This window comes from Amblyraja radiata, chromosome 15 (genome assembly GCF_010909765.2).
Source record: "Amblyraja radiata isolate CabotCenter1 chromosome 15, sAmbRad1.1.pri, whole genome shotgun sequence".
Taxonomy (NCBI): Eukaryota; Metazoa; Chordata; class Chondrichthyes; order Rajiformes; family Rajidae; genus Amblyraja; species Amblyraja radiata.
The window spans coordinates 36,194,016-36,338,194 of NC_045970.1; the positions used below are offsets into that span (position 1 = coordinate 36,194,016).

Sequence of the window (144,179 nt, forward strand, 5' to 3'; positions counted from 1 at the left end):
GTAGAAAAGAACTGCAGATGCTGGTTTATAACCGAAGGTGTGGGGGAGGGGGGGTGTTGGGGAGGGGGGTTGTGGGGGAGGGAGGGGTGTCGGAGGTTGGTGTGGGGTGGGGGATGGTGGGAGGGAGGGGTGTGGGGGAGGGGTGGTGAGGGGGAGCGGGTGGTGTGGGGGGAGGGGTGCTGTGGGGGGGAGGGGTGCCGTGGGGTGGTGTTGGGGGGTGGGGAGGAACGGGCGAGGGGTAAAGGGGGTGTGTGGGGGGAGGGGGGTGTGTAGGGAGGAGGGTGAGGGGGAAAGGGGTGTGTGGGAAGGAGGGGGAAGGGGAAAGGGGGTGCTCCAGTTTCCTCCCACACTCCAAAGATGCATAGGTTTGCAGGTTAATTGACTTTTGCAAAATTTAAAATTGTCCCTAGTGTGTAGGATGGTGCTAATGTAAGAGGTGATCGCGGTAGGCTGAGGGGCCTGTTTCCACACTGTATCTCTAAAATCTAAAGTCAAAATTATATTCTGTGTTCCCGATTTTGCACCCAAAATTTTATTTCTCTTTAACATAATATTTGATTAACTTTTGAATCAAAATCTATCTTTTTTCAGGCAAAATGTTTGATACTAATTTGTTCACCTGTCTTCTTAAATTTGTTTTACTGATTTACCTTCCAAGTTACTAATCTTTTGGATTTCTGCTTTTTGGCTCTCTTAAGAACATTAAGAAAATAGGAGCCGGCCACTCGGCCGCACAACCTTACGCTGTTATTCAATATGATCAAGGCTTCAGCTCCTCATGTTAGAGTTAGTGATAGTTCTTGTAGTAGAATTGAAGGCTATGGGGAACTGACACCATAGTCTTCAATTCTATCACAAGAACTATCACTAACTCTAAACAATTTTCCTCTTCTTCTATACTATTCCAGACAGGCACTGCCTCATCCTGATCTGGAAGTAAATCAGCAACCTTTCACTGAAACAGAATCTAATAGCGCCAAACAGTGTGGAAACAGTCCCTTCAGCCCAACTTGCCCACAGCAACCAACATGTCCCACCTACACTAGTCCCACCTGTCTGCGTTTGGCCCATATCCCACTAAACCTGTCCTATCCATGTACCTGCCTAACTATTTCTTAAATGTTGCGATACTACCGGCCTCAACTACCTCCTCCGGCAGCTCGTTCCATACACTTCTGTGTGAAAAAGTTGCCCCTCAGTTTCCTATTAAACTTTACCCCCTTATCTAAAACCCATGTCTTCTGATTCTCAATTCCCCTATTCTGGGCAAGAAACCTGGGTTTACCCGATCAATTCCTCTCATGATTTTGTAAACCTGTATAAGATCACTCTCCCTGTAATTTGGACAGACTTGGATTGTTTTCTCTGGAATGCCGGAAGTTGTGGGAAGAGCTGATAGAAGTATATAAAATTGTGGGAGAGATAGATGGGGTAGAGAGTCAGAACTTTTCTTCCAGGAGGGAAAAATCAAATACTTGAGGGCACAGCTTTAAGGTGAGAGAGGCAAAGTTTAAAGGAGATGTACAAGGAGACTTTCTTACACAGAGGGTGGTGAGTGCCTGGAATGCGCTGCCGGGGTTGGCCGTTGAGGCAGATATGATGATGGCATTTAAGAGGCATTTGGTTAGGCACATGGATATGCAGGGAATGGAGAGATATGGATTATGCACAGATAGACAAGAGCATCATAATCGCCATGGACATTGTGAACCTAGGGGCCTGTTCCTGTGCTGTACTGTTCTAATATAATGTGCAAGAAAATCCTGGGTCAAAGCCATGCCATGAAATATGATAGCAAGAAGTGGCCTGTGGAATTCTCTGCCGCAGAGGGCGGTGGAGGCGGGTTCTCTGGATGCTTTAAAGAGAGAGCTAGACAGGGCTCTTAAAAATAGTGGAGTCAGGGGATATGGGGAGAAGGCAGGAACGGGGTACTGATTGGGGATGATCACCCATGATCTCATTGAATGGCGGTGCTGGCTCGAAGGGCCGAATGGTCTACTCCTGCACCTATTGTCTATTGTCTATTGACCTTTTGCGGACAGGATGTCTATGTAGATAACCATATAACCATATAACAATTACAGCACGGAAACAGGCCATCTCGGCCCTACAAGTCCTTGCCGAACAACTTTCTTCCCTTAGTCCCACCTGCCTGCACTCATACCATAACCCTCCATTCCCTTCTCATCCATATGCCTATCCAATCTATTTTAAAATGATACCAACGAACCTGCCACCACCACTTCCACTGGAAGCTCACTCCACACCGCTACCACTCTCTGAGTAAAGAAGTTCCCCCTCATGTTACCCCTAAACTTCTGTCCCTTAATTCTGAAGTCATGTCCTCTTGTTTGAATCTTCCCTATTCTCAAAGGGAAAAGCTGATCCACATCAACTCTGTCTATCCCTCTCATCATTTTAAAGACCTCTATCAAGTCCCCCCTTAACCTTCTGCGCTCCAGAGAATAAAGACCTAACTTATTCAACCTTTCTCTGTAACTTAGTTGTTGAAACCCAGGCAACATTCTAGTAAATCTCCTCTGTACTCTCTCTATTTTGTTGACATTCTTCCTATAATTGGGCGACCAAAATTGTACACCATACTCCAGAATTGGTCTCACCAATGCCTTGTACAATTTTAACATTACATCCCAGCTTCTATACTCAATGTTCTGATTTATAAAGGCTAGCATACCAAAAGCTTTCTTTACCACCCTATCTATATGAGATTCCACCTTCAAGGAACTATGCACGGTTATTCCCAGATCCCTCTGTTCAACTGTATTCTTCAATTCCCTACCATTTACCATGTACGTCCTATTTTGATTTGTCCTGCCAAGGTGTAGCACCTCACATTTATCAGCATTAAACTCCATCTGCCATCTTTCAGCCCATTCTTCCAAATGGCCTAAATCACTCTGTAGACTTTGGAAATCCTTTGGAGATCTAAGATTTTCTACCTTAAGTTGTGAATCGCAGAGATGGCGAGAATCTACACTGATCTTCTGGAAAGTTTGACTTGCCAGATTTGTAATTGCCCTTTGTTTCCTGTTGTTTAGTCAGGTTCCTGCTCATTCCCGTGTACCAGCATGTGGTGCCTAGGACTGAGTTTTATGGTGAGCTATCACTTCACTCTGGGCAGAGGTCTCTTGAAAGCATTTTGTCAAATGCCTTTTAAAAAAATCAAGTCACAGCACAGCACCTGTCACATTTATCGATATTGATATATCATCAGTAAAAGTGGTCTTTGCTATTTTAAAATGTATATGCTGACTTAGAATTATTGTCTTTCAGCACAGCACAGGAATAGGTCCTGTGGCCCACAATGTCTGTGCCAGACTTGATGCCAAGATAAACTAACCTTATCTGCCTGCATATGAACTGTATCCCTCTGTTCCCTGCATATCCATGTGAAAGCCTCTTAAATGCCGCAATCATATCTAATTCCACCATCGCCCCTGACAGCACGTTCCAGGCACCCACCACAGCTTGCCCCGCACATCTCCTTCAAACTTTGCCCCTCACATCTTAAAACTGTACCCTCTAGTCTTTGACATTTTCGTCCTGGAAAAAAAAGGTTTAGACTGTCTCTCCTCTCTATGTTGTTATTTTCCTTACAATCTAGCGCAGATGTTACTGTGCTAAAGTAACAGTAAATAATTTTTCAAGATTATACAATTGGACTTTTTTTAACCCAAACAGTCTGGTTTAAAACTATAATTTAAGATAGAACACAAAATCACCGTTTTTCATTTTGCTCAATGTTTTTGGATCGTTTTCATCAGTTCCTGGAATCTAGTGATTTTGAAACCAGTTTTAATTGACTGTTTTATTAGTATGCTGATTTACTGTGTAATCTAAACTATAAAAGGGATAGACACTCTCCTGCTGTGAAAACTGGTTAAAAGAATGACTTCAGCAATTTTGATTTCATTATTTCTCCTCTCTGATCTTGCATAATGCTATATTTGTACTTCAATAACTTCCCAGTCAACACCACCGCACCACCCCCTCTCTACACTGCGGAATTCCCCACCAGCCTGCCATTTAGTTTCTGTTTTAATTTGTTAAAACTGTACATTGCAGGAAAGGGCACATCAGCCAATGATGACTGCCTCACACATGGGAGCCAAGTTAAACTAACTCCTTCTGCCTGTAATCTGTTTCCCAACATTTCCTGCATATCCATGTGCCTACGGAAACACGGAACATAGAGCACAGAAACAAGCCCTTCAGCCCAACATGTCCGTGCCAACCAAGATGCCACATCTACACTTGTCCCACCTGCCCACATTGGGCCCATAAGCCTTTAACCCTATCCTATCCATGTACCTGTCTAAATGTTTCTTAAATGTTGCGATAGTACCTGCCTCAACTACCTCCACCGGCAGCTTGTTCCATACACGCACCACCCTTTGTGTAAAACCCTTGGGTTCCTATTAAATTTTCCCCCTCACCTCTGGTTCTCGATTCACCTACACTGGGCAAAAGACTGTGCCATCTAGTTAACATGATCTATTCCTCTCATGATTTTTTATGCCTCTATAAGATCACCTCTTATCCTCTTGCGCTCCAAGGAATGAAGCCCTAGCCTGCTCAACCTCCCCCTGTAGCTCAGTTCCTCGAGTCCTGGCAACATTTTGGTAAATCGTCTTTGAACCCTTTCAAACTTGACAACATTTTTCCGATAACATGGTGACCAAAACTGAGCACAGTACTCCAAATGTGGTCTCACCAACGTCTCATATGACTTATGAAACATGTTCTCCTTCACCACCTTGTGAACTCCTTTGTCAGAACAATATCTTCTCGTTCTCAACGTAAACATCAACTTCCATGCATTGCCGGTGGACTGTGGTATGTATAGACCGATAGCTGGCAGCGAGGTGTGCCATGTTTAGGCTCATTAGTCCCGTGTTTGCTGAATGTCTGGGTGGAAACGGTGAGATGTTTCCCCACAATTAAATTACTGGCCTCTTAATTCCCGCGTGACAGTTTTTAAGATAGGCGAAGGTCAGGACATGCATTTGTTCTTCATTTGAAAAAAGCCCCAAAACTTTCTTCATTAATAATTAACAGGGTCTGGAAGCATATCTAATGTTATAATTGATAAGTAGGACCAAACAGTTAATTCCGGGCATTAATTTTAATTTGACTTCCTTTTCAGTCTAACATCAGGGGAAGTCGATTACGTCAAGTAAGTGAATTTCTTCAGTCGACTGCTAATGGAGATCTGCATCACAATTCTTCACTTAAAATTTCACTTGATGTGCATCCCTACATGTGATGTAGCTAGGAGCTATCTTGTAACTGTGAACGCAACAAGAAATATTGTGTAAATAGGTCAAAGGTAAATTTGTGAGCATCACATCAATGACACACACACCAAAATGTCATCCTCATCTTCAATGAGAGAACCTTTTTACTCCCCGAGGTGGAGGTAGAAAAATCCTAGGGCAAGTGGTCCAGGGTAGCTGGCATGAAGATTAGCCAATAAATCAAATTAGATAAAATCAATCATCTGACTTTTATCCCATTGCTATTTGTAAGAATTTTAGAGTTTAAAGAGATACAGAGCGGAAACGGGCTCTTCATCCCACTGAGTCCACACCGAACAGCGATCCCCATATACTAGCACTATCCTACACACTAGGGACATTTTACAATTTTGTTTTTACCAAAGCCAGTTATACTACAAACCTGTACGTTTTTGGAGTGTGGGATGAAACCGGAGCGCCCGGCGGAAAACCTAAGTGGTCACAGGGAGAATGTACAAACTCTGTACTGACAGCACCCATGGTCAGGATCAAACCTGCGTCTCTGGCACTGCAAGGCAGTAACTACCGCTGTGCCACTGTGCCTAGGGACAACTTTCTATGCTGAAATTGATATTAAATAATTGACCACAACTCGGAAAGCACTTACTGTACTTGTCAGTAAAGCACATGGAGACTTCCTGAGGTTGTGAGAGGCACCAAGTAATTGGCAGGCAGCTTTTCTTTTCTCCAGGTCATCGACTGAGATGTTGACTGCAGGGATGAAAAGTGGGAAAGGGCTAATTAACACCAAGTGTATCACAGTCAGCCTGGTCACAGGCATATGGGCATTCACTGATACTTGTTATCTCGTGATACTATGATGCATTATGGCAGCTGGTGACCGACTGATGGGTGGAATTGAACCTGAAACTTCACTGATTTTGTTTAGTTTAGAGATACAATGTGGAGACAGGCCCCTTGGCTGACCAAGTCCGCACCAACCAATGATCACCTGTACATTACTTCTATCCTACACACTCGAGACAATTTGCAGACGCTAATTAACCTCCAAACCCGCATGCCTTTGGAAGGAAACCAAAGCTCCCGGAGAAAGCCCGCAGTCGCAGGGAATGTACAAACTCAGTACAGACAGCACCCGTAGTCAGGATCAAACGTGGTGTCTCTGGCGCTGTAAGGAACGAACTCTATCGCTGTGCCACTGTGCCACCACCAATTTAATATATGGTTCCTAGATAAGGGACATATCAGATATTAAACTGATAAGAACAGATACTACGCTTGGTCTGTAGGGTTCAGAACTCCATCTTACACAATTGAGCCATAAACTAAGTTAGGAGGAAAGGGATGGCATTTAGTGCTCCCTCTGCCTTCATCCTAAATGTTCAGTGGTAGAATAGAAGGTCTCAGAAGCTGCAGCGCGGACATTGCCCAGAGAGGTGACCCAAGAGATGACCCAAGAGATTGCAAATGCTTCTTGAGCAAAAAAATAAAACTCTGAAGGAACTCAGCGGGTCAGGCAGAGACTGTGTAGGGAAATGGACAGGAAATGGTCCCGACCTGAAACATCAAGCGTGCTTTTCCCTCCAGAGATGCGGCCTGACCTGCTGAATTCTTCCAGTGTTTTGTTCTTTCCTCATTAACAATTAAGTTTTACTTTTGTTTATTATTGTCACGTATACCAAGGTACAGTGAAAAAACATTTGTTTGCGTGCTATCTAGTCAGTGGAAAGACTATATATGATTAGAATCAACCGTCCACAGTGCACAGATGCAGGATAAAGGGAATAACGGTTTAAGTCCAATTAACGATAGTCAGAAGGTGTCGAATGAGATCGAGGGTAGGTCAGTACTACTCTCTAGTTTGTGATAGGATGGATCAGTTGCCTGATAACAAATGGGAAGAAACTGTCCCTGAATCTAGTGGTGTGCATTTTCACACTTCTATACCTCTTGCCTTATGGGAGAGGGGACAAAGGGAATGACTGGGGTGAGACTCATCCCTGATTATGCTGGTGGTCTTGCCTCGGCAGTGTGAAGTGTAGATGGAGTCAATGCAAAAGAGGTTGGTTTGCGTGATGGTCTGGGCTACATCCACAACTCTGCAATTTCTTGTAGTGCAGTGAAGTGAAGTGCAGGAACTAGAGCAGCTATATAGCCTCGCAAGCTGCCGCAGACTACATACATACTGATCATGGGTCTCAACTGGTTGTACTGATATTGGCCACAATGTCAATGACAACTCCCCTATGGTTCAAAATAAGGCCATGATCTACATCCAGCTGGAAGAGTAGGCAGTCTGGTCTCAGTTTAATTCCTCAGAGTATAGCTCCCTCTCTCAGGAGTCCTATGGGTTTTTGCAATCAAGCATCTGGAATGGGATTTGAACCCACAAACCTATGACTCAGAAGGAAGAGAACTACATTCAGAGTCTGAGTCATGCCTGATAATATATTTTTTCCATTTAATTATTTGTGCTATCAGTTCTTTTTAACATACTTTATCAAAAGGCCCAGATGATTCTCATTGTGAAACTCTGTATTCTGATAGCCAAAGTTAAATAATTTACGTAGAAACAAAGAACAGCAAATGCTGGTTGATACAGAAAAGTTTACAAAGTGCTGGAGTAACTCAGCAGGTCAGGCAGCATCTCTGGAGAACACGGATAGGTGATGTTAGGGAAGTGAAGAAGGGATTCGACCTGAAACGTCACCTATCCATGTTCTCCCAGAGAAGCTGCCTGACCTGTTGATTTACTCTAACATTTGTTTAAATAACTTATGCATTTCAGGACTGGGAGTGAAAAAGAAAAGATATGAGAGGAAAAATAAATAACTCTTTCAATTGTGAACGGTAAAATATTATTTGATTCAATCTGAAATCAGGAATTTGTAGGCATTCAGCAAACTAAGCCACTTTTACATTGTGTAAAGCGATCAGTCACAAAGGATTGGCTTGCTCTTCATCAACCTGACCCAATGACATCAGACGGCCCTGGCATCAACATGCTCTCTATCTAATCTCCTCTTAAATTCGCAGGGATGGGGTCCTTCTCTTTCTTTAGTTCTGGGAGTCAGGGTCTGGCCTCCAGCAGTGACGGGAAGTGAGATATCGCAGCAGCTTATATTTATGAAGGCTTTAGTGCTGGGAGATAAATGGGAGAGAGGGCCACACAAAGGTCACAAGTCTTTGAGCATTGATTTCCCCCAGATTACTTATCACAATGTAAACTGCGGCCTCTGGATAACTGTTTCCACGCAGAAGCACAGAAACATGTATTCAGGCTGTGGAAGCTTCTATTTGTACACGGTAATCCCTTCCTATAACATATTCACAGCCTCTGATATAACAAACATTGTTCTGGCTTCCTGTTTGATGGGGAATCTACACAAAGCACCTTCATTAATCTGCCTTTCCAAACTAGTGTTTCATGTGACTCCTGAACGTAAGGTTGGAATAAAGAATTTTGAGTTCCTGCAGCCTCTTGTGTCTCGGTTCTGGGTTTCTTTTCGATGGATGTGAACAAAACAACTCAGCTTGAATAGCATGGTGTGATTCTAGTTTCAATTATTTTCCACCAAATTTTAAACAATTTTTAAGCGTTTTTTCTTCTGAGCACTGGAGTTATTATTTGGATGAGGGGAATGATGATTCTATTTTAGTTTAAAGATTAGGGAGGCACAGGATAAGGAGGCATCATGGTGGCGCAACGGTAGAGTTGCTGATTTACAGCACCAGAGAACTGGGTTCGAAGCTGACTACGGGTGCTGTCTGCACGGAGTTTGTACGTTCTTCCAGTGACTATGTAGGTTTTCTCTGGGTGCTCCGGTTTCCACCCACATGCCAAAGACGTACAGGTTTGTAGGCTAATTGGCTTTGGTGAAGATTGTAAATTGTCCCTAGTACGTAGGATAGTGCTAGTATGTGAGGTGAACGATGGTTGGCACGGATTCGGTGGACTGAAGGGCATGTTTTCGTGCTTTATCTCTGAAGTCTAAACCATAACTTGTCTAAGGATGGTGCACTGGACATTAATCCCGGACACATGAAATTGCTCCTGGGAAACAAATTATATTACATTACTGAAGGGCAGATAATAATGTTATGACTGTTTTGATGTGTGGCAAGTTCTGGATTTTACCTAAACCTTCAGTGAAATGCTACATGACCATTTGTGCAACGTCAAGTCGAGTTTATTGTCTCAGGTGCAAGTATGGTGAGGTACAGTTACGATGAAAATCTTGTTTGCAGCAGCAACACAGGCACAAGGACTCAGACAACGCACAAAAGCAGAAGTTATCCATAAATCGTACATAAATTCTGCAAGGCAGTGAAAGAAAAGAACAAGGCATTAATCCAAAACACCATTAAAACAAAACAACCCTGAGTACGGGTGCTGTCTTTACGGAATTTGTACACTATCCCCGTGACCGTATGGGTATCCTCCGGGTGCTCCATTTTCCTCCCACTCCAAAGATGTACATGTTTGTAGGTTAATAGGCTTCTGTAAAAATTGTAAATTGTCCCAGGATAGTGCTAGTGTATGGGGGTGATCGCTGGTGGGCCGAAGGCTCTGTTTCCATGCTGTATTTTTAAAGTCTATAAATCTAAAAGGTGAGAGAAGTGGAGTCAATCATAAATTTCAAAAATGAATTGGATTTCGATCCAATTGGATAGCATTTTCAATAATAATCTGGAGAATTTGAACTTCAAACCCCATTATGCTATTTTCCAAATTGAGTCTGTTTCAAAATATTGTGAAAGTAAAATGCCAGTGTCATAATAATTGTTCACAAAGGTGCTAAGTTATTGTAAAACCCAACTTGATCATCAACTCTTCTACTCAAGAGAATCTTGAGTCTTAACCCAATCTGACCTAAATGTGTCTCCTGTCCCATATCATGGTTCACCTTGACATGATCATTGAGTGACGTTGGACTACCGAGGGACGAGGAATAAATCAGAAATTAAAACTAAAACAAAACGTTCTCTTTTTTCAGATACTGCCTGCCCCATAAAATACTTATCGAATTTGTAGTACATTCTCTTGCATGTTACTCTGAAGAAGGGTCTTGATCCAAAACATCACTTATCCATGTTCTCCAGAGATGTTGGAGTAATTCAGAGGGTCAGGTAGCATCCCTGAAGTCATAAAGCCATACAGCATTGAAACAGGCCCTTCGACCCATCTTGCCCATGCTGCCCTACACTCCTCATTTGCACTAGTCCCACCAGCTTGCATTGGCCCATATGCCTCTAAACCTATCCTATCCATGTACCTGTCCAAATGTTTCACTCTGAAGATTGGTATGGACCCCAAAACATCACTTATCCATGTTATCCAGAGATGCTGCCTGACCGACAGATACATTCACATCAATTTGTGGAACTGGTCTACAACTTTTCTAGCATAACTTCACTATATTACAGGTTAAATTTTGGCTTTGCGAATGATGACCAGAAAAAGGAACCTTGAATAATGAATCAGGAAGATGTGTCATTAACTTGCCTCTTAGTATCCTATCTGATGGCGAATCATGAATGAAGTTTCCAATTCTATCCAGTATGGGGCTCTAAACAGAAGAGCCATTAGGTCTGCTGCATATCAGATAATGATATGTTAAAATTACTCTTTTTGAACCTGATACTGCAGTTTGGCTTCTAGAACTTTAATTTTGCTAATAGTTGGATTCTGGCATTTCTTCATTACTTTTAATATTCAAATATCAGATTTGCAATTATCATGATTATCCTGCAGCGATAACCCGTGCCCCTGGTATTATTTAATTAGTTTTTCTGTGAACAAGACTGTGACATTTTGTAATAACACATCTCATGCTAAGACATGTTATATAATTTTGTTCTCGTGGTCCTATAAAACTGTGGAATCGTTCTATGAATTGATGCAAATAGATCAAAAAGAGAATGATACTCACATGAAAGGCAGTGTGCTATTTAATTTAGTAATTATTTTGCATGTAAAATAATTGTTATTCTGTTCTAAAACTGCTGACTTCTGTAAAGTGGAGATTGTAACTATTTTAAGGGGAAATTATGAGGCAGTCCTGACAGGCAACAGAGAACACAGATTTACAGCAAAAAACATGTGTTGGAAAGGCTGCAGATGCTGGTTTGTACCGAAGGGTTTAGGGTTAACACCCTTCTTCAGACCCTTCCTACAGTATAAAGAAGGGTTGAGGCCGGAAACGTCACCTATTCCTTTTTCCCAGAGATGCTGCCTGACCCGCTGAGTCACTTAAGCATTTTGTGTCTACCTACAGCAAAAAAACAGTTCTGTTTTAACTAACCTGAACCTGAAATTGAACCTGAAATGCAATTCCAGAAAGGGCAGTGGTAGTGGACTTTCAGAAGGGAATGTGAGATGATTCAATCAATAGTGCTTTATTTGACACATGTGCAACTGCACAGTGAAATTATTTTTTTGCAAATTTACACATGTGGGCGCCTTCGTGTTTTGGGGCCATTTCCAAAGTCCCAAAGTCTGCTTTTCGGTCTACAGGAGCGGCTCCCAATCCCTAGACGGCTTAGGATATTCGGCATGCCCCCAACAATTCTCACCAACTTCCACAGATACGACAGACTATGCAGGGATCCTCAGACTTTCTTTAATCGGACGTTACTGGACTTTATTTTGCATTCAGCACTGTATCTACACTGTAGATGGCTTGATTGTAATTATGTATAGTCATAGCGTCATACAGTGTGGAAACAGGCCCTTCAGCTCAACTTGCCCACAACAACCAACATGTCCCATCTACACGAGTCCCACTTGCCTGCTTACGACCCATGACCCTCTAAACCTGTCCTATCAATGTACCTATCTAATTGCTTCTTAAATGCTGTGATAGTTCCTGCCTCAACAGCCTCCTCCGGTAGCTCGTTCCATACACCCACCATCCTTTGTGCGAAAAAGTTACCCCACAGATTCCAATAAATCTTTCCCCCTTCACCTATGCCCTCTTGTTCTCGATTCCCCTACTCTGGGGAAAAGACTCTGTGCGTCTAACTGATCTACTCCTTTCATGATTTTATGCACCTCTGTAAGATCATTCTGCAGATTGGTTAGCATGCAACAAAAAAGCTTTTCACTGTACCTCGGTACACGTGACAAAAGAACTAAACTAAACCTAAACTGTAGAACCTGGCCAATTTCACCCTAAATTAAAGTCCTGCAGCAGAGAGCTAAGCACAAGCAGTAGGTAATCACAACCTGTCAGTGAGTTCCAAATGGATTCAACCCAGGCCTTGGACCAGGATGGGGAATTGTTTCCTCAGCTGAAAAATTGCTTTCACTGTTATGAACGTCCTTTGACACCTTGAATAAGAGTTGAGTTTCTTGGCCATATTTCCATCCTCTTTTCCTTCATTCCAGATGAAACTTCTTTCCTGGTTGTCCAAAAGTTTGGAGAAAAGTGCATCATCCAGATATCCTGGCTTGAGGCGGAGATGATCAGCTGGAACAGTATCGGAAATGTTCCTGATAACAGGCAGGAGTTAAATTAGAAAATGGTGGATGTACTTGTCGGTTCTGGAATCAACCAGCTGACCTGAATATTTCCAGAATGTTCTGTTTTTATTTTGTATTCGAGGCTTCAGCGAGAATTCTCTTTTGCATTAAAGACACACCTCAGTGGAAAGCAGAGGCTGCAGTGCTGCACGCAGTGCAACATAATTTTGGCTGAAGGTACACAAAATTGCTGGGGAAACTCAGCGGGTGCAGCAGCATCTATGGAGCGAAGGAAATAGGCGACGTTTCGGGCCGAAACCCTTCTTCAGACTCGAAACATAATTTTGGCTGAGTTCTGCCAAATCCAATTTGGAAAGAGTTGCAACTTGACTTGAAGCCCAGAGGATAAGCATTAAGGAGGTCCATCAAATCTGACTCATTTCCTGCACATGAAGTGTCTGAATTTCACAACTAAGAACAGTCGCAGAATTGGGAAATACATCAAAGGTGGAAATCACCTTTTTGTATTCTCCAAATGAGAGATTTACACCTTTACAAAAGAAAAGTAGTTTGGTTGTTCTCCACTTTGTTATGGTGTGTTAGACAGAGACTTGCAAGCACACATAGGCACAGCATGTGGGCACACACACACATGGGCTGAGGCTCAGACACTGGCAATCTCATCTCTGAGTCAGGAGAATCTGGATTCATGCCCCATTCCAGAGATTCGAGTACAAAGATCCAGGCTGACGTCACTTGACGCTGCCAAGTGAGTGTTACACTATCATTCGTCAAGTCAAGTCAAGTCAAGTCAAGAGAGTTTATTATCATGTGTCCCAGATAGGACAATGAAATTCTTGCTTGCTGCAGCACAACAGAGTATTGTAAACAAAAATGCAGAACAGTTCAGTTCAATATACACATAAATAAGCAAATAAAGTGCAATAGGCTGTTACAGTTCAGAGTCTGTTTGTTGGCGAGTTTAATAGCCTGATGGCTGTGGGTAAGGAGCTGTTCCTGAACCTGGATGTAACAGATTTCAGGCTCCTGTACCTTCTGCCCGATGGTAGCGGAGAGATGAGTGCGTGGCCAGGATCGTGTGGGTCCTTGATGATGTTGGCTGCCTTTTTGAGGCAGCGACTGCGATAGGTCCCTTCGATGGTGGGGAGGTCAGAGCCGATGATGGACTGGGCAGTGGTCACAACTTTCTGCATCCTTTTCCGCTCCTGGACCCTCAGGTTGCCGAACCAAGCCACGATGCAACCAGTCAGCATGCTCTCTACTGTGCACCTGTAGAAGTTCGAGAGAGTCCTCTTTGACATGCCGACTCTCCATAGTCTTCTCAGGAAGTAGAGGCGCTGATGTGCTTTCTTTATGATTGCATCAATGTGCTGCGACCAGGTAAGATCTTCGGAACAAGACAAGACAAGAGACATTTATTTGTCACATGTACCAATTGGTACAGTGAAATGTGCGGTCACCATACAGCCATACGAATAAAAAAGAGCACAGAACACGATAGTCTTTAACATAGACATCCCCACACAGTGGAATCAAAGTTTCCCACTGTGAGGGAAGGCACCAAAGTTCAGTCATCCTCCTCTGTTGTCCTCTGTTGTTCACCAATGGTTGGGGGGCTCCCGAACCCCTCGCTGTCGCCGCCACGGGCGGCCCGATGTTCAGGCCCTCTCGCCGGGATGATGGAACTCCGACGTCGGAACGGGAGAACAACCTCAGTGGCTTGGACATCCGAATCGGCCACTTCCTACCGGAGTCCGTGGCTCCCGAAGTCCACAGGCCGCGCTGGGCGGAGATTCACGCTGGCGGCCCTCGGCAAAAGGTCCCAGGACTCCGCGATGTTGAAGTAAGCGCCGCCCGTGCTGGAAGCTCTACAAACCACAGCTCCGCGATGTTGAAGCAGCAGGCCCAACACTCCGGAGCTTCAAACGGCGATTCAGGTAAGACATCGCCCGCTCTGCGGTGAATCCAGTGCTGCGCCGCCGCTGAAGCTATGGCCAGTCCCCGGCAAGAAAGGCCGCGCCAATCCAGTTGGTAGGCCCCGAGGAGGGGGGGCGAGGACGCGACTCGGAGAATAGTCGCATCCTCGCCAGGAAGTGACTGGGAAACGGTTTTCTCCTTACCCTACCCCCCTCCCCTACATAGAAAAACTAAAGAAACCTCCAAAACATACTCCTGAATCTGGAGTTATATGTTTGCAAAGCTCTGAACCTCTTGCTTGATGGGAGAGGGGAGAAGAGGGATGAGACTGGTCCTTGATTATGCTGGGGCCTTGCCGAGGCAGCATGATGTGTAGATAAAGTCAATGGAAGGGAGATTGTTTTGCATGATGGTCTGGGCCACGTCCACAACTCTGCAATTTCTTGCGGTCTTGGATGGAGCTGTTCCCAAACCATTATGTGATGCATCCTGATTAAATGTGTCCTATGGCACATCTGTATAGGTTGGTGAGGGTCGTAGGGCACATGCCGAACTACCTAAGTCTTCTAAGGAAGTAGAAGCGTTGGTATGCTTTCTTGTCTATAGCTTCGATGTGACTGGTCCAGGGCAAATTGCTGGTGATATTTGTTCCTAAGAATTTGAAGCGTTTGACCATCTCTATTTCGGTGTATGTACTGCTTCGTTTCCAGATGTCAATCACTATGAGAGTTTTGCTGACATTGAGGGAGAGGTTGTTGTCTTGGCACCAGGTTAAGAGATTCTCCTTTCTGTACTCCGTCTCATCATTATTTGATATCTTGCCCACTACAGTGGTTTCATCTACGAACTTGTAAATTGAGTAGGAAGGAACTGCAGATGCTGGTTTGTACTGAAGATAGACACACAGTGCTGGAGTAACTGAGAGGATCTGGCAGCATCTCTGGAGAAAAGTAATAGGTGATATTTCGGGTCAGATCCCTTCTTCAGACTGAAGGGTTCAGGGTCTGAGGAAGGGTTCTGACCCAAAACTTATTTTTCTCCAGAGATGCTTCCCGCTGAGTTACTCCAGCACTTTGTATCTAACTTATACATTGAGTTGGATTAGTATATGGCAGCACAGGGGTACTAATACCCCAATATTTATCAGTAAATCAGCATTATGACGTGAGATTATCTACCACCATGACATTGCAGTTTGAAAGAGTTTACTGCACAACTTTTTGACTGGTGGCTTTCCTGCTTTACATTGGCAATTATATTTTGCAAAGTACATTTATCTCTTTTCCTTTGAGATGTGGTCATTGGTGGCATGCCCAGTATTTATTGACCTCCTTGAAAGCCATTTTTGAGGATATGAAATGCTTTCACTGCTATGAATTATTCAATAGAGTGCCCAAACCTTTGGGGTTTGAAGCTCATTTTTAGGTCCTAAACCTGTGGGCAGCATCTCTGTTAGAGTAAAAAAAACTTTTGGAGGAACACAGTGGATAGAACAGCATCTGCGGAAGGAAATGGAGAGTCGACGTTACAAATCCCTTTATCCAGACTGAGAGTGGAGTACAGATGAAGGGTCCCGAGCTGAAACGCCAACTATCTTTTTTTCTCCGCAGATCCTGCTCGACTCACTGAGTTTCTCCAACAGCTTGTGCTATGCTCCAGACTCCAGCACCTGTAGTCTTCTTGTGTCTTCATTTTGTGACAGTAATGGTATGGGTAATGGAATTGATTATTATTGTACCGAGATATTGAGATACTCACCTGTACTGAGATTCAATAGCGATAAATAAACAATTCCTAATTTTGCTAAATAAATAAAAAACAGAAATGCTGGAAGAACTTAACCAGTCATGTAGCATTTGTGGAAAGACAATATTTCAGGTCAAAGATTCTTAATTAGAACTTCAGTTCCGATGAACAGTCTTCAATCTGAAATATTAACGGGTTGCTCTTTCCACAGATGCTGAGTTCTTCCTGTATTTCTGTTTTTATCTCAGATTTCAGCAACTACAGTTTGTTTGTTTTCCAATCACATACAAAAATTGGTATAAGTAGTGCCATTTCGGATTCTTCAGTCGAAGAAATGAGAATTTCACCAACTCTGTTCAAGATGTTTGAAGTAGACAATCTCAGCTGAATGGCAGTCATTACTGAGTGAAGGTGGTGGAGAAGGGTGGAAAAGTCTGGGTTCATGAATACCTGCCAATTTATTCTCTTAGAAAATGCCTCTTAAGGGTGACTATTTTGTTTCAATTCAAATCACAGCGAGTATTATTGCAATAAAGAAGGAATACATTTTATTTTTAAAGTGCAAATCATTCAAGTAGTTTAGACATTTTGTCTCGTTGGTGCTGGAAGAAATGAGCCGACAATGTCTTCAGAGCAAACTACCACAACAGCAATACAATTTGACTAGATCAAAGAGACATGCAGTATATCTGGAGAGAAGGAATGGGTGACTTTTTGCGTCGAAACCCTTCTTCAGACTAGTTAGGGAAAAGGGAAACGAGAGATATAGATGATGATGTAGAGATAAAGTACAAATAATGAAAGATGCAAACAAGTAGCGATGATAAAGGAAACAGGCCATTGTTAGCTGTCTGAAGAAGGGTCTCGACCCGAAACATCACCCATTCCATCTCCCCAGAGATGCTGCCTGTACCACTGAGTTACTCCAGATTTTTGTGTCTATCTTCGGTAATAACCAGCATCTGTAGTTCCTTCCTACACATTGTTAGCTGTTTGTGGAGTGAAAACGAGTGCTGGCGCGAGTTGGGTGGGGGAGGGATAGATCATCTCCTTTTATGATGATATTGGTTGAAGTTAAATATTTACCATGGAGAACTCCCTCGCCTACTTTCAAAAGAAATGGAGTATTGTGCATCCTTCTGTAAGAGTAGTCTGACACTTCACCAAAATGACCGCACTCCCTCGATTCTCCAGTAGGATCCTGATCCAGGTTTTACACTCAAATCTCTGGAGTTTGTGAGTTTTGAATCCACAATCTTCTGTCTTGGAGTTTAGAGCTCCACCAACTACATGCAAAATTAGCACTTGATTAGCAATTACACTTATTGGGGCTGTTGGGTGGCTGGTATAGGAAAAGTCTTTCAGATGTAAAGGGAGTGCTCTTCAGTGGCCAGAGCCAAGGAATCAACATTGGGCAGAGTTTAGGAGTATCGGTCTACATCTGAGCACAATATAATGGATCTTTATGTTTATAATATTTCCCATCAATAGTCCATTGTCCTACGCTTACAGGTATATGCCAAGAATGAATTGACTCAATAGTTATTTCTTTACTTTATTTGCTAAAAATACAATGAATGCCCCTGCCTAGTGATTCATAAAAAGAAATGAAACAATTGTAAATGGTATATAAAAAAGACGGGCAAAGAGTCAGTCATTGCCTTGGCTTGTTGTCAAATTCTAACAAACTCCAAGCCTGGAGTCTGAGGCATCAGGGATCACGGCTACTGTTTATTAAAACTTCTACAACATGCGAAGGTGAGTGTTTCAATACTTCTGTGGAAAATATGTTAACTGATGAATTTTAATTGTTGCAAGCTGCCTAGTGATTCATAAAAAGAAATGAAACAATTGTAAATGGTATATAAAAAAGACGGGCAAAGAGTCAGTCATTGCCTTGGCTTGTTGTCAAATTCTAACAAACTCCAAGCCTGGAGTCTGAGGCATCAGGGATCACGGCTACTGTTTATCTTTTGGCAGGTCTTGATAATGCAGCACATCAAATGCTCCAATGGTTTGTTCCAAAGAAATGGAAGTTTAGAGCAGCTATTGATCAAATTCTATCTTAACTGTACCATGGTGGGGAGAAGTCAAATGGAAGACCACAACCTTTCCTAGCAAAAGAAAGAATGAATTACATACATCTAGCACCTTTCTCGACTTTTGGATGATCCCAATGGCCCATCCTGTCAATTATCCTTTGTTAATATTAGCAACAATCTGTAGGAAGGAACTGCAGATGCTGGTTTAAGCCGAAGATAGACACAAAATGCTGGAGTAATTCAGTGGGACAGGCAGCATCTCTGGAGAGAAGGAATGGGTGACATTTCGGGTCGAGACCCTTCTTCAGACAATCTGTTATGGACCAACCGCATTGATACGACAACCAAGAAAGCATGCTCAACTTCCATAGGAGACTGAGAAAATTTGGCATGTCTATAATGGCTCTTACAAATTTCCACATATGCACCATGGAGAGCATACTGTTGAGTTGCATCACTGCCCAAGACTGCCAGAAATTGCAGAGAGTAGTGGATGTAGCCTAGTCCATCATACAGACCAGACTTTGCACCATTGACTTCATCTGTACTTCACACTACCTTATAATCAAAGACTTGTCCCAGCCCAGCCCACTTCTTCTCCCTGTTCCCATCCACAGAAAGTGCAGAAACTTGAAAGCACACATCGCCAGACTCAGGAACAGCTTCGTATCTCAGTTAACAAGCTTCGGAACAGTCCTCCCATAACCTAGGGACTGTCCGATTCACCTCTACCCTATTGCGGAAGTTGGACTTTGTCCATGAAACTGAGGGCGCTACAATGCTGAGAACTATATTGTGCACTCTGTATCTGTAAGGGAGACTCTGTAAGGGAGAACCAGTGGATGTGCTATATCTGGACTTTCAGAAGGCTTTCGACAAGGTCCCACATAAGAGATTAGTATACAAACTTAAAGCACACGGTATTGGGGGTTCAGTATTGATGTGGATAGAGAACTGGCTAGCAGACGGGAAACAAAGAGTAGGAGTAAACGGGACCTTTTCACAATGGCAGGCAGTAACTAGTGGGGTACCGCAAGGCTCAGTGCTGGGACCCCAGCTATTTACGATATATATTAATGATTTGGACGAGGGAATTGATTGCAACATCTCCAAGTTTGCGGATGACACAAAGCTGGGGGGCAGTGTTAGCTGTGTGGAGGATGCTAGGAGGCTGCAAGGTGACTTGGATAGGCTGGGTGAGTGGACAAATGCATGGCAGATGCAGTATAATGTGGATAGATGTGAGGTTATCCACTTTGGTGGCAAAAACAGGAAAGTAGACTATTATCTGAATGGTGGCCGATTAGGAAAGGGGGAGATGCAACGAGACCTGGGTGTCATGGTACACCAGTCATTAAAAGTAGGCATGCAGGTGCAGCAGGCAGTGAAGAAGGCGAATGGTATGTTAGCATTCATAGCAAAAGGATTTGAGTATAGGGGCAGGGAGGTTCTACTGCAGTTGTACAAGGTCTTGGTGAGACCACACCTGGAGTATTGCGTACAGTTTTGGTCTCCTAATCTGAGGAAAGACATTCTTGCCATAGAGGGAGTACAGAGAAGGTTCACCAGACTGATTCCTGGGATGTCAGGACTTTCATATGAAGAAAGACTGGATAGACTCGGTTTGTACTCGCTAGAATTTAGAAGATTGAGGGGGGATCTTATAGAAACTTACAAAATTCTTAAGGGGTTGGACAGGATAGATGCAAGAAGATTGTTCCCGATGTTGGGGAAGTCCAGACAAGGGGTCACAGTTTAAGGATAAGGGGGAAATCTTTTAGGACCGAGATGAGAAAAACATTTTTCACACAGAGAGTGGTGAATCTCTGGAATTCTCTGCCACAGAAGGTAGTTGAGGCCAGTTCATTGGCTATATTTAAGAGGGAGTTAGATGTGGCCCTTGTGGCTAAAGGGATCAGGGGGTATGGAGAGAAGGCAGGTACAGGATACTGAGTTGGATGATCAGCCATGATCATATTGAATGGCAGTGCCAGCTCGAAGGGCCGAATGGCCTACTCCTGCACCTATTTTCTATGTTTCTATGTTTCCTCTTTGCTCAATATATTGTACTTGACATTGACTTATTGTATTTATGCAAGATATTATCTGATCTGATTGGATAGCATTCAAAACAAAACTTTTCACTGTACCCTGATACACATGACAAAAATAAAACTAAATCCAAGCCTAAATGCAGTTCCTATTTTTTTATTTTTTTATTTTTTTTATTTTTTATTAGAAGTAAGTACAGTCATATGGCACCAAAGTGCCTAATATTTATTTTCATAATACATTTTATGTACAACTTCTTTTTTTTTTTTGTTACATTGAAAAAAGATTAGAATAAGAAAAAGAAGTTAGATAGTAAAGGATAGAAAGATGTGAAATATATAGTGTGTGAAGAAAGAAAACAAGTAAATGAAGAAAGTTGAGAAAGAGAAAATAGAAAAAATAAAATAAAATTAAAGAAAAAAAGGAGATCATTATTTATAATCTTGACCAACCCTCGTCCAGTCCTGAAACAGTTATTGTGTTGCACCATATGATTCCAAAAAAAAGACGAATGGAGACCAACTCGTTATGAATTGGTCTGATTTATCCATTAGGAGGAATCGCATTTCCTCAAGATGAGCGGTGTCCAACATACTTGCAATCCACATTTTAAGCATTGGTATTGATGTACCCTTCCAAAATTTAAGTATTAATTTTTTTGCTATTATTAAACCATAGTTAAAGAATAGATTTTGAGATGTGTTCAATTTATTCCCATCTTCCATTATGCCAAATATAATCATTTCAGTATTAGGTTCCATTCTTGTCTTGAATAATTTTGTAAATATTTCAAAAATATCATTCCAAAATCTATAAAGTTTTATACAGGAAACTAAGGAGTGTGTTATAGTTGCATTTTGGGCTAGACATTCATCACAAGTGGCGGATATATTTGGATAAAATTTGTTCAATTTTGTGTTTGAATAATATAATCTATGTACAATTTTAAATTGAATTAGATTATGTCTTACATTAATTGAACATTTGTGAATATATATCAAGTATTTTTCCCATGTAACCTTCGTGATTTTTATCATTAGTTCCCGTTCCCACTCTTCTCTAAGTACCTCTGTCGATGGTAGGTCTATATTTAGAATCTATATTACTACAAGTTTGTTCTTGACCGGTTTTGGCCATCTGTTCTGCGATTTCCGAGAGAACGCCGCCACCTACGGCCGTCATTTTTGTCCACCTCGCTCAGAGCCCCCCTCCGCCGTATGTGTGCCGAGGATTTTTCCCGTCGATGAAAAATGACAGAGATATTAATGTTTTTACAAAATTCCCCATTCTCTCTGCTGCCCCCGCTGGAGGCAGGGGAAGGGACCATAAAACCAGGAAGTGGTGTGCCTCAATTAATCTCGGCAAGCTGGAGCTCTGTCAATTAGTCTCTGTCACTCTGAGCTCTGAATAACACTGAACAAATGTCTACAGCACTGTGAGTACCCTTAATTTGGTTTGAAAATGAAAATATAGTTAGTTTGATGAAGTAAAAAAGCACTGCCTGCAAATGGTTATTTGGGTTGAAGTAAAAAGGCACTCTCTCTCTCTCTCTCCCTATCCCTCTCTCTTTCTCTCTCTCTCCCCTCTCTCCTCTCCCCCCCCCCCCCCCTCTCCTCTCCCCCCTCTCTCTTCCCCTCTCCTCTCCCCCCTCTCTCTCCCCCCCTCTCCTCTCCCCCCCTCTCTCCTCTCCCCCCCTCTCCTCTCCCCCCCTCTCTCCTCTCCCCCCTCTCCTCTCTCCCCCCTCCTTTCCCCCCTCTCCTCTCCCCCCCCCTCTCCTCTCCCCCCTCTCCTCCCACCCCTCCTCCTCCCCCCTCTCCTCCCCCCTCTCCTCTCCCCCCTCTCTATATCTCTCTCTCCCCCTCTTTTTCCCCCTCCTGCCCTCCATCCACTCTCCCACCGTCCCTCCCCTAAACCCCCCTCCCCTCCACACACCCCTACCCCCTTCCCTCCCTCCCCATCCCTGCTCCCCCTCTCTCCTCCCCCCTCTCTCCCCCCTCTCTCTCTCTCTCCCCTCCTCCCCTCCATCCCCTCCCCCACCCTCTCTCCCTTAAACCCCACCTCCACACCCCCTACACTCTTCCCTCCACCCTCCCTCCCCCTCCCTGCTCCCCATCTCTCCCCCTCACCCCCCTCTCAGCACCCCCTCTCTCTCCCCCTCACTCTCAGCCTCTCTCTCTCCTCCCCTCCTCCCCCACCTTTCCCCCCTCACCCACCCTCCCTCTTATTCTCCTCTCCACCCCCCTATCCCTCTTGCCCCTCTCTCTGTGTCTCTGTCTCTCTCTCTGTCTCTGCCCCTTCTCTCTCTGCCCTCACTCTCTACCCCCGCCCCCCCCCTCTCTAGATGTGACTGCAAGTTGGGGGCTATGCGTCAGTAGATAGGGTGGTTATGGGGTAAAAGGAGCAAATTAATAATATTAATATAATATCAAGGGGGGTAATTAGCGTGAGTGCGGGGGGGGGGGGCGGGGGATAGTTAGTGTGTGACGCTGCATGCCCGCCTCCCCCCCCACAACCGCACGTTGGGGGAACAGACCCAACGGGTCTGCACTTGGTCTAGTACTATTATATAAATATGATATTAATTTTTGTGAGTCAGCTTCAATATTCATTGCTTCTTCCAATACTTCAGAGGTTATTTTTTGATATCCTTGTATATATTTTTTCATGAAATCGCAAATCTGAAGATATTTAAAATATTGGTTGTTTTTCAATTTAAATTTTAATTGTAATTGTTGGAATGATAGTAGGTTTCCCATTTCGTACATATCCCCGATCCTTCTAATTCCGAGACTTTCCCATTGGTTATATGTCTTATCAATAAGAGATGGTTTAAATAAAGGGTTATTCGCTATTGGCATTAACAATGATAGATTTCTTAATTTTAAAGATAATTTTATTTGTTTCCAAATTCTTATTGTACCATATATAATTGGGTTCTTCTTATATATTGTGTTATTCAGTTTTTTTGGGGAGATGCAGTTCCTATTTTGATGCCAAATGGCAGCACTGTCAATTTTACAGAAGCAAGAGAGTTAGTGTAGTTTTGCTCAGATCTTTGGGTTTTGCTTAAACCCACACCTTGTTCTCTTAGAGACAAGAGCCCCATCACTGAACCAAGGCTGAAACACAGATAGGGAGAATATAAAGGACATACACTCTAAAGAGTCTGCACTAAGGACTATGAATTGTTACACTAGTATAATTATTAATTTATTGATTTTTTTGTTATTATATATTATCTGTGTGTATTGCATTTACAGACCTGTTATGCTGCTGCAAGTGAGAATTTAATTGTTCCATTGTCAGAACTTATGTCAATTAAACATTCCTTGTGTTTAAAACTTGATTCCTATTCATCTAAGCTACATTTATGCACCAATATCATGCATACTTTTGGACAGGTAGTAGGCTTATTATTATCTTTTCAACCACAAGAAAATACAGCACAGAGATGACTGGAGCAAAATAAATTACCCTCCTTCAAACAAAAGTTAAAGATGGGATCCAAGGGACTCAACTCCAGAGATGCTGCCTGTCCCACTGAGTTACTCCAGCATTTTGTATCTACCTTCAATTTAAACCAGCATCTGCAGTTCTTTCTTGCACACTAATGTATTAGGAATGATTGTGACTTATGAGAAGTGTTTTAATAGGGAGGGTTTTTCCTGGTATCACTAATTGGCAGTGCTGAACAGGTCATAAGGAATTCACGTCCCATTTTATACTGTCCAGACTGGCTGTGATGTGGAGGAATAATAAATTAAAAATTATCAGCGGCATAAAGTCTATAGAGTCCAAAAGAGAAAAATGCTCAATCTAAGTGCTGATTCATTCAACTTGGATGGGTCAACAGTCCAATTCTTGCACAGGGATTGATTCCGAGGACCAGTTCTCTTGGCTCTCTGACACCAGAGGGGGCCACATGAGTGGCAACGGATTTTGGTTTTGTTTAAAGATAGGTTTAAACACTACTGAGGACGACACTAAAGGATGTATTCACTCTGAGAATGTTTGAAGAGTTTTTACAGTTTTGTATTGTATAATATTTTTAAATAAACTTTATTTTGGAAAAAAAGATACAGAGCTCGCTCACCTTATTTGAGCCTGCAGGGTGGGAGAGACAAGTATCCTCGGAGGGGAGGATAGGTTGCTGAGGGAAGTTAGAGGGCTTTTCCATTATATAACAGGCTATGAGTATACCTGGATTCTTCCTGATGGACATAGCTTTATGTTGTGGAATCTCCTCCAACCAATGTCGCTGCATATTGATGACGCAACTATCTTACTCCATACCCTTCCCAATAAAGGCAAGCATGTCAAATGTCTTCTTCACCATCCTATCCACAGATCCCTCCACATGGAGCGTGTGCCCCTGGTCAACCTCTGGCTGGCTTTGTAGCCACTAGGGTTGCCAACTGTCCCATATTAGCCGGGACATCCCATATAAATTTGTTTGTCCAAAACGGGACCGCCCTTGTCCCATATTTGACTGCTACTACTCGGGTTGAGGGGACTGTCGGGTCGGAGCGTTGCGCTGGCCCCGCCTCACCCGTCCCGACGTAGTACAGCCCATGGAGTGCAGCAGCAGCGCCTCGCCCGTGGCTCCATTGGTCAGCAGTCCGGCCAGCTGTCCGACCTTCGGACCTTCGCTTACCGCTGACACCACCACCCCTCCTTCTCATGGCCGATCATCGATTCATGAGTTAGATGGGGTGCCGGACTTTGCTCGAGACGTTGCGCGGCCCGGACCAAAACTTAGCTGGCCCGCCGGCTGGGCTTTGTGTGCAGTCCAACACCTGGGCCAACTCATCATTCACATCCAGCCACGGCCATTTGTGCCTTATTTTGACATTTTGTCCCTTATTTGGGAGTGAGATAGTTGGCAACCCTAGTAGACACACTCATCGCTTGTGGGCCAGGTGCTTCCCACGAAAGAGTCTTCATTGTCCCCGAAGAGAGAATTTGGGTAGTGTGCTGTGGGAGGTGATTACACCTCAGGTAGAGCAAACTAAAGCCGAGCCCACTGGTCTTCCGCCAGCTTCGGAATAATAACAGCAGGAAACTGCAATGAGATGTGTGGGTCGGAACCCTTCTCCAGCCTTCTTCGGAAAGGATGTGGAGGCTTTGGAAACTGTGCAGGGGAGGTTTATTAGAATGATGTCTCAATTAAGGAGTTTTAGCCACAGTGAGAGCTTGGACAAACTTGGATTGTTTTTGCTGGAAAGTCAAAGGTTGAGGCGGGGACCTGATGGAAGTAAATGAAATGATGAGAGGCATAGATGGGGCAGACGATCAGAACCTTTGTCGCAGGATGAAAAAAATCAAATACTAGAAAGCACAGCTTTAAGGTGAGAGGGGCAGAGTTTGAAGATGTGCGGGGCAAGTCTTTTTACATAGGTGAGTGTCTGGAACACACTGCAGGAAGTGGTGTTTGAGGCAGATACGACAGTGGCATTTATGAGACTTTTGAATAGGCATATGGATATGCAGGGAATGGAGGGATATAAATTATATGCAGGCAGATGAGAGTTGGAAGGGTCCCAACCTGGTGTCACCTGCCCATGTTCTCCAGAAATGCTGCCTGAACTGCTGAGTTATTCCAGCACTTTGTGTCTTTTTTTGTAAACCGGCATCTGCAGTTCCTTTTGTCTACTCGATAAGAGTTGGGCTTGGTATCATCTTTGACATGGACATTGTGGGCTGCGGGGCCTACTCTTGTTCCACGTTCTATGTTCTAGGTGATGGTTGAGGATTTCCGCAGCAGATGATCTGAAGCAACTTCTGTTCTGACCACAGAATAAACTCAAAACACTTTTGGAGAAGTCGAGTTTTAGTCAGATCCGGAGGAGTGCTTGTCAAGAATAGCACAGCTGTTTCCAGCACATGATCAACGCATAACATCTTGCTTATTTTGGCTGTTGGGAGGTCGGTGGGGAACACCAAACCCACATCTGCCCATTGGCCAAGAATGATAGTCAGCTGATTTTCTGCCTCCCACTGCCAGGTTGCAATAGAGCTGATAAAACAGTTAAGACATCAGAGAATTAAAGAGAAAATTCCAGAGTTTATGATTTTGGGCCTCAGTTTAGTTTAGTTTAGAGATACAGTGCAGAAACAGGCCCTTCAGCCCACCAAGTCTGTGCCAACCAACAATCATCTGTACACTAGCATTATCCTACACATTATAGGGACAATTTACAATCCTTACCGAAGCCAATTATTCTAAAAACCTGTACGACTTTGGAGGAAACCGGAGCACCTGGGGTAAACCCACACCGTCATGGGAAGAACGTATAAAATCCTTACAGACAACACCCATAGTCGGGATCGAACCTGAGTCTCTGGCACTGTAAGGCAGCAGCTCTACCGCTATGCCACCGTGCTGCTCTAGATGCATGAATACCAATTGTGCAGTGATATTGGTACTGGTTTATTATTGTAACTTATGCCGAGATACAGTGCAAAGCTTTGTTTGTGTGCTATCCAGTCAAATCTTACTATACACGAGTACAATCAAGCCATACAGAAATAGCAAAGGCAGTGGAAAGAGAAAAATACCAGAGTGCAGATTATACTGTTACAGTGTTATAGCTGCAGAGATTGCAGGTAAACTAAAGTGCAATGTCTGCAGATGGGAACTACATCCTCACTTATGGGTGTCAGTTAGTAGTCTAATAACAACAGCAATAAAGCTATTCCTGAATCTAGTTGTACGTGCCTTCAAGCTTTTGTATTTTGAGAGAAGGAAAAAGTACCAATGGTAGTGCAAAGAGAAAAATACCCGAGTGCAGATTATGATGTTATAGTATTATAGCGTTACGGTTGCAGAAAGAATGACCGTGGTGAAAATGGTCCATGATTATGTTGGCTGCTTTTCCAAGGTACTGTAAAGTGTAGATGAAGTTGATGTAGGGGGAGCAGGTGGGGAGGCTGAATTGTGTAATAGACTGGATTAGATCCACAACTCACTGCAATTTCTTGCAGCCTTGGGAAGAGCTGTTGTCAAACTAACCTGTGATGCATCCCGATAGGATGCGTTCCATGGCGCATCTGTCTAAGTTGTAATGGGTCATTGGAGACATGCTGAAGTTCCTCTGAAGAAGTGGAGGTGTCGATGTGCTTCCTTGGCCGCAGCTTCAATGTGGGTGATCCAGGACAATCAGGGATGATTGAAGAAAATCAGGGATGATTGGAAGATCTGAATTGGGTGAAGTGCAGACATTTAAGAGGTTGCAGAGCTGGAGGAAATTGCAAGGACAGGTTCAATCCTTCTGTCTCTGACTTCAAGGATGAAACAATGTCACAGCAAATTACTGAAGAGCCTATTTCAAATCCAGTCTGTTTTCAGGTTTGGTGGCTCCTCTGTTTATGGGCAAAGGTAAAAATAAACTGCCATGTTCTGACCAGTTTTATAATTAAATCTTTGTACAGTTTATTTCCCCAAGCCCACATGAACATTCCAATATATAATTATCGGGCTTGCTGGAGTTTCTTGATAGTTGTTTATTTTAACTAAAAATAGTAACTTGAAGACTTTCAAATAATACACCGATTTATTCCTGGTGCTGGATAGATGCAGCTCATAACCAATGTAATTTCCTTTTTTTTTAAAATCTGTAGTCCTTTGTCAGCTAAATAGAAAAGTAACATTTCCGCTGGCAAGCAGGTCATGGTAAACTGTCCTACTTATGGTGAAAAGAGGTTTATATCAGGCAAATATGAACTGTGCCCATTTCAGAATTCCTGCTGGTCAACACATTTTATTTCCTCTTTACTGCTGACCTTTAAAAGTCTTCAATTACCAAAGAGATGATAGCACCCAGCACGCAATATCCAAAAAAATAGGTCTTATCAAGTAAAGCCTACCTGGTTGACCCAAATTATAGCACAAGCATTGATGTGAGTTATGATCTACTCTAACACGATAGACAGGATACATGAACTTTAAAATAGTTCAGCTCTTACATAATTCTCTCCAGAAAGCGCTGACAGAGGCTAGGATGCACGTTAAACATATGTTGTTGTACCACACCCAACAGACCATTTTTTATCATAAGCCTAAACAATGAATGTTGGTACATTATTTTACCGATGTGATCGTGTGCGCACCCATGTTCTCACAGGCTTGAGCAAGAGATACAGTGGCTTGCAAAAGTTTTCATACCCCTTGAACTTTTCCACATTTTGTCACGTTACAACCACAAACGTAAATGTATTTTATTGGGATTTTATGTAATAGACCAACACAAAGTGGCGCATAATTGTGAAGTGGAAGGAAAATGATACATGGTTTTCAAATTTTTTTACAAATAAAAAACTGAAAAGTGTGGCGTGCAAAAGTATTCAGCCCCCTTTACTCTGATACCCCTAAATAAAATCCAATGCAACCAATTGCCTTCAGAAGTCACCTAATTAGTAAATAGAGTCCATTTGTGTGTAATCTAATCTCAGTATAAATACAGCTGTTCTGTGAAGGCCTCAGAGGTTTGTTAGAGAACATTAGTGAACAAACAGCATCATGAAGCCCAAGGAACACACCAGACAGGTCAGGGATAAAGTTGTGGAGAAGTTTAAAGCAGGGTTAGGTTATAAAAAAAATATCCCAAGCTTTGAACATCTCACGGAGCACTGTTCAATCCATCATCCGAAAATGGAAAGAGTATGGCACAACTGCAAACCTACCAAGACATGGCCGTCCACCTAAACTGACAGGCCGGGCAAGGAGAGCATTGATCAGAGAAGCAGCCAAGAGGCCCATGGTAACTCTGGATGAGCTGCAGAGATCCACAGCTCAGGTGGGAGAATCTGTCCACAGGACAACTATTAGTCATGCACTCCACAAATCGGGCCTTTATGGAAGAGTGGCAAGAAGAAAGCCATTGTTGAAAAAAAGCCATAAGAAGTCCCGTTTGCAGTTTGCCACAAGCCATGTGGGGGACACAGCAAACATGTGGAGGAAGGTGCTCTGGTCAGATGAGACCAAAATTGAAGTTTTTGGCCTAAATGCAAAACGCTATGTGTGGCGGAAAACTGCACATTACCCTGAACACACCATCTCCACTGTGAAACATGGTAGTGGCAGCATCATGCTGTGGGGATGCTTTTCTTCAGCAGGGACAGGGAAGCTGGTCAGAGTTGATGGGAAGATGGATGGAGCCAAATACAGGGTAATCTTGGAAGAAAACCTGTTAGAGTCTGCAAAAGACTTGAGACTGGGGCAGAGGTTCACCTTCCAGCAGGACAACAACCCTAAACATACAGCCAGAGCTACAATGGAATGGTTTAGATCAAAGCATATTCATGTGTTAGAATGGCCCAGTCAAAGTCCAGACCTAAATCCAATTGAGAATCTCTGGCAAGACTTGAAAATTGCTGTTCACAGACGCTCTCCATCCAATCTGACTGAGCTTGAGCTATTTTGCAAAGAAGAATGGGCAAAAATTTCACTCTAGATGTGCAAAGCTGGTAGAGACATACCCCAAAAGACTTGCAGCTGTAATTGCAGCGAAAGGTGGTTCTACAAAGTATTGACTCAGGGGGGCTGAATACTTTTGCATGCCACACTTTTCAGTTTTTTGTTTTTAAAAAAATTTGAAAACCATGTATTATTTTCTTTCCACTTCACAATTATGCACCACTTTGTGTTGGTCTATCACATAAAATCCTAATAAAATACATTTACGTTTGTGGTTGTAACGTGACAAAATGTGGAAAAGTTCAAGGGGTATGAAAACTTTTGCAAGCCACTGTATAAGAGACCACTTTAGAATTTCTTCACTTTTCTTAAGTGTGGGAAATTGGAGAACTATTTGACATTATCCAAGCAGGGATTTGCGTATCCCAGCACCTGCCAAGAAATTAAACCTAGATTTTTGGCATTGTATATTCCATCCTATCACAGGTCTTCTCTTTTGCTAAACACAAAGTACTGGGGGAACTCAGCGGGTCAGGCAACGAACGGAATGGACAGATTACATGTCAGATTGTGACCTTTCCTCAAACATATCTGAACAAGGGACCAGACCTGAAAGATCATCTGTCCTCACTGACTGAATTCCTCCACCGCTTTGTGTTTTGCTCGAGATTCCAGCATCTGCAGTTTCTTGTGTCTCCTCTTCCCACCTATTTACCTACTCTGCATTTTAAGACCCATTTGTCTTGAAACTTTCTCAATTCTGATGAAACTTTCTCAATTCATTAATCTTCAATGTTAGTTTTTTCCTCTTTCCAGGGGTGTTCCGTGAACAAATGATGGAGATTTGTTTTCCAGTATTCTCTGCTTGGATTACAGATTTCCACAATCAGCAAGAGTTGTAATTCAAAAATTTGAATCTCAAGAATGAAGCAGCATATAAAAGAAAGCAAATGTTTTATCACAATTCTCCACTTGGCCCAGCTCATCCTAATCTATTTTTCCACCATGTCTTTCTTACCTCTAGACTTGAAAATTTCAAATTCATCATCCATCATTCTTGAAGGCATTGCTTTAAGATGAGAGAGGCAAACTTTGCTTCCAAGTGCTGGAGTGACTCATTGGGTCAGGCAGCATCTCTGGAGAACATTAACGGATACCTATCCATCCATGTTCTCCAGATATGCTGCCTGATCCACCGAGTTACTCCAGCACTTTGTCTTCTTTTGTGTAAACCAGCATCTGCAGTTCCTTGTTTAAAGTTTAAAAGAGATGTGCGGGGCGATTTTTTTTTTTACACAGTGGATGGCGGGTCCCTGGAACTCGCTACCAAGGGTTGTGGTGGAGGATAATAGCATTTAAGAGGCTTTTAGATAGGCATATGGATATAGAAAATAGGTTCAGGAGGGGACCATTTGGCCCTTCGAGCCAGCACCGAAAGGAATATGCAAGGAATGGATCATGTGCAGGCAGATGAGTTCTGTTTAACTTGGCATTTTGTTCAGCATTGACATTGTGTGTCAAAGGGCTTGTTCCTGTCCTGTACGTTCCTATATTCTATGTTCTATAATGCCACTGACTTGCCTCTCTCCTTCTACTCCCTGTGAACATCCAAGATGCTGCTATCCGTGTCTTAACTCAAACCAAGCAGTTTCCCCTTTGTTACTGTTGACCCACATTGGCTCTGAGTAAATCAATGCCAAGCTTTTAGAATTTTCGGCCTTGTTTTCAAATTCCTTCGTTGTTTTGGCCCTCCCTACCTCTAATCTCATTCATCGCCAACACGCCCTCCAAAATACCTCAATGAATAGACATGACACAAGCAAGATGGATTGAATTGTTATCTTTTCTCTTCTATGCTTCTAGAATGTTGTTATTCATTTATGTGTCCTAGTTTCCATCCCAGTGCCTCCAATGTTTAATTTGCCTATAAGGTGCATAACAAAAATTCTCCTGCATTAGGGCATCTTATCTCCTAGCAACATTAGCTTAGCTTAGTTTAAAGGTACAGCACGGAATCAGGCCTTTCAGCCCACCAAGTCAACGCCGACCATCAATCATTCGTTCACACTAGTTCTATGTCATCTTACTTTCTCATCCTCTCCCTTCACACTGTGGGTAATTTACAGAGGCCAATTAACCTACAAATCCGCACGTCTTTGGGATGTGGGAGGAAACCGACAACAGACAATGTGCAAACTCCACACAGACAGCACCTGAGGGCAGGATCAACCTGGGTCTCTGGCGCTGTGAAGCAGCCGCTCCACCAGCTGTGCTACTCTGAACTTAAAACAGTTAAAACACTTGACCAGTCATCTTGTTGAGCTTTCCACCTATTTTGAAAACTTCCCATAGTTCACTGGCTGTGTTCTCAACTTATTCTCTTTCCTCCAAGTTGGCAGTGAGTTCAAGGCTCATGGTTGAAATTTGAGCACACATTCCTAGTCAGGGAAGTCAAACTTAACTTACGTGATTTGTCTGGTGCAAACCCGAGCATTTGTCCTGGATGGATTGGACAAAAGGTATTTCAAGGCCCTCATCTATTTGCAAATCATCTGTTTATTGGGGGTTAAAAAAGAAACCCAATCTATAAGAACTGAAAACTGCAGATAATCTTCAGCGGTGACATAACTCCCACCTGGTTGCCTCTGGTTTGATATATTTCTTGCAGTTATCCAAAAGTGCTGCTTCAATCTAAATATATATGGGTCCTGTGCTTGTGCATGACTCTCAGCATGCTGCATGTAATTCAGGTGTGGAGCACACTGCTTGTAAGGCCTGCCTGGTTATTCTTGTTCTGCAGTTGTGGACTATAAAAGAATGAGGTATATTTCCTTTTTAAGTACTTTCTCCACACCTTAAAATCAAAATTCAACCATATTGTCTTCCATGTTGGAATTCCCTTGTGATAATTTCCCAGAAATAGCATAGTATCTAATCTATGTTTTGTTTCATTTTACAGCGTCATCCTTTACTGACACCCAAAAAGGCAAGCTACATATAATCAGTGGAAGGACAGGCCGTGGGGGAAGTGAGGGCAAGAAATCGTCCCAATGCATCTCAATCAGAAATTGACAAACACCAATCCTGATTTTTCCTGGATCTTCCTAAAGATGTTTTTTTCCATCTGCTCACCTGCACTTCAGATTATGTTTAAATTGCATGCATAATGCATATTGTATAATATGAAGCTTTTCATCTTTGAATGTTGTAAAGTCTTAATTTTTCTCTCATAAGTAATAAGAGCAAAATTAGGCCATTCGGCCTCTCACGTCTACTCCGTCATTCAATCATGGCTGATCTAGGTTTAACTCAATGAAACCCCATTCTCCTGCCTGCGGCCCATAACCCCTGACACCTTACAAAGCTCTGAACTACAACAGTTTATTATTATAGCACTTTAATAGTTTGTGTTTTGAGTATGTGTTTATGTGTATATATACACCCTGAATTTTTTCCTCTCGTTTATGTACTATGTTTACATATTCTGTTATGCTGCAGCAAGTAAGAATTTAATTGTTCTTTCTGGGACATATGACACTAAAACACTCTTGACTCTTGAATTTCTGCCTTAAAAATATCCATTTACTTGGCCTCCACAATTGGCTGCGGCAATGAATTCCACAGATTCACAACAGAGGGTAGACCAAAGAAATTCCTCCTCATCTCCTTTCTAAAGGTACATCCTTTCATTCTGAGGCTAAGGCCTCTGGTCCTTGGCTCTCCCACTAGTGGAGACATCCTCTCCACATCTATTCTATCCAGGCATATCTCTCTTTCCGTGTAAAACTATTTCTATGACCAAGTTTTTGGTGAGCAAAAATCAAATTGTTGTAGGAACACAGTGGGCGTGGCAGCCTCTGTAATGGATAGGTGGCATTTTGGTTTATTTTTGGTGAGTCGTTTCTCTCAGCACCGAACATGGTTCCACATGAAATTCTGTTGGATAATGTTTTTAAAACTTAAAGTTGTCAAAATGAAAGTTGTTGTTGTTGTAATTCTAAAAATAACCAAATAAATACAACTAAATCTGAAGAAGTGGCCAGACACGATATGTTATGTGTTCATTTCCAACCATGGTCTGACCTGCAGTTTGTTTTAATAAATTATGTTGGTTTTGGTTCTGTTACCATAAAATAACTGGTTTATTTTACATCTCTCCTAATTTTATTTCCAACCTGAATGGTGTGCATGAACAGTGGTTGGTAATATGCTCTATGACTCTATCCTGTTATGGCCAAGTTTTGTCCATCCGAATGAATTTAATCTTCAGATTATCTTTTCATACTCTTACAGTCTTCAATTCCCATTGCCTAATGTCAACAGATTCTGTATGGACCTATCTAGGACGCAAAAATGAGAAGAGAATTATGAATGAGGGAAAATATTAAATCGACCTATTTTAACGAAGGTATATTCTAATGTTGATTTATTTCTCAATTGAGTGATTTTTGACTGTCTGCAGATCTGTTTTATGTATTACCTGGATCGCTTGTGTTCCAAAGAACCATTCTCATAAAGTTCTCCAGTTATCTCTTCTTATTAGCATTTATTGAGTAGGCACCCAAAAACACTGTGCCATCTGGGCAAACCTTGTCTCACACCATCACAAACATTACATTGTCCACTCCTCTCTTCTCTGTAATTTGGCACACTAATTGCATTTTCACTTTTCCTGCTCTGGTGTAGAATTGATCTGAAATGATAACTCCGTTTCTCTCTACATGGTGTGTAGGAAGGAACTGCAGAAGCTGGTTTACATCGAAGATAGACACAAATGCTGGAATAATTCAGCAGGTCAGGCAGCATCTTTGGAGAAAAGGAATAGATGATGTTTTGGGTCGAGACCCTTTTTCAGACTTTCTGTAGAAGGGTCTCACCCTGAAACGTCACCTATTCTTTTTCTCCAGCAATGCTGCCTGACCCATTGAGTTACTCCAGCATTTTGTGTGTATCTTCTCTCTACATGGATTCTGTTTGACCTGTGTATTTCAAGCATTTTCTGTTTTTATTTCTTACTTTTTTGTGGTCAGGTGGACAGCAAAAGCTGATGAAAAAAATTGGACTGGCAAGGAAAATCACTTACATTTACTTCACCTCTCAAAGAAATGTTTGCAACAGATTTAAATAATGATGAATTCGACTACATACCAATTGTGTTCACTGGTCTTTGATCCTCCCTGCCTTAAAGTATCAGACGGAAAATTGTGAAACAACACTTTGTGGTATTTGTGCATTCTTCCACTTTGTCCTCACTTGGACAATTAACAATTATTCACTGAATGTCTTACTATAAAGCCTCCACTAGTAAATTTGCTCTCCCATTCCCTGTCAATCCATGATGCAATGTTGTTATCCAATGTCCATCCTAGCAACTACTAAATGGACCATGTCACAATCCACCAACACTCTTCCCTCTCAAGATGTCTTCGATATAATAAAGCCATTAACCTGACTGAAGGTTCTTTCTCTCTCCCAACCATTGCCTCCTCCCTCCTCAGTTTATGAATCTCTTCTTGAAACCCAGGGTGTAAACCATGGCCTCAGCTGAATGGGCCTCAGCTGAATGATAACACATTGCTGGGTAAAGATAAGTTTGATATCCATTCTTATTTGACGCGTCTTTTAATTTGTATATTTTCGAATTATTTCAGCCATGGGGCCTAAAATGTAATTTTCATCAACATTTTTCATGTGATCCACTGACAATTATGGCTGATGCCATTTATGTTTAAATACCTTATGACCCTGGAGCTTCTCTGAATGCTGAAATTATTGGAGTCCATTTACATACTCTCTTTTTCACAGCTCTTCCTGGTATACAGAAATCTTGTAAGTGTTTCAATTGCAGTCAGAATCTCAATGAATATTTTACCATCCAGGTATCCATAGACATTATCTAAACTTTAATGCCAAAAAAATCTTTAAATTAGCAAATCTTCCCATAGAACTGACAAAAGGTAGAGAATTAGAAGCCTTCAATCTGTAGCACCTGATTTCTTATAACACCATTCAATTAATTCCACTCTCTCAACCTTTCCCCATAGCCCTGTAAATGTTTCCTTTTTCAAATATTTATTCAATTATCTTTTTAAATTATTATTAAATACACTAACAGCCCATTTATTCCAATTTATAGCAAATGTTCTTCATTTCATTCTCATTTGCCCTGGTTCTTTCGGTACATGTTTTATTCTCTGTACTCTGGTCACCAACTCTTTTGCCACTAGAAGCACATTTCCCCTGTTTGTTCTGTCAAAATCCCTTAGTTTAGAACAAATCATTTTGCTCTAATTTAAGAACAATCACAGCGTTCCTAGTCTCCCTGTGTAACTGAGGTCACTCTGGTATTAAATTGGTACATAATCATATATTAAACTGGTGCATAAACTGAAAATGCTGGAAATACTCATTTGTGGAAATACTCAAATACAGCATTTGTGGAGAGATTTATGTTTGTCACTTGTTCTCGAGTAAGAAGACCATGTTATCTAGTTTATAGTGTAAGAAAGAACGGCAGATGCTGGTTTAAACTGAAGATAGACACAAAAAGCTGGAGTAACTCTGCGGATCAGACAGCATCTCCAGAGAAAAGGAATAGGTGACGCTCCAGGTCGGGACCATTCTTCAGACATCCAGAGATGCTGTCGGACCCACTGAGTTACTCCAGCTTTTTGTGTATATCTAGTTTAGAGTGTTGCGATATGTATAAAGGTGGCTATTAGACCAATTTGAGTTCTTTTCACTCAGATGACAGGTGTAGGGATGCTGTAGTATTAGGATTGTTGAGATTTTCTTTTCCCCTTTGTTTCCTCCATTGTAGCTTCCTCATTTGAGTGAGCACCATTTTTCATGCAGATGCGCCAAACAAGATAATCCAGTGGTGTGTGCCAATGTTGGTAAAGATAATCGAGAGATGGGAAGGGAACAAACCGCAATGCCTGTGATAGATTGGAACAATTCAATAATAGAGACCTACTATTTTGTGGCAAATCATGTACTCATCCAGATGCTACTTAGATGCGATGGGAGAACCTACCTTTTCTACACCCCCTTTTCAGGTAGAGCATTCCTGATTGCAAGCACCAAGCACCAACCATTCATACCATTTCAAGCAGGGTGCAAGGCCACTAAAGACAGCGAGTCCTGACCTCTCCCTCCTCCATCTTGCAGAGACTGAGCCAAGCACACACTTCTGGGTTTTATAGTCCCTCTCCCTCCCACCAGAAGGGGCGTGGCCTTCATGGCGTGATTGACAGGAGAGAGAATCTCAACATTTTTAAAACACTAATAACTCTTTTATTTTTCATCGATGGGAAAAATCCTCGGCACCTGATGAGCGGAGGCGGCCTCTGAGTACGATTGCCAAAAATCACAGCTGGACGTGGTAGCGTTTTTTCTAAAATCAATATACAGCGCAAACAGGAAGTGGTCAAGATTAGACTTTTAATTATATAGAAGGCAAGGCAACTTTAATTAGGCAAGGCAACTTTGTTTAGGCAAGGCAACTTTAATTAGGCAAGGCAACTTTAATTAGGCAAGGCAACTTTAATTAGGCAAGGCAACTTTAATTAGGCAACACAGTTTTAGCATTTCCATACCAAAGGCAACACAGCTTTAGCATTTCCAAACCAAAGGCAACACAGCTTTAGTATTTCCAAACCAAAGGCAACACAGCTTTAGTATTTCTAAACCAAAGGCAACACAGCTTTAGCATTTCCAAACTATATTTTCAAATCACATTAAGGGCACTGACAGGTCAGTAAAACCACTTACAGTTTAGTGACATGTGTTCAGTGTTAGTCACAGCTCAGACTGAGAGACATGACCCTCTCGCTCCCCTATCTTGCAGAGATTGACTGAGGCACTCAACACTTCCGGGTTTTATAGTCCCTCCGGAAGGGGCTTGGCCTTTAGGAGAGAGAATCTCAACATTTTTTAAACACTAATAACTCTTTTATTTTTCATCAATGGGAAAAATCCTCTTGTCCTGCACAGAGGAGGGGGACTCAGATTAAGATGGCCAAAAATCACAGCTGTAAGTGGCAGCATTTTTTCTAAAATCAATATACAAAACAACAGGAAGTGGTCAAGATCAGACTTTTAGTAATATAGATTATACCCTTCTAACCAGCTTTAGATTGTAGAGCTTAAAATCAGTATCAGCGGTGTGACTGTTAATTTCTCTCATTTCAAGTAACCACTGCATTCCCTCTCTCTCTCCCCCCCTCCCCCACCCTAGCCATCCTGCTAGTTCCACTGTTTACATCCATATATCCCTTCGTTATCACCACTTCCACAGCCAACGATGGACCATTGTGGGCTCTACCTTTCCTTGGTCATTGATGCCGGCTCTGATTTTTTTTTAACCTTTTCATGCCTCTAGTTTACCTCACCCCTGACTCCCAGTCTGAGGAATGGTTTTGCCCAAAGCGTCACCAATTCCTTTTCTCCAGAGATGCTGCCTGACCCACTGAGTTACTCCAGCATTTTGTATCTATCTTCTTACAATCAGTTCCCTTCAATTCAACAAAATTCAATTTGAAGAAAATAAAACTGCTGGAGGAACTCTGCAGGTCAAGCAGCTTCCATGGAGGCACAGGGGTTGTAAATGAATTAGAGGTGGGGTTCGTCTTCTGCTATATTGCCTGCTTGAGTCAAGTGACTGCGAATAAAGCTCTATCCTACGATCAATTAAATGGTCAGTTTAGAAGGGCCTCTCCTAACCTGGTCCTTAACATTGTTTCTATAGCGTTATACCCAAATAAAAATGTTAAATACTCCAAGAGGCCGATCTAAATGAGCAAAAAAAAATCTGTTAATAAAGAATTGCAGGTTCTGGTTCTGGCACATTTTAAACAAGCCCAGGTAACATCCCACTGCAGAGATTTGTGCATTTAAACACTTGGGTCCCTACTTTTTTGGACTCTCTTTAAATACCAACAAGCCTGTAAAACAGGAAATTTAAAAAGCGTATGTTCTTTCTGAAGATGATTTGAATGCTGTGTCTTCAGGCGCAACCTTAGGTTGGGTTCAGGTAAACCTAGAGGAGTATAAAACTCTCATCTTGTCTGTGTGTGAGCATGCGTGCATGTCTGCTATTCATGCCCGATAGCGCTACAATTTTTGGACCACCTTACTCACAATTGTCTCGTGGTGTGGTGTATCCTGTTTCGTTCAGATTGATGTTATATTTTACAAGTTATTCACATTTTCAACTTTACAAAATCCAGTTTGAGAACAAATGACTTGAACACTGCAGTGGCTGTTGCTGGCAGTTACAGCTATGATGTCACAATGGGATCTCATTTACATAACAGTGTTCCACCCAGTGCAAATGAGCGATTTGTTACATTGTTGTAAGGAGAGGGAGAGGGAAGGAGGGAGAGAGAGAGGGAAGGAGGGAAGGAGGGGGCGAGAGAGAGAGAGGGAAGGAGGGATAGAGGGAAGGAGGGAGAGAGGGGGGGGGAATGTTATTCAAAAATTGTGTTTAGTGGGGGAGTGCGATGGGGAGAGGTGAGAGAGGGTGAAGAGGAAGTGTTGGGGGATGAGGGCAAATGAGCTGTGCCTGTGCAGTTGGGGGCTATGGGTGAGTGGTGGAATATTGCGGCAATAGGTTACATTGGGGGAATGGGTAAGTGGTGAAAACGGGTTGCATTGGGGGAGCGGGTGCGTGATGGAATATTGCTTTGGAGGAACGGGGCCCAACAGCTCCCATTTGGTCTAGTTATATTTAAATTATACATCTATTTAATGAGCGCTGCAGGCTGATTACAATTTGGGAGTGATTATGTTCCTACAGGAATAGTTTAGAACCTAGGTTGCCACACCTTCCACACCTAACTTTCTTCAGAATGGTATGGAGTGTGAAAAAGAACAAATGACTGCGTCAGATAAAAGGGAGTCGCTGACACTGAGAAGCCCTTCTCAAAGGCCACACATGATTTCAGACCTCATTTCCGAGACCTGCGCTCGCCTAGAATCTCAACGGCTCCTCACATATCCCAGTTCCAAAATCAATTCTCCCTTTGTAGTTTGGATATTCTTTGCACACCTATTAAAAACACCAACAGAGTCTTTAATTTAGTCATAATTATACAGCACGGAAACAGGCTCTTCGGCCCAACTTGCTTATGCCGACCAAGGTGCCCCATCTGACTAATCACATTAGTCCGCATTTGGCAAGTGTCCCTCTAAACATTTCCTATCCCATGGACCATGAATATTGGAAGTTAGATGGTTTACGCTAATACAACTGACAGATAATATTTAGGATACTCAGAAATCTGGAGTAAATCAGCGGTTCAGGCAGTATCTCTAGAAAAAAGGAACAGGTGATGTTTCGGGTCGAGACCCTTCAGACTGTTTTACGCTGATCCTGAAACAGCTGAACTAGTTCTGTTGGCAATAACGAATCGCGTGTGGATGAGCGTGTGTGGAGGAGATTTGAAGAAATTATACACAGAATAGTCAAGGATTTATGGAAAACAGAATACACCCGATTCCTATAAGGATGCAGGCTGCGACGTTGTGTTGACTGCTTTAACAGAGACTCCGCCCAGCAATTGCACAATAGTTTCGCGAAATCTTGTAACAAGCCTCATTGATCCTACACGTTCGGCCCTTTAGCACCAAGAGGAATAAAACCCTAATTCATTTCCGACAGACCTTTGAAATAAAATGGTACGAGTGAAAATAGGAGAGAAGTTTTATGAGCCAGGCAATAAAACTTGCCGGGTGAATAGTGGCGTATTTGTACAGGAAATGACTCACATTCTCTTTTCCCCTGTGTTGTGGATGTGTGTTAATATCCGCCTTGTCATTTTTAGGACTGATTGGAAACAGGCTGTATCCGCACCCCTGAAATGATCAATTTAGCCAATTGCAAGGAAACAATGTTTCATCGTTGACTAATTGTTCTCTAATTTTATGACAGTGCAGTAAGATCACACGATATTTGTATTTTTGATTTGGGGGGGGGGGGGGGGTTGATATTGAATTCACTATCTACCTATTTTAAATTTTATTAATGCGCAATGTAAATATGCAAACTGTTCAGCAAGCCATATAGTTGGAAAATCACAAAATCACAAACTTAACGAAAAAAAAAACTATTATCCAGGGACTTTTCTTAAGAATTTACTGTCTAAAACGGGGAAATAATTTCGTAAAGAAGGTCGAGCGTGGAATTGGGATCTTAGATCACTGAAAGAAACACTTTGAAGCCAAGCAAGGGTGGTAACAGCAAATAACGAGGTATTCTTTCCTCACATTGACTGTGGTGGGTCCTACAAATACCACCAGCCTTGCATACGCATTTCTGACTTCGGTTACAAGATTAGGATCATGGCCCTATTTCAAAGTGATTTTTTTTTTAAAGGGCTGATTCAAATTAGTATTACACATCTTTAATGATCTAATTTAGACATAAATCCCCCAGAGATTTTCTGAGTCAAACTTCATCACATTTCGGAAGCAAATGTGTTTAATATGTTGTAAACATAAATGTAAAATTCTCAAATTCTACAATCTCGTGGGGACCACAAAGGCTACATCAGCTTATGCATGAATAGTTTCATGGTCGAGTCCGCGTGAAATATAATTGCCGTACAATCTCTAACAAATCTTTTCGAGCGAGGATATACACATTTTTTTTCATACCATTTATTAATCTTGATAATATTTCAGAATGGAATCGTATTAAATTTTAAACAAACGTTTTAAAATATTCTTACACGTTTTAAAATATCTTGTATGATTCAATCCTGTTACCAACTTACATTGTTTCGATTGTAAAACTGATAAAAAATATAAATGTAAGACTCGAATTATGACAAAGTTTTAGCAGGCATTTCCTATTTAATTGCATTTCCTACTATAGATAAAAAGAATTATCACATGACCAAAAACAAGGGGGAGCTAAACTCAATTTGGGCAGTACACTGGATTTTTATTTTGGTGATAAGACCAGAGAGGATTTTTCCCCATATTTTAACTCCTCCTTTTGACTCTCCCACCCCTACACCTCTTCCTGCGTATGATTTGAGGAAGCTTTATGGTCCATTGCCGGAGGATCAATGCCTTCCTCTGATTTGGCGTTTGTTTCTTTTAATTTTTTGCATTTGGCTGCGTGAAAAAAAATAATAGGAAAGCAGATAACATAAAAAGGTACACTCGAGATTTACGAAGGAAGAAAAGGAGAGGGGGTGGGAAGAGAAAGCAGAGGCAAGGAAGAAGGCAAGATGGCTGCAAACTGATTTGTGTGTGTGTTAGATTCGGATTTAAATGCTGCGAGAGCCAGCAAGCAGATTGGATTCTCGTCTCCCCTGAGTGATTATTTTATATGCATGCTCGGATGTATCTGGGACTTGGGGAGGAGAGACGAATAGTTTGGACTTGACAGAAGAGGGTGGTGTTCGACTGCAGCGAAGAAGGGAGAAGAGAGCGAAAAAAAGCCTAAAGGAAGAAAAAGGGGGTGGCTGACGACAAGAAGAAAATGTGCCAGAAATATAAATGATTTAAAATCCTCGGAGAAAGGGGGGAAGAGGGGGGGAAAAAAAGTGAAATAAGCACCAACTTGGAAAAGAAAGACATAGGTTTGCTCAAGATGGCTGTAAACGAGTGCATGTGTTGGATTTGAAACCAAAACGCCTCTTTTTTTTCGTTCTAGAAATCGTGAGACAAGATTGGAATTTCCCCTTTAAATCTCTTATTTTGGAAGAGAGAGAGAGAGGCTTTCATGAGCTGGATGGCAGTGAGGAAGTCAGACAGTTGAGGGCTGTGGAGAAGAAAGGAGGGCGAGAATAGAGAGGGCGTGTGAGCTGAAAGAGCTTTATTTGTTGTCGTTTTTTGGCCTGGGGTCGTGCTTGTTTTGTTTCTCCTGCCTACAAACACTTTTTCCCCCTTATTTTTAAATGATAATCTCGCCCTACCTTTGCTGCTGAGCTCGGGTGGTTGGCCGTTGGGTTTGAATTAAAAAAAATAACGACTTTTTTTCCAAGATGGCTGAAAACTGGAAGAGCTGCTTCGAGGAGGAACTTCTGTGCCCCATCTGCCTGCAGGTCTTCGTGGAGCCGGTGCAGCTGCCGTGCAAGCACAACTTCTGCCGGGCTTGCATCGGCGAGGCCTGGGCCAAGGAGTCGGTCAGCCGCTGCCCCGAATGCAACAACGTTTACCCGCAGAAGCCGGCGCTGGAGAAGAACCTCAAGCTCAGCAACATCGTGGAGAAGTTCAACACCTTCACGGCCGACGCCGCCGCCGTGGCCGCTGCAGCCGCTTCCTCCGGTGACGGCGGCAACACCGGCGGCGCCGCCAACTCGGCCTCGTCGGCGGCCACCAACTCGGCCTACAGCCCGCTCTGCTGCCGCTACTGCCGCAACTCGCCGGCGCAGAAGGTGTGCCTGCGCTGCGACACCGGCTGCTGCCAGTCGCACGTCGGCGCGCACCTGCAGGCCGCCTCGGTCAGCGGCAGCCACTTGCTAATCGAGGCCAGGGATGCGCGGGCCTGGAGCTGCGCTCAGCACGACGCCTACCGGCTGCTGCACTGCGAGACCGACCAGGTGGCTGTGTGCCGTTATTGTTACTACATGGGCAGCCACCATGGCCACAGCATCTGCGACCTGGAGGTCAGGAGGAACGAGATACGGGTAAGCTAGCTGCATCTGCAAACACTTCATTGCAACTGAACCTCATGTATTATCTGGCTCTTGCTCTCTCTTTCCTTCTCTCACTTTTCCTCTGCCTGTCTCTCACCTCACTCTCTTACTTTATCCACCCGTACTGCTTGCATCTCTTTTTATCCACACTCCCTCTTCCTCTGTTTGTGCCTGTCTTTCTCTTCCTGTGCCTGACCCCCCCCTCTGTCGGCCTGTGCATGACTTCCCCAACCTCTGCCTGTCGTTTGTCTTCCCTCTCCCTGTCTGTCCCTCCATATGTCTGTCTCTTTTTCCCCTTTGCTTTTCCCACCCCCTCTTTCGTTTTACCCCTTTGCCTGCCTTTTGTTTTCCCTCTCCCTGCCCCCTCTGTTTGCCTGCCTCTCTCTCCTCCCCTGTCTGCCCGTCCGCCTCCCCTCCCCCATCTGCCCGCCTCCCCTCCCCCGTCTGCCCCCCCCCCCGCCTCCCCTCCCCCGTCTGCCCGCCTCCCCTCCCCCGTCTGCCCGCCTCCCCTCCCCCGTCTGCCCGCCTCCCCTCCCCCGTCTGCCCGCCTCCCCTCCCCCATCTGCCCGCATCCCCTCCCCCACCAGCCCGCCTCCCCTCCCCTCCCCCATCTGCCCGCCTCCCCTCCCCCATCTGCCCGCCTCCCCTCCCCCATCTGCCCGCCTCCCCTCCCCCATCTGCCCGCCTCCCCGCCCCCGTCTGCCCGCCTCCCCTCCCCCGTCTGCCCGCCTCCCCTCCCCCGTCTGCCCGCCTCCCCTCCCCCGTCTGCCCGCCCGCCTCCCCCGTCTGCCCCCTCCCCCCCTAGCCCCGTCTGACTGCCCACCTCCCCGGCCCCGTCTGCCCGGCGGCCTCCCCTCCCCTCCCCCGTCTGCCCGCCCGCCTCCCCTCCCTCCCCTCCCCCGTCTGCCCGCCCTCCCCCGTCTGCCCCCCTCCCCTCCCCTGTCTGCCCACCCGCCTCCCCTCCCCTCCCCCGTCTGCCCGCCCGCCCTCCCGCCCTCCCTCCCCCGTCTGCCCCACTCCACTCCCCTCCCCGTCTGCCTGCCCGCCTCCCCTCCCCTCCCCGTCTGCCCGCCTCCCCTCCCCTCCCCCGTCTGCCTGCCGGCCTCCCCTCCCCCGTCTGCCTGCCGGCCTCCCCTCCCCCGTCTGCCCGCCGGCCTCCCCTCCCCCGTCTGCCCGCCGGCCTCCCCTCCCCCGTCTGCCCGCCGGCCTCCCCTCCCCCGTCTGCCCGCCGGCCTCCCCTCCCCCGTCTGCCCGCCGGCCTCCCCTCCCCGTCTGCCCGCCGGCCTCCCCTCCCCCGTCTGCCCGCCGGCCTCCCCTCCCCCGTCTGCCCGCCGGCCTCCCCTCCCCCGTCTGCCCGCCGGCCTCCCCTCCCCCGTCTGCCCGCCGGCCTCCCCTCCCCCGTCTGCCCGCCGTCCTCCCCTCCCCCGTCTGCCCGCCGTCCTCCCTCCCCCGTCTGCCCGCCGGCCTCCCCTCCCCCGTCTGCCCGCCGGCCTCCCCTCCCCTCCAGTCTGCCCGCCGGCCTCCCCTCCCCCGTCTGCCCCACTCCCCTCCCCCGTCTGCCCGCCCGCCTCCCCTCCCCTCCCCCGTCTGCCCGCCCGCCTCCCCTCCCCCGTCTGCCCGCCCGCCTCCCCTCCCCCGTCTGCCCGCCCGCCTCCCCTCCCCCGTCTGCCCGCCCACCTCCCCTCCCGTCTGCCAGCCCGCCCCCCCCCCCCGCCTGCCTCCCCCCCCCCCCCCCCCCCCGCCCGCCAGCCGACCCTCCTCCCCCCCGCCTGCCCGCCCGCCTGCCTCCCCCCCCCCCCCCCCCCCCGTCTGCCCGCCAGCCTACCCTCCTCCCCCCCCAGCCCCGTCTGACTGCCCGCCTCCCCGTCTGCCCACCCGCCTCCCCTCCCCCCCGGACTTGTGATTAATGGCATAGATTCTAGGTGACAGGAGGGCAAACCTACAGAATGTGTGGTTAGTGTTTGGTATGGATGTCCATTTGTGGCATAGAGTAAACAGTAGCCTGTGAATGAGAATGTGGAAAAATATGATGGGGATTTTGCGAACGTGGCAGGGAGTCGGGTTGACAGAATGCCCTGCAGTGTTCATGTAAACTTCCACAGGCTAAATAACCTCTTGCAATGTACCTCATTCTGCCTTTATCGCTGTTGAATTCTCCTATTTTTATGTTGATGTGTATCTAGAACAGCAACGGTTGGAAATATTTGTGTCAGTCACAAATTGTGCAGATGAAATGGTGGATGTTTTGTCAGTGAACCTCCATTAAAATTGTTCAACCTAATGGGAGATTGTCAACCTTGTCATCACAACTGTGCCTAATCTAAGAATCTCTTAATTTTTGGACGGGATATGTTTAATGCTACTTCTCATCTTGGACAAAAACAATTTTCAAGATTTTTTTTTGATTCTGAACAAATCCTCAGTGATTCAATCAACATCTAACTTTCTCTTTTTGGAAAGGTTGAGACCTTTCAGAAGTCATTAGGCAGTTGTTCCCTCAGCCATAGGACGTGAAGAGTGACACATAGTGCCGGAGTAACTCAGTGGGTTAGCCAGCATCTCTGGAGAAAAAGGATAGGTGCATTTTGGGTTGTGACCCTTCTTCAGACTGAAGAGTTATTTGTCTGAGGTGTTTAAAATACTGAGGATCCTTTATGACAGATAAAGTGAATCGACTTCCGCTAGAAGAGGTGGGGGAAGTAATTATAGCATGGCCTTTAAGGAAAGTTGGACATTATCTAGAATTCCTTTCTTTATCCCATCTGCCTGTCCCCACTCAACTAAAGAAACAAGGCTATGCATACAAAGAGCTTTCAAAGTAAGCCTCAATTGAGTTTTGTCAGATAAGATGGCAGTTTATGAAACAACCCCAAGAAAAATGAAGTTGATGGCTATTTCACATCAACCACGGAGTGGTTGAGCTCTTGTGAAGCTGCATTTCATGCTTATGGTATCTTTATTTTTCCAGCTGCTGCCCATCTGTAGTTGGAGTACTTTTATTTTTGTGTCTTTAAAAACACATCAATTTAAAAAAACTTCCTTGACTGGTTGTGTGTGTGTGAGAGATTTTGTATTTGGCATTTGCAGCAACGTTAATAACTTGAGGAAAGTGTCTGAGGTTTTAATGTTGCTAATGCAGTCAGAGGTTCAGGGTGGAGTATTTTTCATTCCTTTTTACTAAAATGATGAGGTGTTAGGCTGAAAGAGGCTACGTTGTGAGAGAGTAGCTGATGTATTGGGCTGTAAAACTGAAATGTTGAAATTTAAAAACAAAACTGGTTGATCTCATGAGCAAACGCAGATTTTTGTCATCGCTCTTGAAGCTGTAAATGATGGAGAGAGAGTTCTATATTGTGCAAAGAGATTTTGGTTTTCAAGGAGATTTTTTTAACTGCGGGAGGAAAGATTTAATAGAAACGTAGGGGTAACTTTTTTTTACAGAAAGGGTGGTGGATGTATGGAACATGCTGCTGGGGGGGGGGGGTAGTTGAGGCAGGTACTATCGCAATATTTAAGAAACATTTAGACAGGTACAGTGCCTTCCATAATGTTTGGGACAAAGAACCATTTATTTGCCACTGTACTCCACAGTTAGAGATTTGTAATAGAACAAATCACGTGGTTAAAGTGCACATTGTCAGATTTTATTAAATGCCACTTTTGTACATTTTGGTTTCACCATGTAGAAATTACAGCTGTGTTTATACATAGTCCCCCCCCCACTTCAGGGCACCATAATGTTTGGGACACATGGCTTCACAGGTGTTTGTAATTGATCAGGTGTGTTTAAATGCCTCCTTAATGCAGGTATAAGAGAGTTCTCAGCATCTAGTCTTTCCTCCAGTCTTTCCATCACCTTTGGAAACTTTTATTGCTGATAATCAAAATGACCAAAGTTGTGCCAATGAAAATCAAAGAAGCCATTATGAGACTGAGAAACAAGAATAAAACTGTTCGAGATATCAGCCAAACCTTAGGCTTACCAAAATCAACTGTTTGGAACATCATTATGAAGAAAGAGAGCACTGGTGAGCTTACTAATTGCAAAGGGACTGGCAGGCCAAGGAAGACCTCCACAGCTGATGACAGAAGAATTCTCTCTATAATAAAGAAAAATCCCCAAACACCTGTCCACAGATCAGAAACACTCTTCAGGAGTCAGGTGTGGATTTGTCAATGACCACTGTCCGCAGAAGGCTTCATGATAGAAATACAGAGGCTACACTGCAAGATGCAAACCACTGGTTAGCTGCAAAAATAGAATGGCCAGGTTGCAGTTTGCCAAGAAGTACTTAAAAGAGCAACCACAGTTCTGGAAAAAGATTTTGTGGACAGATGAGACGAAGATTAACATATCAGAGTGATGGCAAGAGCAAAGTATAGAGGAGAGAAGGAACTGCCCAAGATCCAAAGCATACCACCTCATTTGTGAAACACGGTGGTGGGGTGTTATGGCCTGGGCATGTATGGCTGCGGAAGGTACTGGCTCACTTATCTTCATTGATGATACAACTGCTGATGGTAGTAGAATAATGAATTCTGAAGTGTGTAGACACATCCTATCTGCTCAAGTTCAAACAAATGCCTCAAAACTCATTGGCCGGTGGTTCATTCTACAGCAAGACAATGATCCCAAACATACTTCTAAAGCAATAAAGGAGTTTTTCAAAGCTTAAAAAATGGTCAATTCTTCAATGGCCAAGTCAATCACCCGATCTGAACCCAATTGAGCATGCCTTTTATTTGCTGAAGAGAATACTGAAGGGGACTAGCCCCGTAAACAAACATAAGCTAAAGATGGCTGCAATACAGGCCTGGCAGAGCATCACCAGAGTTGTCGGGGCTCATGTTGTTGACCTCCCCATGGTGAGCCCTGTCAACTGACCTCAGTCAGGCGAACGACAGCAAACAGAAATAGCAGCGCTGCAGCTTGGCGCCAACCCGGAGCATGCGCCCATTTTAGGGCGGGCACCTACAGATGTCGAACCGGATGGCATCACCCTGCTTCTAAACATGACTACTTTCATTTACATTACACTGCTGTGTCCCAAACATTATGGTGCCCTGAAATGGGGGGTGGGCTATGTATAAACACTGCGGTAATTTATACAATGTATAAAAATGGCCTTTATTAAAATCTGACAATGTGCGCTTTAACCACATGTGATTTATTTTTTTTCTATTACAAATCTCAAATTATGGAGTACAGAGGCAAATAAATAAATGATGGGTCTTTGTCCCAAACATTATGGAGGGCACTGTACATGGATAGGATTGGTTTAGATGGATATGGGCCAAATGCAGGCAGGTGGGACTAGTGTATATTGGGCATGTTAATCGGCGTGGGCATGTTGTGCTGCAGGATCTATTTCCATGCTGTATAACTCTAACTCTGACTCCATTCACCCCAAACCTGTAGAACTGCAAACTTTTGGGGCACTTGAAATCATACAGATTTAATCTCAGAAATTATATTTCTTAAACATGGCTGCCATTTTCCCCTTCTCCCTTTCAGCATTTTTCTTATCAAAAGTTCAATTCTGGTATACTCTAAATTGCCTGGGATTAACCAAGGTTTGGCTTATCATAGAGATGTGGGGCTTGCTGGCAGTTGGAGGGGATAATGTTTATTTGTATGAAAGCAATAATGATGGTTGTGTTCATTTTTCTCTGCAATTCTGCCTCTTTGATATTTAAATCTTAACATAGTCATGCAGCACGGAAACAAGCCCTTCAGCCCAACTTGTCCATGCCCACCAAGATGCCCCATCTGACCTAGTCCTGTTCAATGGTGGTTAAATGGTTCCATATTGGCATGTATGCACTGCACAGTGAAATTCCTTTTGCGTAGCTCACACTTGCACGAGTTGCCACAAATGTGCAAAGTCCAGTCTATGCGCTCGATGTACTGGAGCGACTCACGATCTAGGTAAGCCCACCTCTGTGTCCTGGGGGCACCTCCTGCAGCCGACCTTGAAGGCGCTGGAGACAATACCCCAACTTCTTCTACCGGCCCACTCCTCACATTTGGACTATATCCCTCTAAATCTTGGGAAATGTTTAGGAGTGGTACACTTTCCATTTTTTATGTATTTATTTATTAGCAGTGAGGGGTCTTGGCAAGATATCTGACGTGTGGTGATCAGATTTTTGCTAGACTTACCATAACATACTAGAATGGAACTTCTGGTCATAAATTGTGTACACCCAGCAGCAATTTGCTTCTGTGTTGAAATATTTTAGTTCCAGCCTTTTGAATTAATGAGTTGATGAGTTTTGGTTTAATAAGGCCATCTTTTTGGGGAAGCGGGATGGAAAATGCAGTGGTTGCATAGTTTGGTTTTGAGCGAGTGAAGGGATTTGTTTTTCTGAATCAATGACAATCATTGTCAGGGCTTTTTATTTGAATTTTCATCTCTTTTCTGCCCTGTCCATTTTTGTTAGTTTGATATTTTGCTCCACATTGTAAAATCTCCCTCTTATACCCCCGACCCCGAATAAAACATAGTTACAGTGTGATAAGATTGTTAATCTAAAAGAGCAGAGGTTCCCCACTTTTTGCTAGGAGTTTAATCTTCCCTGCATGTCTCTATATGATTGGCAGCTGTTTGGGTGCCAGGATTTAATGCTCGATGCAAATATGTAAGTGAAGTTGTCATTTAAGATTTTGTGCTTGTGTATGTGTTCATCAGTGGGAAACCATTAGTCAGCTGAGCTTGGAGGTCACTGAGTGCTGCATTAGCTAAATGCAAGCATTTTTCAAAATGAGCTAAAGGCCCTGTGTGGATAGATTGGACTGCAGGTGGGTAGGGGAGGTCACATTAAGTTCAAAATTGCTGAGTTGCTGATACAATTTATGTGAATGCATGAAGTGAGCCATTACAGCCTACTGCTGGGAAATTAGTGTGTGTTTGGGCACTATTTTCCATTTATCTTGAACTTTGAGATATTTCAGGCAGTCTCGAAACTAGCTTTCAGATTTATTCTTGGCTATTTAAAAATGTTTAAAGCAATTTTGATTGTAAAATTATCTGACTGCTTCACACCTTGATCTGTGGAATTCATTGCCACAGATGGCATCATTGGGTATTTTTAAAGCAGAGATTCTTGTCAGATTCTTGATTGGTAAGCGTGCCAAAGTTTATGGAGGGCAGGCAGGAGAATGGGGTTGAGAGGGGAAAAATAGATCAGCCATGATCGACTGGCAGAGCACATTTGATGGGCTGAATGCCCTAATTTCCACGGTCTTATGATCTTCATCGGGTTTCCAGTTTCCTGTGAGGCCTTTTCAAGAGTAACAGCCAATCTTGAGGTCCACTGGGATTGGTTTATTATTGTTACTTGTACAAAGATACAGTGAGAAACTTTGTTTTGCATGCTGTCCAGGCAAATCTGACCATACATGATTATGTTGGGCTGTGCAAAGAGAAAGGAAGCAGTGCAGAATATAGCCTTGCAGACACAGAGAAAGTATCGATAAAAATTGCAAGGGCAGCAACAAGGAACTGCAGAAGCTGGTTTACAAGCCAAAAAAAGTGCTGGAGTAACTCAGCGGGTCAGGCAGCATTTCTGGAGGATATGGATGTGCCGTTTGGGGTCGGGCCCTTGATCATATGAGAGGTCTATTCAGTCGTCTCATAGCAGCCGTGAGGAACTGTTAGACTTTAGAGATACACCGTAGCAACAGGCCCTTTTGCCCACCGAGTCCATGCCATGTACGCTAACCTACATACTAGGAACCTAGTGATTAAAGGTTAAACTTCATGGGTAGTTTGGGTGGTCAAAAAGGCTTTCGGCACATTGGCCATCAGTCAGCGTATTGAGTATAGAGTCTGAAGAAGGGTCTCGACCTGAAAAGTCACCCATTCGTTCTGTCCAGAGATGCTGCCTGTCCTGCTGAGTTACTCCAGCATTTTGTGTCTATTGAGTATAGAATTTGGGATGTCACATATAAGACGTTGATAAGGCTGCTGTTTAATTTTGGGTCCTATGTTAAAGGAAAGATGTTACCAAGCTAGAAAGGGTGCAGAGAAGATTTACGAGGATGTTGCCAGGACTCGAGGTCCTGAGCTATCAGGAGAGGTTGAGCAGGCTAGGACTTTATTCCTTGGAGCGTAGGAGAAGGAGGGGTGGTGGTATAAAGGTGTGCAAAATCATGAGAGGAATAGATCAGGTAAACAGAATCTTTTACCCAGGGCAGGGGAATCGAGAACCAGAGGACGTAGGTTTAAGATGAGGGTGCAAAGATTTAATAGGAACTTGAGGTGTAACTTTGGACGGTGTGGGCAAGTTGAACCGAAGGGCCTGTTTCCGAGATGCTGTATGTCTTTGACTCTCTATGTCTTTATGCATTCCTTGTCCAACATCTGTGGAATAGATTGTGAGATACCATTTCCAAACAGAGTACCATAATTTTTATTTTGTTTTTCCAAGTTTCCTTGAATTGTTTCATCAGGAACCAGCATATCTTGTTTATTTTTAAATCCATCAGTCATACTTGTCCCTGGACCAAACAATTTAAGGAAACTTGGGCTAAATTTACCAACTAAAACAATAAAAATCCTTAACATCTATTTCCAGGTCACTTAAATTGAGGCAAAATAAATTAGCTCTGACTAGATCCTAAACATTGTGACCTAAATCTATCAATCATTTTGGATAAAGAAAGGTTCTGAGGGGGAGTTACAGAAATCTATTTACCAAACTGAAATTTTATTGGCATTTTTAATAGGTGGATTCCAGCAATTTTAACGTTGCAGGGACTTGGTTTGGTCGATGCATTTAAATCTCTTTATTGTTGTCAAATCTGAAGTGACTGATTAATCAAAATGTAGCAATGGTCTTTGTGCAAACTTGGTTTAACATGATTGTTCAGCTGCTGCTTTGCAGAACTGCAACAAATGCCGATGTTGTTGAGTGAGATGGGATGCCAGCATTCATATTATCTGATGAGGGAGAGAAAAATGCAGCGGGTCTAGGTGTGGGTTTGCAATGTTTTTTATTAAGACGCTTGAAAGCGCACACCACCAGACTAGAAGGGGGGGGGGGGGGGGTAGTGGGCGGGAAAGAAGCTTCTTTCACTCTGTCCTTAAGACTTTAAAGATACAGTGTGGAAACAGGTCCTTCGGCCCACCGAGTCCACGCAGACCAGCGATCAATTTACAATTTTACAAAAGCCAATTAACCTACAAATCTTTACATCTTTGAAGTCTGGGTGGAAACCGGAGCATCCTGAGAAAATCCATGTGTTCACCGGAAAAACGTACAAACTCTACAGATAGCACCTATAGTCAAGATCAAAACCAGGTGTCTGGCGCTGTGAGGTAATAACTCTACCACTGTGCTACAATGTAACTTTGAAATCAGGCTTCTGACCAGTTCTTCCATAAGCTAGGATACTGTTTGATTCAACTCTACCCCATTGAGGACATTGGACTTTGTCAATGGAACTGATGCACTGCATTGTTGAGAACTATATCCTACACTCTGTATCTTTGCCTTTGCTCATTCTAATGTACTTGAGTCTGAACTGATTTTCTCTATGCCTGGTATATCTGACCTATTTGGTAAGCCATGCCAAACTCAGTGCTAGTGTACTGGAATTGCTGGTCGGCACAGTGGGCCAAAGGGCCTGTTTCCATGCTGTATCTCTAAACTAATAAACTAATTTGCTCAGCATTCCAGCATCTGCAGTTCCTTGCGTCTTCAGTTTAGAAAGTGTTTCCTTTCCCTCTTCCATTTTTTTTTTTCCCCCAATGAACAGCAGCAGATTAAAAAAAAGAGGAATAGTTCACACTGGTAAGAGTGTGAATGAATAAACAATATACCAATTCCCTCTTTAAACCCTCTCCTGTACCAGGTTAATGGGAGTTAGCTTCAGTTGAAGCAGTTTTATCGAAAATAAAAAGGTTTCACTATCTTTCCACTGCACCTCTGTTCATGTGACTATAATAAGCCTAAACCTAAAAACCAAGACCTGTGAAGACCAACTTTTATAATAGTTTCGGATGTTGCTGTACTTTTGGAAGGAACTAAAACAGCCATCTTTATCTGTCCCTCAAATTAAACTCTATTGAAGTAAAAAAAAAATGAAATGGGTCACAGCTAGAAATTTGGACTTTTGAATGTCAAATTATTCCTTCATTGGTCTTCAGCTGACAGCCCAAGTTTGTTGTCCTCTCCTGTGTGATTAACTCAGTGGTCTACTCCAAAGATGGGCTTGCTTTCTCAAATAGTTTAAGGAATGAGCACAATTTATTGTTTTTAATGACTATTATTTCAGAAATGTATTTGGTGTTTTCAGTCTAATTTTCTTCTCAGAAGTGGCAACCCATGTTCTTAAAAGTGCTGCTGACCGTTTTGCCGGTTCTAAAAGGGTTGTAAGTTCTATTCACAGTGGGGCATCAGAGCATAGCCCAGATTTATCCTTTCCTGACATTAACATTTCCAATAGGCTTCGCACTTCTCTGCGAAGGTCATGGGATAGTGAAACCTTTTTATTTTCGATAAAACTGCTCCAACTGAAGCTAACTCCCATTAACCTGGTACAGGATAGGGTTTAAAGAGGGAATTGGTATATTATTTATTCATTCACACTCTTACCAGTGTGAACTATTGTTCCTTTTAACCTGCTGCTGTTCATTGGGGGAAAAAAAAATTGGAAGAGGGAAAAGAAACACTTTCTAAACTGAAGACGCAAGGAACTGCAGATGCTGGAATGTTGAGCAAATTAGTTTATTTAGTTTAGAGATACAGCGTGGAAACAGGCCCTCTGGCCCACTGTGCCAACCAGCAATCCCAGCACACTAGCACTGTCCTACACACTAGACAGTTTACAATCTTTACCAAAGCCAATTAACCTACAAACTTGCATGTCTTTGAAATGTTGGAGGAAACCGGATCACCCGGGAAATTGAAAATGAGGTCATTGATCACTGGGCCCTTGGGGAAGAGAAAATGGCACTTTGTTCATATAAGCTATGAAGTAAGGGCCCTTGGAGTAAGAGCACAAGGAATGTTAAAATGATGTAATGTAGGGTTGGTATATGCTCCATGCTGAAAAGCAGCTCCAAGTGTCTTTTAAATGTTATAGTACATTCCTCAACTCCCACCTCTGGCAACTTGTTCCATAAACCCACCACCCTTTGAAGGGAGGGGTGTGGGGGAATCTGAGTGGATTATCATGGATGACTTGGCCAACTCTGATACAGAGAGTTGGGTCGTCATGGTGGCCCAGTGGTAGAGTTAATGCCTACAGCACCAGAGACACAGGTTCGATCCTGACTATGGATGCTGCCTGCATGGAGTTGATATGTTCTCCCTGTGACTGCTCCAGTTTCCTCCCACATTGCAAAGGCGTACAGGTTTGTAAGTTAATTGGCTTTGGTAAAAAACAATTGTAAATTGTCCCTAATGTGTAGGACAGTGGTTGTACAGGGTGATCGCTGTTGGCGTGGGCTGAAGGGCCTGTTTCCGCACTGTTTCTCTAAAGTACGAAGAAAGCAAGATACCTGGAGGTATAGAACTCATTCGTGAGTATGGAAGGTGCAGTGTCCCTGGGTGGAAGAGAAGAACCTTGTTTAACAGACTAGTCAGAATAGGAGTAGGATGGGCAATTAAAGTGGCAGGCAACAGGAAGCTTGATTACTTGCAAGGACTGGATGTATAATGATCACCCCGTCTTCATTTGGTCTTTCCAGTTGGAAGAATCTAACATACCTCATTCGATGCTCATTTCTGAATCGCTGCTTCTGGATGCAGTGATCCAGAAGCAGAAGGGCCCCTGGATGATGGGGGAGATGAAAGTGCAGTTGCATGGAGAAATACCATGAGAAGCAGAATTGGAAGAGTAGACCAGAGATTTGTGAAGTTCCTTTGAGATGCTGAAATGGGTGGGGTTGATGTGAATGGCAGTGTATTCTCATTGTTTACTTGTGGTGGAGAGGATACCAGAATTCGGGGAGGAGGGCATCTCCATGGCACTTGCACCTAAAGTTCATCAGAGCAAATGTGACAGAAATGGAGGAAGTGGGAGAATCAAATGGAGTCCTTGCAGGAGGCAGGGTGTGAGGAAGTATGAGGGTAAAGTGTGATAGCGTTGAGTCTGTAAGTTTGTAAAATATGTTTGTAGCTGGGTTATCCCTTATTTGAGATAAAGATCCAAGAAGGGAAAGGTTGGCTGGAATTGAAAGTACGAGCAGGTTGGAAATTGGCAGCAAATGTAATGACATTTTTGAGTACAGTACGAGTGTGGGAAGCAGCACCAATAATTGTTGATGTGCTGGCAAAACTGTGGGGGAAGGTGCCTAAAAGAAGAACTTTATACATTTCCCTGGGGAAAAAAAGATGGGTGTAATTTGGGCCCTGCAAATGTTCTAGCATGAAAATGAAAATGCAAATGAATTTTGAAGAAATTTAAGGGGGTGGTGGTAAAGCGGTAGAGTTGCTGCCTTTCAGCACCAGACTCCCGGGTTCAATCCTGACCACTGGCGCTATCTGTATGGAGTTTGTACATTCTCTCAAAGACTGCATTGGTTTTCCCCGGGTGCTCTGGTTTCCTACCACACTCCAAAGACATACAGGTATATCTGTTAATTGGTTTCAGTAAAATTGTAAATTATCCTTGGCATGTAGGATAATGCTAGTGTATGGGGTGATTGTTGGAACGGCGGGGCTCAGTGGGCCGAAAGCCCTGTTTCCAGGCTGTATCTCTAAAGTCTATCATAAAATACTTTTTTAAAGTGCTCTCTGCCATGCAATAGCGACAGGCACATTCTACTTTAAGGAGCATCGCCCTGAAACCTTGGTCCGATATCTCATGACTGAGCAAAACTGCTTGAGTGGTGAGGGCATTGAGGCTGATATTTGGAGTGCTCTGCTGTCTGAATTTGACTGCAATGCCAACAAAAATGCATTAAAATGAAGGATGGCTACTTGCACCGATCTGACTAATGGCTTGGCTAAAAGATCAAGGGAAACGTAAGCCAACCAGAAATGTTGTCAGTGTTTTGTTTAATTGGCTGGTGGAAACCAGCCAATTTAAATCTGCTTGTATTGCCAAAGTCAATACTTCCCAATCCAATTAGCGACCAATGGGAGGGTCTTGAGGCCATCTGTGACCACAGCAGTTACTTTCAGCCGTGTTCATGCATCTCTGTCGCTCATTATGATGCTGGGATGTATTGCTTAACCTGGTAGAGGACAGCCGGAGCTTCTGGTACAATTTGCTCCTGAAGGTAGAGTTCTTGACCAAGATTTTTATGGAGCAGTGTATATTTACTCAAGACTTTTCCCCGTCCCTCTGATTTTTAATAATTTCGTAAAACATGGGCATTATTTGCAAAACCAACATTGATTACACAATCCTAATTGTACTTGAAGGTGATGGTGAATCCTTGACATTTTCACCCTGGGGAGATATGAATCTGACTGCTCACCCTAGCTGTGGTTGTAATAATCTTATAGACTTCAGTCTCTCCTGGACCTTCCTTCCAGAGAAAACAAGCAAAGGTTATCCAACTTCTCCTTATAGATAATATCCTCTAATCCAGACAGCATTGTGGCAAACCCTCTCTGAAGCCCCCACATCCTTCCAGTAATGCGCTGATCAGAACTGTATTCAATACTCCATACATGGCCTCGCCAAAATCCTATAAAGCTGCAGCATGACTTAATGACTCTTAAACTCAATGGCCCAACCAATGAAGGCAACGCTGACAATTTCACCTTTACCACTCTATCTACTTGTGTTGCCACTTTCAAGACTCCAAGATCCCGCTGTACATCAATGCCGTTAAGGGTCTTACTGTTAACTATATATTTTCCCCTTGCATTCAACCTCCCAAAGTGCAGCACCTTACACTTGCTTGGATTGAATTCCATCTTGTATTTCTCGCCCATTTCTTTTGGTGATCTGTACAATTTGCTAGCCCTCCTCTGTTCCCAACTCTACCAATTTTGGTGTCATCTGCAAACTTAATAACCTATATTTATGTCCACGTTGTTCATGTATATCTCAATTGTTTAGTTGAACTTTTTTCTCCTGTATAATTTGCTTTAAATTTTGATATCTGATTTTCACCCCAGCACCTTAAAAACAAGTGGAAAAATGTCTATAACAATGCAATCTGTGCCAGGCCATAAGGGAATGGGCCTAGAGATGCATCATCCAAAGCACGGATGCCACTTGCATCTTGATGGTAAAACTGAAGATCTGGCAGCCACGTAGCCGCAAAGTTATGTGGGCAGTTTGAATATAGGTAGCAGGACAAATGACCAGTGATCCAGCCCAATGTTTCAGCGTGGGTGGAATGCTTGTGAAATTAAACTTCTTGCGTGGTGTGGAACTAACTGCTTGTATGCTGACCTAGCTTCACATCCAGGAGTATGTGTGATATGCTATAACATTCCTAACTGCCTTACATTTAATACTAACACCTTTGGACGAGTTAAATTAGTTATTTACTGTAGAATAGAGACACAAGATACTGCAGATGCTGGAATCTTCAGCAAAACCTGGTGCTAGAGGAACTCAGCAGTTCAGGCAGCATCTGTGGAGGGAATGAGCAGGCAATGTTTTAAAGCAGTCCTGACTTGAAATGTCCCCTGTCTATTCCCTCCCCAGATGCTGCCTGACCTGCTGACTTCCTCCAGTGTTTTTTTTCTGTCTGACTCTTCTAGCACCATTGTTTATGTGGCCACCTCATTAAGTGTTCTCATTAAATTATGAGAGGGATAGATAGGGTAGAAGGTCAGAACCTTTTTCACACCGTGGGAAAAATTAAATACTAGCGAGCATAGCTTTAAGGTGAGAGCTGCAAAGTCTAAAGGAGATGTGCGGGGCAAGTTTTTTTGAATGCACTAAGGGTGGTTAATGCCTGGAACGTGTTGCCAGAGGTGGTTGTTGAGACAGATATGATAGGTGGCATTTAAGAGACTTGGATAGGCATATGGGTATGCAAGGAATTGGGAGAAATTGATTATGTGCAGGTATGATGGTCTTTGCATCATGTTTGGCACAGATATTGTGGCCCAAAAGGACTTGTGCTGTACTATACCATGTGCCATGCAGGAAGATTGTTCCCGATGTTGGGGAAGTCCAGGACAAGAGGTCACAGTTTAAGGATAAAGGGGAAATCCTTTAGGACCGAGATGAGAAAAACATTTTTCACACAGAGAGTGGTAAATCTCTGGAACTCTCTGCCACAGAAGGTAGTTGAGGCCAGTTCATTGGCTATATTTAAGAGGGAGTTAGATGTGGCATATGTGGCTAATGGGATCAGGGGGTATGGCGAGAAGGCAGGTACAGGATACTGAGTTGGATGATCAGCCATGATCATATTGAATGGCGGTGCAGGCTCGAAGGGCCGAATGGCCTACTCCTGCACCTATTTTCTGTGTTCTATTTTGTGATAATGCTCCAGTATTGGTGGTAGATGCAAAGGTGCAGTGCCATTAAATATGAAGGAAATATGATGGGTATTATTAGACATGGTGTTTGGTTGCCGCTTGAGGAATCTTGTTTTGTTGGCAAACATGTATGGCAGTTAATTCAGCAGTAGTCCATGATGTTTGTGTCTGTTTTCACAATCATTGCAAATTGTTCCAAATTTGAGGATGAAGCCGCTACCATATTTTGCAGTTGATTGAAGAATGATATGCATATTATGTTCTGAGAATTGGATCACGTTGATTTAGTTGCTACCAGCACCCAGCCGTGCCTATCTAATTTTACCCTTTGGTGTAAAGAATACAAATAAAAATAATGCTTAAAAAGACTTTGACACGCGCTTCTAGCTTTGGTGAACTTTTGAGGAGGAACATCGCGACACAAAGAATTGCAGATGCTGGCTTACAAAAAAAAAGACCCAAAGTGCTGGAGGAACTGAGCGAGTCAGGCAGCAGCTCTGGAGAACATGGATAAGAGACCCTTTGGGGGTGGGATCCTTCTTCAGATGAAGAAAGGTCCAGATCCAAAACATTGCTGATCCATGTTCTCCAGAGATGCCACCTGAATTGCTGAGTTACGCCAGCGTTTTCTTTATTTTGAGAAAGAACACTTGTTCTAAATAGGATTAACATGTGTTTGACCATTAAAGCACCATGCCGAATTTGGGTGTCTTCAGCACTAGAACATCTATTGAGTCACTGACCAACCTGTACAAAGGTGCTTATTGGATTTAGCTGCAAGTCCATCATGTCAAAATGGAAACATGTGGTAGACACAAAATGCTGGAGTAACTTAGCGGAGCAGGCAGCATCTCTGGAGAGAAACATAGACATAGAAATTAGGTGCAGGAGTAGGACATTCGGCCCTTTGAGCTTGCACCGCCATTCAATATGATCATGGCTGATCATCCAACTCAGTATCCTGTACCTGCCTTCTCTCCATACCCTCTGATCCCCTTAGCCACAAGGGCCACATCTAACTCCCTCTTAAATATAGCCAATGAACTGGCCTCGACTACTCTCTGTGGCAGAGAGTTCCAGAGATTCACCACTCTCTGTGTGAAAAAAGTTCTTCTCATCTCGGTTTTAAAGGATTTCCCCCTTATCCTTAAGCTGTGACCCCTTGTCCTGGACTTCCCCAACATCGGGAGCAATCTTCCTGCATCTAGCCTGTCCAACCCCTTAAGAATGTTATAAGTTTCTATAAGATCCCCTCTCAATCTCCTAAATTCTAGAGAGTATAAACCAAGTCTATCCAGTCTTTCTTCATAAGACAATCCTGACATCCCAGGAATCAGTCTGGTGAACCTTCTCTGCACTCCCTCTATGGCAATAATGTCCTTCCTCAGATTTGGAGACCAAAACTGTACGCAATACTCCAGGTGTGGTCTCACCAAGACCCTGTACAACTGCAGTAGAACCTCCCTGCTCCTATACTCAAGGAATGGATGACGTTTGGGGTCGAGACTCTTCTTCCGACTGATGTCAGTGGAGTGGGCGGTACAGAGATGAAATGTAGTTTGAGACAGTAAGACTGGTAGGAATACTGGGGAGGGGATGGAGAGAGATGGAAAGCAAGGGCTACTTGGAGTTGGAGAAGTCAATGTTCATACTGCTGGGGTATAAACTGCCCAAGCGAAATATGAGGTGGTGTACCTCCAATTTCCGCTGGGCCTCACTCTGACAATGGAGGAGGCCCAGGACAGAAAGGTCAGTGTGGGAATGGGGGGGGGGGGGGGTGTTAAGGTGTTGAGCAACTGGGAGGTCAGGTAGGTTTAGGTGGACTTAGCAGAGGAGTTCATCTAAACAATCGCCGAGCCTGGTCTCGCCGAAATACAGGAGTCCACACCTAGAATAGTGGATGCAGTTGATAAGATTAGTGGAGGTGCAAGTGAACCTCTACCTCAACTGAAAAGACTGTCGGGGTCCTTGGACAGAGTCGAGGGGGGAGGTATAGGGACAGGTGTTACATCTCCTGCGGTTGCTGGGGTAAGTACCTGGGGAGGGGGTGGTTTGTGTGGGAAGGGACGAGTTGACCAGGGAGTTGCGGAGGGAAAGGTCTCTGCAGAAAGCAGAAAGGGGTGAAGATGTGGCTAGTAGTGGGATCCCGTTGCAGGTGGTGAAAATGTTGAGGATTATGTGCTGTATGCGACGGCTGATGGGGTGTAAGGTGAGGACGTTACGAATCTGTGTCTGTCCGTCTGCGTCTTGTGTAGTATATTCATTTTGGGTAAATGCTAGCTACTTGCCTTGGGGTTAATTAGTTCACTAATGGGCAGAAAGTGGATTGGTTAACAAGGTTGCTTTTCTGCCAACAACCTGGAACTGAACAAATGCTTCAAGATTTTCAATACAGCTATTTTACTGTGGTTGAGGTTGCATCAAGAAAGCAAAGTTGGTTTAAAGTTGTGAATCTATTTAAGGTCTGAACCGTTTGCATAAGAAGTATGCATTGTGTAATGGCATAGAAGGTGGGGAGAAAAGTCCAGAAGGGAGAGAAGCTGAATAAGTGCCACATCTTCGGAGTAGCATGACCTTTTTATAGGCTAATCTTAATCATATAATTTGCATTTATTCCTACTCCGCCCACTCTTATAGTTTCCACTGGTTAAGTTTAATTTTAATATTTGCCATGATAGAGTAATTTAGAAACAAACTGGGGTCTTTGTCTACCTTTCACCATGGTGACTCTAATTGTTAGTGAGTGATTATGACCTTGTGCAGATATTGTAATGACACTAACATCATGGATAATAGCGTGGAAACAGGCCCTTCAGCCCAACTTGCCCACGCCAACCTACATGCCCCATCTACACTGGTCCCTCCTGCCAGAGTTTGGCCCATATCTCTCTAAACTTATCCTGTCTAAATGTTTCTTAAACATTATAATAGTACCTGCTCATTCTGTTTATGAAAAAAATTCTTAAACTAGGCTGATCAAAGATGTTTTCAAAGAAACACCATCGTAGATCAACTGTTCTTTTTTTCTTGTGTTTAACAGTTTTACTTTTTCTATAGGCTACTTTACCTCTGAACTATGACATTTTCCCTGTGGCAGAGCTCTGCCTACTCTTGTCCTTGTAGGATTCTATATATATTTATATTTATCTATTATCTTGACATTTTTATCCAGTCAAAAAGTAGCGCAAGACAAACTGTCTCCTTGGAAATTCTGATGAGCTGAGGCCCTGGAAAATTGGAGACTAATTGAATCTGGGCCAAAAATCTATTACAAGACTGGAAAATGGAGACCATCCATAATCCCAGAGTACAGAATGTCAGCATCTTGTGACCTAGAGATGACGAGGGAATATACAGATGTGTAAGATTCAAAGCATCCAGTTTCATTTTCACTGTGCATAAATGGTCCAATCATTTAGTGGGCAGAACAGTGGTGCAATTGGATGAATTGGTGTCTCTCAGCGCCAGAAACCCAGCTTCAATCGTGTCCTCGTGTGCTGCTGGTGTGGAGTTTGGACATTCTCCCTGTGACTGCGTGGGTTTTCTTGGGGTGCTATGGTTTCCTCCCATATCTCAGACGTGCGGGTTTATAGGTTAATTGGCTTCAGTAAGTTGCCCCTAGCGTGTAAAAAATGGATGCAAAAATGGGATAACGTAGAACTAGTATGAACAGGTGATCAATAGTCAGCATGGGCCAAAGTCCCTGTATCCATGCTGCATCTCTAAACCAAACATCAGGCATAAAAGTGGAATGTTTAGGATCATTATTTGAAAATGAACCTTGATAAATTCTGGTACCTCTATATCTTTTGAAAGGTCTAAACTATAATTCATCTGTGATCTTGCAGAACCGGTTTCTTTCCGTCAATTTAACAAGTAGTGTCAAAAACCTTGGGGTTTAGAGATGTTAAAAGCATAAGGATACTAAGATATGGGATTGCTTGACCTTGAGTGATTGAGATCGCATGATTGGTCAAACATTATTGCTATTTTCAGTGGTCGTTTAGTAATAATCCTGTAATGTTTAGTTGTGTCATCATGTATGCAGTTGTTGTCCTTGCGTTTGAGGCAGCAGAAGTTATGTAATGCCCTCCAGGTGCTGTAGCAAGTTAGGCCTTCCGCATTCAGCTGCAGCATGGTGATGCCGTCCGGTTTGACATCCATAGGTGCCCTCCCTAAAACTATAAAACTAGTATTTGGAAAAACCTATCTGCCTCTAATTCGGGTGTTGAGGAAATAATTTGTGATGTGCTCCAATTTCATTTAGGTTAAGCTTGTTTCTCTGGTTATTCCATTACCCCAACCACAGTCTAAATTGAGCGGTACAATTTTAATTTTTTGGGGGTGTATCGCTTTAAAACAAAATAATGTCATCCCTTCTAGGGGAACGTAGAAAATGTTTGAGTATATGGTTTCTTTCTTGCATATCCGCAAGAAGGATGTATCACTATTTTGAGCCGGTTTTCATGATCACAATAGGAAAATCTTTTTTTTTAAAGCATACTTTTCTAAAACAAGAGGATAAACAATTGGTATGTGTCCTTCCACATCTTAAATCATTTGGAGTCATCAAGTATTTCCAAGTTACCATTTGGAACAAAAAAATGGGTGGCACAGAGGTGCATCAGGTAGCACTTCTGCCTCACAGCTCCAGTGACCTGGGTTCGATCCTGACCTTGGGTGCTGTGGAGTTTGCACATTCTTCCTGTGACTGCATGAGTTTCCTCTGGGTGCTCCAGTTTTCTCCCCATCCCAAAGACGTGGGTTTGTAGGTTAATTGGCCTCTGTTAATTGCCCCTAGTGCGTAGGGAGTGGATGAAAACGTGGGATGACATAGAACTTGTGTAAGTGGGTGATTGATGGTCAGAGTGGACTTAGTGGAATGAAGGGCCTGCTTCCATACCATACATATCTCTTTTTTTTTTTAAACTAAAAAAAAACATTATTGAACCTTTTAGTTTCCCAATCCCATTTGTTTTGAGTTGGTGTTGTGGATTGGAACTCTTTTGGGATTCTTCCAACTGTGCTTGTCAAATTGAAAGAGATGACAACCTTTTGTGGAGGTATCTGAAGATACTATCTCCAACCACTGCCAATTAATCTCAAATGGCCACCTGGTTACCTTGACAGTCTCTCCAAAGATTTATAGCTGCCATTATTTGCAGCAAGCACCTTGAATCGACATAGCAAGACACTGCATATGCTGGAAATCGGGAACATCAGCAGAAAATGATAGAAATGCTCGCAATGAATTCTGAGGAATGTCCATTGGCCTGAAATTTTAACTGTTCACAGATAGTGCTTGATTTGCTGAGTAATAGCATTTTCTGGTTTCTTACTGTAGACAAGGCATTGGCTTATGGGTTGTCTATTTTACATAACTACTTCATTATGATGCTGGAGATATTGTTTCAGGAATTATTTTCACAATGACAAGGCCTATTAGTCTCTGTTGTACCTTATTTTATCCAAGCACGGAATGTTTCCAATATTTAAATGATATTATAACATCCAGGATGTGGGGTGATTTTTTTAAAAGAGGTGTATAAGATCATGAGGGGAATAGGGTGAATGCAGAGTCTTTTACCCAGAGTAGGGGAATCAAGAACCAGAGGACCTAAGTTAAAAGGTAAAAAGAGACAGATTTAATGGGAAGTTGGGGAAGTTTTTCAGACTGGTGGGTACGGAACAAGCTGCCAGAGGAGGTAGTTGAGGCTATATCAACATTTAAAAGACATTTGGACAGGTGCATGAATAGGAATGGTTTAGTAGGGATATGGGCCGAATACAGGCAGGTGGGACTAGTATAAATGGGGTATCTTGATAAGTTGGGCTGAAGGCCTGTTGTATGAGTCAATGCTGTATGACTATGACTTCTGAGGAGACGGCCATTTTGGCCGATTGGTTCTATGTAGAACAATTCAATTTGTCAGTTTTATTTCGTTGTAGCCATGTAACTTGTTCTCACAAGTGTTACACTTGATTTAACAAGTGTTAACTCCTCTTTGGTTCTTCCACCACATACCCGCACGTAGGTGTAAATTACCGTAGCCAATTAACCTACCTGCACATCTTTGGCATGTGGAACTAAACTGAGCACCTAGCAGAAGCCACGTATTCGTGGGGAAGAGTTTGTTTACAGACAGAGCCTGGGGTCAGGATTGAACCCTGGAGCTGTGAGGCAGCAGTACTAACTACACCCCTGCTGCAGTTTGAAAATTGTTTGGTGATTTTATGTACCTTTTTGAAAATCATAAAACATTGTCACTTACCACAAGCTGTTTTTCAACACTATTTTCGTTGTAATATGATTTGTACTTTTAAAAGCCTTTTTAAAAAGAGATGTTTACTTTCTGAACAGTCTTGAAAAATAATGTTCCTTCATCTCAGACATAATATACAGTCCAGAAGCAGGCTTTGTGCTCCTCTGCTTCCATTCCCACCAGCAATCGGCCATTTACATTAATCTCATATCTCTTTATTGCCCCACATTGTCATAACTCACAGATATTATCGCTCACTTGGAAGACAATTTACAGCAGCCACAGGGCGGCATAGTGGCACAGTTAATAGAGTCACTGCCTCACAGCGCCAGAAACCCAGGTTCGATCTTGACCTCGGGTGCTGTCTGTGTGGAGTTTGCATGTTCTTTCTGTGGCAGTGTTGTTTTCCTCTGGGTGGTCTGTTTTCCTCGCGCACACCAAAGACGTGCAGGATTGTAGGTTAATTGGCCTCTGTAAAATTGCCCCTAATGTGTAGTTGGTGGTTGAGAAAGTGGGATAAAATAGAACTAATATGAAACAGGTGATCGCTGGTCGGCTGGAACGCGATGGGCCGAAGGGCCTGGTTCCAAGCTGCATCTCTATACTAAAATTAACTACCCACCTGCAACCTAGCCATCTCTTCTATAGTATAATTTATTATTGTTATGTGTACCAAGGTGCATTGAAAAGCTTTTGGTTGTGTGCTACCCCGTCAATGGAAAGACTATACATGATTACAATCGAGCTGCTCACAGTGTACAGGTACAGGATAAAGGGTATAATGTATAGTGCAAGAAAGTCCAATTAAAGATGGTTTCCATTGATTAGAAGGGACGTTAGGACCTCACTCACAGGTGAGCAGTCAGTGCAGTTGCCTGATGACTTCAAAGAAGAAACTCATTACTGATATACTGTATACTATAAACAATAGGTGCAGGAGTAGGCCATTCGGCCCTTCGAACCAGCACCGCCATTCACTGTGGTCATGGCTGATCATTCACATTCGGTACCCTTTTCCTGCCTTCTCACCATATCCCCTGACCTTTAAGACCTCTATTTAACTCTCTCTTGAAAGCATCCAGAGAATTGGCCCCCATTGCCTTCCGAGGCCGAGAATTCCACAGATTCACAACACTCTGGGTTTATTCTTTTGATAAGATTGATATTTGTAATTTTCAGTTATTTTGACTAACCCCCTATTAAAACCTAGACCCTCCACCTTCACTAGTTGAAGCATATATTTTTCATAAGCCAAAGACTTTTGTATGCTTTATGTAAAATTGTGAATGTTTACAGCAGGGTAGTAAGCTTTGGCCATTCATATTAATACTGGTTGAAGTGCTCTTATCTAACTTCATTCCTGGCTTTTGACCTCTAGCCTTAAGTTATGAGATGCAAGGCCATACACGGTGCAGTTAAGGATTTATGTCTGCTCTCCTTTTCTATCCTGTGAGCTACAAACCCTCATCATCCTCCAGGTGGAGAGCGAAAAAACCATGACTCTCAACTTCCCTCTGATCCAACTACCAATTATTTTTAATTTATGTCTCCTGGCTGTTGACCTCTCCGGGAAAAGGACATGTATAGCAGCACTAACAATAGCAGCTGCCTTTTAAAGATGTAGTTTAACTCCCCAAGGCAAAAGGGAGACTATTCTATCTATTTTATCTAGGCCCCACTATAAAATGTCCCCTTGGTCTTATTTAAATGAACCAACACCATCTATCCATGTAGCTTAAATTAGCCCCAATAACTTCCTGCTCAATCCCCAGACCCCTTGATGTCTTCCAGATCTATCTTAGATATTCCTCCATGCATCCTTCCTGCAATGAGATGGAACAAGCCTGTATGTAACTCTCCCCTCACCTCCAGCTCGCATTGTTATAGTGGTATAGCATAGAAACAGGACCTTCCAGTCCATCATGTCCATGCTGCCTGTTGTACTTATTTGCCTGTTGTATTTATTTGCCTGTTGTACTTATTTGCCTGTTACTCTTATTTGCCTGTTACCCATGTCTATACTTTGGCTAATAAAGATGAATATAAAGAAAAATGTATCTTCTCTTACAAATTGGCCTGTTATATTTAGGGATCTATGACATATGACAGGGATCATTAAAAGCACTTTCTTTTCCACCCATATTTATATGCTTAATATCCTTTATTTTGCTGCCTCGCTTTTTATGAGAAATAAGAGTTTGTCAACTTGGAAACATTATTCAGAATAGTTTCATGGTTTATTGTTATCTTAAATTGCAGTGAATTGTACATTGGATTGAGCATAGCTTTGATCTGCTCCTTATTGTACGAATATTTATATTGAGAGTTCAGCATTTGTGATTTTTTTTATTTTTATGTAGAGTTCCTCCACAACCCCAATTTATTCTGTAGAGGACAGACAAGAGCTTTAGACTGTACTCTGACATTTGTTTTTAATATAACACGAGTGAAGTTGGCATTAATAGACTATTTTGTAATTAGTAAAAGTATTTTGGTTCTTTTGCCTTTTAGGTTAAATTGGTATTTGCTTCCAATGCAACAATGTCACTGTACATTTATTTTAAAGAGACCTCCAGTTTTAATACTCGTGTTTGAATGTCGTGGAATCTGTGCAAACAATAGCCTGATTACTGTAGAATTTTGTTGGATAAGATTCGCTAAATGTTTGAAACTTTCTATGATCTTTTACACATAAACATGCTCAAACACCGAGCAGCTCCCTTCAACTTGTGACACTTAAAATCTGCTCAAATTACTGATATTGGAGAAGTCAGCACAAGCCTATATAGAATATAGTTAAGTTGCACTGTGATGGGCACTTTAACAGTGGAAATCATTCACTTCAGTATAGCACTTCATCTCTTTTGATCTTTTTTCATATTTGGCTCAACAAACTGGAGCAAGTTCAAAGCACATCTCTTATAAAAAGCTATTTGCTTGTGTTTCAAAGACAGCTGTTAGATGGGTGCTTTACAATACTTTTTTTGCTGTTTGTTCAAGATAGATCCTAACCTCTGGTCTGTTCCTTTCCAGCAACACAGCCAAGATAAGGGGGGTGGGGGGGGGGGGGGAAACGATGACAATCCTTAGATAATTGTATCCTCAAAATGTGATTGCAAAGTAACATTACAATAGCTATCACACAGTACTTTCATTACACCTTGATAATGGTGGGCACGTTTTTTTTTTTCCTATTTCTATTCTTGGGAAAGGATGCAAGTTAAAGTTAAATCAGTCATGACTAGTTGCAGCGCTTGGGTTTTAAAAGACTGCAGATTGTGGGGAGCGGTGGTGTCTGTGGGAGATAAGGGATTGCTCAGCCATGATCTTGTGTAAAAAGGACGAGAAACAGGAGGCCAACTATCAGCCTCGATTTCATCACTGGGAATGCAGAGAGAAAGGAGAACGCACTGCTGGTGTAGATAAGGTGGAACGAGCAGGAAAATAAGGCATAGCACAGATAAAGTGGTACCAAATTTTGAAAGGGAGCAATGCAGAGAGGTTATGGAAGAGTTCTTGAATTAATGTGTGAGAAACTTTGTGTGGGTACCTGGAATGAGGATGAGGAATAACCATTGCAATTTGTGGGAGAAGAAAATAAAATAAATGAACACTTTTTGTCAATTCTCATTTCTCAATGCATGTGCAGGTGACACGGCTTTGCATTGTGGAAGATCGCTCTACGGACTATTCTCTGGGAATGCAAACTCCTCCCAAAGTGGGGTTTGTCTGTTTTCATGTGTTTGACAGATGTCTGCTTTAATGATTTGAAAGGGGGAAGAAAAAATGTTTACCATGTGAAGGTAATTTAGGTAGCAGTTTGATTGCTTATCGGTCAATTCTGTTCATGGCTTGTGGATGATGCTGTGCCCAAGAGTTTAATGAGGAAAAATGGTCAAAGGTGGATCAAATGTAATAAGTAATCCCAGATCGGACAAAGGTCTGATATCAATGACTTTGAACAATACTTGACAATAAGGGATTTTAAAGGGTCTTGGACACAAAATGCTGGAGTAACTCAGCAGGTCAGGCAGCATCTCTGGAGAACATGAATAGGCAGTGTTTCAGGAACCCTTCGGACTCCGTGGGATTTTGTTGTTGGTGGGGTGGTTACTTTGGAGTTGATCACAGTTGACCTTTCACAGACTGGACAGGCTAAATATAATGTGTTGGCATTTAACTTGCTGTGATTATAAAATTCTTGTAAGATGTAAAAGAACAGGGTCTATTTGATTTCAGAGGTTCCATGCACTAAAGGCATAGCATGATTAGCAAATACATTGGAGGTCACTAATAATGGGGAAATCAACATTGTGAAGATAAAGCCCTTGCAGGTAGTGAGTCATCGGGGAAAGTGAGTGAATGAATCATGAAATGGAGGAAACGCCTTTCGAGAAATAGGCTGGTACAGATCAAAGCTTTGGTAAATATTACTTATGCTGGGATCTAGTGCTAGATCCTGTGCTCCAAAGATATCCAAGGAAATTACATCTTGTATTATAATTGGTTATTAAGTGCACTTTGCCAGATGTTGGTAAATAATATTAAGGAAAAGGGTCCAGAGGAGTATGGCAGAATGAACATAACCAGAATACTCAAGATATTACATGCAATTGGTTTTGGTTTATTATTGTCGTGTTCACTGAGATTTAGTTTAAAATTGTGTTATCCAATCCAAACAAATCATGCCATACACAAGTGCAATCAAGGCATACATGTACAATGGGTAGTGCAAAGAGGAAAATACCAGAGAACAGAATATAGTGTTAGAGCGGTGGAGCATTATCGCTACAGAAATAGTGCAGATAAAAAAAATTGCAAGAACCACAGAGATCAGGCCTACCAGTTTCTGAGAGGTCCATTCAGTCGTCTGATGACAGTGGGGGAAGAGGCTGTTCCTGAATGTGTTGGCACATACCTTCAAGCTTTTATGAGGGAGATGGGGGGGGGGGGGGGGGTGATGGACATGGCTGCATTAAACTAGATGCAACATCTTGTGGTCTTGGGCAGTGCTGTTGCTAAACCAAGTTGTGATGCATCCTGTAGAAACAAGGAACTGCAGACGCAGTCTGAAGTAGGATCTCGTCACCTATCCATCTTGCTGGGCCTGCTGAGTCACTCCAGCACTTTTTGCCCTTTTGTTATGCACCCCAATACCTTCTACTGTGCATCTGTAGAAGTTGGTGAGTCTCCGGAGACATGCCGAACTTCCTTAGTCTTCTGAGCAAGAGGAAGCATGACTGTAGCTTAAATTGGAAGAATTTTTAAGTGCAGCAGTTACCAAACTTGGGTTGACTTTCATTGATTTTCTTTCAAAGAGACTGCATGTTGGAAGTCACCAGTCTAATTAATAACTCCCTAGAAAGCATCTTCTAAACTTGCAACTTTCACTGGCTGGAAGGACAATGACAGTGAAAGCATGGGGATACCATGTTACCCCTACTACTCCTCACCCATGCACTACCCATTTGAATCCCTATCATCCCCTCGCAGTACCTCACCTAAACCTCCATCCACTCCCCTGCCCACTTCTGATCCCAACCCTCACCCATCTCGTGTTTTTACCATCTCCACTGACACAGAACGGTCTGTCATCAACAGAGGCCTCGTCTTTGTACCCCTTCACCCCCGCCTCAACGCGTTCCGGGCCCGCCAAGATGTAGAGAGCCCGAAGAAGGGTCAAAACGTCACCCATCCTTTTTCTCCAGAGATGCTGCCTGACCCACTGAGTTACTCCAGCACTTAGCGTCTATCTTTGGGATACCATCACTTGGAAGTTGCCCTTCAAGCCACAAACAATCCTGATTTTGTAATGTATTGCCCTTTTTCACCTTCACTGGATCAAAATCCCGGACTTGCATACCACAACAGCATTTGTATGCATATGCACTTTAAGGTCTGCAGCTGGTTCAAGAAAACAGTTCACTACCATCTCCTCAAGCACAATTTTGAAAGAGCAACTAATTTGGAATGGAATTTGTACGTTCTCCCTGTGACCACGTGGGTTTTCTCCCAGATCTTCGGTTTCCTCCCACATTCCAAAGAAGGACAGGTTTGTAGGTTAATTGGCTTGGCATGTGTTAATTGTCTCTGGTGTGTGTAGGATAGTGTTAATGTGCGTTGATCGCTGGTTGGGGCGGACTCGGTGGGCCAAAGGGCCTGTTTCAGTGCTGTATCTCTAAAAAACTAAAACCTGTTTATTTTTCTCCCTTCCAACTGCTTTGCTTATTTGGGATGGCTGGCGTGAATACAAAACCAAGGCGATTGTGTTAGTTAGCAGTCTGGAAACACAGGCATTTGTCTTAGCAATGGCACGATTGAGTGAATCCATACGGAAATGTTTCAGTAATCATAAGATACAAAGCCACAGCATTAAAATTTCCATTCTGCCCCCCGCCCCCCCCCCCCCCCCTTCAGCATTGCTAAACATTGAATACTCTTGTTTATTCTGGAACTTGTTTTCTGCTGGTCGTACAGCGTTGTTATAAATTCTTTAACAAATATTTGTACTTTAAAAAAAAAAAATTTTTAAATGCATGTTGAACGTTTGTAGGTTTACAGGGTGAGGGTGTTGCAGGCATCTCCGGCTTTTATTGCCCATCATTAATGTCATGGAGGTCTTTCCTTACAGTTGTTGGTGTTAGTTGCAGGATTTGGCCTTTGGAGTATATTTCCACATAAGGATGGTAGGTAATGTGGAGGTATCCGGCAGATATTGGTGTTTCGTGTGCCTACTGCCTTTGTCCTCTGGGTGGGTTTAAGAGATAATACACTCTTTCTTGATTGTTGCCTGGCACAAGTGACATGAATGTTTCTTGTCACATGCCAACCTGTGCCTAACTTTTTTTTTTAAATTTGGCTCTCGCACACAAACAGGGGTTATTTCATTTTCTAAGGAGATGCAAATAAAACTGCATTATGTTAACACGAGGCATAGGCTGGGAGAACGTTTATGAACTTTATGGGATTTATGATCTTAAATCTTGGATACTTCGAATAGTTCTTGTCACAAATACAGCGTGAAAACTGGCCCTTCGGCCCACTGAATCCGCAATGACCAGTGACCCATGTACACTGGCATTATCCTACACACTAAGGACAATTTGCAATTCCTACAATAGCCAATTAACCTATTTTAGTTCAGTTTTAATTTCTTCTAGGTTTTCCCTTAAACTCAGTTTGAGTCTGATTAGTTTTGTAAGGATAACACAATTGGAAAGTTAATCTGTGGGAAGAAGCGGGTGCTTCTTTGAGTTGGTGAACTAAAAGTAAAAGTTACTTAATGTTTGAAAATCACATTTGTGCAATTCCCCCAGAGTATTCCTTGCCGTGGCAATATTTCTGATGATGGTATTGTGCACTTGCTGATCTGCTGGCTCTTTCTTGATACTTGTGATTTTGTTTGTACTTAATGGATATTTTGTTTCGGAAGTTTTTCTCTGGTTACAGTTCGTGATTCCTAATTAAACCTGAATAATTTTTAACTTCATTAACAATTCTGATGTGCATTTAATGGAAAAAGTGGCAGCGTTTAAAATAACTCTTCAGTCCAGTTAATAACTCTTGTTCAACCAGCTGTTACGAGTCAGTCAGCATAGAGTCAAAGAGAAAACAACTTTGAGCTAATGTACTGTTCCAGTATTCTGTTAAATATCAAACCAAAATGATTGAAATGTTAATTTTGTAAAGCTCTTGTTCTTAAAATGTTATTTATTGATTAGTATCGTCTTTCATCTCAAAGTGAATATTGACTCAGGCCAGTTGAATCCCAAAGCACAAGCGGTTTATTAATATGCAGTGGCTGTCAGAATTTAAAAATGGTGCCTGGATCAGACCACTACTTATTTACTTTGTAAAGTCATAGATTGTTTGTGCTTGTTTGAACTGGCTATATAATGGGACTGTCATAGTTGAAATCTTTTGAAGAAGATTATGGTTTAGTGCTCTATTCACCTTTTGCTTAACCGCTTGGATAACATTAGCAAAATAGTTTAGTTTATTGTCACGTGTACCAATGTACAGTGAATAACTTTTGTGTGTTAACCAGTCACCGGAAAGACAATACATGATTACAATTGAGCCATCCACAGTGTACAGATGCAGGAAAGGGGGAATAACATGAGTAATGTTTAGTGGAAAGTAAAGTCCGAAGAAAGGTTTCGGCCCGAAACGTTGCCCATTTCCTTCGCTCCATAGATGCTGCTGCACCCGCTGAGTTTCTCCAGCATTTTTGTGTAAAGTCCTATCAAAGATAGTCAGAGGGCCTCTCCAATGAGCTAGATAGTAGCCCAGGACTGCTCTCTAATTTTGGTAGGATAGTTCAGTTACTGAAAAGGATGAAGGTTTGGTGCAGTGTGTATGTGATGCTAAGCTTCCCTTTCCTAGCCGTGTCCAAGAATAGTTACCATTGGCTGGATATCAAAAAAAAAATTTTAAACACAGAACTGATTAATATTCACTCTGTTCACTTGAAGCGAAAGCTGGAGTGTGTGTATCGATATCTTTCAGCCTTTTGTATTCTCTTTGGCTGACCAAGTTGATGTGCAGGCTGTCTGCATTCGACCTCAGTGCCACAGGTGCAGAAGTCACTCTCGGTATATTATGTTCTTTGTCCCTAGCATTTGAGAAAGATAAAAAGATGAAAACAAGCTGAAGATACTGAATGCCCATGTCATTTTGGCAACAAAGAGAAAAGAAAGGTTAGCATTCAGGATGGGAGCCTTGCTGTTTCAGAGGATCAAGGCCATAGGAACTTGATTGTTCAGCCCATCAGTGTTCATCAGTACACTTCAACATAGAATCTGGTGGTATTTTGAGTTACTTCAAAGTTTCTTTTTTTAATCTTCAAGCTGCAAGTGGCACAAGTAATGTGATAATGAGAACATTTAATATCCCTATTGGCTGGGGAAATCAATTCAATAGTAGTTTTGAGGATGGAATTCATAACGTATGTACATAAGTTTAGTTTCTGTTTAGAGATACAGCGTGGAGATAGGTTCTGTGGCCCACTGAATCCGTGCCAACCCACGATCACCAGTACTCTAGTTCCATGTTATCCCAGTATTGTATCCTACACATTAGGGGAAATTTACAGAAGCCAATTAACTTATAAACCTGCATGTCTTTGGGATGCGAGAGGAAACCGGTTCACCCAGGGAAAACCCACATGGTCACGGGGAGAACGTACAAACTCTGTACAGACAGCACTGTACCGGGGCAGCATGGTGGCACAGCCGGAGTTGCTGCCCACCAGCACCAGAGACCCTGATTCGATCCTGACTACGGGTGCTGTTTGTATGGAGTTTGTATATTCTCCATGTGAACTGCCTAGGTTTTCTCTGGGTGCTCCGATTTCCTCCCACACTCCAAAGACCAACAGGTTAATTGGCTTGGGTATAAAAATTGTAAATTGTCCCTAGTGTGTAGGTTAGTGCATGCGTGTGGGGATTGCTGGTCAGTGTGGACTCAGTGGGCCAAAGGTTTTGTTTCCGCACTCTATCTCTATCTCTAAACTAAAACCCAGTCAGAATCGAACCCAGGTCTCTGGCGGTACAAGACAGCAACTCTACAGTTTTGGAGCAGTATGTCATGTTGTGAACTAGGAAGTTTGTGTAATGTCATAATGTTAATTGCCAATCTCAGCATAAGATGACCTCTTGCAAGAGCTAATCACAATATGATGAAATTACACAAGCCATTTCAGGGAAGAAAAAGTAGCAAAATTAATGAGAAATTGAAATTTTACTAAAGAATAAAATTATAGCAATTTTTATTTAGATTTAACAAAAAATGTATTTTCTGTGTGGAAGATACAAATAAATTTAGCAGAAATGAAAAGGGAACTGAAGATCTAATTAGACCTTAAAATAATATAGATTGGAAAGTAGCAATGGCAATACCACTAGTTAAGAAGGGAGGACGAGACAAAAAAAAGCAATAGGGTCAATAAACAGGAAAATGCTGGAAATATTCTGCAGGTCAGGCAGTATATGTGGTGAGAGAAATAGGTAACATCCACTTGAAACATTAGCTCTATTTTTCTCTCAGGTAGAACATCAAAATATAAATATCAAAAAGGGGGTGGCACAGCAGAGGAGCTGCTGCCCTACAACGCTAGAGGCCCGGGTTTGATACTGACCTCGGGTGTTGTCTGTGCGGAGTTTGTATGTTCTTCCCTGTGACCGCGTGGGTTTTCTCCAGTTTACTCCCACATTCCAAAGACGTGCAGATTTGTATTTTAAATGGCTTCTGTAAATTGTCCCAAGTGTGTAGGATAGAACTAGTGTACAGGCGATTACTGTTCGGCATGGACTCAGCTCTCCAAAGAGCCTGTTCCCACGATGTATCTCTAAATTAAACTAAACATGACTGCTACCAATGTGACATTATGAAAGGAAACCATGTTTGACTAATCTCTTAAAACCATTTGGCAATTCAGCTGGTTGAGTAGATAAAGAAGAATCAATGAATGCAGTATTAAACATTTGGATTTTCAGAAGTCATTTGATTTTGCATTACTTAAATTCATAAAGGCCCATGCAGTTTATTATTTTGGCATTGATAGGAAATTGGTTAAAGGTCATAAAGTAAAGAGTAAGGGGTGGCGCAGCTGGTCGAGCCATTGCCTTCAATTCTAACCTTGAGTACTGTCTGACTGGAGTTTGCAGGTTCTCCATGTGACTGTGTGGGTTTCCTATGGGTGTTCAGGTTTCCTCCCACTTCCCAATGATGTGCGGGTTTGTAAGTTAATTGGCTTTTGAATATGAGAAAGTGGGATGACATAGAACGAGTGTGAATGGGTGATTGATGGTCAGTGAGATTGAAGGATTAAAGTAAGGGTGTCTTGCTGAAATTGTAGTGTTTTGTGTACCACGTTTGGAGTACTCTCTGTGGTTTTACACTTTGTACCTGAAGGGACAGAGATACTGACCTTGGTACAGTGCATTGATTTAAATTAGATTCCTATGAAGAGTGAATGAGATAGCTCGGTCTATATATTCTCTGGCTTTCAAAGAATGAGAGTCCGTCTCGTTGAGAAGACAAAATGCTGAGGGATTGGAAGGTTTCACGCCAAGGTGCAATTTGCTTCAACTGTAGAGCCTGGAACTCTGGAATACTGTAAGGATAAGAAGTCAGACATTTGGGAATGCGAGTACTGTAAATAACCGAATGTAGCGGTCAGAAATCTTTTTAGACTTACTTACTTTAGAGCTGCAGATGCTCAGCCAGCTAGGACCGACAGATCTTTGTGTACCAAGGACATGAAATTGGTGGAGGAAATAATATTGAGGTAGAGTCAGCAATGATCTGACTGAATGGAAAATAAGGCTTGATGAGCCATGTTGTCCACATTTGTGTCTTATATTCCCATGCTCTTCATTGAAAGCATTACCCTCATTTTCTGTTCCAAATGTTCTTTCTTTATATTCATTTTGTGCTTTGCTTTAAATAATCTAGGTTGATGTTAACAGTCATTTGATGCTTTGTGCACTTTGAAATTTTCCTTTTCTCTGCTGCCTCGATTAGACTATTGAGGTTCACTTTTTAATTATCATTTACACAGGATCAGTCTTGTTGCTCATTTTAAATTGATTGAAAAGTTCAACAAGGAAATGGGTTCTTCGGCCTGCTGAGCCATGGCAACCATCGTTCACCCGTATAAACGAGTTCCACGGTATCCCACTTTAACATCCACTCCCGACCTACTAGGGGCAGTTTAGAGGCCAAAGAACCTACACACAAGCACGTCTTGTAGTGTGGGAAGAAACCAAAGCACCCAGAGGAAATAATCCACACGGTCACAGGGTGAGCGTGCACACTCCATACAGTTAGCACCCTAAGTCAAGATCGAACCCTGGTCTCTGGGGCTGTGAGGCGGCAGTTCTACCAGCTTTCCCACTGCCTTGCTTTAATATGAAAAACATTCTTAGCCTTTCAAGTGCTATTGTTTTTTGTTTTTTAATTGGCTGTAGCTGAACACTAATACCTAGTTAGTAAAAATGTATATCCATATACTTGAAAAACTGAAGATGCAGGTAGTGTCATGCTAACTTGGTGCAGAATATAGTGATACACCAAAATGATAAATGCCTATTTGAATTGCTTTGCTTTTGGGTTGCCAAGAAAATGCGTCTTTGTGCTCTGCTGAACTTCACTTGCGTATTGTGTGAAGCCAAACTGGAAGTCTTCATTGATTGTAAAATCCCTTGGAGCATTCTGAAGTCATGAAAGGAGCTATACAAATTCAATCTTTACGTGCAGGAGCTTGTGAAAAGATGCAGTTATAAAGTTTCAATTTTATTCTATTTAATTGTCATTTCTTAACATTGATAAATTATTGCCCTTTTATATTATTAACTCTTGCAGCCACAATAGTTTTTATTTCCCTGTGGCAATTTCCAGCAGCAGGAATCCAAACTTAAACATAAAGAAAGACACAAAGTGCTGGAGTAACTCAGCGGGTCGGGCAGCATCCCTGGAGAACCAGCATCTGCGGGCCCTTGTTTTTAACTTAAACTCTGGTAGCTGGAAAGGCCTGGCTTTTTACACACACAACTTGCAAGGTACTAGATTAAATATGAAAGCAGTTTGTGGAACCAACTTGGTGCAGTCTAATGGTGATGCAAGCAACACTGATCGGCTGTGTTGCAGATTATTTACATGTGACCCACTTTACTGCTGCAAAGGAGAGAAAGTAATTTTCACTTAAAACCGGAATGACTTCATTAGCGGCTTTCATAAATGGAGTATTTTACTTTTCCACCACACAGACTTTGCTCGAGTCTGTGTTGACAGTGAAGGTTTGCCAAAGAAACCTCCTGCCTCAATATTTGATCTACATCTGAAATGCCAAACACTAGCGGAGGCTGACCTGTTCCAAGGCCTTTGCCGCTGCCTTTCTTGCACCAGATGTGCTAGGATGTGAGCAAGAGCATTCTGGGTGACTTGCTAGCTTTTGTCCACCCTTAACGATAGCATGGGAACCAGTGACTGAAACTCTGGGTTTCCGTGGCCAAACGCCACCCACCAACCTTTTTTGTCTTATTGTTTTAAAAGTCAGAATTCCATTCAAAATACACATGACCTCAAAAACTATCTATAACCCACCTTCAAAGGATTTTCATTCAGTCGTGCTGTTAGGAGTAGGGGGGGGAGGGCTGGAGAAATAAGGGTTTAAAAGAATCAGGAACAGTTTTCCCCCAGCTGTTATCAGGCAACTGAACCATCCTAGCACCAATAAGACAGCAGTCCTGAGCTATCATTTACCTGATTGAAGACCCTCGGACTATCTTTAATCGGATTTTACTGGACTGGACTTTATCTTGCACTAAACGTTATTCCCGTTATCCTGTATCTGTACACTGTGGATAGCTTGATTGTAATCATGTATAGTCTTTCCGCTGACTGGATAGCATGCAACAAAATAGTATTTCAGTGCATGAGGCAATAAACAAAACTAAAGATCTATTTATGATTAACCTTTTCATGCTTGTGCATGGGCTAGTCCAGGGGTGGGGAACCTGCGGCCTTAAGGCCACATGCGGCTTTCTAGGTCATTAAGTTCGGCCTTTTGAATGAATCTAAATTTTGTAGAACAAATCCTTTTTTTATTAATATGTTTTTGTTCGTCTTTTATTATTTAAATTTTAATCTTGAAATGAATGTATTTAAAATACCAAAGAGTAAAAGAAGATTCAACGAAATAATCCTCCCCGACTGACGGCCACAATTAAAACATTAGTAAGTCGGGACTGCTATTTTAACAAAATAATGTACATTTTGAAGTGTATCTAATTGAAGTTTCTTGGATGTGGCCATATTAGATTACAGCTAAAGGGCCTGTCCCACTGTACGAGGTAATTCAAGAGTTCTCCCGCGTTTTCCCCTGATTCGAACTCGGAGAATGTCTGTAGCTGGTCCGTAGGTGTTTGTGGATGTCTCGTAGCGGCTCGTACGAGTAAAAAGTAACCATTTTTTTTTTTTACTAGTGGAAAATTCAGTGTTGAAAAAATTTCACGAGTTTACCAGATTTCCCGAGTACCTACCTTTACTCGTACGAGCCGCTATGAGACATCCACAAACTCCTACGGACCCGCTACGGGCATTCTCCGAGTTCGAATCAGGGGAAAACACGGGAGAGCTCTTGAATTACCTCGTACAGTGGGACAGGCCCTTAACTTAATGCGGCATTCCAACATGAAAAGGTTCCCCACCCCTGGGCTAGTCCATTTTGTGTACTGCTGCTTACACAAGGGACACATGGCTACATTGTAAATATTACTTGCCACTCTTCAAGCTTTCAGTGGCGGTTCCCTCTATTGGGGGGAGGAGTGCAGTAATGATCCAATGATATCTGTGACCACTATTGTCGCTCTGTCATGGGTGCTGTACTGGGGTTGAAATGGGCAATGTCAAGTCCAGCTGCTTTTTACATTTGCTGGGGGAAAAAAAGTTACAGCTAAGCTCTAATTTTTCAAAATATGCAAAGAAAGTCAATTCCTTAATTAAAAAATGGGTGAATAAATACATTGAAGGGTAATGCTTGTAACTTTGTATTGGGATATGATTTGGTTAAATGAAAAATTGTGGTTAATTGGAACTGAACGAACGAACATTTTTAAGAATCTTGCTGTATGTCAGTCACAGAATCAGACAATGTGGAAACAGGCGCTTTGGCCCGACTTGCCCATGCCAACAATATGCCCCATTAACATTGATCCCACCTGCCTGTGTTTGGCCAATATCCTTCTAAAACTATATGTTCTATGTACTTGTCCAAATGTGATTTAAATGCTGTGATAATAACCTGCTCAACTATCTCCTCTCGCAGCTCATTCCACATACCTAATGCCCTTTGTGTTTTAAAACAAATAGCTGCCCATCTGGTTTATATTAAATCCCCCCCCACCCCCCATGATTGTTGAGGATTTTGACAGCTCTACTCTGGTAGAAAGGCTATGCATTTACTCTTTCTATTCCTCATGACCTTATACACTCTCGTTCACTATTGTGGGATTTGAGTACAATATATTCATGTATATCTTGAACTTGCTGTATTGGCATTGCCCAATAAGTTAAATACTATTCCTCTACTGCAAATGGGAGTCCAGAAATGCTAATTTAATTTTTGATTGTGGGGGAAAAATTAGTGCTAAACTTGTACTAAATAAATTAACACATCTACATTGAAACTTCCTATTCTTTGTGAAAGCATTGATTTTTGGATCTGTATTTAAATTCTATAATTCAAGATCAATTTGAATTGATATATGCAGCATTTGCAGATATGAAAAAAATGCAAAAAATCTGAAAATGCTGGAAATACTCGGCAGATCAGGAAGCAGCTGTGTAGATAGATAAAGTTATTTTACCAGAACAGTTCTGCTGAAATGTCATCAGTCTGAAACTTTGTCCTTGGTCCTTAGATACTCCTACTTGCTGAACAAAGTTGGCATTTTTATATAACCATATAGCCATATAACAATTACAGCACGGAAACAGGCCATCTCGGCCCTACAAGTCCGTGCCGAACAACTTTTTTCCCTTAGTCCCACCTGCCTGCACTCATACCATAACCCTCCATTCCCTTCTCATCCATATGCCTATCCAATTTATTTTTAAATGATACCAACAAAGCTGCCTCCACCACTTCTACTGGAAGCTCATTCCACACCGCTACCACTCTCTGAGTAAAGAAGTTCCCCCTCATGTTACCCCTAAACTTCTGTCCCTTAATTCTGAAGTCATGTCCTCTTGTTTGAATCTTCCCTATTCTCAAAGGGAAAAGCTGGTCCACATCAACTCTGTCTATCCCTCTCATAATTTTAAAGACCTCTATCAGTCCCCCCTTAACCTTCTGCGCTCCAGAGAATAAAGACCTAACTTATTCAACCTTTCTCTGTAACTTAGTTGTTGAAACCCAGGCAACATTTTAGTAAATCTCCTCTGTACTCTCTCTATTTTGTTGACATCCTTCCTATAATTGGGCGACCAAAATTGTACACCATACTCCAGATTTGGTCTCACCAATGCCTTGTACAATTTTAACATTACATCCCAGCTTCTATACTCAATGCTCTGATTTATAAAGGCTAGCATACCAAAAGCTTTCTTTACCACCCTATCTATATGAGATTCCACCTTCAAGGAACTATGCACGGTTATTCCCAGATCCCTCTGTTCAACTGTATTCTTCAATTCCCTACCATTTACCATGTACGTCCTATTTTGATTTGTCCTGCCAAGGTGTAGCACCTCACATTTATCAGCATTAAATTCCATCTGCCATCTTTCAGCCCATTCTTCCAAATGGCCTAAATCACTCTGTAGACTTTGGAAATCCTCTTCATTATCCACAACACCCCCTATCTTGGTATCATCTGCATACTTACTAATCTAATTTACCACACCTTCATCCAGATCATTGATGTACATGACAAACAACAAAGGACCCAACACAGATCCCTGAGGCACCCCACTAGTCACCTGCCTCCAACCCGACAAACAGCCATCCACCATTACCCTCTGGCTTCTCCCATTCAGCCACTGTTGAATCCATCTTGCTATTCCTGCATTTATACCCAACAGTTGAACCTTCTTAACCAACCTTCCATGAGGAACCTTGTCAAAGGCCTTACTAAAGTCCATATAGACAACATCCACTGCTTTACCCTCGTCAATTTCCCTAGTAACCTCTTCAAAAAAATTCAAGAAGATTAGTCAAACATGACCTTCCAGGCACAAATCCATGTTGACTATTCCTAATCAGACCCTGTTTATCCAGATGCTTATATATATTATCTCTAAGTATCTTTTCCATTAATTTGCCCACCACTGAAGTCAAACTAACAGGTCTATAATTGCTAGGTTTACTTTTAGAACCCTTTTTAAACAATGGAACAACATGCGCAGTACGCCAATCCTCGGGGACTATTCCCGTTTCTAATGACATTTGAAATATTTCTGTCATAGCCCCTGCTATTTCTACACTAACTTCCCTCAATGTCCTAGGGAATATCCTGTCAGGATCTGGAGACTTATCCACTTTTATATTTTTCAAAAGTGTCAGTACTTCTTTTACTTTGAAACTCATGGTATCCGTAGCTACTCTACTAGTTTCCCTTACCTCACATAATTCAATATCCTTCTCCTTGGTGAATACCAAAGAAAATAAATTGGGTGGAAGATGGCTAGTTAAAATTGGTGGACCTTCGTTTTTCAGATGTGGAATATAAGGCTGTTATACTTTCTATGAAAGGGCACGTATCACTTTGTCCCTGGTTATTGTTAATTGGCCAGGATTCTAAACACAATGAAAATGTTCTAAGTGCATTAATATCTTTAATCCATAATGTTTTAGTGAATATTTATTTTACACAGACCTCTGGTTAGACATTAAGTTTATTTTTAATAAATTATCATGTGGCGAGCCATCTGTGTCTGATTGCGTCCATAAATACTGACGTTGCTTCAAATAAGTTAATAATTTATAACTTTTTTTTCAACAAACTTAATGAATGATTCTCTCAGACTTGGGTGCTTCTGAAAATTGGTGGGTGGCTAACTGTGTAATCAGCTATAAACCTTGGGTGGAAATCTTATTATCTCAAATGGTGGATATGATTTCCTTTGATCTGGCTCTGAAATCCTTAAGGAAATGGCTCTCCTTCAGTGAAAACTAACATTTTTCTTCATAACTGTAGAAATGTCTTTTATAGTTTCCCAAAAGTATCTCTTCAATGATAATATGGCTTATTGTACTTTTTTCCCCCTCATCTTCCTGACTGTTATTGGAGCATTTTTTCTTTCTACAAAAACAAATGTCACTTGAATGATTTCTTTCAAAAGTTTCTTTGGGCAAATGATTAAACTCTGATTTCTTTCCTCAGTCCCCATCCTTCACAAGCAAGAAACCAAATGCCACTTTTCCAGTGTGCAAGCCTTGTCTTGTTCTTGGCAGGTATTTGCAGAAATGCATTTTAAAGAAAATTCCATTAGTGGTTTGATGCAGGCTTCCACAAAAAAGACACACAATGCTGGAGTAACTCAGCGGCAGCATCTCTGGTGAACATAGATAGATGCACTTTGGGTTGGGACCCTGCAGCATTCCTGTGACCCTGTTTTGCTTCCAGAATTTAGAGCATTTAAGATGACAGTATCATTGTGGCCGAGTGTAGGGGTCACTGCTTTGCCTTTCCTACCCTGTTTGAATCACCAGCTGAGTTATTAAGGCTCTCTATACTGTGGGTTTCATGATATTGCACTTTAGAAAACAAGATAAGTAATTAGCAGTATGGACAGAACTGCTATACTTTTTAATTTTTTTTTAAAGTAAATACCCTATTTCCTGATGCATTGGTTATATTCTTAGTTTTGAATACTGAAAAATCCATGTGCAAAACATGGTGAGCTAGCTAATGGGAAAGTCTTAATGGTTTTAATCAAAGTATAAAACTCTTTCTGAACATTTGGGTGTACGTTGGATCTGTTGTAATCCTGGGTACGCAACAAACTTGCTTATACACTTACAGAATTTTAAATATCAAAAGAAATTATACCTAGAATTTATTTTGCTAGTTTTAAACAGTTTAGAAAAGTATTTGTGATACTGGCACCGTTGTCAAGTGACCCTCTAAACCACTCGAGCATTGTGTCATGATTTGCGTTATTTAAAAGTGAAAAGGGATTTTGAGTGCTTCTAAGGACTCTAGTAGGTCTAGTAGTTATCTACACAAGAAATAGTAAGTGTCAGCTATTCTGCTCCTAGAGCTTTCTCTACTATTTAAGATCATGGTTGATTACCTCAGCACTGTCTTCCCTATCTTTGTATTCTTTTTTAAGTTCCTCTAATATCTAGAAAGTTATCGGTCTCAATTTTGAATGGAACTCAATGGCCAAGACTCTGAGAAAGAATTCCAAAGATTCTCCTTCTGAGAAAATGTCTCAATATAGTCCTAAATTAGTTTAGAGATACAGCAAGGAGACTGGTCCTTCGGCCCACCAAGTCCATGCCAACCATCGTTCACACTACCTCTACGTTATCCAGCGTTAGCCAAGTTTCTCATCCACTCCCTATACACTAGGAGCAATTTACAGAAGCCAATTAACCTACAAACGCACACATCTTTGTGATAGAAACATAGAAAATAGGTGCAGGAGGAGGTCATTCGGCCCTTTGAGCCAGCACCACCATTCATTGTGATCATGGCTTATCGTACCCAATCAATAACCCGTGCCTGCCTTCTCCCCGTATCCCTTGATTATAGAAACATAGAAAACATAGATCTGAGGAAATCCATGCGGTCGCAAGGTGAAGGCAGCAGCTCTACCAGTTGTGCCACAGTGCTGTCCCATAACCTCCATAATTTAAATGTTTTTGTTTTATCCATCCAATTCGAAGTGGGCTGTAATCTGAAGGTTGAGTGGCATGGATTTCGGAGGAGATGTGTGCAATTTGCACAACGTGGGATGGAAAAGTTGTGCTGAGCAACCACTATATGGAGCTGATGTGGTCAGTGGGTTTTTCTAACTGAATTCCTGGAATGTTTAATATTTTGCAACAGCGAACTTGCTTTAATCAGCAACATTTTGTAACTAAATTACTTGGGTTGCTTTGGTGCTGCCTTTGGTAGCCTGACAGCTGACCCTGTCTCGGGATTGGGATATTGAAAATGTGTGTGGGTGCAAGTACACCACTAATTAATAAATGTTTGGCTGTTTTTTTATTTTTGTGGTTTTATACTAAGAGTCTTTTGAGTTTGTAGCTTTCTAATAGGAAGCATAGGATTCTGGTGAAATGATTTAAAGTGGAACTGTCGAGATTCTTAAAGAATTGCTTCATGACTGTATAACATTAGACACGCACCACAGGAAAAGAAAGCATCAATCATTGCTTTTCTTTGAAGTAACTAGATTCATGGTTTTGCCCGTTTGGTGTGTGCTTGGTTTAATCCATAATTGAATTAGCCACAATATCTTAAATTAACGTGCAGTAAATTTCTGTTTTATATTTAACATTTGGATTATTTTACACAAAATTTCCAGTCCATTTAAGTTTCCCATATTTTTCCAGGCCTAGGCTTGTGTTTTTAGTTTTAATTGTAGAGATACAGAGTGGAATGGGCCCCTTCGGCCCACTGAGTCCACACTGTTTATTCTTAAAAAGTTTTTAACAGGTGTGCTGAAAGATCTGTAACTCGCTCCCATGGTATTGTTCAGTGTTGGGTGACAAACCATTTTGCAGTAATGGTGAGAGGGAAACGTTAGCATTTAAGTGTGATGCACATAGGAAGTGAGGTTATAAACAAGATTATAATGCATCCACCTGCCATCCTCATTTGGTAGTCCCATGGGGTCGAGAATAACTTGCTTCCACTCTAGATCCGCTCATTCTGAGATTGCTGATGCACAGAAGCTGTCAAAATGCCAAATGGAAGGCTAGTGTTGGAGATGGTGCATTCATTCTACTGTTTCAGCTGGCTTTCTCCTGGTACCCATTCTCTGTGCCAGTGCAAATGTTCCTTCATTTTGAGTAATACCCTGGAGTCGGTGAGGATACATTTTCAAGGAAACCTTTATAAAACATCCTTGAATCGTTTCCTCTGCTTACTGGTAATTTTTTTACCTTGTCTGATCTCTGAATAGAATGTGTGTTTTGGATGTCTGGTGCTAGGCATGTAAATAACAAAGCCTGCCAATCTGAGCGACCAAGTGTAATTAGGGCCTGGTGCTGAGGATATTGGCCTGGGAGAAGACCCGAATGTAGGAAGGAACTGCAGATGCTGGTTTTCACCAAAGATAGACACAATGCTGGAATAACTCAGCGGGTCAGGCAGCATCTCTGGAGAAAAGGAATAGGCAATGTTTTGGGTCGAGACCCTTCAGATTCAAGAAGACCTGAATGTTGTTTCACTTGCTGTTCCATTCATTTGGAAGATTTAATTCCTCAGTGTTAATTCTTTGAAACAGCCGGAGAAGAGCTCCATCATTCGGGTGCTCCAAGCCGCATAGTGTGTTTGAGCGTCCTGACGCCGGTGGTTTGATCAGAGGGCCTGTACATCTGGCCGTCCGTAGTGGCGACTACGGAGGGCTCATGGCCCTGACCACGTATGAACAAAGGAGAAGGACTGAACTTTGTTACCTTCCACCACAGTGAACAATGCTGTGGTGGAATTTTGTGTGTTATTCTATTGTGTATTGTGTGTTCTTTTTAAGTGTATCGCTGCTGGCAAATTCATTTCACTGCATCTTTGGGTGCATGTGATGAATACAAATGACAGACTTCAGAGGAGATTGTTGCTGTTCGATTGACCTTGAGCTTTTTGCCAGGCTTGAGGTTCTGATCTCTGAATGCGCACTTCCTCAGGCAAGCGAAGGCAGTGCAGTCACACTGAAAGTAATGGTGAATTTCATCATTGAAGCCTGCCTTTATTACTGGCTCCTGAGATATGGGAAGCTGTCTGTATTCTGTGAATATTAACGTCAATGTTAATATCTAATTTCTTGAAGAAATGCATCTGCTCATAATCTGTTAACCTGTCTCTATTATAGCCTTTGTCTTGATCCTAAAGTGGTTAAAAAAAAATAGCAGATGGTGACCACTTGACCAATATACTGGCTGTTTATTGTTCTGAGTAGTATTTTGGCTGAGATCAGCACTTATTTTGAAACAAAGTGAAGAAAATGCCAAAATGGTGCAGGAATATATTAAATTAATATCACACAAACCAATCTCCTTTCCATTGACTTTGTTAATTAAGCAGACCTTCATTAACTGTGCGGCACACCCAATACGTCCTACATCAATGCCAAACTGTATTATTCTATATAATTATGTAACTAGCTCCTCATTTGAAAATTCCAATTTTTAAGTCTCCGACTAGAATGAATAGGTTGTGAATTACTTATTTAACAATTGATATATCCTTTATCGATTTGTAAACTATTAGAAAAGAACTTATCCAAATGCATTTCGTATCAGCTGGTAAATGTCAGTGTTGTCTTGGAATAAGTAATTGATAGCTGTCTAAACTTATGGCCAATACCAACTACCACACTGAAGAACTTACCTTAAAGCTGCAAACTTCGAAGATCACATTGTCGCGGTAGTTCCTGAAATTTCCGAACAAAGTTAATGCCTCACAAATGAGCTTTACACCAGAATGCTGACTATACAAGTTGACTTAAGGATCAGCAATTTTTGATGATTCGAGGATGCTTTTGTTGTTGAAAGGCTGAGAGAATCTTTTCAACGTTTTTGTAAGTTTATTTATGAGGCGGTTCATTCCAATCTTGATATAAATTTAAAGAAAAATGCAAATTTCTTGCTTTTTGAGGGAGTATATTGTATGAAAAGAGGCATCACTCTTTTACATACCTGCCTGAAATGTGAATTGGCCATATTAATTGCTCTACTAGATGATGGCAGATTGAACAAATAGTTGAATTTAAGAGATGTATTCAAACTCCAACTTCACCCAAATTTGGACATTCCCCAGTATTAAAATGTTTTCTGTTATCCCACTTTCGCATTCACTCCCAACACAGGAGGCAATTTACATAGGCCAATTAATGTGCAAACCCGCACGCCTTTGGGATATAGAAATAATCCAGAGTGCCCAGAGGAAGGTCACTGGTAGAATGTGCAAACACCACACAGATAACACCTGAGGTCAGGATTGAACCTGGGCCTCTGTCGCTGTGAGGCAGCAGCTCAACCAGCTGCGCCTCTGTACTGCCCACTTTCAATTTTGAATCTGCATTGTATGATAATGATGAAAAATAAATAATTCCTTTTGTCTGTAAATCTGATTTTGATATTTAAAATTCTGCTTTGCCACTCCTTTCCAGAAGGTTTTTATAATTTGAAAGCTACACTTACAGTAACTTGCATGGAAGGTGTGCATAGTCGTCGATGCCTTCAGTTCAATGTCACCTTAGGGATATGGAAGGGGACAAAGAGCATGTGAGGTGTGAAAAAGGACAAATCAAAGCAGACGATGATCAAGGGAATGTACAATGGTTCATTGATGGCTGAGGGGAATGTGGCAATGAGGCATACAAATAATAAAATTAATCAGGAGGGCAGTGAAACTAGTAGGACAACTAGAGTGGGGGACGGACGGAGAAAGAAGGAAAGCAAGGGTTACTTGGAAGTTGGAGAAATCAATATTCATACCATTGGATTGTAAACTGCCCAAATATTTTGCATCTTTGTGCACAATGCTGCCCTCTTTGCATTTAATGATACCATATCTGTATATGTTTTAATTATTGATGAAAATGCATTGCTTCATGTCTGTGCAGTATTCGAATAAATCGACGTAATTTGTGTGCCTAAAGTGAGAAGGAAATAGTGTTCTGTTATTGTGCAAGGGTTGCACAGGTAGAGCTGATAGAGCTATAGCATCACAGCAGGGAAGTGCAGTCATGGGAGGCAGGGGAGGCAGAGCCTCACCTGTCATACTCCCAATGAAAATAGCTGTTAAGAAAAGTAAAGAAAAATAATAATAAAATAAATATAAAGATTTTCCACCTATCTGTGTTATAAATGTCATTTCTATGTGAATCTAATCATTTTTTATAGTAAAAATCGCCAAATTTGCACAGCTCCGCTGCAAATACAGGGAGAAATGAGAGGTGAGGCAACAACTAGCTGATTGCGCAACCCCCCAGAAACAGGATGGAGCGCGGGCAATAAGCGTGTGCCTGTTACTATCTCTCTCTGTATGTCACCAATGTAATGTTTGTAAACCCTTTCATTACATGTCCTCGCCTTCCATAGTCCAGATAGCTTATTTCATGTATAAATATATTAAATTTAGGCTCGCTGGTCTCGTCATAAAACTGCAATGAAAAAGCACCAGGGGAGGCAGCGATCACATCTGCCTCACTGAGGGGGCGTGTCTTGAGCCCAGTGGAGGGAGAGCGAGCGTCAATTACGTAGGCTCAGCCCACGTAATTGACGCAACCTCACTCTCCCTCCACGTTAGCTAGCTTCAGCAGCGGTGGCGCAGCACTGGATTCCACTGCTGGCGGCGTTGACTGGTAGGTTGATTCATTGATTTGTAGCGGCCGATTCGGAGGCTCTGGGCCGCTGAGAGCTCCCAATTGGGCCCTGCGCCGGAGTAATGTACTCTCGGCTCGGGTAGATCTATCCCAGGTGGAGGGGGGAGAGAGGGGTGGAGAGAGAGTATAGGGGTGGAGGGGGGAATGGAGAAAGGGGAGAGGGGGAGGTGAGTCGTTCCCTCACGGTCCCGGAGCAACGCTCCCGCCCCTCCTGTCGCTGTGCTTCATGCACACAGCCCCGGCTCCACCCCTCTCTCTCCCCGGGGAGACGCGGTGATCAATACAGAGAGAGCCGGGCCACTGATACTAGCCAGTGCCTCCCCAGCCATTGACCTCACCACACGTCACTGCATCACAGAGAGGTGTTGCCAGAGATACAGGTTCAATCCTGACCTTGAGTGCTGTCGGTGTGGAGTTTGCCTGTTTTCCCCATGACAACATGGGTTTCCTCCCACATTTCTTAGAGGTTCATTGGCCTTTGTAAATTGCCTCAAGTGTGTAAGGTGTGAATGTGAAAATGGGATAACATAAAACTAGTGTGTTAACAAGCGATTGATGGTAAGCATCAACTCGGTGAACCAAAGGGAATGTTTCCATGCTGTATCTCTAAAACTAAATACAAATTAATGGAATCTCTATCAGGAAAGCTATCAATTTGACAGCACTGTAGCGCAGTAGTAGAGTTTCTACCTTACAGTGCCAGAGACCCGGGTTTGATCCTGACTATGGGTGCTGTCTATGTGGAGTTTGTACATTCTCCCTGGGACCTTGTGGGTTTTCTCCGGGTGCTCCGGTTTCCTCCCATACTCCAAAGCAGGTTTGTAGGTTAATTGGGTTCTGTAAATTGTCCCTAGCGTGTAGGATAGAACTAGTGTAGGGGGTGGGGTAATTGTTTGTTGTCATGGACTCGGTGGGCCGAAGGGCCTGTTTCCATTTAAACTAAATCCAAACTAATGGAAAGGATTAGGGATGCTCACATGTCCCACAAATGTTCGGCCGGATGTCTGCTGTGGATGCAGATGATCATTATGTTTTGTAATGAAGTTGGACTTGTGTTGCAAGCTGATGCAGTGTAGTCAGTAGTGAGACTTCCGCAGGGACATTGTAGCTTAATTAGTCATCACACTGTGGGTGGAGTGCAGTGGGTGGTTTAATTTGGCTGTGTTTGAGCATGCATCCTGTGCATGCTTTGTTCTGTTTTAAGATTTGCAAAAACATTTTTGATACTGGGGAACTTCCTAAATTGGGAAAGGCTGGGGTTGTTTTACATTCTAGATTTGTTTTACACTGGGATCTTTTACAGTCTTGAATGTATGTCTGTCAATCCTTAACAGACATCGTGTCTTGTGCACGCTTCGAAAAATGCCTTGTGCAGTAAAAAAAAATGCTCTCAAAGATGAGTTTATTTTGCAAATCTTATTGCATAATTTAGTGCAAGATGCATCTAACATTTTTTACAATGTCATATGGAGGGCAGACTATCGAAATGCTTTTTTCATTTCCAAGTCCTGGGACTGTTCCAGACTAATAAAATGAGAAGAAATCTTCCCCCTCTCCCATGTGCAATGGCTATGACTCACAATGCAGAGCTATCAATAATTTGATGTTAGTTGACTGGTCTTCCGTGAAGAGCCTGTAAGAACGTCTGTTGGAAATGTCATATGGCCGCAGTAGGAATCGTTGAGGCGACCAGAATGATTTATTAGGGCACAGCCGAGTGTTTTGGAATAACTTAATGTTTACATGAATGTGGAAAAGTTCAATTTCCAGTTACTTTGTTCAATTCACTGGATAACATAGTAATTGTGTGTGTATATATATAGATATATATATCTATATATATCTATATAAAAGGAATCTGGGAACATTACTGCATAGGGTGCAAAATGAGGGCAGCAAATCTGCCAAAGATATTTGATGTTTTCAAGAGTTCAATTTAGTGCTTGGGGCTAATTGAATCAAGGGATATGAGGGGGAAAGCGGGAACGGGGTACTGATTTTGCATGATCAGCCAATATCATATTGAATGATGGTGCTGGCTCGAAAGGCCGAATGGCCTGCTCCTGCACCTATTTTCTATGTTTCTATGGATGAGAGATTTAAATATAGATTTTAAAATCATTTCTCACAGGATGTGGGTGTTGCCAGCAATGGCAGCATTTGTTGTCCATCCCTAATTCCTGAACTGAACAGGCAATTAAGAATTATCTATAGTGGTGGGTTTGGAGTTTCATATGGGTCAGTATGGCAGGCTTCTTTCCCTGTAGGTCTGTGAACCACGATGAGAATCCAGTAGCTTAATGTTTACTGTTGCTGTGGTCTTTGGTGGCATTTTTTAGATTCATTTGTACTTGTACTTAAATTCCCCAACTGTGAGATCCCTGGATAAATGGTCTGTAAATCTGGCTTCCAGCTCAATAACAATTGTTCTGATATCAGTTTCTTAGTAGGGAAAACCTGCTTGTTTTGGAAGTTATGTGTCGGAAGTAACTGCAGATTCTGGTTTATACTGAAGAAAGACACTAAATGCTGAAATAACTCAGCGGGTCAAGCAGCATCTCTGGAGAAAAGGGAGAGTCAAGAGTGTTCAGTTGTCATATGTCCCAGATAGGACAATGACATTCTTACTTGCTGCAGCACAACAGAATATGTAAACATAGTGCATAACGGGAGAAGGAAAAAAAGTTCAGTGTGTGTATACACATGCACACATACTTAATAAATAACAAATATAGTGCAATAATAATAATAGTCTGTTGCGGTTCAGAGCTTATTTGTTGTGATGTTTAATAGCTTGATGGCTGTCGGGAAGAAGCTGTTCCTGAACCTGGACGTTACAGTTTTCAGGCTCCTGTACCATCTTCCCGATGGTAATGGTGAAATGTGGCCAGGATGGTGTGGGTCTTTGATGATGTTGGCTGCCTTTTTGAGGCAGCAACTTCGATAAATCCGAATAGGTGATGTTTCGGGTTTGAACCCTTCTTCAGACTCTATCCTTGATGATACACTTACGCTCAGTCTGCCTTGGCCTGCATGATGTCCCAGTTGCCAAAAATGTAAACTCCCTTTACAATCTTTCTTCCCATACTAATCTTTCTGTCCTGGGCTGCCTCCATTGTCAGAGTGAGACCACATGCAAATTGGAAGAACACCACCTCGTATTTCACTTAGATAAAAATGCTGGAAAAGCTCAGCGGGTGAAGCAGCATCTATGGAGCGAAGGAATAGGTGACGTTTCGGGCCGAGACCCTTCTTCAGACTGATGTCATACTGATGATGACTTTGTCTACTCATACTTCACTTGGTCAACTTGCAACCCAGCGGTATGAACGTTAATGTCTCTAATTCCAAATAACTCCTGCATTCCCTCCATCTGCGCCCCCCCCCCCCCCCCCCCCCCCATCCTAGTCATCCTATAAGTTCCACTGTTCGCACCCTCTCGTTTGCACATCTCCCCCAGCCAACCATGGGCCATTATGGACTCCGCCCTTCCTGAGGTCATCAGCCCTGATTTGTTCTGGCCTTCTCTCACCTCCAGTCTCACCCCACAATATCTATCAGTGTGAAGGAGGGTTCCGACCTGAAACGGCACCTATTCCTTTTCTCCAGAGACCTATTCCTTTTCTCCAGAGATGCTGTCAGCTTTGGAAGTTAGATGTTTTTAAACCTTGTAAAACTCTGATTGAAAGGAACTGCTGCTGATTGTGGTACATTTTTTTTAGTATGGTAGATATCTTGATAATTTCCACTGCAGTTGTTCGTAGATGCAGCCTGGTCTATCTTGCTTTATATTTGGCAGCCCATTTGAGCATGCCTGTGCTGTGGAAAGGCTGCACATAGGTTTTTAATGAGATTTTTTTTAAAGTGCATTTCTGGGAGCTACTTAATCTCTGCCAGCTATTCATAACCACATATTTGGGCGTGGGATTGCTTATCTTTCATTATTTATTTAAGGAGCTGCAGTATTAAGCAGTTTATTTGGAGAAATGTGGCCATTGTATAGCTTTATGGTAGTGATTGTGTTTATATTTGTGTGGAGCTTGTGCTTGTAAAGACATTTGTATACCTAAGCTGGGAATGGTACATATTGGCACCAAGGACACCACCCCACACCACAGGCACAGTAGAACAAACGTCATTTATTGTGTTTCAACAATGTCTTCACAACTCTAATGTTGCATCAGGTATTTTTTATTCCCGTTTCTATGGCAGCAATTCTTTTGGCCACGTTTTTAAGAACCTGCAGAACTTTGATATTCAGCAGAAGAGGAAGGCAACAAACTTGCAGTTAATGAAGACATTTCCAAACTTCGGTTGAGGGCGGCGCAGTGGTGCAATGGTTGAGTTGCTGCCTTGCAGCAGCAGAGAGCCGGGTTCCATCCCGACTACGTGAGCTGTCTGCATGGAGTTTGTACGTTCTCCCTATGACCACGTTGGTTTTCTCCGGATGCTCCGGTGTCCTCCCACACTCCAAAGATGTGCAGGTTTATAGATTAATTGGCTTTGGTAAGTTGTAAAATTGTCCCTAGTGTGTGTAGGTTAATGTACGGGGGTGATAGCTGGTTGGAGCAGACATGGGCTGTCGGGCCTGTTTCCGTGCTGTCTTTTTTCGTTTAATTTATTGTCACGTGCACAGGTACAGTGAAAAGCTTTTTGCATGCTATCCAGTCAGCAGAAAGACTATACATGAATATGATCAAGCCATCAGTGTGCAGATACAGGATTGAGGGAATAATGTTTATTGCAAAATAACGTCCGATAAAGATAGTTTGAAAGTCTCAAATGAGGCCTATGAGAGGTCAGGACTGCTCCCTAGTTGGCTTATTTATCTTCTCCCATTTTCCACTTAACTTGGGTAATCTGCACAAGTTCTGCAATCTTCCTGTGACTTGTCATATAAAGAGTCTGAGTACCACATTTGAAATGACAGTGAGGAGCTTTCATTAGCACAGTGGAGATCAAAGAGCAGAGGAAAAAATTTGTACATTGGTTACTTGCCTAAACGCATCCCCCAACCCTTTTGCTAAACGTATGATCTTTAAAATCTGCATTGTGCTGGGTTGAAAAAAATTTATGTTCTTGTTCTCGTTGGGCATTCATTTTAGTTTTAAGAATGTTATAAAGAAACCGCAGTAAACTCTCCATGTGATGTGCCAACGAGGGGGGGGGTTGGGGGAGAGAATGGTGTCCGTTATTGTCTGTTGTAAGCAAGTGAGGGGGGTGAAGTTTAACCCGAGACCAGGAGGGAAGAAACGCAGCGTTGGAGGGGTTAAACAAGTGGGAATTCACAGGCTGGGGAGCTGCAGAGTCCCCGGCCCCACGAGCGGTGCGCCAGCGACGAGCCCAGTCCTTGCATCACCTTCATGCTGCTCGCTCTCTCCACTCCCGCAACCAGGAGCACGTCATGTGGGCCAGCTCGTTCGGTAACTGGCGGAAGTTTGGGAAGAGGGGGGGGGATGAGAGACTGATTTAATACTGGCCTGAATTCAGTAACTAATAATCTTTTGTATTGTAATGTAATTTTCTGAGCTAATCCTTCAACGGAACTAACAGAGTGCAAGGGTGGGAAAGTGGTGGAAATCTTTGCCATTAATGGGATAAGGGATGCCAGTAGTGTGTGTGCTATTTATTTGTTATTCACCAAGTGGGGCTCCTTGGCTTTATTGTGCAGGAAAATGCGCTGGAATGTGCATCACTGGTCTGTATAACGTCCCCAGTGCATGGGGAGGGTTGAAGTCCAAAATAGTACATGTTATCTAGCTATTTTGAATCCTCCCAGGGCTGTAGGAGCTTGATCAGCTTCTGAAACCATTACCATGCTGCACAAAATGCTGTTTTGTTCTGACAGATTGGATGGTATTTTGAATCCGACATGTAACTTCAAATTGCCAGCATTATACTAAGGTACTAAGTAAGGAAACTAAGGTATTTTTACAATCCATTTTTGTTTGCTGCATTACCTTTCAAATGACATCAAACTTAAGCCCCGTCCCACTTTCCCGAGTTACTCACGAATACTCCCAAGTTTTCCCCATTGATTTAGAAATAAATCACCATTGACTCTTAAGGAAAGGCCTAAGAAGAATTGAGTGTGGATAGGGTAGACGGTCAGAACATTTTTCCTTAGGGTTGTAATGTCACAGACTAGAGAACATGGCTTTAAGCTGAGAGGGTCAAAATGTAAAAGAAACATGCACGGCAAGTTGTTTTTAAAGAACAGAGGGGTGGATCCCTGCAATGTGCTGCCTGGGGTGGTGGTGTAGATATAATAGTGGCATTTAGGTGAATTTCAGGTAGGCATAAGAATACAAAGGGATTGCATGCAGGCAGAAGATTAGTTTAACTACCAAGGGGCCATTGTGGGCCAAAGGACCTGTTCTTTTGCTGTATTTAGGAACGGTATAACTGCATTATAATTGTTTCGATTGACCAAACCTTTGGTTTAGAAAGTAGTGGGTGTTTTTTCCAAACTAATGTGATTAATAGAAGGAAATCTGAACAAATCTGATTGTGGATAATAACTGCTTTTTATGTAATGCTTGAAAGGTTTATATTTATTATTATATATCTCTGAAAGTGGGTCACTTTGTATAAATAAAACAGTTTTGGGATTGAAAAGTAATGGCACTGCTGACTCTTCATGACGTGAGTGGGGGGGGATGAGGGAGAAATTAAAAATCTGTTATTTAAATACTGCCGAGGGCAGTAGAAATTTAACAGTGCATCTCAGTAACCATTTCCTTTGATCAGTGCACCCTTCTGAATTATTCAGACTCCTGTTTATATGTGAAATATTTGGCTGTCATTCGTTTGGGCTAGGAAATGGAATTTGTATTTGACCCACATCCCATCCTGCAGTCAGCAGTTCTGTTGCTGCAGAGCTTTCTGTATTTGGAAGGTGTCCAGATCTCACTCAAACCGTCTTCGTTCACTTGTTTAAATCAGCTGGATATCCCTTCCTGCTGCTGGGGAAACGAAGGTACTTTTACAATCCATTTAATGTTTGCTGCATTACCGAGGGAATGCTGCACCATTGAAGATACTGTTTTCAAATTACGTCAAACTGAGACTCAAAAGTGAATAAAGAAAGGCACAAAATGCTGGAGTAACACAGCAGGTCAGGCAGCATTTCTGGGGGGGGGGGGAGAATGGATGACATTTCGTGTCGAGATCCTTCATCAGACCCTTCCCTCGGTCTGAAGAAGGGTATCGACCCGAAACGTCACATTCCTTTTCTCCAGAGATGCTGCCTGATTTGCGGAGTTACTCCAGCATTTTGCCTATCTTCGGTGTAAACCAGCATCTGCAGTTCCTTCCAATTCAAAAGTGACTAATTAGGCTAATTCAAATTTGTACCAGAATGATGCCTGGATTAGAGGATATTAGCTACAAGGAGAGGGTGGACAGACTGGGATTGTTTTCTCTGGGATGCCAGATGTTGAGGGGGAATCCTGATTGAAGTATATAAAATTTGAGGCATAGACAGGCTAGACAGTTGGAACCTTTTTCCCCAGGATGGAAATATCCAATACTGAGCTTTAAAGTGAAAGGGGCAAAGTTTAAAGGAGATGTGCAGGCCGATTTATTTTTACACCGAGGATGGTGAGTGCCTGGAACGTGCTGCCAAGGTTGGACGTGTAGGCAGGTACGGTGGCGGCATTTAAAAGACTTGGATAGGCGCATAGATGTGTAGGGAATGGAGGAATATGGATGAATGTGCAGGCAGATAAGAGTTGGGCTTGGCATCATGTTCAGCACAGCCTTTGTGGGCTGAAGGGCCTGTTTCACTGCTGTACTGTTCTATGTTCTGAGTCCAGGAACGGTTGAGTGTGGAGTGCTGTGCTTTCTCAGTAATCATCTAACAGTTCCCATCACTTTGATCTGGGCAACTGCATGATTTGGGTGAAAAGGGCTTGGGAAAGTTTTTTTTAAACTTGAGAAAAACGATTAACCAGTAAACATGACAAAACTCTCATGCCATTATGCCACTGATCAAGCTTGCTTGTTTGTTCAGAGAATTTGGCACCGCTATCTGTCATTTAACACACATTTGGCCAGACAAGTCTGATATATCCTTTTTATTTGGGGGCGGGGGGGGGGGCGGGGGGATTATTGCACGGAACTCTTCAGTGCAGTGTTGATGGCATTTGGGATTCACAGACTTTCCTCGTTATTAATATTGAACAATGTTGAATGACTAAACTGGGTCATTTATCTCCTTACAGTGAGACCGTTAACTGAAGATACTTTCAGGCACTGAGAATGTGATAAGAAATACCATCACTAAGTTGGTTTATTCTTAAATAGCCACCTTTAAGCTCTTCAGTACACAAATTACAAATTTTCAGTTGGCCTACATTTAACAGTGAAACTTGAGCATGGAAATGACTGTGCTTAATTGATCAAAGTTGTGAACATTTCAGTTCAAATTTCAGTTGCAACTGTTCTTGAGAGAAGCACACTTATCACTTAGTGTTGATAATAAAAAGAAAAACTTTGCTGAAATTAATATGAAATTTATCTGGCAAAATAGCCCTATTACTCTTGGTATGTATCTAGGGAAATTGACGAGGGTAAAGCAGTGGATGTTGTCTATATGGACTTTAGTAAGGCCTTTGACAAGGTTCCTCATGGAAGGTTGGTTAAGAAGGTTCAACTGTTGGGTATAAATGCAGGAGTAGCAAGATGGATTCAACAGTGGCTGAATGGGAGAAGCCAGAGGGTAATGGTGGATGGCTGTTTGTCGGGTTGGAGGCAGGTGACTAGTGGGGTGCCTCAGGGATCTGTGTTGGGTCCTTTGTTGTTTGTCATGTACATCAATAATCTGGATGAAGGTGTGGTAAATTGGATTAGTAAGTATGCAGATGATACCAAGATAGGGGGTGTTGTGGATAATGAAGAGGATTTCCAAAGTCTACAGAGTGATTTAGGCCATTTGGAAGAATGGGCTGAAAGATGGCAGATGGAGTTTGATTAGATTAGATTAGATAGCCTTTATTGTCATTCAGACCGAAGTCTGAACGAAATTGCAGCAGTCATACATACAATACAATACAATAAAAAAACAACAATAAACACATATTAACATCCACCACAGTGAGTCCACCCAGCATCTCCTCACTGTGATGGAGGCAAAAGTCTTTAGGTCTGCAGTCTCTTCCCTCCTCTTCTCCCTCTGCGCTGAGGCGATCCCCCACCGGGCGATGTTAAAAACTGTCCCGCGGCTCAATCACTGCGCCCCGGGGTGGTCGAAGCTGCCGCCCACCAGTCCTGCTGACGCAGCCACTGGCCCGTGGCCGAACCCCGGACTCAGGCCACCACCGCCAGAACACCGTCCCAGCCACCCTCACGTGAGTATCGTGCCATCTTCAGCCTCGGGCTGGGCCGCCTCGACATGGGCGCCGTACCTCCCTCGGGCCGTACCTCCCTCGGACTGGGCCGCCCAGACATGGGCGCCGTACCTCCCTCGGGCTGGGCCGCCCCGACTTGGGCGCCGCTCCTCCCTCGGGCTGGGCCGCCCCGACATGGGCGCCGCTCCTCCCACGGGCTGGGAACGCCATACCTCCCCGAGCTCGGCCACTCCGACGGGAGCACCGTTCCTTCCTCGGGCCAGGCCGCCCTCCCGGGAGCGTCACAGCCCCTCACGGAAGCACTGTTCCAGCCCCGAGCCGGGCCGCCCTCACGGGAGCGAGCTCAGGGCGAGTCCTGGCGGGCTCTGCCTCCTGAGCCTCGAGGTCGCCAGCTCCGCCATTAGGCCTCAGCGCAGACGGAGGCAGAGAAGGGGAATACGACAAAAAAGTCGCATTCCCCTGCAGGGAGAGACAGCAAGCCCCGTTTCAACCCCCCCCCCCCCCCCCAAACACAAACTAAAAACCAAAACTAGACTAACCAAAAACGAAATAAACAACACAAAAAACACAAAACAAACAGGACTGATAATGCTGATGCTGATAATGCTGATAAATGTGAGGTGCTACACCTTGGCAGGACAAATCAAAATAGGACGTACATGGTAAATGGTAGGGAATTGAAGAATGCAGTTGAACAGAGGGATCTGGGAATAACCGTGCATAGTTCCTTGAAGGTGGAATCTCATATAGATAGGGTGGTAAAGAAAGCTTTTGGTATGCTAGCCTTTATAAATCAGAGCATTGAGTATAGAAGCTGGGATGTAATGTTAAAATTGTACAAGGCATTGGTGAGACCAAATCTGGAGTATGGTGTACAATTTTGGTCGCCCAATTATAGGAAGGATGTCAACAAAATAGAGAGTACAGAGGAGATTTACTAGAATGTTGCCTGGGTTTCAACAACTAAGTTACAGAGAAAGGTTGATTAAGTTAGGTCTTTATTCTCTGGAGCGCAGAAGGTTAAGGGGGGGACTTGATAGAGGTCTTTAAAATGATGAGAGGGATAGACAGAGTTGATATGGACAAGCTTTTCGCTTTGAGAATAGGGAAGATTCAAACAAGAGGACATGACTTCAGAATTAAGGGACAGAAATTTAGGGGTAACATGAGGGGGAACTTCTTTACTCAGAGAGTGGTAGCGGTGTGGAATGAGCTTCCAGTGGAAGTGGTGGAGGCAGGTTCGTTGGTATCATTTAAAAATAAATTGGATAGGCATATGGATGAGAAGGGAATGGAGGGTTATGGTATGAGTGCAGGCAGGTGGGACTAAGGGAAAATAATTGTTCGGCACGGACTTGTAGGGCCGAGATGGCCTGTTTCCGTGCTGTAATTGTTATATGGTTATATGTGTTTTGGATTTGACATAATATTGGAACAATTTTCGTGTCCTGGTCTTTCAAGTGACATTGCATTTAATTTTTTATAGGTGGTGTAATGAAAATGGTGCTAGCCATGTATATGGGAGTAACATGTGTAGGAAGGAACTTTTTTTAATCCAGAGTTGGTCTGAGAGATAATGGCCTGGTGCTCATCTGTGGAGTCATGGTCCAGGGGTAAAGAAGGGTTCCGACCCGAAATGCCAGCCATCTTTTTTCTCCAGAGATGCAGCCTAACCCACTGAGTTAGTCCAGCACTTTGTGTCTATATATGGGAGTAACAAGTTGTGCTTGATTATTTGTAAATGTGAAAAAGAACGAGGAATAAAATTCCTAATCTTCAGGAGCAACATCCAGTGCCATGTGTTGAATGTGTGATGTTGAAATACATTTGAATGACTAAACCTTTCAGAACCACCAAATTTAGGTTAAGTTGGTGAAAATAAAACCTAAGGATATCTATCTCCTTGTGATTCTTTAAGCTAGTAGCACAATTCGAACAAAAGAAAGATTGGTACTCTATAAAAAAAATAAAATAAAGTAACAATCCATTAAAGTCCCATTACTGTGGATTCTGGTGATTTCCTATACTTTTAAAATGCATCTGGTCATTATATGACAATGTGGACTTGATGGGCCGAATGGCGGCCTTCTCGTATGGCTTATGAACTTGTGAATTCTTTATAAACTTGTGAAGTAATATTTAAAAAATCAGCCATGCACTTGTAAATTTGCATGATAGTTATCAGATTGCATCAGCGTAGCCAGTTTTCTTGGCACAAATGCACGAGTTGATAGTAAACAGGCCAGTGCCAATGGAACTTGTTCACTCTTGGTTTTGGGGCTGTGGGACCTGCAGCTCTATTCTACAACCAAGTCCAGCATTAACATCCCCTTTATTGGCAATGTGCTGACTCTCAATTACACCAAGACTCAAGCGTGGTAATTTGTCATGTACATAATATTTGTCACATAATGTAAAGAATGAATTTGAGCTCCGAGTTCTCAGGGAACATCATCCAGCTAAAACGTCATTTGTTATGCTCTTCCTTCAAACATCATCCAGCATTTTTTTAAGTTTGGATTTCTAGCTTCTGCAATAATCTGCTTTTGAAAGAATAAACATTCCTGTTCGTATACACGTATTCCTCATATTTCAGTAATATGAAATTGAAATGGTGATTAAAAGTTTGTTATGAATAGTTTTAGTGCAAAATCTGAATGTATCGATGTCAGTGCTAATCCTAAAATTTAGAAATGTAATTGTTCTTCTGTGTAGTAGCATTTTATCTGCATTTTTACATTTCGGATGAATGATTTTTGACTTATTGAAGGAAGAGCATAATAAATGACGGAGGCAAATTTTGCAAGACTTGGATCTATATTGCATCTTTTCAAAGATATTATGTGTTTGAGCTTTCTCTCGTTTTTACTGAGACAAAGCAAAATGCAAAGGTTGCTTAAGTATGTATGCTATATTCAAACCATTTGGTCAGAGGTCACTCTTCCAAAATAGTGTGAGAAACACCTATGATCTAGTGAATGCATTTGCATATGGATCTGTCCCTAATATTCATTTTCCCCACACATTCGCAATCCTGTTTGTGCAAATCACATGAATCGCATTTGGTTTTGTGTAGACAAACGAGCATTAGAAGCTACAGCTCTTTGATGTGAACTATTAACTGCTTTCCCCTCTGCAATTCTGAGCCCTGGATGACCAGCGATTTGAATGACTGCTCTTTTTATAAGTCTGATCACCAAAACATTTTACCAAATTAAATAGTCACCAATATTTATTTTGGAATCATGGAATAATAGTGTCTATTTTGGAATAGTAGAATTATGTAGAAAAACAATTGAGTTATTAGTAATGTGGATTGAATATACATTAAAAGACGCAGAGCAAAATGGCAGGTCCAATTTGACCTTGCTTGTCTTCCTAATTTCTTCCAATCCATATCTCACTACTGGTCCACAGCAAGTAAATGAGTTTGTGTATTGAGTTAAAAGGTAACTTTATGACTTGCATATGGTCTGATTTGACAGTATTAATTGGTCAGTACCAGCAGTGTGGCCAAAATTCACACTTTATAATGGTTTGTGAACATGATGTTTCCTTGTTTAAGTGAATAGTTTATTATTGTCATGTGTACTGAAATATAGCAAAATCTTTTAATGCTATCCAGACAAATCATAGCATACATGAGTCCAATAGGTACTGTAAAAGGCTTGAAACAGAGTGCAGAATATAGGGTTCTGACCACAGAATGCAGATTTTTTATTTAATGTGCAAGGACTTGGGGTAGATTGAAAGATTGAGGATCTATCCTTCGCATATGAGAGGTCTGTTCATGAGTCTGGTGACAGCAGGGAAGAAGCTGGTTCTGCATCTGGTCGTACGTGCTTTCAAGATGTTTGTATCTTTTGCCTGTCGGGAGTGGGGATGAGAGAGAATAATCGGGGTGTGAGTGGTCCTTGATTATGTTTGGTGCCTTTTCGAGGCAGCGTAGTATAGATGCATGGAGGCTGGTTCATGTGATGGGCTGGGCTGCGTATACTATTCTCCACAATTCTATTACTTCCATATTTTATGTGGTGAAAAATTTAAGATCAATAAATTGTTGGTGGAGAACTTGATCAATGCACAAATGCAGCACAATTGAGACTTTGGGAGTAATATGCTATTCCCAGAAGACCAGAATTGCAAGTTAAAAATACTGTTCTGCTGTGAAAGTACAGCTTGTGTGTCCATCTGCTTTGGGAAGTTGCAAAGCATTTCCTGCACTGGAGTGTAAATACCTTCCTTGGCAGATACTTTATGTTCTGTCTGTTTCTTTTTGGCTGCTTTTCTTTCCCTTGCATATACTTAAGGGCAAATGAGACAAAGGACTGAAAACTCCATAACTAGAAGAGGTGGGTGGGGGGAGCAAAATTAGGAAATTAGTTTTAACATTTTCACCAATAGATTTATCCTTTTTGACTTCCTTGTGTTAAATATTGGTTACAGTGGTGGTTAATAAATGTGATTCCGGTTTTCAACAGAGGCCACTATTTATCCGGCTGCACAAAACTGCCAACTTGCGTGTTTTTTGTTTGTCCTTTCCATCTCGTCTGGTTGCTTATGTCTGACTTCAGGAGCACTTCCTCGGGTCAGGATTTTTGCATCTTGCTTTGTAGCCAGTATTACCTAATCCAAGTGACGAGTCAGGTCCTGAAATACCTGAAAAGATTGGGGAGAGGATAAATGGAAAAGAGAGATGCAAAATGTTCCTATGAACCTAGAGGAAGTAACGACAATGGGTTTAGCAATTCCTAGTTATGAGGTATATAGTGCTCTTAATTCCACTCCTAATCTATTTTCGGCTGTAAATGTTTATATTGCTGCGTAGAAAGGAACTGCAGATGCTGGTGTATACCGAAGATAGACACAAAGTGTAGGAGTAATTTAGCGGGTTAAGCAGCATCTCTTGCGTCAAGGGATGGGTGAAGAAATGTCCCGATGCTGCCTGAACTCCTGTCTATCTTTAATTTTTACATTGGGTTCAGTGTCACCATGTAGGCCAGTAGCAGTCGTCTTGGGTTAGACTTAAAGCAAATGTCAGCAAGAAACTTATAAAACGTTGGCAGTCCCTCTGCGCTCAGACCTACTGAGTTTCTCCAACAGTTTGTTTTCATGTCTACTCCAAATTGCAGCATCGAAAGTCTCTTGTATGACCTGAAGGCAAATGGTAGTTAACTTTGGTCAATCTGGTAGTCATATTTTGTAAATATTTTGCGATTGCTGCTTGCTATCTGTGACTAGATCTGGGGGGGGGGGGGGGGGTGGGGTGAGAGATAAAGAGTGGGAAGGGCTGATTCATACGAGGACTCAACGTTTCTTAATTTTTCGACATAGTTAATTTGCATTTTATTCTTCTGACTGTTTTTGAATAGCTGAGTCATTCTTCTTTATTTCCTTTTTAAAGCAAATGCTGATGAAACAACAGGAGAGACTGTCTGAAAGAGAACAGGATATCGAAGAACAAATATACAAATTGAAAACCGATAAAAGTGTGATTGAGGTAAGTGAAATCAAACATTTTTGTCGGCTTGCAATTTTGTATGAATGTTAAATGGGGTTGCTTCAAGATGGTTAGCTGAGCCAAAAGGAATATTTCCTCCTTTCTGACAATGGCGCAGTGCCCTGGTCATGCTAATGAATACTGCCATTAAGTAGGCAAATCATTTGGTTAAATCTCCAATTCTAAATTCCCCTCTTGGTCTCCTGACTTTTCTGTCCCAAGAATTAAGGGAGGCGCAGCGAGTAGAACTGCTGCTTCAGCGCTAGAAACCAAGGTTCGATGCTGACCTCGGGTGCTGCCTGTGTGAAGTTTGTGCATTCTCCCCTGTGACCGCGTGGGTTTCCTCCAGGTGCTCCGGTTTCCTCCCACATCCCAAAGATTTGCAGGTTAATGGGCCTCTAAATTGCCCATAGTGTGTAGGGTGTGGTTGTGAAAGTAGGATAACATAGAACTAGTGTGAATGGGTGTTCATTGGTCAGCATGGACCGATGGGCCAAAGGGCTGTATCTCTAAACTAAAACTAAAAATGAATTATCTTATTTTATTCTCATTCCAAATTTTTTTGGTTCATAATCTACGATACTTTATAAACTATTTGAGGCCCACCTGAAGTTTCATTTTGGCTTGTGTCTCATCATTGAGTTTAAACTCCAATTTTAATACAAGCATGCAATCTAGGCTGACACCTTTTACAGTTAAAGGAGTGCTCTGTTGTCGGTCATCTTCCATTGGATAAGACGCTAAACAGGCCTCAACAGGGGCAGTGGTAGAGTTGCTGCCTTACTGCGCCAGAGACCTGGGTTCGATCCTGATTATGGGTGCTGCCTGTACGGAATTTGCACGTTCTCCCTGTGACCGTGTGAGTTTTCCCCGGCCACTCCAGTTTCTTCCCACACTCCAAAGACATAGTAGGTTAATTGGCTTTGGTAAAATTGTAAATTGTCCCTAAAGTGTGTGGGATCGTGTTCGTATGCAGGGTGACCACTGGTCGACGTGGACTCGGTGGGCCGAAGAGCCTGTTTCTGCACAGTATCTCTAAGTAAAGTATAAGACCTAATACTGGGCTCTGCATGAGGCCGGCATCACCTTGCTTAAAGTCACCAGGTTCAATTTAGCTGAAGCTCTTTGTGGTACCTTGCAAATTGACTGTGGCATTTGGTTCAAGCGCTGATGTTAAAATTATTCCAGTGAAAATAATTAAATGTTGAGAAATAATCTGGGGCAGCCTGATGATGCAGTAAGTGTAAAAGGAGTTCAAGTGGAATCTTGCTTTCAAATCCTATAGGTGCTTCAACAGAATGAAGACAAAAGCGCCATTTGCTCGAAATGAAATCTGCACTGATAACCTTTATTAGATTTTGAACAATTTACCTGGGGGAGTGTCGAAGAAAGAATTACATAAACACTTACGTGATTGCATGTCTTGTGCTCGACTCTAATCTCTTCTTATTTTTCCCCTAACACTTCCAACGTAATTTTCTGTATCTGCATGAGATTAAACTCTCCTTAATATCCACCTATATTATTCTCCCCACTCACTGGAAGGTAATTTTTACATTTTCACCAATGTCTGGGGAAATCGCCCTCTTGATTCTTCACTATCTTGTATTTGTGGCATCTATTGTGAATAGTTTGGGGTAGGAAGTAACCCTGCTGTATAAGCCGAATATTGTTCTGTTGAATTTAGCGGAACTGAATCTCAAAGGCTGAAATAAATTTGCACTTGTTACTACAATGCATGCAACAGAAAATTAATTTCTACCCATTTGTGCCCTTCATGTTAAGGATCGCTTATGTTATGTAGAAACCATCACTTTTCAGGAAGAAAGATGCTCAGCCCTTCTTCTTTTTGATAAATATAACAATGCATTTCTAATATTATCCTTGTAGATGTTTTTGCTTTTTCTCCAGGACTTCCAATTCTTTTACAATGTTACATTTGGAACTGTACTCAATTGAATTGAATAATTTCTGCCATTGCCCATTTTGTTTTCCTAAGGAAAAAGTGCATCAGTTGAAAGAGGAAGTGCGCTTGCAGTATGAGAAAATGCGTCAGATTCTGGAAGAGGATCTTGGAAAAACTTTGGAACTGATCGATAAAACACGGACAAAATTCTGCGACGAGAATGCATCGCAAGTACATCAGCTAAATGAGCGATTGGAAGAAGCAAAAAAATTATTGAATTCAGTCCAAAAAATGTGGGACAGGACAGAGGATATTTCATTCATGAAGGTAATAAGTTTTTAAAAGTAACTGAACTGTACCCGGTGAAATGACCGGATGACTTAAGTTTAAGTATGGCATTTGGGTGAAATGGGTCCAGATGGTGGGGAGATAATTTAAACTCCATATTCAATCAAATATTCTGTATTTTTTAAAGATAGACACAAAGTGCTGCAGTAACTCAGCAAGTCAGGCAGCATCGAAATCAATAGATGATGTTTTAGGTTGGGACTCTTCTTTAGATCCGATCTGAAATGTCACCTGTCAATTTCCACTGGAAAATGCTACCTCACCCACTGACTTACCTCAGCACTTTGTGTCTATCTTTGATATAAAACAGCATCTGTAGTTCATTATTATTACATTTTATTCCTTTTTCTTTAGTTAACATAACACTTTTACATTTTTAATTAAACAGCGGAAATGTAGACATTTAAAAAAAGTGTTAGTACAAAGCATAACATATAAAGGTGCAGACTTAATAGATATGCAAGGCTTCAGTTACATAACGCATGGCTTGCAGAAAACACACATTGTCATGTGATTTATTGAGACGGGTAGTTTACAGTATAAACGTGGCTATAAGAATGTGAGTGGCACAGTGCCAGGCCCCCTGATGCAATCCTGACCACTGGTACTGTCTGTGCAGAGTTTGTACGTTCCCCCTGTGACCTTGTGGATTTCCTCCCACATCCCAATGACGTGCGAGTTTGTAGGTTAATTAGCCTATGTAAATTGCCCTTGGTGTGTGGGATAACATAGAACTATTATGAACGACGGTCGATGTGAACTCGGTGGGCCAAAGGGTCGGTTTCCATGTTGTATCTCTAAACTAAGAATCATGGGAAAAGCCAATGCAAGTATTAATTTTAATGCCCAGAGATAGTGCAAGGGTACCTGCATTTTCCCTAATTTGGGTTATTTCTTCACGTAATAAATTGAAAGAGCAGTGTGAACATGGCATACCTAACCAACATATGTCATTTTCCATCCTTGTTCTGTATGGCCTTTTATCATATTGCTGGTAGATCTCTTGCAATATCTGTTTTACTGTGGAAAAAATAGTGACATTTTCTAATTTGATATGGTAAATTGCAAGTGATCCAGAGCCTTTGGATGATGTACATACCTGTAACAAATGGACATTCATCTCTGCTGTCAGCTCTGGAGATGGGATGTATATAGATCAATCTATATATAATCATGAACTAATTCATCATGTCAAAGATGTCCTAACTTTGAAAGCAATTTTCAACAAAACATTGGATTTGCAATCATTTTCTGTAAAAAGGAAAATCTGAGATTAAACTGAAATTAAACTGGTGTTTAAGAACTTTCATTGTGTCAGTGGCATTTGAGGAGTAAATTTTTATTTTTTTTAGCCTTATGGTGTGGAAACAGGCCCTTCAGCCCAACGCCCACTAAACCTCTCATATCTATGCGCCTGTCTAAATGTTTCTTAAATGTTGCGATGGTGCCCGATCTATTCCTCTCATGCTTTTGTACATCCTTTTTCTGAAAATGGATATTTGTACGGTTTGAGTGAGTCGATGCATTTTTTTTTTTAAATGAGGTCAATTGGGCAGGTTGGCTGTAATTATTTGTTATTTTATTAATTTTGAAGGTGGCGTGATGTCGTTGCATTAAATATTTACTGAAGGATCTTTATTTCTAAATTGGTTGAAGTAATTCATACCTAGCCTGTCAGTTTATTTGCAAGTATTCTTAATAGGAAAACAGTGTTATATAGGATCCTGAGCAGATTTTAGCATCTATAATTATGAAATTAAATTCCAAAATGGATTGCCATAACTGCAGTTGCAGGAGTTTTTTCTCCTCCATTTGCTTTATAAATTTTTAAGCTTGCCATCTCACAAGTTTTTGTACATCATGTTAGCGTAGAGAGTCAAATCTACGTGTTTTACATGGGGTCTGGAATATTGCACAAATACAAGGCAGTAATTTATGGTGGTGCACTTATTTTGGGTTTTTTATTTATGTTCCAGAAAAATATAGGATTTAAACACTGCATTGCTTTTCATTTCTTCTCCCCCTCCTGCCTTATGGGGCACCTGGTTGAGTGTAATTCTGGTAAAATAAATATTTGGCTGTTTCTGTAGGCAAAAGGACATTGAAAGAATGCAGTTTATCTGAAGAATGCCATTTATTATTCCATCCCCGAGAAAAGTTACTGCACACAAGAAGTCTATTCAGCCCATTGAATCCATGCCAGTTTGCAGTCAAGCAATCTGATCAGCCCTATTTCCCCCCCACTCTTTCCCAATAGCCCTGAAATTATTTGCTTTCAATGCACAGCCAAATCCATTTTGCAAGTATTGATTTGATATTGTTTTCACTACCCTTGCAGGCAACGACCTCTGGATCCTAAACTGCTTTCATTCTTAATCCTTTCCTGTACCGTCTGGATGGAGTAGGGTAGTTAATCTGTGAGACTCATTGCCACAGAGGGCTGTGGAGGCCAAATCTGTGGATATTTTTAAGGCAGAGATAGACAAATTCTTGATTAGAACAGATGTCAGAGTTATAGGGAGAAGGCTGGAAAATTGGATTAGGAGGCAGAGATCAGCCATGATTGAATGGCAGAGTAGACTCCATTGGCCGAATGGCCTAATTCTACACCTATAACGTGAACTTGTGGAACTTTGTTTCTCTGCCCCATGGTCCTGGAACTGTCTGCTCGTAGGAACAACAACTTTGTTGTAACCCATCATGATCTTGTATATGTCTATCAAATCTCCTTTGCTTTACCTCAATAACCTCACCTTCACCAATCTGACCTCTTAATCTGAAAGATTCTACGGATTTGGAACTCTGCCATTTAGTCTATATTGTGACTCCTTCAATTTTGGCAGAAGGACCATCACTTCACATTTCTTTATATTAAATTTAATCAGCATTTGATCTTCCCATTCAGCCCGCCTATCCATATTGCTATTCTCGCTGTTTATTACATTTTTAAGCTTTGTGATCCACAAATATGGAGATATGATAAATGAAGATAGTAATAGACTCCTTGGAGAAATGGTCTGTCTCTACACCCATATTTAAGGAATTAATGTGTTCCCAAACAAAGCAGTGGTCTGTCGCTGATACCTGCAGAATGGAACTGTCTACCATTCACATGCCAGACAACATACATATATCTGAAGAAGGGTCCCGACCCGAAGCGTCAACTATCCATGTTCTTCAGCGATGCTGCCTCACCCTCCACGTGATTAGGCAGTTTAAGTCTTTTTTTTTAATAAACCAGCATCTGCAGTTTATTGTATCTATATACCTTTCCTTTCTGCCTTTAATCTAATTTCCTATCAACAATGCAGGTTATCCTTTAATTCCTTGAGCCTCAATTTTACAAACTGACCTTTTTATTTGGGACTTAATCAAATACCTTCTTGAAATCTGCATAGACAAACATCTGCTGCATTCCTTTCTTCAACTTTCTCTCTTGCCACAAATTCAATCAGGTTGGGTAAACATGATATAACTATTTAACAAATCCACACTGGCTCTCCTTTATTTACTCGTACTTCTCCAAATAAGTTTTAATGTTTTCTCGGCCTGCATCAAAAAAGCCTCCTCGCAACCAGGATTGAACTGGCCTGCGGTTAGCCGCCATGTCTACAGACATGAGTGAACACATTTGCCATTCCCAGTCCTCTGGTACATTCCCTGTATTTGGGGAAGATTGGACGATTTTAACAAGCTTTGTCACAGGATCCTCCGCCACATTGGCAGCGACCTACGATGCATCTTGTCGGGATCTGCTGATGTGTAGACACAAGGAATTGCAGATGCTGGAATCTTGTGTAGAACCCAAAGTACACTTTAGATTTCAGAGATACAGCGGGGAAACAGGCCCTTCGGCCCACCAAGTCCACGCTGTCCAACGATCACCCCATATACGAGCACAATCCTACACGCTAGGGACCACTTACAATTTTGCCAAAGCCAATTAATCTACAAACCTGTACATCTTTGGAGTGTGAGAGGAAACTGGAGCACCTGGAGAAAACCCACACGGTCATGGCGAGAGTCTATATACAGCTCCCATAGTCAGGATCAAACCCGGGTCTCTGTCTCTTCTAAGGCAGCATCTCTACCACTGCACCCTACTTCAGCAGGTTAGGCAGTATCTCTGGAGGGCATCGATAGATGACATTTCAGCTTGAGATTCTTCATCATACTCCTTCAGTCTGAAGAAGAGTCCTGACCCAAAATGCACCTCTCCGTGTCCTCCAGAGATGCTGCCTGTCCCGCTGAGTTACTCCAGCAATTTGGATGCTGTTGATTTCTGTACATTAACCATGGCCAGCCTTCATTCCCTTCCATATTAATTCTCACCCCATCAGTTATAGTTATAAAGTCAAAAAACACAGAATCTTTTGCAAATAATTAGTTGGAACCTTTAAGGGATATTGTGGGTATTTCTCAAAATGCTGCCAGATTTAGGATTCTGTGTTTCTGTGCTTGCATGGAGGTCCCAAACACTTGGCGTAGCTCTGACAATTCCCAGGAAGTTCTCTAACATTGGTCTTGTCATGGAGCTTGAAGTTGCAGTTATGGTGAAACATTTTTCCTGCTAATTCTGTACCAGATCTAATCCGGTGTAGAAATAGTAGGACCATTTTGGATAGCATGGGGTGGCTGAGGGGCACAAGGAAAAGTATAAGATAATTTACTTTTAGTTAGTTAATTGAGATTGCTTTAGATATTTTTAGTTGTGTTTTCAAGTGTCAGTTTTTAGATTTTTGCCCTGTTTAATTATTCTTTAAATATTTAAGTATCATGCTCTGGCCATTCTGAAACATTAGGTCCTTAATTGGTTTAACAGGAACCAAAGCCTTGGATACAGATTATCCAGCAATTTTTCATAGATAGGCCTCATTTGTGCCATCTTGGATCAAGGTGCTTTTTCCGTGTAACAATTCGCTATCAGTGGATCGATAAAAGTAAATCTAGTTGGCTCATGCGACAATGGTGATCACTAGGCGCAAACCACTAGCAGGAAGTTCTGGGCTGATGGTTTCATTGCCATAAATTGTTTTCAATGTTATCTCTTCTCTCCATTCTTTCAACCCCATCCCTCTGGTCATAATATGCCAACTTTGGTACTCAGTTTCTAGCTGAGTGAGGCCAATCTTGAGTCATTCTAGTTGATTATTTTTCCCTGGTTACAGAAGAATATTTATTTCTTCTACTTGTTTCATCAGTAGGAGTTGCATTTTAAGAGAAATTTGTTAGGAAAAACTCAGATCCTGAAAATAAATGAAAATAATAGATTGCTTTGTAACTTTTATCTATTTGCTTTCTTTCAGAATACAAAATCAGTAAAAATTCTACTGGAAAGGTAAGCATTAATGTTGTGTTTTTGTACAAACAAAATATGGAAGAGTGGGAGGTATTTGAGAATTTGCATATGAGGGAATGTTGAAATTGGCCATTTTGTAAGTTGGATGTTATTACTAATCTCAGCAAAAGTACTGCTTTCCTGAGAACTGAGACACTAATTGTCTGAAGAAGGGTATCGACCCGAAACGTCGCCCATTCCTTCTCTCCAGAGATGCTGCCTGTCCCGCTGAGTTACTCCAGCTTTTTGCCTATCTTCGGTTTAAACCAGCATCTGCAGTTCCTTCCTGCACACTAATTGCACTATTGACATTAATGTTAATTCCATTAATTGAACAATTCTTTAAAATCGCAACACCTTTTCAAATTTGAATGATGTAGATTGGGTCACTGGGGTTGTCATTCAAGTCATACGATCTGCTTTGACTTAATATGCTGCTCACAAAGTACTCTCATTTCCTCTTCCATTGTATTGCGTGCAGGAAGCCAAGATCAAGTGAAGCAGGCTAGCTGCAAGAAGTAATTCGACTCAGTTCTACTGCTCAAAATCTTTTCTACACAATTTATTGTTAAATAGAAACTGCACGTCAGAAGTAATACTAGTCCAGAAGCAATATAATATTATCTGATATCTTAACTAAAGAGTTAAGAGACTGGCAGATGACAAATAAATTGTTCTTGCAAATGACAATGCCGTTTAGTGTGCCTTATTCAGTGTTGAGCCTTTTTCTAATCTTCCAGAAGTTTAAGGCCGGTTCACAAAGCACCATAGTTGTCTGGTGCTTTTGCATGGTGTCACCTTCAGTATCTGTAAGTGCACCCTCGCAAATAAGTGCATCCTCGCAAACAAACAGCACCAGATTATTCAGAGGAAATCTGAAATAACTGACTGTTATTTGGATACAAATCCCCCAATGAATAATGGGTCTGATCTTCATTAACGGCTGAGGCTCTGGTTGGACACGGTGCTGCTGTCCTGTACCATTGAGGCATAACACAGGCCTTGTTTTATTCTATTGTGAGCAGATATGTATTAAAAAGTATTCAAATGTATTGGTTAGATGGTTATCCTTGAATTGTTGAAAAAATTCCGAGCATGATGCAAAACTGAAAGCAATATATTCCTTGTTCATAAAATGTATTTTTCTTTCAAGGACTCAGGCATGTACAGGAAATGGGTTGCCCCCACCTAAATTTGGTCACCTCCAGCCAAAACCTTTCTTGAGTGAAATTGGTAAGAAGGACAAACACATCAGAAAGTTGCTTGAAGGTAATAATAACACAAACCTATTTTAAAATAGAAAACGTGCTATGTAGACATACCAAGTATTGTTTTTAAATGAAGTATACTTTGAATGCTCGGCATAATTGGAACCGATGTCTTGAAGTCATACAACGTGGAAACAGGTTCTTCAGCCCAACTTGCCCATGCTGACCAGCATACCCAATCTACACTAGCATACACCATCGCCCTCTGTGTGTTTAAAAAAAATTACCCCTCAGATTCCTATTAAATCACCCTCCCCCCCCCCCCCCCCCCCCCCCACCTTAAATCCATGCACTCTGGTTCTGGATTCCCCTACTCTGGGCAAAATACTGTGTTTACCTGATCTATTCTTCTCATGAGTTTGTATACCTGTATAATACCACCCCTCATCCTCTTGTGCTCCAAGGTATAAAGCCCTAGCCAGCTTGACAACATTGTTTCTGTAACATGGTGACCAAAACTGAACACAATACTCTAAATGCGGCCTCACCAATGTCTTGTATAACTAACATGACCCACTAACTTCTATACTCAATACTTGACTGATGAAGGCCAATGTGAAGGAAGCATTTTTGACCACACTCTACCTGTGACGCAACTTTCTAGAAACTATGTATCTGCACTCCTAGATATCTCTGCTCTACTACCCTCTCCTGAGCCCTACTATTCACGGTGTAGTCCTGCCTTATCAGACTTTTGAATGTCATTGGGTATACTCTTATTACTTTTATTTTACTTGACATTATGCTTTGTTCATTTAATCTGCCAATGTCATTATTTAATTTTAATACTTGTGTTCCTCAAACGTTTAAGTTACTTTGGACAAAGCATACCCTCTACTGGTCCATATTGGCTCCCATTGATCAGCTCAAGGTTCTCCAAGTACCCATTTCCTGGTTTTAATTATGCATTTTCATAACTTCCAACAATATCAGAGCAATCGATCTGTCAATAAACTCACAGTTGCATTCAATCAACCTGTCTTAAATAATGGATTTAAATGTTGTGGTTTCTAGTTTAAGTGCGCAGTTCCTGAACTGGACAACTGGTTTATGGCTAAACCCTGAAGTACAAATGATCAGATTCTGGAGATTTAAACTCCTTTAGTGCTATGAATTGTTTTATTTATGTGCTTATGTGAACCTTGAGTTTCAGTCCTAGATTCACTTTAAGTCTCTGAAATGTTAGATACATTACTTGCTTCCTGTGATTAGTCTGTCAGTTGCTACCAGTGAAAACTGATGGAGAGTACTTCAAGCCTGCCAATTCCTTATTTTCTTTTGCATTATTGCCTTCACATGTGTTCTGAAGGATTAACATTGCCTTGACGTTCCTGAAAAATTATTTAAATTCTTACTATTCTTCGCTTGCTTTCCAAATGTTCCTGTTTCAAAATTGCACTCTGGTTTGTCTTCTTTGTCTTTCTTTCCAAATCCTTTGGATGTGCGATATTCTTTGCACATTTGCATGAGAGCTCTAAATTGAATTCTCTCTCGTCTGTTCTATGGTGCATTGTTTGCTAAATAACGCTTTTGGTCCTGGTTGCTACTATGCAAGTGGTTTATTTAGCTAAATTCCTCTTGTTTTCTCAAATTTCATCTATCATTTTATCCGATACCAGTTTTGACAATTTCAACTTGATGTTCTCTTGATAAAATTAATCCTACCAAAATCTAAAATCTCCTGGATTATAAAATGTTGAATTCACTCCATTTTCTGATGAGCTGCTATACCTTTAACATTTGTAAAGTACTCGGCTAGTTTGAAATAATAGATTTTAACGGGAACATTCATGAAGTGTCTGCTGCACAATACAGTAAACCTTTGTTATTACGGGCCTCTTGATAACTGTTTCAGTCATAGTGGACTTTCTCTTTAAGAACACGGGCAGCAGGCTATTGAAATTGCCAGGGCATTAAAATTGAGAAGCAATTGCTTCTATCAGCTCTAATAAACAATGTAACAACCGGCCTTCAGTATTTTTAGCTTGTGGTAACAAAAATACATTTGGCTGATAAGAACTTGTACACTCATAAGGTTAGGAAGCGATCTTTGGAAGGAGAAACTGAGTTAACGTTTTAGGCCGATGTCCCTCCACCCTGAGCTCCTGGTGGGCAGTTGGTCGTGGGAATCCCATCTGGAGCGGGACAGGGATTCCACGTCCCACCACGCTGCAACCCCAACGTCCCAGACCACCCACTTTGCTTTTAAACTCTGGATACGGTAACCAGCAGCAGGGACAGCGGTGATTGCGTTCCCCAGTTACACTGGATAAGGTGATGCTGGGCAGGCACCATGGGGTGCGGGGCTCCATGTGATGAGGGAGGTCCTCCTGGGCTCTCGGTGACAGCGCTCCAGGATTCTGACCCAGTGCCTGGGCAGCAATCTCGATGGGGCACAGACGCATATTCATTTATAGCGGACAGCCGGAAATAACGGACACCATTTTCTCCCGCCCCCCCCCCCCCCCCCCCCCCCCACAGATGGTCCATTATAACAAGGGTTTACTGTACTTTTTTTTATAATGCAATTGTAAAAATTGTCTTTCCTTACCAACTTCAAAAAAAGTTTGTTTTGCCGTCTAGTGCCTTTAATGATCAACATTGATGACAGCCACTCAGGCCTTTAATTTCTTCAATTGATTGACTGAAAGCATGGAAACGGGCTCTTCAGCCCACCAAATCCATGCTGACCATTAATCGGGCATGTTCACATTAGTTCAGTGTTACCCACTTTCACATCCACTCCCTTCACATGATGGATTATTTTGAGGTTAATTAACCTACCAACCCGATGTAAACATAGATTTTTGTTAAACCTTTTTAATTTATCTCCAACATTTCATATTGTGTGTATATATATATATATATATATATATATATATATACACAAAATAATATATATATCGATATGGTTGTGGATTGGCGCCCAGAAGATGAGAATACATCTTCAATAAGTTACTTTAAAATATGAAGTTAATCAAAAGCTGTTCATTTGTCAGCTAGCAGCAGGAAAGCTGAACATGAAAAAATGTCGCTTTATGGACAAAAAAATCATTCACTGGTCCTTGTCTCTGAACTGGTCTAATTGTATGCATTTGGTTAGCTATTAACCAGTGGCATAGGGTTATAACCTTGAGTGCTGTTATAAAAACAGCCATCGCACCTTTTTTGGTCAGGTGGGAATATATTATATGTGGTCATGCTTGTATAGAATTGAATGTAGTCATGACTGGGCAGTATTAAATGTAGTCATGTCTGTGTTCCGAGTAAACGTAAGAACTGGAAGGTGTAAAGTTGGTTAGTAAGTGTCCCTGTATTGTATACTGAATAATTAAGCAGATGTTCCGCTCTTTAAAGTATTGTGATTGCAATGAATTCTGCACGTATAGAGAAATGACTGTAGAATGTTTATTGTATTGAATGTAGCATTAAAAAAAAAAAGCACAGCAACTCAGCTGGTACAGCTGCTGTCTCACTGTGCCAGCGACTCTGGTTCAATCCTGTCCTCAACTCAATCAAAAGCCTCACAGGGGGATGAATCGGTTCACAGACTTTGGAGATACAGCTCAGAAAAGGGCCCTTCAACCCACCGAGCAGCGCCATCCAATAATCATCCCGTACCCTAGCACTATCCTACACACTGGAGACAATTTCCAATTTTACCAAAGCCAATTAACCTACCAACCTGCACACCTTTCGAATGTGGGAGGAAACCAGAGCATCTGGAGAAAACCCACACGGTCACAGAGAGAACTTATAAACTCCATACCGACAGATCGAACCTGGGTCTCTGGTGCTGTAAGACAGCAACTCTACCGCTGCTCCACTGTGCTGTTTCAATGTTCCGCTGTATTTTGTGGATTCTCGCAGGTGAATGAATTGGTGAAAATACCGAGTCTCTGAATTCTTTCAGAGAAAGTGGAAGAAATGCTAATCAAATGTTTTCTTTCAGCAAAATAGAAATTGGCGCAATAGTTAAAGCACCTACATGTGCACTTGTTTGTGGAGATTTGTAGATTCCTCGTGTAACCTATTTCTCTTTACTGTCCTTTAACAGGAACGATAAGCACTTCGGTACCATTTCTGCAGAGCGTCCCTGCATACACCTGCAACATTTCCAATTCCGCTGGAGAAAAACGCAAGCACTCCACTGCTTTCCCAATGCCCACGACATCCGGTGTGGACAACGGCTTCCTAGAAGTGACGGCTGGCAATGTTGCCAGCCAGTTCATGGGCCAGGGTGGGGCTGTTGTCGAGGGTCAGTCGGCACAGTCCCTAGTGCCGTGCAGTTCTTCCCAGCACATCGTGGGACTGACCAGCGGCCCACAGCCCGTTCACACGGGGCCAGTCTTCAATACAACTCACTATCCCAACAGCACGCCCTCCCAGCAGTCTGTACTTTCCCAGTCTGTCGGCTACGGAGGCCGCAAAATTCTCGTCTGCTCTGTGGATAACTGTTTCTGTTCTGGCGTGCCTTCTGTTTCGAACCACAATGGACACCAGCCATACAGCAGATCGGGCACCTTCCCGTGGTCTGTGACGTCGCAGGAATACGCACACGCTCTTCCGCCTGCTCCCTCGGTACCTCAGTCCCTTATATCGTATGGCATGGGATCAGCATCTCACAACAACACTGCAGGCAAGATAACTGCAGGCTACATGACCAACGCTTCACTGAACACTACACCACAAGCTAATCTTCTAAATTCTGTCTATCATACATTTTGAACAGTGTGCATTTTCCTTTTTAATTTTTCCTCTTTCTCTAAATGTTAATTTCAGATCATTTGCTTAAAAAAAAGTTAGAAAATACATTCCGCACATGATGTAAACTTTTTGTGCAATTGAATTCCAGTACTGGGTTTAGTGATCCATTCACGAATGGAGACGTTCTGTATTAAATGGCTTCCTTTTTTTTTTTTTTGGTTGTTTCTGCCAGGAGTGCCGCAACCATAACAGAATTTTTATATGAAAACTCTTAGCACTTTTTTGCAGAAGCGTTTAATATTAGTTAATCATATAGTGCTCTGGTATAATAGCAGCAATAAAGCAGAGGTACCATTTGACAGTGAAGCACAAATTAACGCTGTGGGCATTGGCAGAGTTTGTCTGACCTGTTGAATAGGGGGGGTCTGAGGGGAAATGATGCCCTGACACTGGAAGTGTTCGCGATTGTCACACGACGTCAAGTGGACTTGTCTCTGGCAAGTCGTTGTGCGTTAATTTTAATAGTTACCCAGTGCTCTTTTACAATAACTCCTTTGAGTATGGACTTCCCATGTGGAAAAGAAATCAAAGAAGAAAATATTTTTTTCTAAAAAAAACAAGTTCAAGGTGGGACGTTGGCTTCCTGGATAGGGGAAACTACACCCTAATTAAGCATGGCAGATTTGGCCTGTCACTTTAATCATAGTTTTTAAAAAAAAATAAAAATAAAATATCACAATGGGACTACTACAATGCAGATTGTGAAACTGGTCAGGCTGGGTTCCTGACCAGGTAGAAGAGAAGGCAAATGCTGTCCTGTAAACTATATATTAATAAATAATTGGGAGTATGCTTAATGCATAACATGGACATTTCTTAAATTAGTATTCTGTAGGAAAAGAAAACTGGAGAATTGGGAATCTTGTTTTATTTCTAGAAAATGGTGGGGATAGAGGGTGATTTACAATTATGCTCAAAATGTTGATCAGTTTGTCGAACAAACATCTTTTCTGGCCCATTGTATCGAGTGGGCTATTACAGTGGAACCTCATTATTACTAACCCATGGTGGTCTTATCGGCTGTGGGATTGGGGGAGGGGGGGAGGGGAGGGGGGAGGGATGCTTTGCTTTGCTTTGCTGAGGATTGAGCTCCAGGTCCGATTTCATTCCTTTACCACAGACTGCTGGGAAAATTGTTCCACCCCCATTTTAAATTTTTTATTATGTTTGGTTTTCCTTTCTGGGCAATGTTGGAAGTAGACTATCCTGTGAAAGGCAAGAAGAAAATTTTATTGTGCAAAAGAGAAACAAAAAGATTAATTACAAATGGTGCCAATGAATCTGCTGGTCTGCATGTTATAACAAAGTTTATTTCATTGAGGGATTGAATTCCTTAGACTTTTTTTTCAAAAATCAAAAATAAAATGGAGCTTCAGCAGGGGACCTGGGCAAAGTTTAATGTAACAGAAGGTTTGTTGTAACGAGGTTTGGCTGTATTTTAACTGTATGGTGATGGTCCATAGATGTTTGACCATGGGAGCTCTGTTTTACTTTGTCCCTGCAGAAAAGGGTGAATGTTAGTGTTTGGAAAAACTCTTGTAATCAGTAAAATCGAGAACTGTTGGTATTTTGTCTTTCTCAAATACTTATAGTTACCAGGTTATGCAGGGTTTATCTTAACCACCTATTTCATGTCACTTTATCAATATCTTCTTTTAAGGCATTGAATAAACATGTATACATGCAGAGTTGAGAATTGTCTTTTTTCCTGTGCATGTTTGATCACCAGCGACTGACCGACAGACACAAAAGTGACCAGACGTGATTTCTAATGACAGCTGGGCTTACTATGTTTGATCCCTATATATCTGGAAGAGGAGAATAAAAAGCAGGCATGGCTCCCCATTCCTTCCTGCTGTCCACTAATCCCCCTTTTAAAGTACCTACCCTGTAATCGGCTGGTGAAGCAAAGATTAGGTAGAATTGCAATCTTCACAAATGGAATAGCTATGAAATGGATAGTATTCACTAACCTGAGTTTAACACACAAGTGTTTAAGGAATTGGGTGAAATTATGGCATGCATGCATCCATCCTTGTCTGTAGCATGTCTCGAAAGGAACTGCAGATGCTGGTTTATACCGAAGATAGGCACAAAGTGCTAGAGTAACCCAACGGTCAGGCAGAAACTGGAGAAAAAGAATGGGTGACGTTTTGGGTCGGACCAGAAATGTCACCCATCATTTTTCTCCATGGAGATGCTGCCTGACCGACTGAGTTACTCCAGCACCGTGTGTCTATCTTCGGTGTAAACCAACGTCTGCAGTTCCTTCCTGCACCTTATTATTGCTGAACTAATAGTTTGAATCATAAGAAGTGGATGCAAGAGGAGGTCACTTTGCATCCGGTGCCTGCTATGCATTGAGTAAGGTCACGGTTGATCTTTGACCTCTGCCTGACTTTCCAGCACAATCCTATTTCCGGCTCTGATTTCCTTAATGTTCATAAACTAATCCAGTACTCTCAAAGACCACGACTTTGGTTCTAGATTCTCCAGCCTGGGAAACATCTGCTTCAACACTATGAGTGCTCAGAAGCATTTTGTCTTAAGGAAATGATTCTTCTAAACTCTGAAGGGTAGACCCAATCTGATCCATCTCTCATCATTCCAAAGATTAACTGAGTTTAGCTCTGCTGTATCTTTTCCTATTGCAGATGTACTCTTTCTTTGGTAGAGTGAAAAGACCTGTTCATAGTATTCCAGATGTGGATTATCACGAACAGGTAGCAAGTCCTGCATAATTTTAATCATCCATGGATGATTTACCTGAAGAACACAACGTTTTCTCCGGGTGCTCCGGTTTCCTCCCACATTCCAACAACTTGCCGCCTTGTTGTGGAGGTTGTAAAACTCGCTGGTATGTGTGGAATAGTGTACCGGCTGATATCACTGAAGTCTAAAGTGTACACGTGACAATAATATAGATATATGTCAATAATTACAGCAACCATTCCTACCCTTGGATCTCTTGCAATAAAATCCAACCTGCTATTTCCCCAATTGCTTGTTGTATCTGGATATTAATGCTCATTGGTTTACATGAACAGCTCGGATCCCCTGAATGTTAACATATTTCAGTATCTTGCCATTTTAAATATTTTTACGTGTGGAAATTTGATACTTTTCTATCCAAATGCATGACCATTCACATTTGGGCATTTTCCTCACAGTCCACAGTGACCCCCTCCTTTGTATCTTCAACAAACCTGGATATATTACACTTGGTAACCTCAACCAAAATCAGTGATACAGATGTTTAAGAAGGAACTGCAGATGCTGGAAAATCGAAGGTAGACGAAAGTGCTGGAGAAACTCAGCGGGTGATAATCAGTGATTACAAAATCAGTGATACAGATAGTGTGATAGTCAAAACCTCCCCAACCCTAAAATGACCTGGTGTAACTCTGGGTCAGGCTCCATCTCTGGAGAACATGGACATACACTGAAGAAAGGCCCATCTTGAAACATCACCTGTCCATGTTCTTCAGAGATGCTGCCTGATCTGCTGAATTACTGCAGCACTTGGTTTACAGTTTGAAGTTCCCTGTGTCCACATGTTCCTAAAATAACCTGTCCATTCCTATCAATTATTTCCGTTAACCTACCTTTATTCCATGCCAGTGCATTACTACCAATAATGTGTGCTTTTTTTGTGTAAATCTCTTGTATGGTGACTTTTACTGAAGGCTTTTTGAAAGACTAAGTACAACACTTCAACTTGCTTGCCTTCTCCATTGTCCTAGTTGCAACCTTTTAAAAACACAATCAAAAGTGATTCCCCTTCCTTAGATGCATGTGATGTGTACCTATAATGATTAAGTAGCCTGTTACTGTTCCAAACTTTTCCCAAAAGTGAATAGTTCCACATTTCCCAGTTTTTTCCCCCTTCTCCCTTAACTTCAGCCTGACATAACACACTTTTATCCTAACAGCAATGAGATTTACCAAAAGCTGTAACTTGAGTTTAGACCTACTGTGAAAATTAATTTCTGGTTACACTTGCTTTAATCCAGGATATTTAATGATCATGTAGAAGAAAATGTTTAGTTTAGTGTCATGTGTACCGAGGTACAGTGAAAAGCTATTTTGTTGCGTGCTATCCTGTCAGCGAAAAGACTATACATGATTACAATCAAGTCGTCTACAGTATGCAGATACAGGATAACGGGTACAATGTTTAGTGCAAGATAGAGTCCGATTAAAGATAGTTTGAAGGTCTCCAAGGGGGTAGATGAGAGGTCAGGACCACTCTAGTTGGTGAGAGGACGGTTCAGTTGCCTGATAACAGTTGGGAAGTAATTACATTTTGCGTATTATTATGAAGACTTTCTTCGAGCTGCAACGTGCCGGTTTGATTCGTTGGTTTAGCTGCGTGATCCACCACAGCCAGAGTAGTGGCGAAGAAGTCACATCTTGGAACTTCATTCTTTGTCCAAATAAAGAAGAAATTCCTTGCAGATTCCATTCTGAAATATCATATGGGTTGAATGAATGGGACCAACTTTAGCTTGACAATGTATGTCCATTCCAGCTCGAGGGAATAACGGCTATGTTTAGATTTAGATTTATTATTGTCATGTGTATTGAGGTTTAGTGAAACGCTTCGTTTTACATGCTATCCAAGCATCAGATCTACTAAATGTAAATCCAAATAAATCAAACTAGTACAATAGATGTAGAAACAAGGAACTGCAGATGCTGGTTTACAAAGGAAAGAGATAAAATGCTGGAGTGACTCAATGGGTCAGGCAGCACCCCGGGAGAACATGGACAGGTGACGATTCGGGTTGGGACCATTCTTCAGACTGATCATAGAGGTAGAGCTGCTGCCTTACAGCACCCTGGTTCGATCCTGACTGCAGATTACGGAGTTTGTACATTTTTCCTGTGACCGTGTGGGTTTTCTCCTGAGTGCTCCGGTTTCCTCCAAAGACGTACAGGTTTATAGGTTAATTGGCTTCAGTAAAATGGCAAATTGTGCCTAGTGCGTAGGATAGCGCTGGTGTACAGGGCGACTGCTGGACTCGGTAGGTAAAGGGCCTGCTTCCTCGCTGTATCTCTAAACCTGGAGGTCCTTGTAAATTAAGGCAAAAAAGAAAAAAAAAAGACATTCACTAGAATGTCAAAAAAGAATCTGATGGGGGAAAATAATCTTAATCTTTCATGTATCCCCTAAACCCTATTTACACCAGAACAATTTGCAGCTTGCGCCTTTTATAGTTACATTGATGCCTTTCTCGGTAAGTTATTCCACATGCGTATTATTTATGAGAAGGGAAACTGCAGGCTGGTTGTTCAGAGGGATTTGGATGAGTCAGCAGTTGATGTTCACTGGAATGGTTTTGATGTATTAGCAATGTTGCTAAAGGGCCCAGAAAAATCTGCATTTCAGAAAATACTCTTTGATAGAGGCATTTTATCAAATTGGAATGCCATTTTTAAAAAAAAAAATTTTAAGCAAGAAAAATCAGTTGGATGTGATGTTTTGCCTCAAGATGCCGATTATGCTTTATAAATTTAAAACAATTATGGATGTAGCTGGTGGCAATGGGTAGACACTCAAATCCAAACATTGGGTAGATTACATGAACACTAACTTTAGGACTAGAGGGCGAAGGGGAAAACGTGGGCTGGTGAGACTAGTGGAGTTGGGGCATTTTGGTCAGCAAGGGCGAGTTGGGCCAAAGGATCTGTTTCCATGCTTAAGACAGACACAAATTGCCGGTGTAACTCAGCAGATCAGGCTGCATCTCTGGAGATAAAGGATGGGTGACGCTTTGGATGGAGCTTTTCATCAGACTGAAAGTAGAGGGGGGAAACTAGAGGTAGAGAACAGGCCAGAACAAATCGGGGCCGGCAACAGATGACCAAGGAAGGGCGGAGCCCACAATGGTCCATTGTTGGCTGGGGAAGAGGTGGTTATGAAAGGATACAGGGATGTTAATGATAGAACTTGTAGGATGAGGGAGGGGATGCAGGGGTTATTTGAAATTGGAGAAATCAACGGTCGTACCACTGGGTTGTAAGCTGCCCAAGTGAAATCTGAGGTGCTGTTCCTCCAATTTGCCTGTGGCCTCACTCTGACAGTGGAGGATGCCCAGGACAGAGAGGTCAGAATGGGAAGGAGAATTTAAAATCTTTGGCAACGGAGAGATAGAAACATAGAAACATAGAAATTAGGTGCAGGAGTAGGCCATTCGGCCCTTCGAGTCTGCACCGCCATTCAATATGATCATGGCTGATCATCCAACTCAGTATCCCATCCCTGCCTTCTCTCCATACCCTCTGATCCCCTTAGCCGCAAGGGCCACATCTAACTCCCTCTTAAATATAGCCAATGAACTGGCCTCGATCAGGAACAAGGAGATACTGTGCTGTATGACTTTGACTGTACCTTGCCCTTACTATGCCATGTTATTTAGTCCAAGACATTTATAACAAATAGAACAACCTAGAAAAGTACAGCACAAGAACAGGCGAAATGTATAGGAAGGAACTGCTGGTGCTGGTTTAAACCGAAGATAGACACAAAAAGCTGGAGTAACTCAGCAGGACAGGCAGTATCTCTAGAGTAGGAACGAGTGATGTTTCGGGTCGAGACCCTTCTTCAGACTGAAAGGCACGAGAAAGGGAAATGAGAGATATAAACGATGATGTAGAGGTGTAGAACAATAAATGAAAGATATGCAAGAAAGTAATGATGATATAGGAGACAGGCCATCGTTAGCTGTTTGTTGGGTGAGAACGAGAAGCTGGTGCAACTTGGGTGGGCGAAGGATGGAGAGAGGGGGAATGCAGAGGTTACTCGAAGTCGGAGAAATCAATATTCATACCACTGAGTAAGCTGCCCAAGCAAAATACGAGATGCTGTTTCTCCAATTTGCATTTAGCCTCACTCTGACAATGGAGGAGGCCTAGGACAGAAAGCTCAGTGTGGGAATGAGGAGGATTAAAGTGTTTAGCAACCGGGAAATCAAGTTGGTCCAGGCAGACTGAGCAAAGGTGTTCAACAAAATGATTGTCCAGTCTATGTTAGGCCCTGGGTCCTCAATTTCCATGCCGAACATGATGTCAAGATAAACTGATCTCTGCCTGCACGTGATCCATATCCTTATATTCCCTGCATAACATTTTGTGGGTGAAGCTGTATTTCGATTTTTTTTTTGCAGTAAAAAAACAAAGGATTATCTTGGAAAGATATGAATAGATGAGGTTCAAAATATATAAAAATGTTGACTAAATGTGATGAATTTGAAACTAGCAATGTGTCCCATGCTCATAGCGGCACTGTTTAACATAGACCCTTGAGTAATAAGCAACATTACAGAAATTCAAATCAATGGATTATTCATGCATCTTTAAAATGTTTTGCTGCAATGTTCAGGGGGATGCGGACCAAATGTAAGCAATTTTTCCCTCGTGTTCCCTGTATACCACATGAGGCGTGCCCTTTCCCATCCCCTTCCATTTGCATGTTTTCACTCCTCATCCCAGAATCTTTTGCAGTGACTTACCATCCAATCAACCCCCCCCCCCCATGCACTCTCTTCAAGTTTACAAATCATAAGGGCAGAAGTAGGCCATTTGATCCCCTCTCTTGTATCCACCTATCGTTTGCTTTGCTTTGTCCTGCTTCCTCATCTCGTTTCTCCACTACAATCAGTAAATAAGGGACCTGACCCGAAACATTGATACCTATGTTCTCCAGGGATGCTGCCTGATCCGCTGAGTTACTCCAGTGTCTTGTCTTACTTTTTTGCAGGCAACTAGGATTACTTGGGTAGGCAACTTGGTTGGCATAGGCAGGTAGGACCCAAGGATATATTTCTATGCTGAAGAGCTTGTTATTTGCATGGTGTCTTTACACTTTACTTTCAAAATACAGCACAGAAACAGGGCCTTTAGCCTACTGAGTCCATGCCAACCAGTGATCATCCTGTACACTAGCACTATCCTACAATTTTACTGAGGCCAATTAATCTACAAACCTGTACGTCTTTGGAGTGTGGGAGGAAACTGGAGCACCCGGAGAACACCCACGCAAGCATAGAGGGAAACGTACAAACTCCGAACAGACAACACCCGTAGTCGGGGCTGAACCCGTGTCTCTGGCACTAAGGCAGCAGCTCTACCACTGCCCCATTGAGCTGCCCCTGTGTCCAGCACGCTGCTAGTGAGTTCCTGTATCTATACACACGTGATGCCCACACCACATCTCTGTGAAAGGAAAAGTCATTGGTGATTTTTTTCCCTGTGATTATAATAAAATGACCTACTAGTTTTAAGGTCCCATGAAAAGAAACAATTTTACAATAGATAGAATGCCTTTTGTTGCATGGATGCAATAATTAGAAATATTTAGCCTCATTTCAGAAGTGGGAAAGGTCCAAATTGGCAAATTTGGCAAGCTAAACTAAACTATAATACATCATTTATATTCATGTAATCAATGTATTATGTACAAATACAATACATAGAGCAAAGGTGAAGATGGAGTGTAGAATATCATTCTCTGTGTTGGAGCACATGAATGCCATAGACAAAGTCCAATGTTCACAATGGGGTTGAGGTGAATCTTATAGAAACTTATAAAAGGACTGGACAAGCTAGATGCAGGAAAAATGGTCCCAATGTTGTGCGAGTCCAGAACCAGGGGCCACACTTAGAATAAAGGGGAGGTCATTTAAGACAGGTGAGAAAAAACTTTTTCACCCAGAGAGTTGTGAATTTATGGAATTCCTTGCCACAGAGGGCAGTGGAGGCCAAGTCACTGGATGGATTTAAGAGAGAGTTAGATAGAGCTCTGGGGGCTAGAGGAGTCAAGGGATATGGGGAGAAGGCAGGCACGGGGTTATTGATAGGGGACGATCAGCCATGATCACAATGAATGGCGGTGCTGGCTCGAAGGGCCGAAAGGCCTCCTTCTGCACCTATTTTCTATGTTTCTATGAATCGGACAATACCTTAGCTTACAAATGGACCGTTCTAAAGTCTAACAGGGTAAGAAGCTGTACCTGAGTCTGGTGCTGTGTGCTTTCAAACTACTATGTCTTATGCCCGATGGGAGCACTGAGAAGAAGGAATAACTGGCGTGGGACAAGTCTTTGATTATGTTGGCTGCTTTTCCGAGGCAGCTTGAAGTGTTAATGGATTCGGTGGTGGGGAAGTCTGGTCTGTGTGTTGGATTGGGCCACATCTGCAACTCTCTGCAATTTATGATGTATTATTTTGGGTTCTGCTACTCGGACGACTTCTCTTATTTTTTTGCCATGCAAGAGTTTAATTGGGGAGTACTTGGGGAACCAGACTTAAATTGGTTTAGAGAGTGAATGCAGAATCAGCAGCAGTGAACAGTAACATTTTGTGTGGTTGAACTGCGAAATTAAAAGCTTTGGCAACATGCTTGTGTGCTGTATGGAGACCGAGCTCAAATACTTGCTCTGCAGTCTATGTGCCAGCATATGCTCTGGCATTAGCAAGAGTGGGAGCCTGTTTTCTTTTCCCTCCAATTTTGACAGCTTTGCAAACCAATTTTTTTTTTGTTAACACCTTGTTCCAAATGTTTCCATGTAGTTTATCAACTCCAGAAGCACAAACTCATCAGTTGAGAGGGACGGGGACTTTGGTTTATATTTTCACAGAGGAAACAAAACCATTAGGCCCGCCCTATTAATTGCTATCAGCTGTTTTAAGTCCAGCCAGCCAAAGACCTATTGTGCATACATACAGACATCCACAAACTTCAATTTGAGGCTTGTTGGTTTACCATTTACACTAGACCTGATAGAAGTTTAAACACAAAAAGCTGGAGTAACTCAGCGGGTCAGACAGTATCTCTGGAGAAAAGGAATAGGTGACGTTTCAATTCAAGACCCCTTTTCATCTATTCCTTTTCTCCAGAGATGCTGCCTGACCCACTGAGTTACTCCAGCATTTTATGTCTACAGTTAAAACCAGCATCTGAATGGGGTTAGAATGGAGAGATAGATCAGCCATAATTAAACGACGGAGTAGACTTGATGGGCCGAATGGCTTAATTCTACTATCACTTACGATCTGCTGTTCCTTCTAACATACTTACAGAAGTTTAGCTTATTGTCAGTACTGAGGTACACTGAAAAGGTTTTAGTTTTAGAGATACAATGTGGAAACAGTCCCTTCGGCCCACTGGTCCGTGCCGACCAGTGATCCTGTACACTAGCACTATCCTACACACGAGGGACAATTTTTTACAATAGTCACCGAAGCCAATTAACTTGCAAACCTGTACGCCTTTGGAGTGTGGGAGGAATCCGGAGCGCCTGGGCAAATCCCATGCGGTCACAGGGAGAATGTACAAGCTTCGTACAGACAGCACCTGTGGTCAGAATTGAACCTGTGTCTCTGGCATCCAAGGCATCAGCTCCACCGCTGCGCCACCATTCCACCCCTTTTGTTACATGCTAACCAGCCAACAGATAGAATATACATGATTATAATCGAGCCATCCACAGTGCACAGATACATGATAAAGGGAATGTTTAGTGCAAGGTAAAGTCCGATTCAAGATGGTCAGAGGGTCTGTCCTATAAGGTCTGATTCAAGACAATGCAACAGTTGAGGAAGTGTATAAAATTAGATGTGATAGTGGTGTTTAAGAGGCTATTAGATAAGCACACGAGGGTGCTGCAAACAGAGGGATATGGATCAAGTGCAGGCAGATGAGATCAGTTTAACTTGGTATGTTCGACACAAACATTGTGGGTTTTTATGCTGTACTGGTCCATGTTCTACATTCTATGAGAGGCATAGATAGGAAATACTAGAGGGCATCGTTTTTAAGGTGAAAGAGGCAAAGTTTAAAGGGGATGTGTGCCAGGAATATGCTGCTGGGGATGGTGGTGGAGGCAGATAAGATAGTGGCATCTAGGAGACATTTCAGTAGGCACACAGGTATGCAGGTAATGGAGAGATTTGGATTATGTACAGGCAGATAAGTGTTGACCTTGGCATTATGTTCAGCACAGACATTGTGGGCCAAAGTTTTGTTTAGAGATCCAGTGCAGAAAAAGGTCCTTTGTCCCACTGAGTCCACGCCGACCAGTAACCGCCATGCACTAGCACTATACCACGCATTAGGGACAATTTACTTTTTTTTTAACCAAAATCAAATAACCTACAAACCTGTACATCTTTAGATGTGTGAAGAAACCGGAGTTCCTGGAGAAAACGCACGTGGCTACGGGAAGGATGTCCAAACTTTGTACAGGCAGCACCTGTAGTCAAGATCGAACCCGACTCTCAGGCGCTGTAAGGCAGCAACTCTACCGCTGTGTCACTGTGCTGCCCAAAGGGCCTGTTCTCTGTTTGATGTTAAAGGATTCTGAGAATTTCCATTTACACAACACAATACACAATACAATTTATTTGTCACTTGAACCTCATAGAGGCTCAAATGAAATGTTGTTTCTACAGTCATGCACACAAGAAAAAAATACCCAAGACACAACACAATTTACACAGACATCCATCACAGCGCATCTCCTCCTCGCTGTGATGGAAGGCAAAAAAAACTTATCTCTCCCCTACACTCCCCGTTCCCCTCCCGATGTTAGAGTCAAAGCCCCCTGGCGGGCGATGGCAATTGTCCCGCGGCCATTAAAGCCACGCCGGGTGATGCAAGGCCGCGCTCCGGGTCTTGGTGTTGGAGCCCCCGGCGGGCACTAGCAAAGTCCCGCAGCCGTTGAAGCCGCGCCGGGCGATGTCAGGCCCAGCTCCAGGTACTCTTTGACCCCGCGACTCGGGCGAGAGAAGTCGCCGTTGCGGAAGCCCCGAAAAGTGGTCTCCCAGCGGGGACCCGCGGGCTCCCGGTGTCACCGTCCACCAGACCTGCGGTTGGAGCCTCCGAACCTTCGGGGGTCGGGTCGCAGCAGCGCACCACCACAGCTCCACCCGCTCCGAACTCGGCCAGCTCCACGTCGGTGAGTAGCTCAGCAGCTCCGCGACTGGAGCCCCAGGTCGCTCCTGCTGGAGGCCGCTCCATGTTGCAGCCCCAACGACAACGGAGACCCGACAGGGAAAAGGTCGGGTTCTCCATGCAGGGGAAAGATTTTAAAAGTTTCCCCGCCCCCCCCCCCCCATAAACACACACACACACACATACCCCATAAATTTTTTTTTTTTAAACTACATTAAAACGGGACAAAAAATAACAAAAAGACAGACGGACTGCAGAGGCCGCTGCGACGTGAGTTGCGCCGCCCACGGGAATTTTAATTCAGTGTGGAGAATGCTTTAACCCTCACCAGTAATTCACAAGGGCAAATCTATCATCATCATCATGCACACACTAGAAAAAATAAATGTCACACCACTAATGGTGAATGGGTTTGGAGGAAGCTTTCTAGAGTTCAGGCCTCACTATAAGCCACAAAAGTCAAGGCCAACATATAATCTTGCAACACCACTTATCTTCCTAAGATTTCAGACCAAATATCTAAGTTACTAACCTCGTTTGGAAAACTGAGAACGGTTCCTTTTTGTAAACGCAGTCCCCGAGAGGACTTGTTTACTGAGCAAGTGCTGGACTGTGTCCACGGTTTCTTCCTTGTTTGAAATCTTTTCAAAAACACAGGCCTTTACCATCTCTCCCAAGCTGCAAGGCAGGGATTCTGTTTTGTGTGACCACTTTTAAAGCGACTATGCAAGTCGGCTGAGGTGTGAACAAAATGTGTTTTATGAGTATAGTTTCACAGCCATTAGTCGGTTCCTTTTCAATCAATAGGTCAATGGGATCTTGTTGCATGAATCTAAGTACAGTGAAATTCCTTTCTTGTATGCAGTTCAGTAAAAATCACACTGTACGTAGACACAATCATACTTAAAGTAAAAGAGTAGGAATAGCAGATTACACTGAGGCAAGAGCCACCATGCTTCTGCCGCCATTTTGTATGATTCAAGTCCCATCTCATTAAATATGTGGAGTCTTGACTTACCCATAAAGGTTTATCGACATTGAAAAAAACCTACTGATATGTTTAAGATTCTAGACACAAGAAATTGCAGATGCTAGTATACCAAAAAAAAAACACAAAATGGTGGAGTAACTCAGCAGGTTAGGCAGCATCTCTGGAAGACATGGATAGGTGATGGTTTGGAATCACATATCCCGTATCACATGATTCAGGAACAGCATCTTACCTGATGATATCAGACTATTAAATGATTCTCTTATAAAATAAGACTGTAGTCCAAATTTCCCAACCTACCTCATTACAGCCTTTGTGCTTTTTTTTCTCTACACTTTCTCCAGAGCTGTAATGCGACATTGCTATAACACTATATTCTTATTTTCTCCTTTCACTACCTGTTATACTTGTGAATTGTTTGACTGTAGAGTGCTACAGTGTGGAAGCAGGCCCTTCGGCCAAACTCACCCACACCGGCCAACAATGTACCAACTACCCTAGTCCCACTTGCCTGCGCTTGGTCCATAATCCTCCAAACCTGTCCTTTCCATGTACCTGTCCAACTGTTTCTTATTTGATGGGATAGTCCCAGCCTCAACTACCTCCTCTGGCAGCTTGTTTCATACACCCACCTGTATGAAAAAGTTACCCCTCAGATTCCTATTCAATCTTTTCCCCTTCACCTTGAACCTATGTCTTCTGGTCCTCGATTCCCCTATTCTGGGCAAAAGACTCTGTGCATCTACCCAATCTATTCCTCTCGTGATTTTGTATACCTCTATAAGATCTCCCCTCGTCCTCCTACGCTCCATGGAATAGAGACCCAGCCTACTCAACCTCTCCCTCACCCTCACACCCTCTAGTCCCGGCAACATCCTCATAAATCTTTTCTGAACCCTTTCAAGCTTGACAAATCTTTCCTATAACATGGTGCCTGTATGTTCTCATCCAAATCATTGATGTAAATGACGAACAGTAACAGGTCCAGCACCGAACCCTGTGGCACACCACTAGTCACAGGCCTCCATTCTGAGAAGCAACCTTCCACCATCACCCTCTGCTTCCTTCCATGGAGCCAATTTGCTATCCATTCAGCTATCTCTCCTTGGATCCCATGAGATCTAACCTTCCAGAGCAGCCTACTATGAGGCACGTTGTCGAACACCTTACAACATCTACAGCTCTGCCTTCATCAACCTTTTAGCTCACGTCTTAAAAAAAAATCAATCAGATTTGTGAGGCACGAGCTCCCACATACAAAACCATGCTGATTGTCCCTAATCAGCCCTTGCCCATCCAAATGCCTGTATATCCTATCCCTCAGAATACTCTCCAGTAATTTACCAACTACAGATGTTAAGCTCACCGGCCTATAGTTCCCAGTATTTTCCCTGCAGCCTTTCTGGAAAGGAGACTCAACATGTGCCACCCTCCAATCCTCTGGCACTTCTCCTGTATTTAAGGACGACTCATAAATTTCAGCCAATGCTCCCACAATTTCCTCTCTAGTTTCCCGCAATGCTCCCCAGATATATCTGATCAGGCCCCGGAGATTTGTCTACCTTCAAACACGACAGTACCTTCAGTGCTTCCTCGACGGTAACCCTGACTGCTCTCATGACACTTCCAGTGACTGCTCTAATTTCCTTTGTCCAACTGTCTTTCTCCTTGGTAAATGCAGAGGAGAAACTCATTGAGGACCTTGCCCATCTCCTGTGGCACAACGCAGAGGTGACCGCTTTTATTCCTGGGAGGCCCCACTCTCTCTCTAATTACCCTTTTCCGCCTAATGTATTTATAAAATCTTTTGGAATTGTCTTTTATGCTACCTGCCAGAGCTATCTCCTGCCCCTTTTTGCCCTTCTGATCTCCTTTTTTAGTTTGCTCCTTAGCTCCCGAAACTCCTCCAGGATGCACTTGATCCCAGCTGCCTTTACCTGTCCCATGCATCCTTCTTGTTTTTGACTAACGTCTCAATTTCCCTCGTCAGCCAAGCTTCCTTACATTTGCCTGCTTTTCCCTTCACTCTAACGGGGACGTACACATCCTGAGCTATCTTCTGTACACGTTTAAAACCATCCCACTTGGCCGATGTTCCTTTCCCCTCAAATAACCTGCTCCAGTTAACATGAACCTCTCATACCCTCAAAGTTGGCCTTACCCCAGTTGAGCATTTTAACACATGAACCCTCTCCATCCTGATCCATAACTATCTTAAACCTAATCGAACTTAGGTCACTGGTTCCAGAAGGCTCCTCCACACACACTTCATTAACTTGCCCTTCTCAATTTCCCAATACTAGATCCAGCGTTGCTCTCTCACGTGTAGGGGCCTCCACCTACTGCTTAAGAAAACCCTCCTGAACTCTTTTGAGGACTTGCACCCCATCTGAACCCTTCACGCTATGATTTTCCCAGGCTATATTGGAAAAGTTGAAATCCCCTACCACAACAACCTTATTCGACCTGAAGCTGTCCGCAATCTCCCGGCACATTTGCTCTTCTAATTCCCGTCAACTATTTTGGGGTCTGTAGTACACCCCCAACAAGGTCATCATCTCTTTCTTGTTCCTCAGCTCCACACATATAGCCTCACTAGACGAACCATCCATAATGTCACCGTGACATCCTCCTTAACCAACAATGCGACTCCCCCCTCCTCTTTTTTCCTCACCCCTGTCTCTCCTGAAGCTCCTGTACCCCGGAACATTGAGCTGCCAATGTTCTGCCCCTCCGTTAACCAGGTTTGAGTCATGGCTACAACATCCCAGCCACTCGTACCTATCCTCACCTGTCTTACCTGTCAAGCCAAGTTACACGTGCCTTATATGATTTGACAGGATAGCAGGCAAAACAAAGTATAGAAATACAGTGCGGAAACAGGCTCTTCGGCCCACCAAGTCCGCACCGACCAGCAATCACCCTGTACACTAGTATTATCCTACACACTATGGACAATTTACAATTTTACCGAAGCCAACTTAGCCTACAAACCTGCACATCTTTGGAATGTGGGAAGAAACCGCAGCACCTGGGGGAAACCTATGCAGTCACAGGGAAAACGTATAAACACGTACAGACAGCACCCCTAGTCAGGGTCAAACCCGGATCTCTGGCGCTGTAAGGCAGCAGCATTACCCGCTGCATCACCATGCCAACCGATTGTACGCATGCATTATGTGATTTAACAGGATAGCAGGCAAAATAAAGTATTCTACTGTATCTCGGTATTCTCGGCAAAAATAAACCAATAACATTACTATTGTCACTTAATTATCAAAGAAGAACCGTAGAATTCCTCCAGGTATTTTTTATTGAGATTTTAAAATTGTACATGTTCTATTTAGCATCCATCCTCTCTGCAAACTAAGCTAAAAAAAACTAAACTATGTATTTACATTGCCTTCAAATATGGCCATCGCCAGTTCCCTGTTGCATAGGAAGGAACTGCAGATGTTGGTTTACACCGTAGATAGACGCAAAATGATTTTGACTAACTCAGCGGCTCAGGCAGCATCTCTGGAGAAATTGAATTGGCGACGTTTCAGGTCGAGACCTTACGTCAGACTGAGATTCAGTCTGAACTCTTAGTCTGAAGAAAGGTCTCGACTCGACTCACCTATTCCTTTCACCAGAGATGCTGCATGAGCCGCTGAGTTACTCCAGCTTTTTGTGTTTGTCGCCAGTTCACTGTTGTTCCATTGCCCTGCTGAGATTTGGTTGTTTTCTCCAAGATCCTTTCACCGCCCTCTCTTGATGAGTACCAGAGCTACAAGTGACGTAAATCGCAAGTCTTTCCTAACCATGAACTGCCTGAAGTGCAGAATTAATCTGCTTGTTGAAACGCTCAGTGATCTTTGAGTGATTTGTGGTTCTTCTGACAGTGTCAGGTTTTCTCATCCTGAAGTGTTTCATAAACAAAGGCTGGAGGGCTTGCTGCATGCAATTAGAGTGAGAGTGAGACTGAGACATAGTCATGGAGGATGGAAACAGGCCCTTCGGCCCAACCCATCCATGTCAACCAAGATACCTCAGCAAACTAGTCCCATTTGCCTGTGCATGGCCCCTAAGCCTCTAAACCTTTTCTATTTAATAAGTGTTCGGCACAGACTAGAAGGGTCGAGATGGCCTGTTTCCATGCTGTAATTGTTATATGGTTATATCCCCCAGTTCTATCACCCGGCTGCCAAACGTATTAACTCCCCCTCCCATTCCACACTGACATCTCTGTCCTGGGCCTCCCCCACTGTCAGAGTGAGGCCACATGCAAATTGGAGGTACAGCACCTCATATTTTGCTTGGGCAGCTTACAACCCAACGGTATGAATGTTGATTTCTCTCATTTCCCGTAACCTTTGCAATCCCTCTCTCTCTCTCTCTCTCCATTCCGCATTAATTGGCTTGCTGGTTTCACTGTTCACATCCATGCTTCCCTTTGTTATCACCCATTCCACAGCCAACAATGGACCATTGTGGGCTCCACCTTTCCTTAGTCATCGGTACCGGCTCTGATTGGTTCTGTACCTTTTCACACCTCTAGTTTCCCTGCCCTCTCAGTCCGAAGAAGGATCTCAACCCGAACGGTCAACTATTCCTTTTCTCCAGAGATACTGCCTGACTCGCTGAGTTACACTTTTTGTGCCTATATTCAGATTTGTAGGTTAATTGGCTTCTGTAAATTGTAAATTGCCCCTAGTGTGTCGGATAGTGCTTGTGTCCAGGGTGAACACTGGTCATCGAGGACTCGGTGGGCCAAAGGACCTGTTTCAACACTGTATCTCTAAAGTCTAATGTAAACTCTAAAAGTCTAAAGACTTGAAGCCCTGAGCTATAAGGAGAGGCTGGGCAGGCTGGGACTTTATGAGTGGTATGAGGGATGCAGGTGGATGGGGGGTTATCTTGTGGAGGTGTATAATATCATGAGGGGAATAGATGGCATGTTTGCATAGTCTTTTACCCAGTGAAAGGGAATCAAGAATCAGAGGACATAGGTTTGTGAGGGAAGGAAAGATTTAATGGAGACCTGAGGTGAAACTTTTTCACACGGAAGGTGGTAGGTATATGGAGAGCTGCTGGAGGAGGTAGTTGAAGCAGGTACTATCACGTATAAAAAACATTTGGACAGGTACATGGATAGGATAGGTTTAGAGGGATATGGGCCAAACACAGGCAGGAGGGTTTACTGAAGATGGGGCCTGTTGGTTGGTTTTGGCAAGTTGGGCCGAAGGGCCTGTTACCACGCCGTATCTTTCAATCAATCAATTTAATCAATCAAAAGTACGTAGTCTAAAATGGTCTCCAGAATTTGAACTGTGCCTCAATATCCAGAAGCTTCGCGTCAAATGTGACATTCTACTTGGCTTAAGAACTCTTAAGGTAACCATGGTAACAACTGGTGAAGTTTTGTAGTTAATGGTAACACATCGTGCAATTTCCTTGAAGGTCATCGACTGTAATCATTAGCACACCTCCCTGTGTGGCAACAGCCCAACACCTGCCTGGGTCTCGTAGTGAAACATTTGGGGTAGGTTTTCTGGTGGAAATCCTCTAATTTGGATCTCAAAGATAGACCCAGCATCTCAGAGGGTTACCACCCATTCCTTTTTGCCAGAGATGCTGCCTGAGCCGCTGCGTTACTCCAGCTTTTTGTGTCTATATCTTTGATGTAAACCAGCATCTGCAGTTCCTCCCTAGACAACCTATGCCCTGCACGGGGGAGCAAACCCGGAGGATACCCGCGCGGTCACAGGGAGAACGTGCAAACTCCGCACAGACAGCACCCATGGTCGGGATCGAACCCTGGTCCCTGGCGCTGCGAGGCAGCAACTCTCCTGCTGCACCACTGTGCCGCCCTGACAACATCCTCGCCGATTCTTTTCTGGACCCTTTCCAGCTGAAAAGGCAGGTGTGAAAGGGTTTTGTTTTTTTTTGGAAGATGTTAAATCTCACTTCTTAACCTTGAACCAAGCACATCTGACGTTGACACAATTGATGCACAGCACACATTGTACCAGAGCTCCCCCATAGGCAAGCAGGATTATAATGTACTTCGTTTCCTGCATTCATTTAAACCTTAATGCAGAGTTGTGCATGAAAGAAGCCAAACTCCGAAAGCTGCCTTTGCCTTGATCACATTTAAACCCAGGGTGATGACAGAGAAGGTGCCTGCCAGAGTGCATGCATATTTAATACGGTTCCACAGCTATCAGCGACTGATCTGAGAGTAAAACTGGAAACGTTTCAAACAGTGATATGTCAGTGAAATAATTTACTTTCCTCTCTCTTTTGAGATTCGCACTGCTGCCTGCCTGGACGGTAACCATTCTGATTATTTGTGCTCCAAGTGAACTCACCTACCATGAGGTCACTGCCTGCTGGGACACTGTGACCTTTCAGCTGTAGGGTCAGTACTGGAGCCAAACACCGCCAGGTGATTCACAAAGAAGGAAGGACGGCACGGTGGTGCAGCGGTAGAGCTGCTGCCTGACAGCGCCCGAGACCCGGGTTCGATCCTGACTACGGGTGCATTCTGTGTGGAGTTTGGAGGTTCAACGTTGCTTGTATGTTTGTATGTTTGTGATCACCAGGGTTTTTTCCGGGTGCTCCAGCTTCTTCCCACATTCTAGATCAGCCATGATTGAATGGCGGAGTAGACTTGATGGGCCAAATGGCCCAATTCTGCTCCTGTGACTTATGAACTAATAATCGAGTAAGTATTTCACTGTTGTGCTCTGGGTACATATGACAATTAAACACTCCTGACTTGACTCTCTTGACCCTTGAAGTATCTCACAGGAGCATCAGTCCACTCAAGAAAACCTCCCCATTGTCTATTTTACATTCCCACACAGTTATTTTGTATTCCACGTCGATGAATACAGATTCAGCCCGTACATAAATTTCTCCTGGCACTTATATAACAACCTGTGAAAATCTATTATTTAATCCTTTCAAAATCGGCCTCGCTGGCAGGTTTAAATGATCCCACGCTCTCTCTGTGAGAGATGGAAGCTGACTTTCTTCTCCGCGTGCATTTCTGGTGCCTCACAGACACCGATCCCATGAATACAAAGCAGTCACTGCTGCCGCAATGGTTGCTGTGTGTTTACTCGGAGAAAGCTCACCTTAATGAGGCAGAAGGATTGCTTTATTATTATTAGGCGTTTGTGGCTTCAGATACGGCTGTCAGCTTTAACTCGATTATCAGCAGTCTGCACACCGACTCAAGACAGTGTGTTCAAGATCCATAAGACGGACACAAAATGCTGGGGTAACTCAGCGTGTTAGACAGCATCTCTGGAGGAAAGGAATAAATGATGTTTCGGGTCGACACCCATCTTCAGACTGAGAGTCGGGAAAGGGGAACGAGAGATATAGATGGTACTTTGTGACAAATGAATGGAAGATATGCAGAAAACAGCGTTAATCAAAGAAGTGTGGAGCCCACAATGATCCACTGTTGGCTCTGGGACAGGTGATAATGAGTTAATACAGGCAGTGGAACTCAACAGGACAACAGTAAAACTAGTACAATGACTAGGGTGGGGGAGCGACGGGGAGTGAGGAGATGCAAGCATTATTTGAAGTTAGATAAATTAATATTCATATCAATATTCAAGATTCAAGATCCATGTCTGCAAACTCAGAATATAAACTGGCAAACAGTCTGGTGAGGTACTGATGGAATAAAACCCTCTGGGACACACTCTCTTCAATCCAAGAACTGGAGACACGAGAAACTGCAGATGCTGGAACCTTGAGCAAAAAAACCAACTGCTGGTGGATTCCAATGTTTGTGGGGTTTTTATCCATAGATAGAGACTTTATTATCACATGTGACATGCCACAGTGAAATTCTTTGTTTTGCATGCCATACACAAGGTATGCAAAGAGTGGCCACATGTAGGGCAGCGGCCAAGTTGCAAGGTGTTCATTAGAGTCCCCAATCGTCCCTCTTTTTGTTCTCGACGGTCTCCATTTGCAGTGGAGGTTCGGATTTCAGGAAACAGCATCGTGGACACAGTGAGAGTGGATTTGCTTTTGACGTTATGGTCAGAAGGGGGGGGGGGGGGGGGAGGAATTGGACTTTGGATTTAGGTCATCCTCTACTCGATGTGATGGGGAAACCTGATAGAAGTATGTAAAGTTATGAAGAAGCCTAAATCGGGTAGAAAGTCAGAACACTTTTCTCAGGGTGTGGAAATGTCAAAGACTAGAGGACATGGCTTTGATGTAAGAGGGGGCAAGGTATCAAGGAGATGTGTGGGGCAGGTTTGGTTTTACAGAGAGAACTGGGAGCCTGGAACAAACTTCCAAGGGTGGAGGTGGAGGCAGATACTATAGTATCTGCATTTAAGAGGCTTTTAGGGACATGGATATGCAGGGAATGGAGAAAATGGATCAAGAGATTATGTGCAGCACAGATATTGTTGGCCTCTACAAATGGTGCCTGACCCAACTGAGTTCCTCCAGCACTGTTTTGTTTGACTCCCTCTTCTCCCCTCGCCCATCAGGAGTTTGAAAACGCACACCTCCAGGTTCTGGGACAGTTTCTTCCCAGCAGTTATCAGGGAACTGAACCATCCTCTCACCAACTAGAGAGTGGTTCTGACCTACCATCTATGCGTAATCTCCGTATAGACAACACCCGTAGTCAGGATCGAACCTCAGTCTCTGGCACTCTAATGCAGCAACTGTGCCGCTGTGCCACCCCTAATTACATCTTTAATGTCTTTAATTAAAAAATAAATCACCCATTGAGATCAATCTTTAAGAGCTTCAAACCTTACGCGAGTTGAGGCATCCTTGAAGCAAGACTTTTGCGATGTTGATTAAAGACTCCTTGCTTCCCTCCAACTGAATCTAAAATATGATTATAAATGTGAATGTCAAAAGTATTCCAACAGAAGCCTTATTTCCTTTGAGGCTTGTACTGTTGTCTGCATGCATTGCTGTCTGATCTTCCACACAAAAACTTTCCTCCTTCAGGAATAAAGATCCAAAGACAATAATTCTTTTGAAGTTTTCCTTCAAGTTTGACATCGAGAGGAAGATTTTGTCTTCGGGCTTGAAGGGGATTCAACACAACAATTCTTGACTCCGGATCATCTTTGAATTGAATTATAAGGTCATGTCTTTGGCCATTCGGCCCATCGAGTCTACTCCACCATTCAATCATGGCTGATCTATCTTTCCCTCGCAACCCCATTCTCCTGCCTTCTCCCCGTAAACATCAGTTGGTTTTAAAGATGTTGCCTGAAGGAGCAGGAAAAGTTAGCAAAAGGTGATGAATGGAGAGGATAGACACAAAATGCTGGAGTAACTCAGTGAATCAGGCAGCATCTCTGGAGAAAGGAAATGTGTGACGTATCGGGTCGAGATCCGTCATTAGACTGTATGATGTAGGGTCTCGATGAAGAGTCTCGACCCGAAACGTCACCTATTCATTTTCTCCGGAGATGCTGCCCGACCGGCAGAGTTACCCCAGCTTTTCGTGTCTATCATCGGTGTAAACCAGCATCTACAATTCCTTCTTACACATGGGAGGGGAGGAGATGGATTGAGACACTAGATTCAGTTGTGCTCTGATCAATGGCTCTAATTTATTTTAATACTTGATATTTGGCTTTAAGTTACATGAGTATTTGAAGGGTCACAAGAAACTGCAGATGCTGGAATCTTGAACAAAACACAAAGTACTGGAGGAACTCAGTGTGTCAGACGGCATCTGTGGAGGGAATGGACATGGCACCATGCTATAGGAAAGTAGGAAGGGTGCAGAGAAGATTTACGAGGATGTTGCCAGTACTTGAGGGACTGAGCTGTAGTGAGAGGGATAGAGAGATTCTATTCCTTGGAGCGCAGGTGAATGAGGTGATCTTGTCACGATAAAAAATCATGAGAGGAATAGATCGGGTAGACGCACAGAGTCTCTTGCCCACAGTAAGGGAATCGAGAACTAGTGGACATAGGTTAACCAGAGATGCCATGGACTGTATGACTGTAGGACTCTGCTAGAACCCGCTGAGTTACCCCAGCACTTAGTATTTCATGCGCAGTTGGCTTAGATTATGAGAGTGCTGGCTTCTGATTTCTCAGGCTTTGACTCTTAGAGTCATAGAGTCAAACAGCGTGGAAACAGGCCCTTCATCCCAACTTGCCCATGCCGACTAACATGCCCCATCTATACTAGTCCCACCACCCTTTGTTTAAAAAAGTTACCCCTCAGGTTCCTATTAAATCTTTCCCCCCTCACCTTAAACCTATGTTCTCTGGGTTCTCGGTTCCCCTACTCTTGGCAAGAGACTACAAGATCTATTCCTATCATGATTTTGTCCACCTCTATAAGATCACACCTCATCCTCCTGCATTCGACTATTAGGGTCCCGGGCCTTAGGGCTAAGTTTAAGGTTAGGGTTAAGGAATATTGTTTTTGCTACATATAAAAATCCTGTGTAAATGGTTCTTTATTGTCACATATACACTGCACCGTGAAAACCTTGCATCCGTCGCCATATTTTGGGGCCAAAGAGATTGTCGCCCAAAGTGGGGCTCGAACCCACGACCCTGAGATTAAGAGATAACTATGGCCTGTTTCCTATATCATCGTTACTTTTTTGCTTACCTTTTATTCATTGTTCTTTATCTCTCTACATCATCGTCTATAGCTCTCGTTTCCCTTACCCCTAACCAGGCTGAAGAAGGGTCTCGACCCGAAACATCACCCATTTCTTCTCTCCAGAGATGCTGCCTGTCCCGTTGAGTTACTCCAGCATTTTGTGTCTATCTTTGGTTTAAACCATCATCTGCAGTTCCTTCCTCCACATTAAGAGTCACACGCTCTATCGACTGAGCTATCCAGGCTATGTAACTGTGAAGCGTAACAAGGGAGTGGATTAGTCAATGAGTTTTCACTTCTTGGCCTGGGCTTGAGTATGGTTTGGGCTGATGGGTTGAAATGTCCAACCATAACGACACTCTGTGAAATGTGCTTGGGAAATCTTGAAGGAGTTCAAATCTTTAAGATATCTTAGCCGGATCTAAAATGGCAGCAAAGCAAGAAGGGACTCCACCTGGAAAGTTGCCTCCATGACACCCACAAAGATGTGGTTAATGAGGCCAAAGCCTGGTGGTGAGACAGAGAACAGGAAAACCCCGGTTCGATTCTGACCGTGGGTGCTGACTGCGTGGAGTTTGCATGTTCTCTCTGTGACCATGTGGGTTTCCTCCAGGTTCTCCCGTTTTGTGCTGCATCCTAAGATGTGCGGGTTTGTAGGTTAATTGGCATTAGTAAATTGTAAATTCCCCTGGCGTGTAGGCAGTGGATAGGAAATTGGAATAGCATAGAACTAGTGTGGATGGGTGATCACTGGTCAGCATGAACTAAGTGGGCCGAAGGGCCTGCTTCCATGCTGTTTCTTTCAATCAATCAATCAATCAATCAAGAGCAGATGAGATTTCCCTTGGATCCTGGCTAATATTTATCCCTTAATGAACGTCCCTTAATTGGAGATCATCCTGCTATGAATACATTCCTGTTTGTTCGAGTTTTCCGTGCTGTCATGGGTTTCTGACATCCTAACAGGGAACACATTTCAGAAATATTTCATTCGATTGGGAAACTCTGAAACTTACAAAGGACCCCATGGAGACGCAGAGCTCCCTTTCTTTGCAGGAGCTCTTCAGTTTATTAGTTTCCGCACCTTCCTCGCACACACAGATTATTCTAAGTGAATTCCAACCTGATTTAGCGAGCAGCTGTATCCCTTTCCAACCCTCCGTCTTTCAACGAATCTTGGCTAGATGGGCTTCCCAAGTTTTTTTTTAAGAAAGAACACTTAGCTCATGAACATATGTGCTGGAGCAGTATTCCAAGTACACATAAATTTGAAATAAGTCAGAGCACTAACAAAGAAAAAAAACCTTCTTAAAAATCCTCCCACTTCTGCGCCAGTAATTCATTTACAATGTTTTTGTTTCACATTTGGAATTCTTTAGACTTTAAAGAACAGTCCCCTCGGCCCACCGACCAGTAATCGCGTCATACACTAGCACTATCCTAGACACTGGGAACAATTTACAGAAGCCAATTAACCGACCGACAAATCTGTACGTCTTTGGAGTGTGGGCGGAAACCGGGAGAAATCCCACACGGTCACAGTGAGAACGCGCAAACACCGTACAGACAGCACCCGTAGTCAGGATTGAACCCGGGTCTCTGGTGCTGTGAGGCCGCAACTCTACCGCTGCGCCACTGTGCCGCCTCATGATGCCCGATAGTTGTTATCAAGGTACCACAGGCAATGATGGTCCAATTCTACACAGCCATTGTAGAGTCTGTTCTCACCTTCTCCATCATGGTCTGGTTTGGCTCAGCCACCAAGCACGACACCTGGAGGCTGCAGCGAATCGTCCGATCAGCAGAGAAGATTATTGGCTGCAACCTTCCCTCCATTGATGAACTGTACACTGCAAGGGCCAGGAAGCGAGCGGGCAAGATCATCTCTGACCACTCTCACCCTGGCCACAAACTCTTTGAATCACTTCCCTCTGGAAGGCGACTCCGGACTGTCAAAACTGCCACAGCCAGACATAAAAACAGTTTTTATCCACGAGTAGTTGCTCTACTCAACAGCCAAAAATCTGTAGCCTCCCTTTGATCTGGTATTGTGTTGGTTCACATGCTTGATCAATGGTGTTTTATCATTAATGTTTTATTATTATTAATGTTTAGTGTTTTCTGAGTCATTCGTAACTGTCACTATATGTCATGTTGTTACTTGTGGGCGGAGCACCAAGGCAAATTCCTTGTATGTGAATACTTGGCCAACAAACTTACTTACTTACTTACTTACCTGGCGAGATGTTGCTCTCTGTTCTCTGTTCTCTGTTCCGACTGCAAACACACATACTTCTGACTCCAGTAGCTAAGCTTTTAAAATCCATGTGAATCTTTTGCAAAATGATGTAATCATTGTCAGTAAGACAGAGATCAAAGTAACATTCTGAAATAGCTGCTCAGCAGCCAGAATTTAATGACGTTCAAAAGCCATCTGAGTAGTGAACATTTTTGTTTTGACTCCCACGGCCTGTAGTTCTGCAGTGCCTATAAAATAGTATATGCAAAGCCTAGACATAAGAGGAGATACTAAGGCAGGTGACTAAAAAGTTAATCAAAGAGTTAGGTCAAAGCAGAGAGATTTATGGTGGAGATATTACAGCTGAAGGCTGCCACAGCGAGCGCAAATAAAATCAGGTGGAACTGGAGGCGTACAGAAATCTCAGGAGGTCCAGCATTAGCATCAACATTCTCCAAAATGCTGGAGTAACTCAGTGGGTCACACGTGCATACCCACCCTCTGGAAAATTGGATAGGTGATGATTCGGGTTGGGTCCCTTCTTCGAAATCATGAGAGGAATAGATAGGGTA

The 144,179-nt window shown here is 42.7% G+C and overlaps 1 protein-coding gene and 1 non-coding gene across 3 annotated transcripts; one reads left to right on the forward strand and one right to left on the reverse strand.

The window, feature by feature from the left end:
* Positions 1 to 6,398: 6,398 nt before the first annotated feature.
* On the reverse strand, positions 6,399 to 6,583 carry LOC116981684. Its single transcript, XR_004414280.1, has one exon. It is a non-coding gene; the product is annotated as a U2 spliceosomal RNA (small nuclear RNA).
* A 35,270-nt stretch (positions 6,584 to 41,853) lies between these two features.
* On the forward strand, positions 41,854 to 119,489 carry trim8 (tripartite motif containing 8). Of its 2 annotated transcripts, XM_033034037.1 has the most exons (7): positions 41,856 to 42,102; positions 42,936 to 43,580; positions 104,081 to 104,176; positions 106,176 to 106,409; positions 111,737 to 111,768; positions 112,922 to 113,037; positions 117,094 to 119,489. In XM_033034037.1, exons 2-7 carry the CDS (start codon positions 42,936 to 42,938, stop codon positions 117,762 to 117,764), a joined length of 1,794 nt encoding a protein of 597 aa, XP_032889928.1. In that variant the 5' UTR covers positions 41,856 to 42,102; the 3' UTR covers positions 117,765 to 119,489. The 2 variants fall into 2 exon arrangements, with proteins under 2 accessions (XP_032889926.1, XP_032889928.1); XM_033034035.1 differs by having other exon boundaries at positions 41,854 to 43,580.
* The last annotated feature ends 24,690 nt before the right edge of the window (positions 119,490 to 144,179 follow it).

What these genes read in the sequence shown, in the direction of transcription:
- trim8 (XM_033034035.1), top strand. Translation starts at nt 42,936, where the DNA reads ATGGCTGAAAACTGGAAGAGCTGCTTCGAGGAGGAACTTCTGTGCCCC. An exon ending in TCAGGAGGAACGAGATACGG is followed by an intron (nt 43,581 to 104,080) that starts GTAAGCTAGCTG and finishes TCCTTTTTAAAG; the next exon opens with CAAATGCTGATGAAACAACA. An exon ending in AGGATATTTCATTCATGAAG is followed by an intron (nt 106,410 to 111,736) that starts GTAATAAGTTTT and finishes GCTTTCTTTCAG; the next exon opens with AATACAAAATCAGTAAAAAT.